At 41.4% G+C, this 144,179-nt stretch overlaps 1 protein-coding gene and 1 long non-coding RNA gene across 6 annotated transcripts; one reads left to right on the top strand and one right to left on the bottom strand.

Annotated features, from left to right (window-relative positions):
• The first annotated feature begins 47,962 nt into the window (after positions 1–47,962).
• On the top strand, positions 47,963–139,712 carry LIPC (lipase C, hepatic type). Of its 4 annotated transcripts, XM_072148116.1 has the most exons (11): positions 47,965–48,111; positions 48,270–48,392; positions 78,892–78,948; positions 99,786–99,976; positions 106,377–106,556; positions 123,370–123,487; positions 126,285–126,518; positions 128,091–128,333; positions 136,398–136,518; positions 137,019–137,228; positions 138,865–139,712. In XM_072148116.1, exons 2-11 carry the CDS (start codon positions 48,314–48,316, stop codon positions 138,977–138,979), a joined length of 1,548 nt encoding a protein of 515 aa, XP_072004217.1. In that variant the 5' UTR covers positions 47,965–48,111; positions 48,270–48,313; the 3' UTR covers positions 138,980–139,712. The 4 variants fall into 4 exon arrangements, with proteins under 4 accessions (XP_072004221.1, XP_072004217.1, XP_072004220.1 ...); XM_072148120.1 differs by lacking the exon at positions 137,019–137,228 and having other exon boundaries at positions 47,963–48,111; XM_072148119.1 differs by lacking the exons at positions 47,965–48,111; positions 48,270–48,392; positions 78,892–78,948 and adding an exon at positions 96,237–96,381.
• Positions 106,309–114,326, bottom strand: LOC140127431 (uncharacterized). Of its 2 annotated transcripts, XR_011854988.1 has the most exons (4): positions 114,187–114,326; positions 112,886–113,031; positions 106,671–106,800; positions 106,309–106,577 (listed from the first exon to the last, which is right to left on the bottom strand). It is a non-coding gene; the product is annotated as an uncharacterized lncRNA (long non-coding RNA). The 2 variants fall into 2 exon arrangements; XR_011854989.1 differs by lacking the exons at positions 106,309–106,577; positions 106,671–106,800 and adding an exon at positions 107,731–108,000.
• Positions 139,713–144,179: the final 4,467 nt, after the last annotated feature.

Here is a 144,179-nt window from a genome sequence, read left to right as displayed (position 1 = left end):
ACTGTCTGTGCTTCTGTTATGCTGCTTCTGTTCCTCTGGGTTTTTCAATTTTTGGCTATGGTTCTTGACTATTCCTTGTATCTGTGATTTTGCGCCTGATTTGCTATCTCTGTTGTGACCCAGATTGTTGACCTTCTTTTTGTGTTGTTTGTTTGTCTTGTTTTGTTTCCACACTTTGGTGTAGGTAGGGACCGTTTTGGTGGTTGTCCAGTATAGCCTAGGATACACTGAGGCAAGCAGGCAGGGCTGTTAGGGGCTGGACTTTTGCAATTCACTATTCACTTGTCTGTCATTCGTGAGTCCAGTGCCCCCATTACAATGAGTTCCTGCAATAAATAGCTGTAGCTTATACTATCTATGAGTGTTTTATGGAGACTATTCATCATGAAATGTAGCTTTTCAATGACTACATCTGCCTTCTGTTTGTAAGAGCAGCAAAGAAACAAATATTACAAACAAAAGGTAACTGAGATGCACTTTAGCTGTATTATGCAGACTCTATAGTATGAATTGAGTTACAGAAGTTCTGTCCCAAGGATACGCCACTTGCTGCTCTTTGATAGAACTCAAAAATAGTGTGTAGAATCAAATAGGGCAGACAACTACTACTGCATAGACTAAAAATGCTTGTATTCAGATAACAAGAAATCTAAATATATTTGACAGATGGCAGCCTTTATCTAAAAAAATCTTGTGTCTATAGGAAATATAATATAAAAGTAAAAGCATATAGAATTCTCAGCATTTATGATACTGTTCCCTATGTGAATTTGTGGTTGTTTGTGTAGATACAATACAATGCAATGTTTATATCCTTCTCCCTGGCATGTAGTGAGATTCAGTCCACTAACTACAATTTATTCACTGTTCAAATCTTCAACTTTTATGCCACTGTCAGGATTCAGGATGCGTGGGTCCACTGGAACACCACGGGTCTACTAGCTGACACCTGGGATCGGAGTGGCCGGAGTCTAACCTGGTCTTCACCAGAGCCCGCCGCAAAGCGTGATGGACTTGCTGCAGCAGGGTACCACCAGGTCGTTCCACAGGTGCGACTAGCCCGCAGTGGCACACACTGTGTGTGCACCACTGTCCAAGGAGTAGCTTGCGTCGGGACGGGTAAGTCCGGCACTGCAGAGGGAGTGGGGGTGCATGGAGGAACACCTGTGCGCACGCGATCCGAGACAGTACCCCCCTTTGGCCTCCCCCTCTTCTTGGGCCCAAGAAATCTATGAAGCAGTTTCTTGTCCAGGATATTATCTTCTGGCTCCCACAATCTCTCCTCAGGATCAAATCCCCTCCAGTCTACAAGAAAGAACTGCCTGCCTCTCACTGTCTTCATAACCAGGATCAACTGCACCTCAAAGACATCGTTGGAATTAGCCTGTGGAGCTGGAGGAAGAGGAACTTGCCGGGAGTTGGGTATGCGCATGCTAGTAGGTAATCTCAATTTGTAGGCCACCGGGTTGATGTGACTGAGGATTTCAAATGGACCCAAGAACCGGGGTCCCAATTTGTACCCAGGAATCCTCAGTCGGACGTATCTGGAGGACAACCAGACCCTGTCAATGAGAGCAAAGACAGGAGATGGTCTGCTTCTTTTGTCCACTTGACACTTGGTCTGAGCAGAAGCTTGGAGCAATGAAGTACGGACTTGTTCCCAGATGGCTCCTATATCAAGTCCTCCACAGCAGGGACATCAGCAGACACGGGTAACAGAAGAGGAGGCCATGGATGCAGTCCATAATTAATAAAGAAGGGAGCAGAACTGGAAGAAGTGGAGTCCAGGGAATTGTAAGAGAACTCCGCCCATGGTAGAAGAGAACCACCGGGCTTGACGCGGGTTCAATTGCTGAGCCGTTTGAAGATACTGAAGGTTCTTGTGGTCCATGTAAATGCTGCCTGGAAATTGGGCCCCCTCCAGCAAATGACGCCATTCCTCCAAGGCAAGCTTGATAGCCCGAAGCTCACGGTCTCCAATAGAAGAGTTTCTCTCAGCAGAAGAGAAAGTTTTGGAGAAGAAGCCGCAGTTCGGTCCCTAGTCTCTTTCTGGGAAAGGACCGCCCCAGCTCCCACGGAAGAGGCATCAACTTCCACAAAGAAAGGCTCTTCGGTATCAGGTTGGGTACTGAAGGCCTCCTATGCTGCTGGAGACCAGACACAGGAATTGGCACCTTTCTTCGTAAGTGCCACCATCGGAGCTGCAAGAGACGAAAAATGTCGGATAAACTGTCTGTAATAGTCTGCAAAGCCCAGAAACCACTGTATAGCGCATAATGCTACAGGACGAGGCCATTGAAGAACAGCAGAGAGTTTGGCAGGATGCATCTGGAGACCTCTGTTGGAGATAATATAGCCGAGGAAAGGAAGACTCCGCCGGTGAAATTTGCATTTTTCCAGTTTGGCATAAAGATTGGTCCTTAAGCGACTGGAGACCTGCCGTACGTGGTATTGGAGGGACTCGAAATCCGGAGAAAACACCACAATATCGTCAAGATGTCCTCGACGAACTCCTGAAAAACTGCAGGTGCATTGCAAAGTCCGAATGGCATCACCAAATACTCGAAGTGTCCATCACGAGTGTTAAAGGCGGTCTTCCACTTGTCCCCCTTCCTAATGCGGATGAGCTTGTAGGCCCCCTGAAGATCCAATTTAGAGAAGCCTCTTGCACTCTTGCGCTCCATGATCAGCGGCAGAGGAAAGCAATTCTTCACGGTGACCTTGTTCAAAATGCGATAGTCTATACAGGGGCGGAGAGAGCCATCCTTCTTGGTGACAAAAAAGAAACCTCCGCCAGCTGAAGAGGAGGAACTGCGTATGAAGCCCCTTTGCAGATTCTCTTTGATGTACATGGCGGCGGTCTCAGGTACCGATAGCGGGTATACCCGACCGGGACACGTTTTGAGAAGATGTCCAGGAGAGGCACAATAAAGACAGAGGTTCTCCAGAAGTCGCCGGTAACATTCTTGCGGAGAAAGTCGGGATCTATCCACTTGCATAGGTTCCTCAGCAGCAGGAAGGACCGGAAAATGGGCAGCAGCAGGAAAGACTGGAAAATGGGCAGGTCTTTGAAAAATAGAGGTCAAGCCAGACAAGCATTGAGGTTGGACCAGTTCCAAGCGTAGTTCCTTGTAATGTCCTGAAAAACGGATATCTATCCAAGTGGCCAGCGAGATGAGACCACTCAGAGTAGACGGCAAGTACCTGGCAGACAGAGCATCCTTAATGTGGCCAGAATGTCCCTTTTTAATGGATGCCATCAAAGCCGCTTAGTTCCAAGATAACTCAGAAGCCAGAGTGCGAAAATGGACAGCATAATCACCAACAGATGCATCTCCTTGAGCCAGGTTCAGCAATGCTGTTTCAGCAGATGATGCACAGGAAGTTTCCTCAAAGACTGACCAGAAGAAGGAGGTGATATTAGCCATAATAGGATTCTTCTTGACCCAGAGGGGTGTCGCCCATGCCAGGGCCTTCTCGAATAGCTGACTCATAATAAATGCTACAATGGACCGCCCAGAGACAAACTGTGAACGCATAAGTTTAATATGCAGGGTGATGGGTGATGAAGCCCCTGCACAGTTTGGGATACCCATCATATTTGGGCGGTAAAGAAAGTCTCAACCTGGGTTCTGCAGGAGGAGGCTGGGCGGATGTGGCTGGGAAGTCCATAGATGTTGCAGCATGGTGGTAATCTGATCGAGCAGCTGACCTTGTGCGTTGATCCGCTGGGACTGTCTAGCCAGAAGAGTCTTGATATCTGCCAGCTCAGGGAGCAGAACCTTGGTGGGATCCATGGCCGGATCTTACTGTCAGGATTCAGGATGAGTGGATCCACTGGACCACCGCTGGAGGTGGTACTAGCCGACACCTGGGACTGAAGTCAAAGTGGCACCTGGTCTTTACGAGAGCCAGCCGAAAAGCGGGATGGACTTGCTGCAGCAGGGTACCACCAGGTCGTTCCCCGTGTGCGTCTAGGCACAGGGTCAGGGCAGACAGCAAAGATGCAACGTCAAGTCCAATCCGGGGTCAGCAACGGATGGTCCAGGCAGATGGGAACGGGAACACAGGAACGCAGGACGCGGGAACTCAGGAGCAGGAACACACGGAGCAATAACGCAGGATACACGGGAATACACAGGAATGCAGGAGACACAGGAATGCAGGAAATTCAAGGTAACAAAGAATTGGTAGCACTCCGAGGTAACTTGTGAAAACAGATACTGGTTTATTCCAACATGTGCCAGGCTACACTTTGGCTCCTATGGCCTGGAGCCTTCATCAAGCTTGAGGATTGAAATGCTAGAAAAATGCTAGAAAGACCACAAATTGAACAGCATTCTGTCAAATGTTGAATAAAATTTTATAATCAATTATTTCAGGGACCATTTTATTTCTTTAGGGCATTTGGAAGTTTTGTTAATAGACACTCCCACATATCACCCCATTCTATGACCTTTACCCCCCAAACTATTCAAAACCGCATGTAGGAAGCTTGTTAACCCTTTAAGTATTTTACGGAACTGAATTCAAAACCACATGTCAGCCTATGCACTTGCATAGGCTGACATGCAGACTGCTGGGTCCAGTGAAGGGCTGGATCAACCATGCTCTGCCTCGGACAGACCCACTGACCTTCATTAGGCAAAGGGGAGGGAGCATATCTACATATTAAATCTTTAAAACTTAATAAGTCTCTACTTGTAGCCTTAGAGAACCTAATTTCCAAAGGGATAATGATACTAGTATTATTGTCAAGGAATCGTATCACTAATTGGCTTAACTGTATTTTGGATTATCAAATTGTTTAGGAATTTATGCAGATAGGCTCCTATTGCCTTCTTAGTAAATAAGTTAAGTATAGGTGGTTGCAGGGCCATTTGTGAAGGTTTGATAGGTGGGTGGATTTATGTGAGGTTCCCAGTGTAAGTGAGCCCCATGACATTTCCTGAGAGAGGGGTACTTAACAGATTTAAAACAAATCAATAAACCAGGGAGGGTGTGGGACTCATTGAAAGCCTATCTACGTGGTGTTTTCTTTTCAGAGATTAACTGGAAGAAAAAGGAATTCCGGCAGAGGGAGATAAAATTAAAAACTGAGTTAGATCTTAGCCAGGAGACCTGGGCGGCTACGTCCTCAGAAGCAGATAGAAATAAGTTCCCTGGGGCCCAATCGGCTTATAGTTCTTTTATGACAGAGAAATCCCAGCATAGAGCTTTCTTTATGGGATATAAACCGGGTAAACTTCTGGCTAACTTCCTCAAAAACAAAAAGATAGTAATCAAGGGGTACATGCAATCCTAAATCCCACAGGAAATCTTGTACAAGAACAGAGTGCAATCTTGGAGAGCTTTAGGCTTTTCTATGAGGCGCTTTATGCATCAGAAGCAAGATACACGGATAGTCAGTTAGATAGTTTCCTGAAGTCGATCCCTATCCCTAGTCTGTCAGAAGAAGAGAGGCTCCCACTGAATGAACCCATAAGGGCAGAGGAGATCTTGGAAGCTATCAGGACTTTATCGTCAGATTCAGCACCCTTTGCATTTTATAGAAAATATCAGAGGCCGCTATAGTATTGATCCTCAAGAAGGATAAAGATGAAGTTGAGATGGGTTCTTATAGACCAATCTCTTTATTGAATTCTGATGTAAAAATTTTAGCAAAAATTCTTTCCTCTAGGTTGAAAAGGTGATCTCCGTCATTATCCATCCGGATCAGAATGGGTTTATCCTGTCAAGGAGTATGGGGCATAATCTAAATAGATTGTTTTCAGATATGCAATTGGGGACCAAAGGGGACCGCTCCATCCTCTCTCTAGACGCAGTTAAAGTGTTTGACAGGGTGGAGTGGCGCTATTTATGGAAGGCTATGGATAGATTTGGGCTAGGTGGGGTGTTTGTTAAGTGGGTTAAGATCATGTACCACTCCCCAATAGCGAGAATGTGCGTCAATGGACTGCTCTCTGAGCCCTTTCAATTGTATAGGGGGACTCAGCAGGGTTGTCCTCTCTCCCCCCTCCTTTTTGCCCTATTTGTCGAGCCTTTGGCTATCTTGATTCTTGAATCTGATCAGATTGGGGGCTGGGGATTTGGGGATCCCTCTATGAGATATCCATGTAAGCTGACGACTTTCTGCTCACCGTAGATGGGTTTGGATTTTTTTCGGGACTTAAGATCAACTGGGGAAAATCAGTCCTTCTTCCTATAGATGGTGTGGGACAAGGGGAAGATCTACCAATATCCTGGTTAGAAATATCTGGGAATCTGGATCTCTGGGGATCTTGGAAGGTATGTGGAATTGAATATAAACCCTCTTATTAATAGGTTAAGAAGGAATATCTCAGGTTGGATAAAAATGCCCTTTTCTAGAGCTGACAGGGTAGGTATTGTTAAAATGATCCACCTCCCGAAACTCCTGTACCCTTTAGCGGTATCCCCGATTTGGCTTTCCAAGAAGCTGGTTAGAACTCTGGAGGGTCTGGTTAGAGATCTGATATGGGGGAAGAGGCAGGCTAGGATTGGGTTACCCTCTCTTTATTGCCCATTGGAGGAAGGGGGGCTGGGGGACCCCTATCTGTTTGGTTATTTTTTGGCTGCACAATTGGCCTTTCTAGTTACAAGGAAGAGCTGCAATAGGGATTCTATCTTTTCTCTGTTAGAAAGTGGTGAATTAAGATTTAATAACTATAAGAATATTCACATGGCTGGGTTACTTGAAAAATGTTGGGGGGCATATTAAAAGTTAAATGGTATTAAGGGTATTTTGTGGTTCTCCCCAATATGGGAGAATTTTCACTTTGGTGAATTTAAATCTATTCCGGATAGTGAGTACTGGTTTAAAAAGGGGGTTAGGTTTTTTTTCACAAATTTTGGATAAGTCTCAATTATGTGATTATAAGGTGTTTTTGAATCGCTTCACAAGGGTTGATTCGGGTCATTTTTGGTTTATGCAATTTCATCACGCATTTAATGCGGTGCTGATTAAAGATAGATTCACGTTATGCACAGATGTAGGAACAGAATTTCTAGCACAAGTTTAAGGAATAAGGTGACTTCGCGGATGTATAAATATATTATTCACAGGTTTGTCAAAGGGGTGGTTCATTCCTCAAGGACTAAATGGCATACGCAAGTGGGGGAAATATCAGAGGAGGATTGGAAACTGTGTTATAAGGGTATCGGATTGTCCTCCCAGTCTAGGAACCATAAAATGGTACAATTTAATTTCATTCATCAGCTATGTTATACTCCCAAGGGTCTATTTAAAATGAAACTTAGGGCCGACTCTAGATGTCGGAGGTGTCTCCTGGAGAATGCGGATTTCCTTCATGTTGCCTTTGGGGGCCACAAATTAAGGGATTATTGGAGTAAGATACAGGCGGTCCCCTACTTAAGAACACCTGACTTGCATACAACCCCTAGTTACAAACGGACCTCTGGATTTTGGTAATTTACTGTACTTTAGTCCTAGGCTACAATAAACAGCTTTAACAGTTATTAATGGGGCCTGTAATTAAGATTTATTGTTAATCCTGGTTCTTATGACAATCCAACATTTATAAAATCCAATTGTCACAGAGACCAAAAAATTTTTTGTCTGGGGTTACAATTATAAAGTATACAGTTCCGACTTACATACAAACTCAACTTAAGAACAAACCTACAGAACCTATCTTGTATGTAACCCGGGGTATGCCTGTACTGGATTATATAGTTGTTACCTATAATCTGAGAATTAATTATTCACTCCAGGCTTTGCTCCTTGGTCTCGTTGACTTGGGTAGAGAAGAGTGGAGGAAAAGGCTAGTGGTTCATAAACTCCTCTTTTTGGCTAGATTGATTATTGCTAGAAAGTGGATGAATTCATGATAGAGGTACAAAAATGTAAAAGCTATGAAAAGCTATGAGAAACTCAGTGCAGAAAGGGGTGGATTTTGTGTTTTTGTGTTTCCTCCCTCGGCTCATATGGGTCTGTCTCGACCATCCCTCTCCCCCCTGTAGGGAGGGTTGTGGGGAGGGTGGGGGGTGGTTTGGGTATTATACGTTTTGTTGTTCTTATTGTTATATGTGTAATTATGTGGAACTTATAACGTACTTTTTTTATATATATATTGAGATTATGTATGGTATAAGTAAATTAGAGTTTTTCAATAAAGCTTTTAAAAAATTTAAAAAAAAAAACAACAAATCAATAAACCTGGTCATCTGGTGTTAGAGGAGGTTGTCTGGCACAACAGGAGCCAGAATTTGATTATTCTCTTTAAGCTTAGTAAATTTCCTCCATAGCGATTATAAATATTCAAAATAATAAAATCTATGCCAAGTGCCTCCAGCTATTAGTGTTTGCAATAGCAGTAGTATCCAACATGATCATAGTCAAAACCTGCACAGTAGAGATATCTCTACTGTATGTAAAGTGAAGTAGTAACACTGCTTGTTTGTTCATCTTATTGAAGGAGAGAACTGACATCCTCATGCACAGAAGTTGACACATTACAGCACTTGTAATACTTAATGCAGCGCAGTTGGCAAAAGTGCCATCCTCAGCAGAAGATGTGCTGCTAAGTGGGATTTTGTGCTTAGCATGCATTCTGTCCTAAACTAGTCTGAACACTGCTTTATTTCCCTGTGAACAATGCTTTTTTTCCATTCTGATTGTTTTAATTGATTTCCACCACACCCCTCTGCCTCCTGTTCACTTTGTTCTGGACAGCAGATGGTTAAGTTAGCTGTGAATGATCTACTTACGTTCCTCCGCTGTTAGTCTGATTTGTCTGAATGACAGAGGAACAGTCAAATTTTTTCTGCAACATGCCTCTGATATCTCAGGTTTGCCTACCCACTTCCCAACGCTTTCTATAAGTCTTCTTTGGAGCTTGCTAGCATTTTCTGAAGTTTTGTGTGCTTTGATCTTTAGACCCTTTCTACCATCTGTTTGCCTCTTGATTCTTTACTGTATTGTCATCTTGGTTTTGACCTATATTTGTAAGACCATTCTTAATTGTTTGTTTGTCCTATATTCCATCATGTTGTCCATTCTCTAACAGCAGCATTACAGTATGCTGTGTTGTCTATCACTGCTGAGCACAGTTACAACATCAGTTCATGAAGAGTCAACCTACTTACATAAGTTCTGACACAGAAATATTTTCTCCATTGATTGTAATGCAAATGTGAAAAAACAACCATGATATCGAAATAGCACAGTAAAGCACACAAGATCCAGAAATGCGCAGAATAGGATGAATGGGTTTCCAGAGGGTTATGCATAAAAACGAGCTGTAAAAACTGCATATACCTCTTAGTAAGGTGACTTTATCAAACACATGGGCCCACATTTATCAAAAACATTTATCTAGCCAGTTGACAATTGCAAAACCTCCCTCCCTGAATGTCATTATTTGTCATGTCTCCAAGTGAGGCCTTCATGGGGGACGCCATGGAAAATAAGAATTATTCTCACCATTTATTTGGTTTCCGTTACTCCACCATGACGGCCCATACATATTCCCACCCAAAAGAGATGTTGCTTGCTATATTATGTATATTCCTGATTTACTTTGTATGTGAATTAACATGCTATATATTGGATTTCATCCACTGCCCGTGTAGTTATTTAGTAGTCACTGCAGTGTTAATGCAGGGGTGGGTTATTTAAGTTCTCTGCTTCCAGTCCCTACAGAAGTCAAGGGGTGCCGTCATGGTGGGCTAATGGAAACCGAATTTTGGTGCACCTTTAACATAGAGCGTGCAGTTTTGTCGAACACTGCATGATAAATGTTGTGCATAGTCTGACTGTGCACTACAATGCCCATTTCAATTTTATGTTGTGTTGGATAAAGTGTATGTCTTGCATACACTTTATAAATACATGCGCAAGCAGTTTTCACTGGAAAGAATGTGCAAAGTCAGACAAAAAACTGGAAACTGGTACAGGAACTTTAATAACAGAGTCTTTACCGCACCCAAGCAGGAACTGAAGTCGCCAGCGGCTTGATTCACATCTTTATTCTTATTCTTTATTTCCATGAGAAAAGTTTCCATTTAAAGAGAATGTTTCAGGAAAAATGGACCTAATAAACGCTTGTCTGTATGTTGTGAAGCATCTAAAACCCTTCCGTCATTTCTTTTTCATGGTCCAGAACCAGAAGATCAGCTTTGAAGTGAGATGTAAACTGGTTGTATAAAGACCCACAGGTGGAGAGTTCTTCACAACATAGTAAAACTGGTTTATCAGGACAATTTCTGCTGACAGGTTCCCTTTAACCACCAAATTTTGTACATTGCTGGTTTAAAAAAAACTGTAAAAATGTTGTTTTTCTTTTCTTTTTCTCATAGCTTCAATTTTCACACTTTGTTGTTTACACTTCAGTTTGTATTACTGTATATGCTAATCTATTTGCAGATTGAATGTTACAGAATGCAGAAACCCGTCTCTGTATAAGAAATGTCATTTCTAAACTAAGTTTATTGTAAAAGACATTCTTCAAACGGCTTTTGCCCTAACCAAATTGTCCTTGTCACATGTAAAACCACAGTAACATAACACAAAATGACAGCTGGACAGGTGAGAGACACAAAACATGGCAGCAGGATACAAGAAACTGTGAAACGTATTACATTGCAGTCTTTTATCATAGTGCAATAAGTCAAATGACATTAGTAGTAGAGATGAGCGAACATGCTCGTCCGAGCTTGATGCTCGGTCGAGCATTAGGGTACTCGAAACTGCTCGTTACTCGGACGAATACTTCGCCCGCTCGAGAAAATGGCAGCTCCCGCCGTTTTGCTTTTTGGCGGCCAGAAACAGAGCCAATCACAAGCCAGGAGACTCTGCACTCCACCCAGCATGACGTGGTACCCTTACACGTCGATAGCAGTGGTTGGCTGGCCAGATCAGGTGACCCTGGGATAGACTAGCCGCTGGCCGCGCTGCTCGGATCATTCTGTCTCTGGATGACGCTAGGGAGAGAGCTGCTGCTGGTCAGGGAAAGCGTTAGGGTGTTCTATTAGCTTACTGTTAGGCAGGAGTGATTCTCAAAGAACCCAACAGCCCTTCTTAGGGCTACAATAACGTTCTACTTTTTTTATTTTAATTTGCATCTTTTACCATTTTGTGAGGAATTAGCAGGGGGACTTGCTACCGTTGTGTTTAGCTCTTAGTGGCACACATATCCATAGCAAAGACCGAAGTGGCAAAATTCAGTAGGGGTTGGATTTCTATTAGGCAATAACTCAGTGTCATCTCATCTGGCATAGTAGTGTGCTTCCTTTGATACTTGGCTAGAAAATAGCCATAGGAGAATACAAACAGCTTCTTGAAGCCTACAGTAGCGTTCTATATATTTGATTTCTGGTTGATCTGCTGGTGGCTGTAGTTTCTGCAGTGCATGTACTTGCCAATTCTGAGCAATTTGTAGTGAGACTTGCGACCGCTGTGTTCTGCGCTTAGTGGCGCACATATCCATAGCAAAGGCCGAAGTGGCAAAATTCAGTAGGGGTTGGATTTCTATTAGGCAATAACTCAGTGTCATCTCATCTGGCATAGTAGTGTGCTTCCTTTGATACTTGGCTAGAAAATAGCCATAGGAGAATACAAACAGCTTCTTGAAGCCTACAGTAGCGTTCTATATATTTGATTTCTGGTTGATCTGCTGGTGGCTGTAGTTTCTGCAGTGCATGTACTTGCCAATTCTGAGCAATTTGTAGTGAGACTTGCGACCGCTGTGTTCTGTGCTTAGTGGCGCACATATCCATAGCAAAGGCCGAAGTGGCAAAATTCAGTAGGGGTTGGATTTCTATTAGGCAATAACTCAGTGTCATCTCATCTGGCATAGTAGTGTGCTTCCTTTGATACTTGGCTAGAAAATAGCCATAGGAGAATACAAACAGCTTCTTGAAGCCTACAGTAGCGTTCTATATATTTGATTTCTGGTTGATCTGCTGGTGGCTGTAGTTTCTGCAGTGCATGTACTTGCCAATTCTGAGCAATTTGTAGTGAGACTTGCGACCGCTGTGTTCTGCGCTTAGTGGCGCACATATCCATAGCAAAGGCCGAAGTGGCAAAATTCAGTAGGGGTTGGATTTCTATTAGGCAATAACTCAGTGTCATCTCATCTGGCATAGTAGTGTGCTTCCTTTGATACTTGGCTAGAAAATAGCCATAGGAGAATACAAACAGCTTCTTGAAGCCTACAGTAGCGTTCTATATATTTGATTTCTGGTTGATCTGCTGGTGGCTGTAGTTTCTGCAGTGCATGTACTTGCCAATTCTGAGCAATTTGTAGTGAGACTTGCGACCGCTGTGTTCTGCGCTTAGTGGCGCACATATCCATAGCAAAGGCCGAAGTGGCAAAATTCAGTAGGGGTTGGATTTCTATTAGGCAATAACTCAGTGTCATCTCATCTGGCATAGTAGTGTGCTTCCTTTGATACTTGGCTAGAAAATAGCCATAGCAATAGGATAGGATTGTTTGGTTTTAAAAACTCAAAAAAAAACAAAAAACACAAAAAAAAAAAAAAACACACAAAAAAACACCAAAAAAAACAAAAAGAAGTAAAAAAAAAAAAAAAGTTATAACTCTCATTTTAAAAATGTTTAACCCGAGGGCTAGGGGTAGAGGACGAGGGCGGGGACGTGGGCGTCCAACTACTGCAGGGGTCAGAGGCCGTGGTCCTGGGCGGGGTGAGACACCACCTGCTGATGAGGGAGCAGGGGAACGCCGCAGAGCTACACTCCCTAGGTTCATGTCTGAAGTTACTGGGACTCGTGGTAGAGCACTGTTGAGGCCAGAACAGTGCGAACAGGTGATGTCGTGGATTGCTGACAATGCTTCGAGCAATTTGTCCACCACCAGTCAGTCTTCCACGCAGTCCACCCATGTCACCGAAATCCCCACTCCTCCAGCTCCTGCACCTCAGCCTCCTCCCCCCCAGTCTGCCCCCTCCCAGGAAAATTTGGCATTTGAACCGGCATACTCTGAGGAACTGTTTTCTGGACCCTTCCCACAGTCACAAACCACTTGTCCGGTTGCTGCTGAGCAATTTTCCGATGCCCAGGTTTTCCACCAGTCACAGTCTGTGGGTGATGATGACCTTCTTGACGTAGTGGAAGTGTGTAAAGAGGTGTCCGACGATGAGGAGACACGGTTGTCAGACAGTGGGGAAGTTGTTGTCAGGGCAGGAAGTCCGAGGGGGGAGCAGACTGAGGGATCGGAGGATGATGAGGTGACAGACCCAAGCTGGGTTGAGAGGCCGGGTGAACACAGTGCTTCTGAGACGGAGGAGAGTCCTCGACCTGAACAGGTTGGAAGAGGCAGTGGTGGGGCCAGACGGAGAGGCAGGGCCAGAGCTGGTGCATCAGCGCCACTGTCAACTAGTGAAGCTCCCGTGGTGAGGGCTCTTGCGGCGAGGGCTAGATCTTCAGAAGTGTGGAGGTTCTTTAAGGAAACACCGGATGACCGACGGACTGTGGTGTGCAACATTTGCCAAACCAGGCTCAGCAGGGGTTCCACCACTACTAGCTTAACTACCACCAGTATGCGCAGGCATATGAATGCTAAGCACCCCACTCAGTGGCAACAAGCCCGTTCACCTCCGGCCGTGCACACCACTGCTCCTTCCCCTGTGTCAGCTGCTAGTCAGCCCCCTGCCCAGGACCCTGGCACAAAAACCCCATCGTCGCCTCCACGATCCTCCACAGCATCCACCAGCGTTCAGCTCTCCATACCCCAGACGCTGGAGCGGAAACGCAAATATAGTGCAACCCACCCGCACGCCCAAGCCCTTAATGTGCACATCTCCAGATTGCTTAGCCTGGAGATGCTGCCCTATAGGCTAGTAGAGACCGAGGCCTTTCGCAACCTCATGGCGGCGGCCGCCCCTCGGTATTCGGTCCCCAGCCGCCACTACTTTTCCCGATGTGCCGTCCCAGCCCTGCACCAGCACGTGTCAGACAACATCATCCGTGCCCTGACCAACGCCGTTTCTGACAAGGTCCACCTGACCACGGACACGTGGACGAGTGCTGCCGGGCAGGGCCACTATATATCGCTGACGGCACATTGGGTTAACTTGGTGGAGGCTGGGACCGAGTCTGACCCTGGGGCTGCTCATATACTGCCGACGCCGAGGATTGCGGGGCCTACCTCGGTCCAGGTGTTTCAGGCCTACTATGCCTCCTCCTCCTCCCACCCCTCCTCCACCTCCTCCTCCGAACTACCATCCGTGGGCACGGCGCCATCAGTCGGTAGCTCTAGGCACAGCAGCAGTGCCGTCGCTAAGCGACAGCAGGCGGTGCTCAAACTGCTGAGCCTAGGCGACAAAAGGCACACCGCCCAAGAGCTATTACAGGGCATCACGGCGCAGACTGATCTGTGGCTGGCACCGCTGAACCTCAAGCCGGGAATGGTTGTGTGTGACAACGGCCGTAACCTGGTGGCGGCTCTGCAACTCGGCAGACTGACACATGTGCCATGCCTGGCCCATGTGTTAAATCTGATAGTGCAGCGTTTCCTCAAGACATACCCCAATCTGTCTGATTTGCTCACGAAGGTGCGCCGCATCTGTGCGCATTTCAGGAAGTCCAGCCCAGATGCTGCCACTCTCAGGGCAGCGCAGCGCCGCCTCCAACTGCCCGCTCACCGACTGTTGTGCGACGTGCCCACGAGGTGGAATTCAACACTGACCATGTTATCCAGAGTTTACCAGCAGCGCAGAGCGATTGTAGACTGCCAGATGTCAACTTCCACCAGAACTGGTAGTCAGGTCAGTCAGCTTCCTCAAGTCTACAATGAGGAGTGGACGTGGATGTCTGATATCTGTCAGGTGCTGAGTAACTTTGAGGAGTCAACACAGATGGTCAGTGGCGATGCCGCCATCATCAGCCTCACCATCCCGCTGCTTGGCCTGTTGAAAAACTCTCTGGTCAGCATGAAGTCGGAAGCTTTGCGCTCGTCACAAGAGATGGGGGAAGAATATTCCCTTGTTGATAGCCAAAGCACCCTGAGGTCTGTTTCTCAGCGCATATCGGAGGAGGTGGAGGTGGAGGAGGATGAGGAGGAAGAGGAGGAGAATGTTGGCGAGACACAAGAGGGGACCATTGTTGAGTCCTTCACTGTTCAGCGTGTATGGGCAGAAGAAGAGGAGTTGGAGGAGTTGGAGGAGGAGGAAATGGACAGTCAGGCCAGTGAGGGGAGTGAATTCTTACGCGTTGGTACTCTGGCGCATATGGCAGATTTCATGCTAGGCTGCCTATCCCGTGACCCTCGCGTTCAAAGAATTTATTCCAGCACCGATTACTGGGTGTTCACTCTCCTGGACCCACGGTACAAGCAAAATCTTCCCACTCTCATCCCTGGAGAGGAAAGGAGTGTGAGAATGCATGAATACCAGCAGGCCCTGGTGCACAAGCTGAAACAGTATTTCCCTTCTGACAGCGCTAGCGGCAGAGTGCGTAGTTCTGCGGGACAAGTAGCGAGGGAGAGTAGGCGAGCAGGCAGCTTGTCCAGCACTGGCAAGGGTACGCTTTACAAGGCTTTTGCCAGCTTTATGTCACCCCAGCAAGACACTGTCACCTGTCCCCAGTCTCGGCAGAGTAGGGCTGATCTTTACAGAAAGATGGTGAGGGAGTACGTAGCTGACCATACCATCGTCCTAAATGATCACACAGCTCCCTACAACTACTGGGTTTCAAAGCTGGACATGTGGCACGAACTGGCGCTGTACGCCTTGGAGGTTCTTGCCTGCCCTGCCGCTAGCGTCTTGTCCGAGCGGGTTTTCAGTGCAGCTGGTGGCATCATCACCGATAAGCGTACACGCCTGTCGACTGACAGCGCTGACAGGCTGACGCTTATTAAAATGAATAAAGGCTGGATTTCTCAGAATTTCCAATCTCCACCAGGTGAAGGAAGCTCAACCTGAATAATTGATCCACTCCTCCTCCTCCTCCTCATTTTCCTCCTTCTCCTCCTCTTTGTACAGTAAAGCAGAGGAAAATGGCTATTTTTTGACAGGGCCCACTGGCTCTTGCTATAGTACTTCATGCATTTAATTTTTCTGGAGGGCCACCTACCCGGTCCTCTGTTTGAAACAATTTTTGTGAGTGCCACATACAGGCACTCAATCTATTCCATTTTTCTGGAGGGCCACCTACCCGGTCCTCTGTTTTAAAAAATTTTTGGGACTGCCACATACAGGCACTCAATCTATTCCATTTTACTGGAGGGCCACCTACCTGCTCCTCTGGTTTGAAACATTTTTGGGACTGCCACATACAGGCACTCAATCTATTCCATTTTACTGCAGGGCCACCTACCTGCTCCTCTGGTTTGAACAATTTTTGGGACTGCCACATACAGGCACTCAATCTATTCCATTTTACTGGAGGGCCACCTACCTGCTCCTCTGGTTTGAAACATTTTTGGGACTGCCACATACAGGCACTCAATCTATTCCATTTTACTGCAGGGCCACCTACCTGCTCCTCTGGTTTGAACAATTTTTGGGACTGCCACATACAGGCACTCAATCTATTCCATTTTACTGCAGGGCCACCTACCTGCTCCTCTGGTTTGAACAATTTTTGGGACTGCCACATACAGGCACTCAATCTATTCCATTTTACTGCAGGGCCACCTACCTGCTCCTCTGGTTTGAACAATTTTTGGGACTGCCACATACAGGCACTCAATCTATTCCATTTTACTGGAGGGCCACCTACCTGCTCCTCTGGTTTGAAACATTTTTGGGACTGCCACATACAGGCACTCAATCTATTCCATTTTACTGCAGGGCCACCTACCTGCTCCTCTGGTTTGAACAATTTTTGGGACTGCCACATACAGGCACTCAATCTATTCCATTTTACTGCAGGGCCACCTACCTGCTCCTCTGGTTTGAACAATTTTTGGGACTGCCACATACAGGCACTCAATCTATTCCATTTTACTGGAGGGCCACCTACCTGCTCCTCTGGTTTGAAACATTTTTGGGACTGCCACATACAGGCACTCAATCTATTCCATTTTACTGCAGGGCCACCTACCTGCTCCTCTGGTTTGAACAATTTTTGGGACTGCCACATACAGGCACTCAATCTATTCCATTTTACTGCAGGGCCACCTACCTGCTCCTCTGGTTTGAACAATTTTTGGGACTGCCACATACAGGCACTCAATCTATTCCATTTTACTGGAGGGCCACCTACCTGCTCCTCTGGTTTGAAACATTTTTGGGACTGCCACATACAGGCACTCAATCTATCCCATTTTACTGGAGGGCCACCTACCTGCTCCTCTGGTTTGAAAAATGTTTGGGACTGCCACATACAGGCACTATCCAAATTAAATTGTCTCCATAGCAGCCTCCACACGTTGTCTCCATTGCTACCTCCAAAAGTCGTCCATATAGCTGCCTCCATACATCGTCCCTTTATCAAACGAGGTGTGTCAGGCAGAAATTTGGGTTGTTTTCATGGATTCCACATCAAAGTTGTTAACTTTGTCGCCACCCTGCTGTGTTATCCACAAAATATACTGGCAAACTTTTACCATTTAGGGATATTATTTCAGCGCTTCTTGCGCATCTGTTTACATTCCCCTCACCCGGCATATCCTAAACTTATAAGAACGCTACTACACTTGATCTTATACAAAAGGTTCTTAGAAGTGCTGTTTGGGGAGTAGCCTAGAGACAGGGGCTTGGATTGGCGAAAGCTCGCCTGGCAGCGGAACGCCAGCTCCATGCGCATCATGCGCTTCTTGCGCATCTGTTTACATTCCCCTCACCCGCCATATCCCAAACTTATAAGAACGCTACTACACTTAACTTGGTGCAGGCTGGGACCGAGTCTGACCCTGGGGCTGGTCATATACTGCCGACGCAGAGAATTGCGGGGCCTACCTCGGTCCAGGTCTCAAAGGCCTACTATACCTCCTCCCACCCCTCCTCCACCTCCTCCTCCTCCGAATTACCATCCGTGGGCATGGCGCCATCAGTCGGTAGCTCTAGGCACAGCAGCAGTGCCGTCGCTAAGCGACAGCAGGCGGTGCTGAAACTGCTGAGCCTAGGCGATAAAAGGCACACCGCCCAAGAGCTATTACAGGGCATTCCACATCAAAGTTGTTAACTTTGTCGCCACCCTGCTGTGTAATCCCCAAAATATACTTGCAAACTTTTACCATTTAGGGATATTATTTCAGCGCTTCTTGCGCATCTGTTTACATTCCCCTCACCCGCCATATCCTAAACTTATAAGAACGCTACTACACTTGATCTTATACAAAAGGTTCTTAGAAGTGCTGTTTGGGGAGTAGCCTATAGACAGGGGCTTGGATTGGCGAAAGCTCGCCTGGCAGCGGAGCGCCAGCTCCATGCCAAGATCCAACTAACATAGTTTTAACTGCAGCACCTTTAATCTACTACTAGTTCACTGCCTCCATACATGGTCCCCTTATCAAACGAGCTGTGTCAGGCAGAATTTTGGGTTGTTTTCATGGCTTCCATGTTAACTTTGTCGCCACCCTGCTGTGTAATCCACAAAATATACTGGCAAACTTTTATCATGTACCGATATTATTTGAGCGCTTCTTGCTCACCTCCTTTGGTTCCTCTCTGCCACCCATTGGTTTGAAGCCTGAGTCCATTTAGGGTATGTCGCCATGCCACTCTCTAGCCTGCCGCTGCTGCCGCTGCCTCTGCATGCCGTCCCCTATAGTGTCAGGGTCAATTATTGGATGTTTTAGATGCTATCTAGCTTCATTCTGTCACTCTGTCATGGCCATGCTGTTGGCCATAATTTTGGCATAATGGTGCGATTATGCAGCCTCAGAGGCATCCATGCATGCTGCCCCTGCTGTTTCCTGTCCATTTCCGTGGTGTTTCCATCCTTTTCTGAGGTTCCCAGGTGTTTGGCCAAGCTTCCCTGTGCAGAGCCTTGGTCCCCTTGAAAAATGCTCGAGTCTCCCATTGACTTCAATGGGGTTCGTTATTCGAGACGAGCACTCGAGCATCGGGAAAAGTTCGTCTCGAATAACGAGTACCCGAGCATTTTAGTGTTCGCTCATCTCTAATTAGTAGCAATTTTTGTCTATTATGAAAAGAAAGCACAATGTAAATTCCTTGTATCTGTGGGTTTAGGGTCAAAATGAAATAAATAATATATTTGTTACATATCAAAGAAAGAAAGACACAAAAGAAATCACCCTCACCCAATATCCTGGACGCTGCCATTTTACAGCTTAAGGCTCAGTCCCATTTTTTGTATTCTGACATGTGTCACTTTATATGGTTAAAACTTTTGAACACTGTTACTTATCAAAGCGATTCTGAGATTGTTTTTTCCCCACATGTTGTACTTCATTTTAGTGGTAAATGTGGGCTGATAAGTTTTGCGGTTTTTTTCCAAAAAAAAGAAAAAATGATGAATTTTTTGAAGAATTTACATTTTTTGAAATTCGAAATCATTACATTTTCAAGTAGATAGATTTACCACCTAAATAAGTTGCTGAATAACATTATGTCTATGTTACATTTTCATAGTTTTTGAAATGTTTGGATAATTTATTTTGATTTCACGCGGCTTACAAATCGAATAGCGATTTTCGGTACTTTCAGAATTTACTCTCTTGCAAATAAAAACTGTTTTGAATTAAATTTTACATATTTAGCATCAAAATCCCCTATATAACCAACCCATTTTCAAATCTGCACCCCTAATACTATCAGACGCAGCTTTTAGGAAGATTGTTAACCCCCTGAGATCTTCATAATAATTGAATCAAAATAGAGGGGAAATTTAGAATGGTCAAATTGTGCCGATTATACGTTCATTTAGCCCTAAAATTTGCACATTTCCAAAAGATAAAAATAGAAAACCCAACATTCAATTTGTTCTGCAATTTATCCTATGCACAGAGACCCCCTCATGTGGCCGTTACTTGTTTTATGGGGGCACAACGAGGCGCAGAAGGGAAGGAGCAACCTGCAGCTGCCAGGATTTTAGTTTTTTCGTTGCCTGCTTTTGTAGGCTATAAAATTTTAGCTTTTTGTTATTGGGGCCATGTGATGGCATTTTTTTGCGGGATGAGATGCTTTTTCCAGTGTTGCCATTTTGGGGTTGGTATCACCTATTGTTGAAAACTTAGGAACTTGTTTTTGAGGGCAGGAGTGGAAAAGCATCAATTCTGTCCTGGATATTCGACTTTGTTTTTTCGTGTTCACCATTTTCAACAGTTTTCAACAGTTTTTTTTAACGGTGTTCATCGTACGGGTTCAATAATGATTTACTTTTATTCTATGGGTTGTTACAGATGCGGTGATACTATATATGTGGGGTTTTTTTATGATTTATACTTTTTTGGGGGTTATATGTCTCTTTATATGTTATGGGGCTTATGGGCATTTTTTGATTTATTACTTTATTTTTTATTGAATAACATTTTTTTTTTACTTTTTCACTTCTTCCACCATGGGACATGAACAAGCAATCATCTGATTGCTTGTTCATGATAATACTCTGCAACACTCATGCATTGCAGAGTATTAGCAGTGTCAGCCTGTGCACATGCATAGGTTGGCACCTTGCCAGTAAGATGACGTTACAGATGCCATCTTACTGGCAATGCCTGCAGGCAGTGCTGGGGACCGGATCAGACCCCAGCACTTCCATAGCAGAGATCGGCGCCCCCCGAAAACGGTTCGGGGGGGGGGAGATCGTGGGGGAAAGACCCCCAGAGGCATTTTAGATGCCGCGCTTGCGCTGACCGCGGCATTTAACGGGTTACACACACGCAATCGGACTGGGGTGCCAGCTATTAGTTACAGCCGGCACCCCGTGTTTCCCGATGCCGGTTCGGCGCCGATCCAGAGCTGAGTCGGCATCAGCTCCATGGCGGATTTATCCGCCAGTGAGCGCTAAGGGGTTAAACAAAAGATCTTAAAAACAATTAAAAGCACAAAACTTGGGCACACATAAATACAATAAATCCCTCATGTTATTAAGGTGATACATGTAAAATAGGATACACTAGGTGATGTAACTAGCATACGCTGTAGATCCTCAAGTATACTCTGAAGCAAAGGCAGTGCAATACAAATAAGTACCTATGACCTATGGGCAAGATATGTGATATACATGAAATAGCTCATTGATAGCACTGCCCAAAATGTTAGATTAAAAAGGAACTCAAATGTGTATGATTAAGTTAGTAAGTCGTGTTGCCTATCACGGCTGACCACAGTTACAACACCAGTTCATGAAGAGTGAACCTACTGACAAAAATATTTTCTCAATTCACTGTAATGTAAATGTGAAAGAACCATTGAATTGAAAGAGCACAGTAAAGCGCACAAAAGCCAGAAATGCACAGAAACGGATGAATGGTTTTCCAGAGGGTTATGCATACAAAAGAGCTGTAAAACCTGCATATACCTCTTAGTAATGTTATTTATGTGAAAACTCATCCAGTCATTCCTTTTTCTTTAGTCTATCTTTGGCCTCAGTGCAGCATGAAATAGAGAAATTCTCAAATATTAAACCATTAAATAACAAAACTAAACTGTTTTTAGAACTAAGTTTGCCAATTTCGAATGTGGAAACAAGCCCAGCATGAAATGCAGAACATTGGTTCAATATAATGTTTGCATTAAATGGTTACCTTTGTGACTTTGTGCCCATATCGGTCCCTAAAAGTCTGGGGTATTTGTTGTTTTCTTCATGTAAATTGAGATGAGGAAATGCTCAAATATTCATAGAAGCTGCTTTAAATAATTTCTTGAGAAAGCAGATGTTGGATTGTGAACAGCACGCACAATCCTTGTATAGAATGGCGACTTTTATAATTTGGAGTGATTTGATTTACAGAATAATTCCCTGGAAATTACTGGTTTATTTACATAACCTTTACAAACATTCACAAGATTACATTGCTGAGTATTTCTTTATGATGTTGTTTCTATTCAGTCACTTAGTGTAAGTGTAAATTATGAAGAATTCTATTATCTAGCGTGCGGGTATACTTTATTTGAAGGCTAAGGGTCAGGAGGGATTTATCAAGCCAAAAATCCAAACTTTTGGCAACAAAATATTACAAAATAGATTTATTAGTGCAGACATTGTACAATATTTTAAAGTCAGATCCTCATCTTTTGAAAACTGGATGTTAACATGGATATTATAAGACCTGGATATGAAAAGTTGCAAAGGTTGCTGCAAATTTACACCAGTAATGACTAATAGAGTCATATTGCAGGACAGAAGTATTAGAGGGAATTTCCAGCTTTGGACATTGTTGACATAATTTTATAGAAATGTGATGAATCTCAGATCATTGGGGCTTTAATACAATTTCTTCTGATTCAGGCAGCCTCAAAATGAATAAGTGAACACAGAGAACAGAGAACTTTTATATGACTTCTACAATAGAATTTTTTGTCAGTCCTATGAAAGTAATTGCGTGAGCACTACCACTTCATTAACATGGGGCCAATGTAACTCCAGCTAGTAGTCCTAGAAAAGACTCTTAAGTGTTAATAGTCTGAAAATCTCTTTATACTTTTAACGAAACAAGGCAGGCAAAATTTGGCACAGAGTTGTATGCATTCTGATACCAAAAGCCTTTGGTGCACCTTTTGATTGCCTTAGTTTACTTAATTCATATCTCATGTACTGTACTCAATCTTTTTCTAGATTCTGTTTGCCCTTAATTTTTTTGGCTGGGGATTTGCTGAGATATGTCACAATGGCAGTGGAGCTTAAAGGACACCTGTCATCAGGTCTGTGTCACTAGTCTTGTCACTACTACCTGCTGGAGCAGCTCACAAGGATCCCATCCCAGCCTTTATCTAGTTATTTCATACATTATTCATTGTAAAATCATCTATTCTGTATTATGTAAATGAGACTGGTCACATCGTCAGAGGCAGTGATGTCACCCCTGTTCCCCTTCCCCTCTCCTCCCCCTGCTCATGTCTGTGTGTAATGTATAGTAAAGCATAGTTAGTGTATCTGCTGACATGCTGCATCCTCCTAATATACAGGTGAGAGACACAGACATCAGCTACACATGAATCTGACATGTTCTGCTGTAACATGGCTGCCTGGAGCTGCTGTATCTCTCCTATACACACACACACACACACACACAGGCTGCAGGGGGTGTGGCCACCAGCACCAGGAAGCACATCATTATACAGCCTCACATCATTATACAGGCTGTCAGTCATGCACTGGGGGTGTGGCCACCAGCACCAGGAAGCACATCATTATACAGCCTCACACCATTATACAGGCTGTCACTGGGGGTGTGGCTGTACCTCCCACTCATGAATAGAGTGGACAGCTTGAATATGCTAATGCTTCATTGGACATTTCACAGGTCATTTGCATACAGCTTTAGGACCTCATTGCTTAGGTTTACAGGCATGTAGAGGGACAATGAAGGGATAGAGGCAATGCTCTCTAATGGCAGTTTATGAAAATATATTTAGTTTAGGGGGGTTATTTTGCATGACGGGTTCTCTTTAATGAGCTCCAGTCCACTCCCTGCTGACAGGGTCAGGTATTATTGGACATGTTCTTATGATTTTCATATAGTTTCCATTCATATGTTTGACTTACATATGTGCTGAGAAAGCCCCTACACATACCTAAAATTGAAACGTAACCAATAGCATCAGTAAACATGAGAGCTCTACAATATCTTTCTAATCAATGTTTCTGTAAGGGGAAGCACAGTGAGTCCTATGGTGGAGAGCTCTGAACATAGGACAAACAACAAACACGCTTACCTTTCCAGAATGAACACTTTAGAGGGACTTTGCCAGAGGACTATTAGTGCATGTAAACAATGTTATCTTAACTGACATAAGCAATTATATTACACTTATCTATTCTTATATTGTAATGCATATTAATTGGTGTTTCCACAGTCAAAATTGACAAATGAGGTGAGTAACTGGCTCAGGACACACAGTGGTGCAGAGTCTTTAACAAAAATCTGAACTACATTGTATGACGTACACAACAGAACATCTCATATATCATTTCGGTATTATTTTATCTTTTGACTGTGTACAAGCTGAAATGAAGAATAAGTCAATAATGGAAAGAAGCTAAAATATCAGGTGTCTTAAATATATAACCTTCTCAAGTCACACAGATACCCAACTGCAGAACAAGCAAGAAGATGATGAAGATCAAGGCGGAGATCAAGACAACTCCTACAGTGATTCCATCCTGGAAGAAGAAAGCCAATCCATGACAAACTCACGTTTGTGTACAGTTTCTTAGGGAATTCATTGCATGATGTAATCGTTTTCATCTGCAAAGAAATATATTAACTTTTTTTACCAGTTTTATTCTTGTTTACCAAATTATATCTTTTTCTGAAGTAAATTTCTTATTTTAGCTATTCTTTCATTTTATTTTTGTGCATTTGAATGGTTTTCAATCCCAGTTATTTCTGCTGCTGTCATCTTCCTAGTGTTATAGATTACAAAGCTGGGCTACACACTTTAAAACAAAACCTCCACTTTTTTCATGCAATGATCTTAAGCATCAGTGCTTAAGAGTCACACGGCGTCTCCCATCACTCCCCGCCGGATCTTTGAGCGTAAGCCATAGCAGAAGAACCTTCTGCGTTATTCCTGTTCTTGCGTTATTCCTGTTGTTGTGTTTCCATTATGCAGTGTTCCCCTGTGTTCCAGTTCCTGTGTTCCCGTGTTCCAGTGTTCCCATGGTCCTGTGTGTTCCTGCGTGTTCCTGCGTTCCTGTTCCCGTGCTCCTGTGTGTTCCCGTGTTCCTGTGTTCCCGTTCACATCTGCATTGACCTCCTGTTGCTGACTCCAGATTTGGACTTTGACCTTGCACCTCTGCTGCCTGCCCTGACTGCCGACTTGAGCCTGACTACGAGACTGTCTCCTGCAAAGGTACCTCAACCTTGGCTACCACCGCGGGCTAGTCGCACCTGTGGAACGACCTGGTGGCACCCCACCACAGCAAGGTCATCCCACTTTGCAGTGGGCTCTGGTGAAGACAAGGTGCCACTTAGATTCTGGTCCCAGGTGTCGGCTACTACTACTATTTCCCATGGTGGTCCAGAGGGTCCACTGACTCCGAACCCTGACAGTAAGATCCTGCCATGAACCCCGCTTAGGTGTCACGTCCGTTACTGGCTGATCTCCCCAGTGTTGTCACCCAGCAGTCCCAACAGATTGCCTCTCAAGGAGAACTGCTTGGTCAAGTTGCTTCCTCTCTGCAACAGCTGCTTGACTCTAAGCACCAGTATCAGGCTCCAGCGACTACTCCTGCAGTAGTTCCTGTGACTTCTTCGGTCACTCTGGCTAGTATACTGGCAGCAGAGGTGCAAAGTCAAAGTCCAAAGACAGCAACAGGAGTTCAATGCAGATGGGTACGGGAACACACAGGAGCACCGGAACAGGAACGCAGGAACACATAGGAGCACCGGAACAGGCACACACTGAAACATGGGAACACAGGAACACTGGAACACACAGAAGCCTGGGGACACTGGAACATTGGAACACTGAAACACAGGAATAACGCAGGAACAGGAATAACGCAGGAGTGTTATCACTATGGCTTACGCTCAAAAATCTACAGGGAGTGATGGGAGCCGCCGGATTAAATAGAAATCCTGGAAGTGGCAAGCGCCAATCACCGGTGTACTGGTCCTTTCAATTTCCGAGTGCTGACGTGCGCGCATGCTAGGAGCGTGGAGAGGTGAGTCTGGGCTGGGGGGAAACGCACCTCGGAGAGGGGCATGCCCGCAATCCATGAATGTTATATACCAATTCTTTCTGCATTTTCCCATTCTCGTTACAACTGAAAAATTCCGGTGACTCTTCAGGTGATAGTTGTGGCTTTTCTTCTGGGATCCCCTCTGATCACAAGAACAGAGGTCCCATGTACCCCTCAGCTTAAGGAATCGGTGTTCTGTACTTTTCTGCAGTTAATAACAGTAAATAAACCTGAGATCATATCATTAAAGAAAACTTAACTCAGTTAACACGAGCAAAAAATTCCATCCCAATTAATCTGTTCACTTTACATGACACAGTTCACTTAATTCTTTCCTTTATCTTGTACTCGGAATGCATTGTAGACAAGTCGTCTCCAGCTACATGACAAACCATGTATCTCTGCCTTTTATTCTAGTGCAATCTGTAAGATGTCTGCTCTCAAGGACTTAATCTGTACAGCTTTACAAAATAAATTTGAAAAGATCTTTTGTGAATAGGATGGCCTATAATCAGTTAGTCCAGTGCCACAAGTGAGATATAACTGTACCCACAATTATAAATCAAGATAATTACATGACGGCAAATGCAGGGCAAACGTGTGTCATTAGTTCACTGAAGTTGTAAAATAAAAATAATGTTTGGAAAAAAATGTTAGGGCATTGTCTACATCCATTATTGTCTGAAATAAGAATCCGTAATTCTTAAATAATAAATAAATAATTAATTGCATACCTTTTAAAAAATGTTTTTGTTAATGTATCCCTACGTGGTCTTGATTATTTACAGCCTAGTTTTATTTTAACAGTACCACCATTTTAATCCTTTCAAAACGTCTAGCATAAATATACGCCAGACAGTCGTGAAGAGGTGTACAGTATGGCAAGTGCTCACGGACAAATTATTACCGTATTACACAGCTGACATCTGCCCACATCTGCTGCAGTAGTCGCTGCTTTTACCATGGCACCTACCAGGTTTTGTTTCAGCTTCCACGCATAACTTTTTAAAAAACTATAATTAAAACATTGCTGTTATTTAAATGTAATTTAAAGCATACTGTGACTTAGAACCTAAATGGTACAAAACACATCAGATGTCCCCTGTTATGGAGGCGCCATCATGGTTTTAATTAGATTTAAATAAAAGCCATGTGTTAATTACACTGTTTTGAAGATTTTTTGCCTGGAAGCTGGAGTCAACGTGTTGTTTTTCCATATCTTTCATATTACACTGGATCCAAACCAGCACTCTACTGTGACTACAAGGAGGTAAGCTAGACTTCAAGGAGTTTGCTATATCTACCAGGTTTACTCCTGGGTGCCACCATTTTTAAATGATGGTCGGCAACCTCCGTGATGTCATTGTTGATATCATCTGTTAAAGGCTCCCAATGCTGTCATTATGATCTATAAATTACAGTCTGCCTGTAGAACACTTATTGAAATAAACATATAAATTCTAAACGTATACAAAATGTTTGGTCTATCAAAATCTAAAAACAATTATTCCTGGTGATAAACCCTATAATTGAAAATAGCACCTAAATGTCTGAATCGCCATTTTTTGCCCTTTCCCCTCCAATGCAAATTTGAATAAAAAGGTTGTACAGTTTTCAAAATGGCATCAGTGAAAACATCATCCCATCCCGCAAGCAATGACACTTTACACAGCTCTGTACTTTTTTTTAAAGATATTTAGACATAACTAAACTATATAAATTTGGTGTTTGTACTAATCCAATCAATAAAGGAGAGGTTTAATCTTGACAGCACATTGAAGGCTGTAAATAAAGCCCATCAGAATGTGTTTTTTTGCCAATTCCACCACAAGTTTTTTTCAAGCTTCCCAGTACATGGAACAGAATATTAAATGGTGCCACTAGAAAATAAAATATTCTCTTGCAGATAATAAGCCCTCATATAGCACTGTAAATGCCAAAAATCAAAAAGTCACAGTTTGTGGAAGAAGCAGAGTGAAAAATTTCAATCTGAAAAATAAAACAAAAAAACTTGGTCTTGAAGGGGTAATATATATGTAATCTGTCACGAACCCCACACACCTACTCTATGGACTCCCAGAATTTAGCCCTTAAGCTGCGCCCACCTCCACAAAATCGTCCTAATGTTAAATTTACTCCAATCAATCTCGGCACCCAGTCAATCAACTGCCACCACCCACAAGTTACTTATGCAAGGCCGTAGGTACCTGGACCACACAGACAATGCTTGCTGATGATTTACACAGAACATGCACGCACTACTTATACTATATTAAAATGGTAGATTCACACAGCACATGCAATCGTTTACTACATAGACTTTGCTAAAAATGACCTATGGTAACGTAATTTCCTTCTGAGACTCAGATTCTTTAAGGCTACAAGCAGAGACTTACTAAAGTTAACACTTTAGAATACGTAAAAAATACAGTATACTCAAAGAATAAAATTGTCAGATAAAATAAAAAAGATAAAAACAATACACATTACGATACTTACAAACAGTTAGGGAAAACGGAAATAAAAAACTCTTGCTAGACAGCGATCCAGTGGCTGCTTCATTAATTTAAACCCAGGGGATTTTTGACCTCCACCCCTGGCTGTGATGTCACTGTGAGGGGGAGTTTTTCTATCCCCCTCCCATCAGTGAGGTACTTTCTGGGTCTGGTGTTTTATTAAAACCCCATAACTTTTGATTGAAAGATGGGTACCTTATAACCATTTACCCCATACCAAACTCCAGGTGTCTAAGCCTTATATCAGGGGTGTTCTGCTATTGGCTGACTTCCCCTGCAGCTTGGCTTTTTAAACTCGGTACAAGTGTGTGTCTTGACGACATAACTGTCCTGTGTTACTGGAAACCCATAATTAGGAATTATGCACAGTTATGGACAGCTATGATATTTCCCATTGTCTTGGTTTTGGAGGGAAAAAAACACATAGTCTGCTCTTTCTTTCATCCACCTTCCAAACCACAATCTGGTCTAAGGTGTCAATTCTCCCACTTAGTGAAGAGCATGTTTCTCTGATCAAACAGACTCCCTGGAGTTCGGAGCCTCACTGCCCCAGCCCCTCTTCCTGGCTGATTGTAACACAAAGTTTCCCTTCAGCCCTTTGCTCTGGCCAAATGGAGCCTAATGACTCATAACATCACATATTGAAACAGCACAAAAGAAAGAAAAATAAAAAACAAACAAACTGTAGAGTGGTAATAATATCACATAATCCATTTTCAACATGTTAAAAAGTAAAAACTAAGGTAATTCACTCTGCTAAGTGAACATGTTTGAAAAGTTTTCCTGTGAAGACTGTAGCAAATGCAGCAGACCCGGGCCACACTCCTGCCAGCACCCCCCAGTCAAGCCAAACGTGGCATGTAGGGTGGAAAAGCCTAAAAACTTGCAGAGATGGGGCTTTATAAATGCCTTATAAATTCCCCCATAATGTTGGTGCCTGATAAAACAAGAGGTGTCTGATCAAGCCTTGATGGGAGAAGTTGGGCAGGCAAGTAAAACCTAAGACTGCCCATGAATAAGACTGCCATGAATAAGACTGCCCACTTTGGATCTGCCAGATCATTTGCTTATGGAAAAGGGAAGTTTTAAGCAGAAATGGAGAAAGGTATGAACCTATATAAGTGTTCTAATAAAAACTGCAGATTGTTTGGTAGGGCAACAGGAACTGACAGACTCCCTTTAATACAGATAACTTATTCAACATTATAGAACAAAAACAATAGGATTTATGCTTTTCAGATTATTTTAAAAGCAAAATCATGTCAAACTTAAGATATATTACTACCCTCCAAATTTCTGTAGAAAGCCAGAACAAAATGTTATAAATCAGTCAAAAACAATGAGCACCTCATTGGTTACACTGTAAATTTTAGTACGTACCACTTGAACTGTAAATTATTTTTCAGAAACATAAAGATATGAGCTCAACTTGCAGAGATCAGAATGTCCTAGATGCTCCACTAAGCATTTTTTGCAATGTTTCCGTATTTATTTCTAACAAATGCAAAAGCCATTAAAGCTGAGTACATTTCCTATAAAGAAATAATGGCCTGCATAGCAATTTCGTGAACACAAATGGGAACAACATGAAAAACAAAGACACTTTTAGTTAAATGAATCTCCAATGTTTTCAGCATTGTGTCAATGTTTCAATCATTTTAAAAATTTAAAGGCAATTGAGCAAACACAATAAGTGAGAATATATATATATATCGCTGCTATGCTTTGTAAATTGTGTCGAACACAATGCCAGAAAAAAGTTAGCGGCTCTACAGAAATATGGAATACTATACAGTATAACTGTGAATTAGAACTTTAACAATAGACTCTTATTCTATATGACCCACTGCTGTGTTCCTCATTGTTAACAATCCTGAGCAGCTCTTTATGAGATGTAATTTTATGCAATTCAAGTGGTGGATTGAAAGCAAAGTTTTAAAGTATAGGCATAGTATTAACCTGCAGTTACTAAACTTCGTTTTGATCTGTTTAATAATTAATCAACGCTATCTAGCTCTTTGTTCAGAAATATATAACATGAGCACACCAAAAATATTATTTTGTGGGAATATAGGTTTTCACTCTTCTGATACGTCACCAGCACAAACGCCAAAATGAAAGTCATATACAATAAATGGAAGAAATGATTTCATTAAAATACATCTGTAAGGACCAGCATAACCAAATAAACCCTTGAAAACCTCGTAGTCATAATACTTGTACAGTTGCATGTAAACTCATATAAAGCTACATAAAGTAGACATAGGGGCTTATTTATCAGAACACTGTCATAGAAGCCTTGAAATGTTGCTAGCATTTGCGATTATTTTCCCCTTCACACCACCATTCAATATTCTATGTAAAGTACTGGGCAGGTAAAAAATAATCATATGCTTTGGCAATTGACAAAAAAAAGTTGTGCCAATTGTGTCAGCTGTCAATGTGCAGTCCAAATGACACCTCCCCTTTGTTCTTTTCCCCATGTCAATCATAGAGATACAACATATATAAAGTTGTTTTAACAGTGGGGCATGAAGGGGCGTGACAGGGGGAGACGCATCCGGTTGAAAGGAGGGCGCAGCCGACCGGAAGGGGGCCAGCACAGGGCGTTAATCCTCTTGATGTATTACGCCAAATGTACACCAGTGTATGATAAATGTCCCCCAGTGTATGGATGTATGTTTTGGCAAGCAAAATGTTTTTATTGTTACCATTTTGGAAAATGTACTACTTTTTTAGCCCTTTTCAAGTGTGACAACATAACATTTAGGGGGTTATTTATCTTTTTTTTATTTAGAAATTGCTTTTTTAATTTGTTTTGGATATTTGTACAAAAATGTGCGACTTTTTCACCCGAGATTATTTTTAATGTTGCACCTAATATATCTTTGAAATTCAGACTTAGTTGTATGAAAAAGTCTTGAGCAGATGTAAGCAAAAGAATTGTATAGATAGTTCAGGTGTCACGGGTGCTCCCGCGCTCCATGTCTCGGATCTCGGGCTCTCGTGTCCCTTTGTGTGCCCCCGCTCCCCCGGAATCACCTGTCTCGGATGCTGCTCCCCAACGGACTACTTATGCGCGTCTCTGCCTCCTAGGGCGCACATGCCGGCTGTCGAAAATTTAAAGGGCCAGGGCACCGCTGATTTGGTGCGCTGGCTGAACACCTCCACCGTATAATCCGCCACCTCCGTTCCTGCCTCACCGACTCTTTGTGTGCCAACACCATTGAGAAAGATTCCCTGCGACTATCCTGAGGATTTCCTGCATTCCTGTGTGTTCCTGCTCCTGTGTAACTCCTTATCAAACACCAGTGCCAGTAACAACTCATGCATGCATGTTCTGACTAAAGATAAATTACCCCCTAAGACTTTCCATTACAGAATTCATTATATTGTATAACCATTTTTTTTGACAGAATATATTCCTATTTAAGGTTACATAATTTGCTTTTCTTTAAAAAAAAAAAATATATATATATATATATACTGCAATTTTTTTAATTCATTTACTTTGATTGAGTTCCTATTGCACCCTGAATCATATGATGTAACAACTCCCATGAGTGGAGGGGCACTTAGCACGACTGGTAGTACCCATGTACCTTAGCAAGTTAGGGGAAGGGGCTACATACAAAATTGGGTCCGGAGGTTTGCTCTTAAGTTGAATTTGTATGTAAGTCGAAACTTTATATTTTATAATTGAAGTTGTAGACAATTTTTTTTCTTTTGTCCCAGTGACAATTGGAGTTAAAAAAATTTTGCTGTAATTGGACCAAGGATTATCAATAAAGCTTCATTACAGACACCTTACAGCTGATCATTGCAGTCTAAGACTATAGTAAAGCATCCAGGGAGCATCACCAGAGGTCACAGTGGGCAGAGGGGTCCGTCTGTAACTATGGATTGTCTGTAAGTCAGGTGTCCTTAAGTAGGGGACCGCCTGTATACATATATACAGGCGGTCCCCTACTTAAGAACACCCGACTTACAGACAACCCCCAGTTACAAACGGACCTCCGGATGTTGGTAATTTACTGTACTTTTGCCTTAGGCTAAAATAAACAGCTATAGTTAATATTTATTTTTAATCCTGGTTCTTATGAAAATCCAACATTTTTAAAATCAAATTGTCACAGAGACCAAAAAAAATTTGTTTGGGGTTACAATTATAAAATATACAGTACCGACTTACATACAAATTCAACTTAAGATCAAATCTACAGAACCTATCTTGTATGTAACCCAGGGACTGCCTATATATATAGGGGAGAGAGGGTGTTCAGAACAGGGCACAGGAGTAGATAGATAGATAGTTGAAATTTTATTTTATCTAAAAAGAGATTATTTTACCTCAAAAGGGAAATTCTTTTTTTCTTTAGTAATGCAAAAAAAAATTACAAGATATACTCTAAAGAATCCTCATAGACTGTAAGATCTTGTGCGCAGGGCCCTCACTCCTATTATTCTGTTTGACTACGTTTTTTTCTGTATTGTATTTTAATATATCTCCCATGATTTGCAAAGCACTAAGGAATACGATGGCGCTATATACAATAAATGAAGATTATTATTATTATATTATAAATTCGAAACATTCAGTTCCTCCTGCCCTTATTGAAGACCCCAGTACCCTGCCATCCACATAGAAGATTCCTGCCAGCAACTCGGGCAATCCGACGGATTCGGACAAACTGCAGGATTTAAAGGACACCTGTCATCAGGTCTGTGTCACTAGTCCTGTCACCTCTACCTGTTGGAGCAGCTCACAAGGATCCCATCCCAGCCTTTATCTAGTTATTTCATACATTATTCATTGTAAAATCATCTATTCTTTATCATGTAAATGAGGCTGGTCACATGGTCAGAGGCAGTGATGTCACCCCTGTTACCCCTCCCCTCTCCTCCCCCTGCTCATGTCTGTGTGTAATGTATAGTAAAGCATGGCTAGTGTGTGCTGCATCTGCTGACATGCTGCATCCTCCTAATATACAGGTGAGAGACACAGCCATCAGCTACACATGAATCTGACATGTTCTGCTGTAACATGGCTGCAGCCTGGAGCTGCTGTATCTCTCCTAAACACACACACATGCACACACAGGCTGCAGGGGGCGTGGCCACCAGCACCAGGAAGCACATCATTATACAGCCTCACATCATTATACAGGCTGTCAGTCATGCACTGGGGGTGTGGCTGTGCCTCCCACTCATGAATAGAGTGGACAGCTTGAATATGCTAATGCTTCATTGGACATTTCACAGGTCATTTGCATACAGCTTTAGGACCTCATTGCTTAGGTTTACAGGCATGTAGAGGGACAATGAAGGGATAGAGGCAATGCTCTCTAATAGCAGTTTATGAAAATATATTTACTTTAGGGGGGTTATTTTGCATGACGGGTTCGCTTTAACATTTAAATTGTGTCGCAAGCCTAGCACTTATATGCACCAGGAAGAAGAAGGTGAACTCCGGCGGACCTGATCGGGGAAGCGACACATGCAGGACCTGGGGCGCACGTTGGTAGGGAATCGCGGCAGGGTCAGGGAACGCACCTCGGGGATCGCGCAGGGACTGGTAACTAAACCTGTCCCATTATGCTTAAAAACATGGCACATGCAAATACTAAATATATTCTGTTGCCTGTGATACCTTTTGCAGGTTCAGATACATCTGCTTGGTTGCAACAGTCAGCTATCCAAGGAAATAATTTTAGTGCGTTGGCATCTCTGCCACATTGATGTTTACCCAACTGGCACAGAATGATTAATCATTTGGCAGGTAAATGAAAGCTATTTAGCAATAATCACGGTGCTGCGTGTTATAATGTTATAATACGATACACCAGTACTTGTATCCTCACTTGAACTTTGAAACTTTATTCGAGAAAGGAATGAAAGAGCATTTTGTATGTGTCCTTGTCTGCTTACACATAAAACATTATTCTGCTCAGAAGCGCCTTCTCTGAGCTCTCATATGGGAACAGCATGAATTGCACATTCAGGCTTTCTATATCATGGTGTGGCAGATCTATTTCACACATACGTAAATAAGAATCTATTCCGCTCTGCACACCCACAAATTTTAACTCTTTAAATATCAAGACATAAAAAAGGACTGAAATCTAAAAAGGCAATGTAAAGTACATCTGCTTATGCCAGCAGATCAGAATATAAACAATAAAGTAAACTACCCTATTTTAATATTTCATGGGTAGATTTACTTAGAATGGGATAATGTATGCATTACTACCACAGCTTAACCACTAAAGAAATGTAAAAAGTAAAAGCATAAAAACTTCAGAATAAACAACGTTCCCCTAGACAAGGCATGGCATGGAGTGGCATCCTGTTACAGCAGCTCCTGCTCACCTATGAGCTTATTCTTCTTATTCTTTCTTTTTTTTACTTCTGTTACTCTACTTAAGAGAGATTGAATTATGAACAGACTAAGGACTTAGATTTGGACCCTTGCAATACTTTTTATATTTTTTTCACATACAAATATACCAGTTTCTGGAGAGCCTGCATGGAGCTAGGGATCTATTCTCTACACTAGGGAATAACTGCTGGAGCTCAGTGACACATCAGGGCAGCATACTATCAGACCTGACATCCCCAAGAACGAAGGAAAATGATGATTTAGGGGCTGGGGCTCTTCGGAGAGCCAGGAGAAGACGTCATAGACCTCTTCTACCCTCCGTCATTATGGGCAATGTGAGATCTCTCGCAAATAAGATGGAAGAACTGGTGGCGCTGACCTGGTATCAACAGGAGTTTGGGGAGTGCAGCATTGTTGTCACGGGTGCTCCTGCGACCCATATCTTGTGCCCTGCCAGCACAGCGCCACTCACATGTCCCGTTCCTGTTACAGCTCCTGCGGCTTGCGTGCACCGGCTCGTGAAGATTTAAAGGGCTAGCGCAACGCTGATTATTGCTGGCCATTTCAAGGATGTAAAATCTGGCTTCTCCCAGCATTCCCTGACAGATGCCGTTGAGAAAGCTTGTGTCTCTATCTTGTGTCTGTGTTTGAATTTCCCGTTGTGACCCCGGTTCTGTACTTGACTTTGATCCTGTTCTGCCTGCCCTGACTTCCTGCTTTGTTCCTGACATTGATCCTGTGCTGCCTGTCTCGAATTCCTGCCTGTAACCGACCACAATTCTCCCTGTTGTCTTTGTACCTCGCCTAGACTTCCAGACAAAGTCGCACCTGTGGAACGACCTGGTGGAACCAAGCCGCAGCAACTCCAACCCACTTTGTGTCAGGCTCTGGTGAAAACCAGGTACCACTTAGATTCAGGTCCCAGGTGTCGGCTTACGAGATGGTGTGACTCTAGGCACATTACAATTAAGGAGCAAACTTGCTGTAAAGACATTGAACTGTTAGCTATTAGTAAGAGACCATTTTATCTGCCAAGGGAAATATGGCATGTCATTGTCATTGCTGCTTATGTGCCCCCCTCTGCGAATGCTGATACTGCTTGTGAGGTTCTGCAAAATACATTGAGCCGGCTGCAGACACTGCACCACCAGGCCCTCTTTCTGGTGTCTGGAGATTTTAACTACGTTTCTCCAACATCCACATTGTCAAATTTCACACAGCATGTGCAACATCCCCCACTGGGGCCTAGCCTTTTCTCGGGGCCTGGAGTCAGCCAGGGCCCACAGTACCTGAGTGGCTGGCGGTTGCGGCCTAGGCACGCTATTGTCACGGTGCTTGGTATGGGGAACCGGAGGGCTGTCCTACAGCCTGGCAGGTCTCCAGCAGGGTGGTGTTGGCAAGAAATGATGAGGGAGAGGCTGCTATAGCGGATCTCCCTGGGGCAACCCTTTGGTGTCTAGAGTATGGGTCTCTGTGTGGTGGACAGGGTGCCCGTGATGGTGACAGCTGTAGTAGCAGGGACCAGACAGAGGCAGACGTTGAACAAAAACAACTTACAGTTCTTTATTGGAACCGACAGGAACTGCAGCAACGTGCCTTAACAGAATGGTAGATTGCTGAGATGCAGTTGGAGGGAGCCACAGGATGTAGATCATCAGCCAGGATGCAAGGGCAGGCTGGGAGATAGTTGTGTCCTAGAAGGATGCTTCAGCTTGTCCTGGGTTGCTTCAGATATCACCCTTGAAGGTAGGATGATATCCCTTTCCTAACTAACTGTCTCACTACAGTCTTCAGGCAGGGAGCTGGCTCACCTGCTTTTGGTCTGGTGTGCTAGCTGCACTGACTCCTCAGAGTCTCTAATCTGAGAGAGTGAACTCTCTCCTCACACTGCACTCTCTTCTGAGAGAGAACTGACTCACTGGATTCATTCCAGTCTTCTTCTCCTTCTAGAAGTTTTCCTGAACAGGGATCTTGTTACTCCCCCTGGTCAGGTGGTGGCTACTCCTCCAATTACATCTCAGCTCACAGAAACAGAGTGTAACGCATGTGATTGGCTGACACATATGACATCACACAAAACAATTAACTCCTGCCTTACCAGGCAGGATCTACCACTGCAGAGTTCCCCTGTGTTATCTAAGGACTATGTATTGACATGCTGTGGGGCTAGTCAGACCCTATACAGGCTGCAAGTTACATGGTGGGACGTATTTGCAAACACAGCTCTGCCTTGCATCAGCGAGGGTGTTGCATATGTATGTATCCTGCAACAAAAGGTAAAATAAAACACTTGACCTGTTTTTTGCCAACATAAGGGAAGCATATAAGTCTGCCAGTCATCAGGCTAAAATGTGATTGTTACAAGAGCCCAGGTAAGAAGAGAACTGAAAAGACTGAAAGTGGACAAGGCTGTAGGTCCAGATGGTATCAGTGCAAGATTACTCAAGACCTGTGGTGATTAGCTTTGTGGTATCATTGCACATGAGCCTGAAGTTTGGAAGGGTACCACAACTGTGGAAAACATCTTGTGTTGTACCAGTTCCAAAAACACTCCACCAATCAGCTACAGACTGTTGGCATTAACATCCTATTTGATGAAGGCTCTCGAGAGGTTTGTTCTCGCACATCTCTGCCCTCTAGAGAGCTCATCTATGGACGCCTTACAGTTTGCTTATCGACAAGGCATTGGTGTAGATGATGCCATCATTCACCTTCTACATTAAACTCTTTCTCACCTGGAGAAACTGGTGATCACTGTGAGAATAATGTTCTTTGATTTCTCCAGTGCTTTCAATACTGGAGGGGACCACCACCTTTCTAGTTGGATCCTAGAATACCTCACAAACCGACCTCAGTATGTGAGAAACCTGGACTGTGTGCCCCTCAAGGTACAGTTCTGCCATCCTTCCTTTTCACATTGTACACAGCAGACTTCAGGTACAATTTAACTAGCTGCTACCTCCAGAAGTTCTCTGATGACTCTGCTTTTGAAGGCCTTATTACAAGTAAGATCGACAGGGAGTACAAAGAATTAATCCGGGAGTTTGTGGATTGGTGACAGCAAACCCACTTTAGGATTAATGCTGAGAAGACCAAGGAGATGGTGGTGGACTTCCGTGGGCACAGTCCTCCTTCGCAGTGAGTGGTCATCCAGGGGACGGACATTGAGGCAGTGAAGTCCTATAAGTACTTGGGTGTCCTCCTCAACAATAAGAGTGGGCAGAGAACATAAATGCACTTCACAGGAAGGGTCAGAGAAGTCTAAACATGCTGAGGAGGCTGAGGGCATTTGGAGTGCAGGGGGTACTTCTTAAGACCTTCTTCAAGTCTGTAGTGGCATCAGCCATCTTCTTTGGTCATCTGTTGGGGAAGCACCATCTCAGGGGAGGAGAGCAGCAAACTGGACAAACTGATTAAGAAAGCCAGCACTGTCTTGGAGGTCATCTTGACACAGTCCAGGTGGTAGCTGGTAGTGGGGAGGACACTGTGTAAGTTGAAATGTATTCTGAAGAATAGCTCCCATCTCATGCATGAAACAGTGATGGCATTGGGGAGCACCTTCAGTGACCAACTGCCTCACTCCAAGTGTGAAAGGGAGCATTATTGGAAGTCATTCCTCCCCACTGCAATCAGGCTGCTCAATAAACAAGGCCCAAACAGAAGTAAGCTGTGCTCAACACCTAACTAGTCCCTGCAGGTCCCATCCACAGACTGAATATCAAACTGCCAATCATTTTATCCCCTTTTTTTCTTTTTGTTCATTTATCCCTAACATTATTGTTCTGTCATTGTTTGTAATAAACTCTCTGTATTCTCTCTGCTGCTGTAATGCTGTGAATTTCCCTATTGTGGGACTAATAAACGATTATTTTCTCTTATCATATTTGCACATGGCTTATAATAGTGTGATCAGTGGGAGGCTCCATGTTACTATACCCTGAAAGTTTTCCAATGAAGTCCTAGGGAGGCATTTATCATGACTTGTACAGCAGTTTATTATGGCTTGTTATTCCCTATACCTCTTCCACAACAAGTGCTTGGGAAGGGGGCTTGAATTGTCCATGAATAGGCCTCGCTGGAAAGACCCCAATCTGTCGTATTTGTACCAGTGTTCTGGACCAGGCTATAGCAGAACTTTACGCCATTTGCGGACTCTTAGAATAGCAGGTGTGTCCACTTTGCACCCAATTATGGTTAAACCCCCAACCACGTTTTCTGCTGGGCTGAGGCCAAAGAACATGGGGGACTGGAAAACTTTTAAGCTTCAAAAAAGGCAAAGGCAATGGTCGCTAACTAGGAAGCTTGGACCTTTTGGTGCAGTTTACCCATTAAGAAGAAGTCAATTTTGAGATAGATAGCCTCTATATTGAAGCAAGCAGAAAATCAAGATGGATTATTTTTTAATACTAATTTTATACTGAAAATATCCATCTAAAATGTATAATGCCCATATATTAGTGAATCAGAAATAGTACCCAAAGTTAAACAATTATGCTTCCATTCACTAAAAGACATTTTGAAATGTTTCTGTTTAACACAACTGCGACCATATTGATTGTTGTCACCTTTGAAATAAAGTTTTACGACATCGCTCTCAGATTATTATTATGTCAGCATGATTTTTTATCATTGATTTTAATTTGTCTTAACACCAATGTCTGTCATAATTATTAACAGTCACTACAGCTCCACCTTTGACTTGTGAAAATATGGCTACCAAAACTAAATATAGAAATTTTAATATGTATACATGTGATTTACCAGTATCTTCTGTGTGGGAGTTCAAATATATTTATTGCAATATTTTGTTCTTAAATGTGCAAAGTAGGTTGTAGTAAGAAGTAGGCTGCAGGAAAGATTTAGTTTCTTTATTGACTTGACTCCACCCCAAGAGCAGAGGGTGGAGAGGAGCTCCGGGCACATAGCCTACTGTTCAAGTCTTTATGGGAATTGTAGTCTGAACTTATAAACAAGCACTGCAGAAAATAGTGTGTGTTGGGATCAGTGTCGGGTTCAAAGTCTTCTTTTTTAAAACTGATAATTCATAAACCCCTTTCATCACCATTTACAGGGGACTGGACATTTAACTGTAGGGGAAAGCTAGAAAAATAATTCCAAATGCTGTGAAATTAACGACAAAACACATTTGCACCATATTCTTATGGACTTCATTTTTATAGCCTTCACTGTGCTCAATTAAGGGGTTTATTGCTACCACTTTGGGGAATGTACAACCTATTGATCACTTTTTATTAGATTTTTTTATGTGATGCTAAATAGCAAAAAAGTGGTGATCCAAACATTTGGCTGTGTTTTCCGTTACAGGGTTCATAGTTTGGAATAACAGTTTTATATTCTTGTGTATTTTTATAATTTTATTGGGAATTTAGGGACGTGTCAATACCTAACATGTTTATGTTTGTTTGTTTGTTTATTTTTATATGTGATCTGGGGAAAGGAGGGGATTTTAACTCTTAGTTTTAATGTTTTTTTACTGTATCTCTAGGCCCCTTTATGAACTTATACCCTAGTGGGCCTCATCACTTAAAAGCGCTGTGTCAGTAAAATAGCCTGCCAATGTACAGTTACGTCACATGTCGTTAAGGTGTCAAAAGTTTAACCCTTACAGGACGCAGCCCTTTTTCGTTTTTGCGTTTCTGTTTTTTTACTCCCCTTCCTAAAGCAATACATTTTTATTTTTAGGTTTACAGAGTTGTATTAGGGCTTGTTATCTGCAGGACAAATTGTACTTTCTAGTGGCATCATTTAATATTCCATTAAAAAATCTGGAAAGCTGGGAAAAAAAATCAAAGTGCCGAGAAATTGACAAAAAAACACATTTGTGGCATGTTTTTGTGGGCTCTGTTTTTATTGGTTTTATTCTGTGTTCCAAAAGACACTTTGTCTTTATTCTTTGGGTCGGTACGATCACAGGGATATAAAATTTGTATAAGTTTTATTAGGTTTTAAAAAATTTTAAATCGTTTGTACATGAAAAATATTTTCCATGTTGCCAAATTCCAAGGCCAATAACTTTTTCACACTTTAGTGTACGGATCTGTGCAAGGTGTCATTTTTTTTGTATATGTGGTGGCAAATTACCTTATATACTCGTGCATAAGCCGAATTTTTCAGCACAAAAAATGTGCTGAAAAACTTCACCTCGGCTTCTACACCAGTCTATATAAACTTATATACTCGTCCCAATGCTCCATGTGGCTCCCCGATGTCCCCGCTGTCAGCGCGGTTCATCTTCTTTCTTCCCCGCGGCTCCTCTTCTTTGTTCTGTCTTCTTTAACTGCCGGCTTGGACGCGGCCATGTTATCTTCCGGGCCAGCCGGCGAATACTATAACGTAAGCAGCGGCTGCTTCATAGTATGCGCCTGATGGAAGAAAATGTGGCCGCTTCCATGCCGGCAGTTAAAGCAGACAGAAGAAAGAAAGGAGCCAAGCAGAAGAAAGAAGACAAGCCTAGCCCACATCAGGGAGCCAGGCCGACATTGGGGAGCCGTGCCGAGCATCGGAGGGTGAGTATATACGTTTATTTTTTTTAAGTGCTGGGGGGGAGCAGGCTTTATACCACTAGGGGCTGGTTGTATGCTACATGGGGGCAGGCTGGCTATATACTACTGGGGCAGGCGGCCTGTATATTTCTAGGGGCTGGTTGTATACTACATGGGGGCTGGCTGTATACTACATGAGGGCTGGATGTAAACTACTAGGGGCTGGCTGTATACTACAGGGGGCTGGCTGGCTGTATAGTACATGGGGGCAGGCTGGCTGTATACTTCTAGGGGCTGGCTGTATACTATTAGGTGCTGGCAGGCTGTATACTACTAGGGGCAGGCTGGCTGTATACTACTAGGGGCTGGCTGTATACTACTAGGGGTTGGCTGGCTGTATACTGCTAGGGGCTGGCTGACTGTATACTACATGGGGGCTGTCTGGCTGTATAATACTGGGGGCTGGCTGGCTGTATAGTACATGGGGCTGTCTGGCTGTATACTACATGGGGCTGACTGTCTGTATACTACATGGGAGCAGGCTGGCTATATACTACTGGGAGCTGGCTAGCTATATAATACAGGGGGCTTCCTGGCTAAAAACTGGGGGGGTAGGGCTGTGACCAATGCATTTCCCACCCTCGGCTTATACTCAATTCAGTAGTTTTTCCCAGTTTTTGGTGGTAAAATTAGGGGTCTTGACTTATACTCAGGACAGCTTATACTCGAGTATATACGGTAAGTTATATCAACTTGTGACCTATATGACTGTTTGATTGTTTTTTATTCAAATATTCATGAATGGAAAAGGGGTAAAAGCAACGCTTCGGACATTTGGGCGCTATTTTCTCATTGACTATAGGCTGCCATGGCAACCGATTGCCGCCCTCCAGTGACATCACGGGGGAGCGTCGATCGGCCATCCAAGATGGTGGCGCCCATGAAGTGGTAAGTTAGGTGCAGCAGTCAGGTTCAACTGCAGCACTTAACAGGTTAACTGCCACAATCGGTGCCAGTACCAACTGCGGCAGTAACAAGCGGGTGTCAGCTGTATTATACAGCCGTCACCCGCCTGTGAGCTTTCCCCATACACCCCCTGCAGCAGCATGATTCTATAGTACAGTGATGGCGAACCTTTTAGAGACCGAGTGCCCAAACTACAACTAAGACCAACTTATTTATCGCAAAGTGCCAACATAGAAATGTAATTCTCCCTGATTTACACTCCCTGCTCTGTCACAGTTTTATTCATCAGCACCCTGAGGACAACAATAAAGCAGAAAAAAGAAGAAATTTGGATGAACATTGTAGCTTCCCTTAGGGTCCCATAAACAGGAAGAATTGTCAGGGCCGGAGCAGGAGCTACAAAGATAATCCAGATCTGTCCGCACCTTCCCACTCCTCCAATAGTCACACTTAGCGCTGTCACTTTAAAATAGCTCTGTGCACAGCAAGTCCGGGGCTGTCTGGGACTGTAGGAACATACGTGGAGTCCTCTCTGGTGATGGCCTGGGTGCCCACAGAAAGGGCTCCGAGTGCCACCTCTGGCACCCATGCCATAGGTTCGCCACCACTGCTATAGTACATCTTGGTGCACGTAGGGGTTAAGCTAAAATAAAGTGAAGCTTTACAACAGCTTGATTTTTAAGTTTTGAGATGTGTTATCCTTTCCCTAAATACATTTTTTTTGCTGCTGTTGACTGTGACATGATGGTATATGTACATATGCAGACTGAATCATTCAAACTGAGATGTTAATTATATAGATGGTTACCATAGAAACAATGTATTGTTTCAATAATTATGTTTACTTCTTTGTTTTTTGCTTGTTTTATGAAAAACTAGTAACCTGTGTTTTGGATTTTTATTTGCATTGTTTAATTTTATACCTTTATGAATGTGGATGATTTTTGGGGGGAATAGAACAGAGATTGGCTCACAGTCTTTATACTATTTCAACCCATGTTGGATGGGTTTGAGGTAAGGGCTCTTCCACACTTTTTTTTAAAAAAAAAGCTTTTATTTTTGCAATTTATTACATTTGTAAACAAATACAAAACAGAAGCATACAGTAGTAACAAGATTCCAAGCTGTGACATGTACAGAACCACGTATCAGAAGTATCCCGAGCTGACAAGAAATAGCGGTCAGGATATTACATTGTCCAAACATTACACGTGGCACATAACACGAGCTTCAATAAAAAATTTAGATAATACAGCCAGTCCACTTGTTGAAACTTAAATTAACCTTGACGTTGGGTAGTCATGCACTCACACACACACACATACCATTATGCTCACTTTCTTCCGTTATGGTATTGGATTGGAATGAAGAATCTTATGAAGCAGTATAGGGATTCTCACACCATCTAGACCATATACGCTCGAATTTCTGGGGACATTTCTTGTTTACATACAGTGAGTGGTAGTTAGGGATGACACTGTTAATGAGTAGGATCCATCTCCTTATCGGAGGAGGGTCCTGGTCTTTCCATGACATCACCACCACTTTTCTGGCATAATGTAAGGTGAACCTGAAGAAAATTTTATCATAATGGCCATTGATAGTTTCATTCATAATACCAAGTAGGCATACAGAGGGGAACATCAAGCATGGGAAACCTTATGACAGGTACCAGCTTCAGCCTGACAACGAAAACATACATTGTTGGACATTGCCCCCATACGAAATAGCTTAGCAGTCGTGAAATAAACTTGGTGGAGGAATTTGGATTGTATGAGGAAATCCCTTGCGTTCACCACTGAGGTAAAATAGGATAGTTCAACCTCCCTCAATCATTGTCCGATAGGTCAGGAATATCCTGTCTCCATCATTCAAGGGCTACATCAAAAGGTCTGGATTTTTGTTTGTTTGTGGAAACCCAGCAAGGTCTCCAATTTGGAAAATTTTACTGACAGGCTGAGTGAACCAAACTGAGCCCTGAAGGCATGGCGTATTTGGGCAAAGTGAAAATGGCAGTATTGAGCACCCTACATCTTTCCCTTAACTCATTGAAGCTGAGTAATTCCGTATCTGCAGACAGTAGTTGACCAATGAACTTCACCCCCGCAACCCCCCACATCGTCCAGCCTGGGAGTGAGAGAAAGTGAGGGAGCCAAGGATTGAGCCAGAGTGGAGTCCTGGGGGATATTGGGGGAGAATTCTTTTTCCCTACCATGATTTGTACTCTGCGCCAACATACTGCAACTGTACACATAGGGAGTGGGATATCATACTGAGATTTGTATCTGTACAACACATACATAAGGGCTTCGTAGGAGCCTTCCAATGCACCAGCTAGCGCAGTGGCCGCATTCCCTCTATCAATATTTTTCCATCATTATTTACACTAATCCTACTATCCTACTAATTGTACTAATTATGTCATGTTATGTTTTGTTTTTGCTTTTTTCTTTGTCAAACCACCATTACTCTTATTAAGATGTAGCGCGTCTATCCAGTTGACCCCGCTTTGATCGCTCTGACCTTTCTATCCATCATTGGGCATAAACCATTTGGGCCGCCAAATAGTATAGGTACAAGTCAGGTGCAGCTGTCCACCCCGGGAGCCTGGAGCAGGGCTAAACTAAAGCGCAGAGCTCCTCCCTGACAGTAAAAGGACCTCAAGATGGCATCTATTCACTTGAACAGGCTTTTTGGGAGCACTATCGGGGAGGCGTGAAATGGATATAGAAATTCGGGGAGAAAGATCATCTTGAAGATGTTAATTCACCCGTACAGAGATAGAGGGAGAGAAGACAAGATCTTCAGGCGCAGTTCAGTGGCAGTAATCAGAGGGTCAATGTTTAGCTCAGTGTAGGCCTGGATCCTACGTGACACCTGCATCCCCAGGTACTTAAATTGGGTCACCACCTGAACCGGGACTTGGAGCGGAAGGGAAATTTTGCCCTTGGCCGTGAAGGGAAACAGAGACGATTTATCCCAGTTAACTTGAAGCCAGAGAACCCCCCGAGGGTTAGGGTGGGTTAGGAGGGATACTAGCGAGGAGCCCACATCCTCGAGGTATACCAGTGTGTCATCAGCGTACATGAAAACGTTTTCAGTGATAGAATCTCTCATGATGCCCTTGATGTTATCAGCATGGCGAATTGCCATTGCAAGGGGCTCTATAGCAAGTGCAAATAGGAGTGGGGAAAGTGGGCACCCCTCTCTAGTACCCCTGGTCATAGGGAATGAGGGAGAGATATTCAGGTTAGTCCTGACCCTAGCTTTAGGCTCATTTTACAGTAGTTTAACTAATGCCGTAAAACGGGGACCAATGCCCAGCTTAGGTAAGAGGGCCATTAGGTATGGCCATTCGACAGAGTCAAATGCCTTGCAATTGTCCAGAGACAATATAAATCCAGAGTTATTGCCTTCTCTGCATCTTCAATGTTTAGGTGCAATCTTTGTATATTAATATCACACTTAATGTGTTCATGAACCTTGCTTTGTGCACTTGGTCACAATAATGCTGCCTGGGACAGATGTGGCTTACCCTAAACTGTCACAAATCTCTTATGTTAAAGCATGTGGTGGAGGTCAAGAGTCATCCAAGGGCTCTGTACCACTTAGTAATATATTACATATCTTCATAAATACCTCAGATGGGAATAACCATTTTTGATTTTCCTTCAGTAAAGCCAAGGGGTTCAGGCCAAACCTTAAAACCAAACCCATATCATTATCTCTCCTCCTGCACTGAATTAGTCTTGTTCTTAATTAATCAATCTAGAGTAATTAGTATAGTATATGTTATCAATGGACACAGCCTTTCTAAACACCACCTTTCTTTCATTTTGATGGGTTACATTGGTCCAGTTGCTTTGGTGCTCCCTAGTATTAATATTAACACCCTCCATTTACTTTGAGCCATTATGCTGGTTAAATGTTTATAATGTTGTTACTTATTTACATAGTGAATATCCCTACATCTCTTATCTGAGGCTAAAATCTACCCTAAATCTATGGACAGCCAATCCCATTCAGAACTATCCTCCACTCTTGTCCCACATTCATTCTGCGCTTACATGTGTACTCTGCAGGATCAATTGGTGCTGTCTGCTTTACACTATCAGGATATTTGCACAACCAAGCCAATGTGACTGGTGAACTTAATGTCACATATATACACAGCAGACATGGACAAACAAACCTGTCTCACCTCTATGACAGAATTCAGGACTTAGATCTAAGGTTCCAATGTATCCAAGTGTCTTGGATTTTGGTATTTAGGGCAATTCATTAAGAAGAATCTGAGAGCCTCACCAAGTGACGACATGCTACCTGTTGTGATTGAAATTAGTTGCATATCAATGGTAGATCATGCTTTATTTATGAAAAGCATACATACAATAGCATCTGACCGAAATAAAACATAAAAATGGCTAGCTTTCAAAGGCAGTTATAAGTGTGGGGGAACCGCTGCAATCTTTGTCAAAATATGTTAAAAACTACCACTTTTTCATCTACTGTTACTAACATTAATTACAACATTATATCTTTCCTCAACTGTAACTATACACATGTATTTTATTTAATAAATTGTCCCAGTTGTCATTTACAATACATAGAATGGACCACCCATAAATTAGAGTGAACATATTACCGGAGTACATTCTGGTTTTGTCTCAGGCATGACGGTGACTGTGATCGACCATGTGCTCCATCCAGTCAGGGAAGGCAATTGGAAAAAGTTTGGATTTTTACCCTCAATACTAGGTATACCAGATACTAAGAATTAGAATTTCAAATAATTAATATGTAATGTATTTCTAGCAAGCATAATCATACAACTACAATAGATGATGCGATAGATCATATGCCCCTGGAGTTACCGTCTTTGTATAGTGTCGTCACACACCATTCTCGTTTGTCAGCCCAACGTGGTATTCCTATCTCATTATAAAACAGGGTGCCGGAACGTAAGGTATAATGGTTTGACTAAGGACTGACAATGCTATAGTCTGAAATGCATCAACCTTACCTGCAATTGTTTGTCAGCGTCTTTTTTTTTTCGTCCAAGTTTTTTGCTGTAGCAAAAGCTTTTTAACTTTTTGGGAAAAAAATTTTAGTTTTAACATTTTCTGACCACTATCCTTTCCTCAGGAGTGCTGGATCACCAATTGTATTCCTTCATCATCATGCTATATGTATTCCGCATGACATACTACATATATATAGGCAATATATTTGAAGATTTATCTGATTCCATTTATTGAATACATAAGAAAGATTCCTCCTCTTAGCCAAAAGGAAAAGAAATGTATGTTGCTTATCAGGGAGAAGATGCAGCTGGTAGTGCTTACTAAGAAATTAATTAAACAGTTGTTATCCAATATGAGAATTTATTCACCTAAAAACAGAACAATATCATATCTGTCCATTTCATAGTATCATAGTTTATACGGTGGAAAAAAGACACATGTCCATCAGGTTCAACCAAAACAACTTGTTACGTTGAATAGCACTACACTGCGACCACACACAACCTAAAGTGAAGTGTGACTCTGTTAATTAGCTATGGTTTTCCAGGACTATTCCTATAAAATTGATTACAAACCAATATGATATAAAAACTAATGTTAGGGAACTTTATTAACTCCCCCAAAGTGTACATGTGTGTATTTCTAATTCATAGTGATTGAAAATCCTTATATATTTTGAGGAGTAGGTTGAGAGTTTGTAAAGCTTTGCTTTTGCACAGTGTAGTTATCACTTACACCACTGTAATACTCAAAACATTAATCACAACCTATTCATTCAGTAAAGTACATGAAAGTAGTATGGGAACTTTCATCGCAGCCTTGCTTATGGTCACTTCACAAGGTGAAAGGTTTGAATCATTTATCTGCCAGCCTCTTCCACGTGACCTATTAGGAGCTTTAAAAAGGTTTCACACATATTATTCTGCTTTTCAAAGCCAACTGTGACATCTCGCTCAAGGATCAGGTATTTACAATATCTCATTTTCACACACATTTTTTCCCCAATATATTTACAGTTAAAAAAATAATGTGCAGATTTATAATTTTTTTCTCCTTTTACATTAAGTTCAAAGCTATGTAGTACAAATTTAATAATTAACATGTCTTCTGACTCCTGTGTAGGTACATAGAGTACAGACATCTTGCGTCAGCAAACTCAACTCACTATGGGGAGAATTCATATCCTTTGGCTTTTTCTGTTTTTTCTGGTCTTTAAAGATACAGTAGCAAAAAGACGATGCAAATGTAAGTAAAATGTAAAAACATTCTACATATCTTACTGTCCGCACTACAAGTAATGGTAACATATGGAAATGTAGATCTTTTAATTATTACATGCTACACTTATAAAATGTATGGAGTAAGACTTTATAATATAATGCTATATAATTTGTGTAAGTAAAATAAAATGCTTGGTAGTTACATTTGATTATGGTCATGAAAATCTAAGCCTAAAAAGATATCTAAAACAATCGCTATGAATGTAGGGCTGCTAATACCAAAGTATATAAAAATGTATGGACCTAAGTGGAAGCAATTTCTTTGTAATACTTACATTGCTGCACCAGTTAGTATGGGTTGGCTGCACAATCTGGAGTTGCTTAGTTGTTAGAACATAGAAATCCAAAAATGGCAGAACACCAAAAGCACTTTTCATGTTTTTTCACTTTGTTCTGCATACAGAGATAGCTGTCCTTCACTGAAGGGAAAGCCCCCTTTCCACTTCATAGCTTGTAAAGAGTAATAAATAAATACATGACAAGTTATAGTAAATATTTCCCTACAAAATTATGTACGAAGCTGCTCAGCTCAGTAAATTGTCACAGCATTTTTATGGTAATGGATTCCCTTTAACCCCTTCCCGCCGCAGCCCTTTTTCGTTTTTGCGTTTTCATTTTTCACTCCTCACCTTCAAAAATCTATAACTTTTTTTATTTTTCCATGTACAGAGCTGTGTGATGGCTTTTTTTCTGCGCAACAAATTACACTTCAAAATGTTGGTATTCAATATTCCATGCCGTGTACTGGGAAGCGGGAAAAAAATTCCAATTGCAGTGAAATCGGTACAAAAAATGCATTTGTGCCATATTCTTGTGGGCTTGGATTTTATGGATTTCACTGTACGCCCCAAATTACATTATGACCTTTATTTTTTGGGAGGGTACGATTACGGGGATAACAAATTTGTATAGGTTTTAGTTTTTTGGGGGGGGATTTTGCCATCTTCTGGCGCTAATAACTTTTTTATACTTTGGTGTACGGAGCTGTGAGTGGTGTCATTTTTTGTGGATTTTGATGACGTTTACAATGTTATCATTTTAGGATTGTTTGACTTTTAAATGGCAAAAAAGTGCCAGTGAAAAACGGTTATCATATTTTGATAGATTGGGCATTTTTGGACGCGGCGATACCTAATGTGTTTATGATTTTTACTGCTTATTTATATTTATATCAGTTCTAGGGAAAGGGGGTGATTTGAGTTTTTAGGTTTTTTAATTATAATTTTTTTTTAAAAACTTTTTTTCTATTTTTATTTTTACTATATTTCAGACTCCCTAGCGTACTTTAACCCTAGGTTGTCTGTATGATCCTATCATATACTGCCATACTACCGTATGGCAGTATATGGGGATTTTACTCCTCATACATTACAATGTGCTGATAGCACATTGTAATGCATGGGTTAACCCGAAGTAGCCACGGGTCTTCGGAAGAGCCGAGGCTACCATGGCAACAGATCGCCGCTCCCAGCTGACGTCACGAGGAGCGACGATCCTCGGAAAGATGGCGGGGCCCAATACTACGTCACATGTCGGTGAAGGGTTAAAGGAAACCTACCACTGCTTGCATGATGAAATCACACCACCCTGTAGGCTATTTAATCCTGATGCCGGCAGATACTTTGGTTAGACACGGCGATCTTTAGTTCAGCTAAAAAAACCTATTAACTCACATATGTAAATTAGCCCTCCGGTGCTACCCCTACGTCATCAACCTTATGTCGATGCTTTCCACAACTCTCGTACAGCCGACGGCCGATAAGTGCCAAGAGCTTCGTGACATCACTCTCGGCGCTCGCCACCTTAAGGAGGGCGGGTAGAAAGACGGAGGCGTGAATAATTAACACTCGGAAGGCTTCAACCGATGGCTGATGATGTAGGGGTAATGCCGGGGGCTTATTTACATATGTGAGTAAATCATTTTTTAAGCTAAACTAAAGATCGCTGTGCCTAACCAAAGTATGTGCCAGCATCAGGATTAAATAGCCTACAGGGTGGTGTGCTCGCATGACTTCATCATGCGAGCCGTGGTAGGTTTCCTTTAAGCTTTAGTTGTCTAAATGTCTTAAAATGGGAACACTATCCATCCTATAAAAGTCATTGGGGAGATTTAATAAACTCTCACCAATACACCAGTCTAACTCTACAGTCGTTTTCTGCACCAGATAAATCATGCTGGATGATTTATCTGGAGCAGTGTAAGATTGTAAAGTCAGGGCCACCACTAGGAATTTTGGGGCCCATAACTGGATATTTTTAAGCACCCTAGTCCCCCTGAGCACATCAGTTTTCTATTATATACAGAGATGAGTGGACCTGACATTCCCATACCCTGTATAAAGATAGCCCCAGCACATGCCCTCTCAGTACATAGATAGCCCCAGCACATGCCCCCTCAGTACATAGATAGCCCCAGCACATGCCCCCTCAACATAAAGATAACCCCAGCACATGCCCCCAGCATATAGATAGCCCCAGCACATGCCCCCCCCCAGCATTAAGATAGCCCCAGCACAAAAAAAATTATACTCACTTCCCACACTCTGTGCAGCGTCCTCTGCACTCCCATGCTCTCTTCCATTGTGCCAGCGGATGCGGCTTCCCCCTCTCTATGACCCAGGTGCTGTCGCCTAAGCAACCGCCGTGGTACCTGGTTCACAAAGATTGTGGGTACTGTGATTCCTGTGCTTCACCCCTCCCCCCTTTGATTGCAAAACTAATTTTTCTGCCACACGGACTGGACTACACCCCCTTTTCATGACACCATGTCACATTCGGATGAGTTGGAAAACTGTCCATAAATTGTCTAAAACCCATAATAAATGTGGTATGTGGCATTTCATACAGAAATTAAACCAGAATTCTGACAGATACAGGTTGAAATGTTCATGTTAAATGAATTAAATGTAACTTGTCACTATGTTATTCTGTTTAAGGGTCACATAAAAGGGCAAAAAGAAGAAAGTAGGAGACCAAGAGTGTCTATAATGGGCCTTTTCCCCATTCCTAGACAACGGTTCTATTAGCAATAATAGGGGCCTTGTTCAGACTTTTCACTGGGGCCCATTAACTTTAAATTATGCAATTGGTGACCTTGTTTTAGCATTGAATATAGTTGCAGTGCTTGCTTCATGCTTTGAGGAAGGAGTTCCTGTATTATGAGCTGTAGGAAGTCATCCCTGTTTTTATGCCTTTAAGGGGTAGCATAATGGTGATGACAAAGTCTCTTTAAGACTTTAATGTCAAATGCAAAAGTACAAAATAAATAAAAATTCCCAATGAAATTTTAAATACACAAATTCAAACTTCAAAACTACATTCAGCTACATAACATTACAAAAGTGCAAGAATTTTTCCACTATTAGTATATACCTTCCTTTAGTTATTTCTTAGAATGCTGTCTCAGATATACAGTAACATACATACACTTTTGGTGCACAACATTAAAGTACAACTGTAAAGTATAAAAACGTTTGCCTAACTCGGCACTAAGCAAAAATAAGCAATTCTCTTGTTTAACCTAATTAGTTTTATACTGGTGTTTATTTTCTAGCAGAGGCTTTACCTTGTTCCATTTGTCATGCTTTCTGATTACTATGGGACACCGTATATGACAGCTAAGAATCAGAGGAGGCTTGTTGGGAGGAGCAGTAGTAGAGTAGAAATGAATCTTGAATTTGTTTTCTGGGTGCCCTGGATCCAAAGAATTTCAGGTTTAAAGTGAGAATATCAGGTGCCATTTTTATTAATAAAAATCACTCCCAACAGCAGTTTAACAGTTAGGCCATTCCACACTTGCGAGTGTGATGCATTTTTCTTATTTTTCCTCCTCTAAAACCTAGGTGCGTCTTATGGTCCAGTGCGTCTACTGTATATATCATCTAGTCTATAACTCTGCTTATAGAAATCTCTATCATCTTTCATATTTATCATAATCATTATAATTAATAATTACACAGATTACGCAGTGCTGCACAGAACATGCCAGATTAGTGCCTGTCCCCATGGGGCTCACAATCTATTCAACCTACCAGTAATTTTTTGGAGCGTGGGAGGAAACCAGAGGACCCAGAGGAAACCCATGCAAACACAGAGAGAACATAAAAACTCTTTGCAATGTTGACCAGTGCTGCAAGGCTGTAGTGCTAACCACTGAGCCACTGTGCTGTCCATCAATCTCCCTATCATCTATCTATCTCCTATAAAATTCTCCTATATTACAGATTGTTTGACCATACTAAAGACAGCCTCTTACTGACTGTGATTGGTCATAAAATAGTTTTATTTTGGGGCGCCCTTTTAGTTTTGCCCAGGGCCCCACTTTGTCTAGAACCGGCCCTGTCAGGCTCTCTCCAGCTCTAAAACTACTAACATTATGCTTTAAAAGATTGGCCTCTTTACCTCATGTTTTTTGTAATGGATGTGTGAGTGTTGGAGCCGGATATTAGGTAATTTACAAACATACATCTTTTGAATGTTCTGCAATGATTGCTATGTAAAGTGAAGCCTGTCTTTTATCTCATCAGCCAGACATTCCTGACCATATAATAGCCACAGATGGAGGGTCATGTGATCTCTGTCCATGAACAATCTTGATCTTATGTTCATGAATACTATCATAAGCTCATGGCAGGGAGATTGTTCATGGTCATATAGAGATCACATGACTCCCCATCTGCAGCCATTTTATGACAGGAATGTCTGGCTGATGAGTAAAAAGACAGGAGGCTTCAATTTGCATATGAGTAATGCGACATGGAAACTTTATTAGATGTATATTGGTAAATTATCTAATATCCATCCCCTCCACACTTACACACAGATTACAAAAACATGAGGTAAAGTGGTCAACGCCTTTAAGAAATGCAGGTCTTGTGCTAAAATGTGGTGCATTATCAGTTATGTATAATTGTACTTTGTTTATATGGCCACTAGGACTGGATATTGCCATCCTACCATAAGTTATCTGTACACAACTAAATGCCCTTCTCTTAGGTTCTCTGTTAGTAGCTGAAGGGGTGAAGGCTGTGTCTGTGTATTTAGGAGTAGCCATTAAGGATATTCACCTTACTGGGAACAAATCCATATCATGTCACTCATTGTTTTATGTCAAAAATAAGTCACATTAGTTTTGGGTCTAGATTTTGAATTTTTATTTTATTTTACTTGATTGTATGTAAACACTAGAGGTACAATGATGCTCTTACCTGGTAATCTTATGTTTAGAATAGTCAAGTCAAATTATGTACACACATGATGTTTTATCCATGGACTTTGACAACGTATGCACACTTGCACATGCCTGGTGGTAAAAATCATAACCTAGTGTACAATGACATAATTATAAAAGGTTGAGCCCCATTGCAAAATTATAGTTGGACCTCCTCCACTTAAGAATGAACATTAGAGTCTGAAATGACTAAGCACGCACTAAGCGTCTGAAACGTGTTGGATTTCATGATGTACCTGTCCATGTTTTTAAATATGAATTAAATAAAGACCAAGTTTCTTCATCATCGTCTGAATATTGGTGGATTCGAGCTGGAAAAAAGTTTGTCCTGAAATGTTCATGGTTGTTACCTAAAGTTGCCCATTTAAAGTGCATTATGCAGTGGCAAATGCATAAGAATTACAATTAATTGCCTGCCTGATGCTAATTCAATAGTAAGTACAGGAAATATGGATCTCACTTTTCGGATCAGTTCAGGCTTATGGCTTTGTGAGCTACAGAACCAGAGATACAGACAGGATAAAGACATAGTTGGAAATGCAAGCTGCAGATCTAGTTCCCACCCATTTTTTCAAGCACCCCCACATATCCCTAACTTCTCCATTTATAACTTTATAACTAAAATATCCTTTCTCATTTATCATCACTTTTTCAGATAAGGTTCTTATCTGCTATACAGTTTCTCTTCATTCCCTATTCCTGAACTACACTTCACAAATCCTTACAAATCTAATTTAGATTCTTCTTTTTTTACAACTTAAGAACATAACCACCTACATCAAATGAATAAAGAACACAAGGCAATATTATGATTCTTATTTATGTATAAAACTGTACATTTACACGCTGTACACTTGATAAGAGGTTTCCATATATTACTGTATATACTCGAGTATAAGCCGACCTGACTATAAGCCGAGGTACCTAATTTTACCCCCAAAAACTAGGAAGACATTGATTCGAGTATAAGCCAAGGGTGGGATATGCATTGGTCACAGCGTCCCCAGTTTATAGCTCGCCATCCCCCTGTAGTATATAGCCTGCCAGCCCCCTGAAGTATATAGCCTGCTAGCCCCCTGAAGTATATAGCCTGCCAGCCCCCTGTAATATATAGCCTGCCAGCCACCTGGAATATATAGCCTGTCAGCCTCCTGTAATCAATAGCCTGCCAGCCACCTGAAGTATATAGCCTGCCAGCCCCTTGTAGTATATAGCCAGCCCCCCTTTAGTATATAGCCTGCCAGCCACTTTAATGTATAGCCTGCCAGCCCCCTTTAGTATAGAGCCTGCCAGCCCTTTGAAGTATATAGCCAGCCCCCTGTAGCATATAGCTTGGCCGTAAAAAAACGAAACTGAGTACTCAGCATTCCGACTCCCCAGGCAGCTCCTCTTCTATCTTCATGTGTGAGGCATGTACGCTACAGCTCCATGGGCAGCGCCTCTTTGTAACTAGGGGTTGTCTGTAAGTCAGGTTTTCTTCAGTCGAGGATGCAGCCTGTCCATTGGACATGAACGAATGGAAGCAGAACCCAGAGCTCCCAGGCAATAGTTCTGATGAGTGTATCCTATTTTATTGTGGGGGAAGGTCACACACAGCAAACAGTGAAGGGGTAAATTACCACCAGTAAAAGGTCTGGACATATCCCTCTGCAACCAAAATCTATAAAACTGAAGAGATATATAATCTTTTTCTCTCTGCTATGAACATTATGGTTATTATCGCTATTTTACACATTTTATTAATACAATTTTTAGCTCAATTAGATTAGTTTTTTGCACATAAAAGAGACATAACTACTTTAAAAATGCCTTAATGCTTTTAGATATTCTGTACAATTCAGGCGGGTGGTCACTGCCCGCTGTGAGGTCCAGCTTATATCAGAAAGTAGCAAGAACTCACTAGTTATTGTCCTCAATAATTGGTCTCCAACTGTGCACCAAGGAAAAGCTGACATACATCTGAGCATGTGTAATAAATTTACAGTATTGAAAGTAGTCCTTACTGGCACCATGCTTTATATTAAGTCTCCAATATAATTATATCCCATTTCCCACAGGTTACCACTGATTTACTTCTTCCTAAGACTAAAGTTATCATATAGTCCACAGAGATTCCAGGAGATTCAGGGTTTGCTTAAACCTCACACAGTCCACAGCTACACCCTGATGATAAGCTGATCACAATATGGATAATAATCTGCCCAGTTATTATACGGTATAGCTCACTGTTTCTAGGCCCCTGCCTACCACAATGCTTACAATTTGCTTAAAGGGACCCTGTCATCAGCAACAGAATATTGGCAAGCAGCGCAACACCTTATAGTTTTTGTTTCTTTCATAGACCAGTGTGATGGCATCATACAGAAAATCAACTTTGAAGTGAGATATAAATTGGTTGTATAAAGTCAAGGAGGAGGAGAGTTTAACACTGAAGTCAAGGTGGGGAGCTCTGAACGCCTCCTACACTGTGATTGATATTGCGGACTTCAGGAGATCTGGTTACTGATGTCTCTGGATGCAAGCACATCAATTACAGTGAAGGGGTTTTCTGAGGAAGAGAGAGCTTGACTTCAGTGTTAAAATCTCCAATTCTAGATTCCTTCTAGATTCCATCATCTGCTTCCCTGTTTTGTGTCTTGATATTCTATATCTAGGCTGCTTTATATTCAAGAGTGGTGAGATGAGCAATAGCCTACAATTTAACTTACATTTAAATTTAATGTACTAAAGTGATCACTTTTACTGCCATCTGACTAGCGGTCTAGGAGTAAAGATCATACTGTGCACCATAGCAAATTCACAAATTAGCTTACGTTCAGCAAATCCAATCACTTATTTACTGAAACAGCTCATTCAGCTCTACTAATTGTATCAAAAATTGTAATGTGTTGTTCATACTGTTGCAATGACTTTTCAGCTTCGTGTCTTTGAAGATCTCATTTCAGTCAAGCAGCTGTTGCTTTTCCAGGAAATAAGTCTTTATTTTGATACCTGTGCACTGATTGACCATTGTCCCATAAAATGAAATAAAAAATCAGCATTAAATTTAGCAAAATATATGGTATTGGTCCCTGCATAACTGGATAGACTCCATATTTAGGAATTTTGGTAACGTTATATTAGGTGACGTTCGTGACTCTCCTCTCGGCACAAACTTGAACCCAAACATGAAGTCAATGGGGACATGATTTTTAACACCCAAATAAAGCTCTAAAATAAAGGAAGAAGGGGTCAAAGACTGAAAAATGGTGCTAATAACATGATAGTTGCATTGACAAAAAAGGGCTTGGAAATGTACATGAAGATAATAACATACAAAAATAAAATAATAATAAACAATGAATTAATTAAAAAAAATGCTTTTAATGTCATGGAGGTAAAAGGCACTGTGTGTATTCAGACCCAGGGAGTCATTCTCATAGCATTAAAAAAAAGCAAAGTGAAAACCACAAACCCTTTCTCTTACTGTGGTTAAAATATAGCTACTGCTGTATTTGACCATTTTGAAACCAGTGAATGTAGAATTTGACCATTTCAAGTTTAAATTCTGGTATTGCATATTTGATTATTTCAAGTTTGAATCCAGTGAATGCTGAATTGGATCATTTCAAATTTTGGCTTTTGCTCATATTTTACCACTATCCAGGATTGCCGAACACCCCTCTTTGTTTCCAGTTGCTTCTTCCTCCTACTCTGTTTCCTCCTCTCCTGCTTCCGTAGCCAATCAGAGCAGTGCCTGTCCCAGAAGCTTTAGCAAAGCCATGGCCGAGGGCCGAGCCAGTTTGATGACAGTCCCTTGCCTTGTGCATGTGCTGAACTTTGTGGTGCAAAGGTCCCTGGCCAACAACAAAGACGTGCCAGAGTTGCTACTCAAGGAGGATGGTGTGTGTTTGTCTGCTCACCAACCGCCTCAATTGTTGAATTCAAGCTCCAGAATGCCTGAGTGCGTCGAAGTAGTGACCCACAGAGCTTCACTAACAACTGCTGGGCCTCCATAAGGTATATTTGTTTAGTGCTGTACTGATTCCAATAGATCACCAATAATTCTCTCTACGATCCACATTTTTCACCTGCACCTTTCACCTGCACAGGAGGAAGACGAGGAGGAACAGGTGTAAAGTTAGTCCCACTGAGGACAGCTTATCCTAGCCTCTGGACAGCCTGGCCCACATGAGCCACTATATGCTCCAGTGCCTATGCAACAACAACCAAGTTTCCCAGATAATCACCAGTTCTGATTACTGGGTGGCCACCCTGCTGGATAGTGTAGCATTCTTAACTGCACTACTAGAACATAAGGCAAAAATGAGGAAGTACTAGTGCAAATTGGTACACATGCTTCCCATGTCACTTGGCTGTGCTAGCATCTGAATAAATTAATAGAGAGTGAAATACAGCATTACCTGAATTTAAACTTTATATTGTCAAATTCCTAGGTACCTGAAATAGCGAAATTCTGTATTTTACTGGATTCAAGCTTGAAATTGTCATGCTCTGCATCTGTTGGATTCAAATTTGAAATTGTCAAATTCCGGATTTGCTGGATTCAAATTTGAATTTGTCATGCACCACATCTGCTGGATTAAAAATGTAAATTGTCATATTCTGTGTTTGCTAGATTCAAAATTGAAATTGTCAAATTCTGCATTCACTGGTTTTAAAAGTGAAATTGTCAAATACCGCTCAAATACAGAAGTCTTCTGGTACACACAAATTAGCATAATTTAGAAAAATATTTTAGAAAGAATGAGCCTATGAATACTATGATTCCCACAGTCACAGTGTCTGGATCTATGAGTAGGTGTGCCCAAACTGCAACCCAAACCCCGCTTATCATGAGGTGCCAACCAAAAATTAAAGCAGTAACTTATTGCTCCCTGTTCTTCAACAAAGTTCAATCAGATTGGCCTCCTGAGGACAGCAACACAGTAGAAAGATGGAAAATTTGCATCACTTTAGCTTCTTTCCATTGTCCCTCTGTACACAGAGAATCCTCCAAAGATAATTCGGCCCTGTCTACTCATTCTCCCTATTCCTACTGTAGAGAAGTCAGTATCAAAATATGTCTGAAAACAGCATCTTTAATCCTCCAAAGATAATTCGGCCCTGTCTACTCATTCTCCCTATTCCTACTGTAGAGAAGTCAGTATCAAAATATGTCTGAAAACAGCATCTTTAATCCTCCAAAGATAATTCGGCCCTGTCTACTCATTCTCCCTATTCCTACTGTAGAGAAGTCAGTATCAAAATATGTCTGAAAACAGCATCTTTTAAGTGGCTTGCAACTGCAGGAAGATTCTTTGAGTTCTGTCTGGTGTGCTGGGGCGATGGCCCGGGTGCCCACAGAAAGGGCTCGGAGTGCCCACAGAAAGGGCTCTGAGTGCCGCCTCTGGCACCCGTGCCACCACTGCCCTAGGTTATCATGCTTGACTTTTATTGTAGAATTCTATTATGTATTATTATGTACTATAGCCCCCCCCCCCCCATATCACTGAGGAAATGGAGGGTCATCTATATAAGCAAAGGGAGCAGGCTGCACAGGAGGGAGCAGAAGTGATCATGGGAGACTTTAACTTCTCAAATATTAATTTGGGGTCAGGGTTCTTCTTCATGTGTCAAGGGGAGACATTTTATCAACTGTTTGCAGGATCATTTTGTGGTACATCTTTCAGAAGATCCCACAAGAGGTGATGCTTTGTTGGACCTTGTGATTTCTAACAATGCAGAAATTGTCCAAAATGTCAGTATATGGGAAACCCTTGGGAACAGCGATCATAACATAATAATTTTTCTCCTAAACTACAAAAAGCTAAATTATACAGGAAAATACAGATACTGTCACATGATACTAATGTGAGACATCCAAATCTATACTTGGTCATTGTACTTCTTAATGTATTCCAATAGGTAACAAGTATAGATTACTGCCTGTAGATTAGGACATTTAAAATCAATTTTTATTTAATAAACTCGATAAAGGATTATGGGGTACACAAGCTTACTGGACGACAACTAAGCTCAGATACAGGCTGGGCTTATTCCTTCAAGATGGATTGGGGTTACAGTATGTAAATACCTTGATCAGTATCCCCAATTTCTCTTTATGTCTATTTTATCTTGAAGTTTATACACCCACAAATTACTACACAAGTGCTTTGGTCTCTTGGTCAAGGGTATGGTACAGACCAAAGAATCAGGCACTTAGTGTGACCACTTTGTCAGGTAAGCACCAGTCTCTCGGTCAGGGGTACAGTATAGACCAAGGAGCCAGGTACCTAATATGATTAGTGTGTCAGATAGGGACCTGACGCGTTTCCCTGCTGAAATTAATTACAGCGGTTCATCAGAGGTACTAAAATGACAGGGGAGGGCCCATCAGGCACTGGAGAATAGACTGATCTCAAAAAATTAATATAAATTCATGTGTCCACTTAAGTCCAGCACGGCCACATTCTACTCCCTGCCCAAGGTGCACAAGGGGATGTCCCCCTTAAAGGGGAGACCGATCGTCTCAGGTATTAATAGCCTGACACAAAATGCCAGTATGTATCTGGATACGATACTTCGTCCCTTTGTGGTGTCCCTTCCGTTCTATGTGAGGGACACTATGGATGTGTTAAGAAGAATGGAAGCTCTTACACTCCCAGAGGGCACCGTATTGGCAAGTTTGGACGTGGAGGCCCTATAAAGCTCGATCCCTCACCAAAAAGGGTACGATGCTGTGAGGGACTTCTTGAGAGCTAGAGGAACCCAGTGCAGAGCTCATAATGAGTTTGTTATGAGCCTGCTGGATTTTGTTCTAATGAGGAACTATTTCCTCTTTGAGGGAAAATTCTTCCACAAGCTCAGGGGGGTTGCAATGGGGAGCCCCTGTGCTCCCACGTTCGCAAACCTCTACCTGGGCTGGTGGGAGAGGGAGATTGTCTTCCAGGAGCAATTTGAGAGATGGACCTCGGCTATAATTTTATGGCTGAGGTACATAGATGACATGTTCATCTTATGGTCAGGACCCATGAATCTCTTTGTGGAGTTTGTGGCCCATTTAAATATCAATGATTTGGGTCTCTATTTCACTTATGAAATCAATCCAAAAGAACTAACATTCTTGGACGTTAAAATCCGTCTGTTGGAATCTGGTAAGCTGGAGACACAACTCTTCAGAAAACCCTGCGTTTTCAAATCATTGAAGTGGTGGAACTATCACCTAGGGGAGGTGATTATGAGAGAAAACTGTCCCAACGTGAATCTAGATGAATTTTTGATCTCAAAACGCTGCAGCCAGAGGGACTAAATGAGCACACAGTTTACTCCTGTTTCCTGTAATTGAGGCAAACTGCTGTGACATATTCTGTACTCCTATGTACCTCCTGTATTCCCTGATCCTTAATTGCTGATTTTTCTTTTCTGATATGAATGGAAGTGCATTCCTTCTGGATGCCAGGCTTGTTTAAGCATCAAATATGCACAATGTCAGATTTGACAAGTTGTGTTTCTGATCTATTGCTACTGAATTTTTGTTTACCTATGCTGGATAGAAGGGTGATTATTAGTGAGGGATTGTCCCTCTTAGAATTAAATCTCTCAAGAAATCATTTTAACAAAGACACTACTGATGGGTGGTGTTACCTGTGAGAACCGCGATGATATTCCTCTATTCAACGTCATCGCTATGTTGGCGATTGTATGTCGGGGGCGTGGCCTCAAAGAATATATGGGCGGTTCTGTGATCAAGCCCCCTCAATGTGATTGGCTCCCGGATGTGGTGACGCATCGGGAGTCTCACAGTGTAGAGGGGAGTGTCCTATTGACGCGCACCGCCTGATTGGTCCACTCCAACCCCCTTGGGGAGGAGCTAAATCTTTAAAAGGTCTTGGATGCCGGCAATACACGCGGCTTAACTAATGCCGGCTTGTGTTATGATGTGAGTGTGTGTGTATGTGTGCAGTAAACTAACTAGCGTGAATTAGGACTCCACAACCAAGAAAGATAGCTGACAGCGCATCATTGTTGGGCAGAATTTCATTGGAGCCAGCTAGTTAGCTATCAGAGAACATATGGCAGTAACAGCCTAGTTCTTAGGAACAGCCTAGTTTAGATACACACCGCTCTATCTTACCAACAACAGTAGCTAGGGGGAGACTGAGTGAATTTGGCGGCGTGCTCGCTATCAGAATATAGTACGCCTGGCCCGTTACGATATCCCTTGGCTAGTGTCATTTTAGTACCTCTGATGAACCGCTGCAATTAATTCAGCAGGGAAATGCGTCAGGTCCCTATCTGACACACTAATCATATTAAGTACCCGGCTCCTTGGTCTATACTGTACCCCTTACCGAGAGACTGGTGCTTACCTGACAAAGTGGTCACACTAAGTGCCTGGTTTTTTGGTCTGTACCATACCCTTGACCAAGAGACCAAACACCTGTGTAGTGTGGGTGTATAAACTTCAAGATAAAATAGACATAAAGAGAAATTGGGGATACTGATCAAGGTATCAAACTCATACCAACACATACAAAACTCAGCCAAAATACAAAATAAGACACAGTTGGCCAAAGATAGCAAAACAAATCCCAATAAATTAAGTATATAAATGTGAATAATATAGGTCAGAACAGGTGGGGCCCCAGGAAAGATGCCTTGGAGCTGGAGAGGGTACAACGAAAAGCCACAAAAATTACAAGGGGTATGTTGGGTCTCAGTTATGAGAAAAAGAACTGAATTTATTTAATCTCAAATAGAGATGACTAAGAGTGGACGTGATTAACTCAAATAAATATATGAATGGTCCATGTCTGTCTGCATCTGGAGAAAGGTTTAATCACCAGAGGCGACAGGGCTTTTTTACTATGAGAACTGTCAATCTGTGGAATAGCCTGCCTCAGGCGCTGGTCACAGCAGGGACAGCAGAGAGCTTCAAGAAAGGTCTAGATGCTTTTTACATCTAAATCACATTGATGCTTATGTTATAATATGTAATTGTTTCCCATAAATCCTATCCTCATCCAATCCCTTGCCTTCCTTGGTTGAACTTGATGGACATGTGTCTTTTTTCAACCGTATTAACTATATAATTATAAGGATTCCAGTTTATTATTGGCTGCTCGAAGGAGTTTTTTTTAAAAATACAGACTATTATTTAATATATTAAACATCATTCATTCATATTAACATCATTCATAATAATAGTAAGAATTCAGTTACTAATCTTAACATAAATCAAGCACTTATCAGTATTCTCTTCTAATTTCTATCCAGATGTGAATAGGTTAACATGCTTGTAACACTTGACACATTTACTAAACTAATGTATTCATTCTGGAGTTATCGTGTCTGCACTCCATATGGTTAGTGATAAAGTACAAAGCCCTAAGGCTATAGGGAGAAAATTGGGTAGAAATAATATCCTTGCTGTGTCCTAAATGACACACTTTACTTTTGTGTTGTCCGTATGGAAATCACAGATATTACAGCACAGATGGTCATTTGTTTCACACTATTTGCCTTGCGGTTTCCATGGGTATGTACAATGCATAATAAACTGGGCTGTTCATCACTGGATAAAGAAGGGAGATACAAAAGTTGGCATCAGAGATGACGGACATGGTTTTATTTCCTTCCCCTATTGAGTATGCAAGCACATTCATTAAAGGGAACCTGTCACCAAATTTGCATATATACAGCCAGTGACAGGTTCCTATAGAGCTCTAATAACTGCCTGCCCCCCTTCTTTTAGCTAAAAATTGTTTTGCTTACATCCACATAAATCACCATTTATCTTTTACTACCTGGAATCAGAGGGGTCGAATTCTCCCCATGCCTTACGCCTTATTACTAGTCACAGTTCATGTCATGTGACCAGAGTAACATCATCTCAGGTTCTTTAACCTCTTAATAAGGAGTTGAATATTAGCAAACGGTCCCTAAGTACAAGTGGGTAGAGCAGTGATTTGAAGAGACACAGAGCTGTCAGTCATAATGGGGTGTGGTTCACTGGTATCTCTGACTCTTCTCCTCTCTCAGGCTGCCAGAGATGAGTCAGAAATGCTAATTTGCATATCAGAAAAATGGCTGTAATTAAGGTACAGTGCCCCACTGGCAGCTTATTTTAGGTGGTATAACTTGTAACCCTTTATCAGCAGGCATTGTTAGTCAGGAGGGGGCAACATCTGGTGACAGGTCCTATTTAAGCAGAGAGTGCATATAAGGAATAGTAAAGATGTCTAATGTTTATAGATAGTTGAAAGTAAACCTAATAGTATATATCTCAAACATAAGTATACGGATGTTATTGGCCACACTAAAGGGCTGTAATATGTGGAATTGTGCAAAAAATAGTGTACTTTATGAATGTGTTCCAAAAGTTTATCAAATTCAAACTCACAGAAGTCATGACCCAACCACAACACAAAGCTATGCTGTGCCTCTTACTACAGTACAAATTTATATTAGATGTACTGTGTATCTGAAGCATTCTTTTTATTAAGACTGTGCAGCTGCTGAAATATAGTAATGTGTCATCAAGTTATAACATGTTATCCTGCTGAAAAAAAACAAACTCAATTTCATAAGAGACTGCTGATGATTGATTTTTCAAGAAACTTATTTGTAACAATAAAAGATCCTTTGTAAAAAAAAATACTTTAGGTAGTTCCCCATTTGATGCATTAAATCTATCTTAAGAGATATATGTAGATGAAAATATAATGCTTACATATTCAGTTTGAAATAGATTCAACTTTGGTCAACTTCCATGTATACATATTGGCCCACATTTATGGCTCACTATGTGCAGTTTGCCTGATTCATAAATTGTGGTGCATGTTCTTCATGAATCTGCCGCCCCTTGCCCCCTGAGATATATGCATCTACTTTACATGGTGGTAGACAATGAAATTTCACATTGTGCTTCTCCAGGGTCCATGAAGTCGTGGCCTCTCTTTGCAGCTCACACAGTCTGACTGAGAAGACCCTGAATTCTATCTGTTTCTTTTCAGTCAGCAGTCTGAACAGTGCTCTATGGGTGGACTGGTGGCTGAATCCACCTTGCATGGTTCTCTGCAAACTTTGCTCTTAACCAGCAAGGGTTAATGCTCCCACTTTCACAGTTCTGCCCCTCACCTGGAGCTTACCTCATACTCTGATAATAACCTTGTGGGGCACGTTTACTTACCCGGTCCAGTCGCGATCCCACGGTGCATTGTCCGTCGAGGATTCGGGTCTGCCGGGATTGACTAAGATCGTGCTCCTGATATCCACAGGTGTTGCTCCTGCGCCGAGGTCCGCCGGAGTTCACCTTCTTCTTCCCGGTGCATGTAAGTTCTGATCTTGCGACACAATTCTTTTTTTAAATTCCGCGGTTTGTCCGAATTGGTCGGGTTGTCCAAAGGCCCCCCCCCCCCCCCCCCCGATTTCTGTCGCGGCACCGATGCGCCACAATCCGATCGCGTGCACCAAAACCCGGGGGAATTCAGCGCAAAACGGCACAAATTGGAAATATTCGGGAAAACCCGACGGAATCGCGGCCGCAGGACCCTTAGTAAATGTGCCCCTGTGTGTTATCCTCCATTGCTGGTTAAATGTTTTTTTTGCTAGCTCTACCCTTCTTGTTCAGTTTGGCTTTCTCTGTGTATCTGGTTTCTGAAACAGGAAGTCCCCGGGTTACGTACAAGATAGGGTCCATAGGTTTGTTCTTAAGTTGAATTTGTATGTAAGTCGAAACTGTATATTTTATAATTGTAGTTCTAGACAATTTTTTTTTGCCCCAGTGACAATTGGACAAAAAACTTTTATACAAAATAGTCAGCTCACCTGGACCCTTGTGGACTGTAAGTCAGGACGTGGAAATCGGAGGCACGGATAATCCTCGGCTTGGAGCACAATGGTATACACAACAACATTCAATCCAGCTTCCAATAAGATGCCACGTGGGGTAAAATCCAATTCTTTAATAATCACGGCTAAAAACAGCTCGTATAGCAATGTGAAAAACGTTAATACATTACACAGGGTAGCGGGGAGACCACTTCTTGCCTAGAAGTGGTCTCCCCGCTACCCTGTGTAATGTATTAACGTTTTTCACATTGCTATACGAGCTGTTTTTAGCCGTGATTATTAAAGAATTGGATTTTACCCCACGTGGCATCTTATTGGAAGCTGGATTGAATGTTGTTGTGTAGTGACAATTGGAGTTTCAAAATTTTTTGCTGTATTGGGACCAAGAATTATCAATAAAGTTTCATTCCAGACACATTACAGCTGGTCAATGCAGTCTGGGACTATGGTAAAGAATCCATAGAGCTTCAGCAGAGGTCGTAGTGGGCAGAGGGGTCCGTCTTAACTATTGGTCATCTGAAACTCGAGTGTCCTTAAGTAGGGGACCGCCTGTATTTGGTTTATACGATAATGTACTTTAAATGCCCTCTTTTTTGTGACCCGGATTGTCAACATACCCTTTCTGTTGTCTATCTGTCTTGTTACGGGTCCACACTGTATTGCCTAGGATACGCAGAGGCAAGTAGGCAGGGCTGTTCAGGATCAGAGTTTTAGGGTTCACTTTCCTGTCTGTTTTCCTTGAGTCTAGTGTTCCCATTACAGTGGGGCCCCTCCACTATGATATGATTACAATACTATGAAAGACATAAGCATGTACTAATAACTTCTTCAATATCTTTTTAAGATGAATTTTAGCCTATATGTTTAGCTTAATAATAATTTTATCTTTCTCCATCGACAATACATTTGTTCCACAGAGTCGCTGGAAGTTTTGTTTATCATTAGTATGCAGATGACATGACCCTTGCGCTTTTAATTGCACAATGTTATATCATGCCCTGTGCAGAATCGGAGGTAATTACCATTAAGCATATGCTGTCATACATAATGAAGTTTATTATTATGCATCTCAATAAATTGCTGTCATCTCCATATAGAAATATTTTAAAATGTAATTCCCATAACAAGTAAAACACAATAGGAAACTCTGACATGTACATTGTGATTCCCACATGTTATAGGACACTTTGGAGAACAGTCTGTCATTTCAAATAATTATTTATCGTTTTCATAAACACTTCCATTAATAAGAATGGAATCCCTGTTCAAATCACATTTAATGTGATGTGCAAGGCGGACTGCACAAAAAACTTGACTGGATATTATAAATTAAATTATAAATTATAGCAACATGATACCTCTGATCCCATCATGCATCTACTCAGTCATATGTAAGAGATCAATATACTCTCCAAAATGTGGCATCTAGTAAAATATAAATTGTCAGACATTAGTCACTTCATCACCAACCTGTTTAAGCCATACATGACCAACTAATTTTTTCATTAATGAGTTCATTAATTACATGAAATATGTTTTGTTTGTTTATATTTTAAGTTTTTTGGGGGGTTGTATTAAGGCTACCATGGGCCCTAGGCTGTTTGAAGGTTGTGGGTCACTACCAGTCTAAATATTTAAAATGATATGACACTTACTAGACAGGTACTTAGACTGCAAAAAGTACTGCAGAAAAAAGACACTTCTGGATCTTCTGAAGTCTTTTGCATATATGGAGCACCTGTGATTTCACCGTGTCCATGAAGTCCACAGAGGCACAAATTATCCTTATGCTATTTGTTGAATCAGCAGATAGTACATGGACAAATACAACATTTGTGTGGTTAGATTCTTATGGTAATATTAAGAGGTGATACAATAAACAAAACATGATAACACCTGAGTGAAGTTGGCCCCCCCACCTTGTTCAAATCTAACAAAATTGGTGTCAAACCAGCTACATTTGTGCTGGTTGGTGCAGCAGAAATTTTAGTTTGTGCTGCTATCATTTTTAAGAAATTAATAAAAGTTTCCAGAGGTCATCAGAGGTCAACCAGACACCCCACACTACCCAAATCAAACAAAACTGGTGTCAATAAATTCTGCTATGTTTGTTTTTGCCGCTTTTGTTTTAAAGATATTAACCAAATTGTAAAGTTCCAAAGGTTAGCCAGCCCCCCCACATAAACTGAATCAAGCAAAAGTGGTGTCAAACGTTTGAGCTACATTTTTACTGGTTTGTGCAGCACAACTTTTAGTTTGTGCCACTATCGTTTTTAATGTCTGTTTGGTCACCAGTGGGAGCTAGCAAAAACTTTGTACTTTGGAAGGAATGAACTCTGATGACCTCTGGAAAAAATTATCAATACATTATAAACGATAGCAGCACAGATTTTTGCCAATTTTGTTAGATTTGAACAAGGTGAGGGGGCAACTTCATTTAGGTGTTATCATGTTTTGTTTATTGTCTCACCTCTTAATGTTACCATAAGGCTCTAACCACACAAATATTGTCTTTGTCCATGTACTATCTGCTGATTCAACAAGGTGGGGGGCATGATAACATGTATCTAAGACGTTGAATACACCTGTACCAGTGTATATGCATGGATTATAAACTAAAACCTGTGTGCCACTGTAAATGTTCTGCTCCAAATCAGATAAGTACAAATGCATGCATAGATAAAATCTCGCAGATACCCATAGTCTCTAAGTAAGATTCTAATTTATTATTGAACATCAGAGTTTTTATCTAACTTAGAGAGAAGTAGCCCCATAGGTACCATACTCCACTTTCATAGGCTTAAAGGGGTATTACCACAAAGACAAGCTGAAATATAGCAAGCAGGAATCAGGAAAAAAAATTCCAAATGCAATGAAAATGGTGAGAAAACGCATTTGCGAAGTTTTCTTCTGGGCTTGGATTTTACGGCTTTCACTGTGCGCCCCAAATGACATGTCTACTTCTTTGGGTCAATATGATTACGGGGATACCAAATTTGTATTGGTTTTAAACATTTACAAAAATTAAAACCTCCTGTACAAAATTTTTTTAAATGATTTTGCCATTTTCAGGCGCTAATAACTTTTTCATACTTTGTTGTACAGAGCTGTGGGTGGTGTCATTTTTGGCGACTTTTGATGATGTTTTTAATGATATCATTTTTAGGACTGTACAACCTTTTGATCACTTTTTATAGATTTTCTTTCTTTTTTTTTAAATGGCAAAAAAGTACCATTTTTGACTTTGGGCACTATTTTCCGTTACAGGGTTAAATGCAGTAAAAAAAATGTTTTTTTATTTTGATATGTCGGGCGTTTAGGGATGCGTCGATACCTAATGTGTTTATGATTTTTACTTTTTATTTATATCAGTTCTAGGGAAAGGGGGGTGATTTTTTTTTTTAGGTTTTTTTACTACAATTTTTTTTAAACTTTTTTTAAAATTTACTTTTACTATTTTTCAGACTCCCTAGGTTGTCTGATCGATCCTATCATACACTGCCATACTACAGTATGGCAGTATATGGGGATTTTCCTCCTCATTCATTACAATGTGCTGATAGCACATTGCAATGAAAGGGTTAAAACAAGACAGCCTCGGGTCTTTGAAAGTCCAGTTGACGTCACAGGGAGCGGCGATCCTCGGCAAGATGGCGGCGCCCATGCAATATGCAGCAAACACTTAGCGGCTATGGAGAGTGCTCAGCCCGTGAGCCCTCTCCATGCACCGGGACCCAACCCTCACCGTAAATACAAAGCAAGCGGTCGTAAACTGGTTAACAGTGGGAGAAAGGGAATTAAGCCTTCAGTCACCCACAGCACTTCACTATTTATACAGCGTGTGGTCTTCTGATGATTTTGCCTTTAAAGTATGAAGGCGGTTTGAGTGGTCATGGCCCCCGCACGAGGCCCTGGGCAGCCATCCATACCGCCAACATTATAATCCACAATTGACCATAGGAATGGCTTGTACACCTTGCTCATAAAAAGAATTTCTCATCTTAGTGCCCAGGTTTATGTCTTGGGACATATCTGTCTTGTTGAAGTAAGAATCAACTCTATGAGGCATATTTACTAACAACAGTAGAAAATGCACTTAATGCAGTTTGTCTCTGTATAGTGCATAGGGTGACAGATTCAGGATTTCTAGCGCCAATCCTCATGAATCTGGCGCTCCCTGCACTGCTCCGACAGAGTGCACCACTTTTTTCTTGTGCACTTTCGCGCGCAGCGCCGAAGCAGCTTCTGTTATATACTTTAAAAAGTGTTAAAACCGTGATACAGTGGTTAATAACACTAACGAAAGTAAGCACCGGCACCAGCTCACCCTGAGCTGGTGCTCGGTACTTACAGCTTACACCTACCATTTGAAATGGTAGGTTTCCTTTAACATTCTGTTGGACTGAATCTGACCCATGGTCCGACTGAGCACCGGAACGCCCTCTTATTTGTGTCACATGAAGACTTGTGCAGCTGCGTGACAAAATGGTCGCATGCCACATATATGTGGAACTGACACTTCTTAAATACCTGTGCAAGCAGTTTTCACTAGAAAGAACATGCAAAGTCTGCCAGAAAACTGGCACACAGCCCTTAGTAAATGTGCCCCTATTAGAAATGTTTTATACCCTTTAAGGGAATTATGGAGAATAGAGGGGGTTCACAAGCTTCATTTTTTCTCAGAGAGGAATGATGGTGCAAAGTGGCTTTTATTTGAAAGTAAATAAATTATTAGGTTCAGATGTCACAGCTTCAATCAAAATGAGGCTTTTGGAGACGTCTTAAATGCATGGTTAATAAATGGTGATGGAGTTATGATGATTGCTGCACCAACCTTCTGTCCATAAATACACATTGCTGGTTCATGAGATCCATGAGGAAGATGAAGTTGCAAACCCTAATGATGAGATTAATAGTTTATAGTAGAGATTGTGTTGGGTTTTATTGGCAATAGTGCTATACAGTGTGCATTTGGCCACTACCAAACGTTCTAAAGCAGTATGCTATTATCTTGTCATATCACAATGATATTTCATTTTTATTGTAGTATTGCTTAATTGCAGTATATCTAAATTTTTTGGAAATCTGTGTGGAAATAAAATTTAGAACTTTATGGAGGAAGTTTAAGTATTTTGTATTGTTCTATAAGTTCACGTGGGTCAAACCTTTTCCATGGAATGTGATGTTAATTGACATAATGGAAGCCAATAATTCAGAAGTATGTTCATAAATAGCTTACATTTTTTAAATATGAAGTGATAAAACTCATACATTCCTTCCATAGAAACATGTTCTTTTTATTTGTATTACATTTTTAGTAATATTCTGTGCAAGTTTGCAATTAAACAAGGCCATGTGTCTATGGAGTCAGTCAGCCGTATCAAAACAACACATTTGCACCTGGAGAGCATTCCACAGTACAAAACAAATCATTTCCTCTGCTAATCCTGCCAAGTAAAAATGAGATTTAAGTTGGATGCATGGGGAAAATACCTAGTTATAGTGTGTACTGGTACAGCAAGGATTTTATGTGATGTTGTTCCTACTGTCTGCTCTTGCCTCTTAGACAATTATGGAGCTGGAGGAAAAGCCTGTGGCATGCGTTGTTTGTTGAGAATTATATATAAAGGTACTGGAGCATTTAATTGGATATTATAAATGCACATTAAATATGGCCTTTTCTTCAAGTTACGCAACAATGGAGTAGTTTAGAAGAACAATATCTCCATATATTAAGTGAGAGCTTCTATTAAAAATTGCATTACTTCTAAGGTTGAGGAGTTAAAGCGGATTTCTATCAGGTATTCTTCACAAATTGTAGACAGCAGCGCAGCCAATGAGTATAAAGCTTCCATAGCTTTAGCAATGCCTTGGAAACCTCTTTTGGCCAGTAGAGAGTGTTGGCAGGAGGTGCAGTTGGAGCCACCACTTTCAAGAAAACGTTTTTTAAGATTTCCTGGCAGAGCAGAGAATGTTTGGCAGGTGAAATCCAAGTAACTATCCATCTGCAAACATAAAACGCAGATGAAATTTTTTTCTCCTCTGATAAAATACCAATGTATGTACCGGTACATTTTTCTTGGGTATTTTCTTGGTTGAGTGATTTCATTCCTTTAACCCCTTAACGACCTATTAACCCCTTAACAACGTTTGTAGAGGGCTCACAGGCTCATTTCACACAATGGCATAGGATAAAGAGGATAATGGTTCCATTGTCTGAATTTTAACCAATAAACTCAAATTGTGATCAACCACCGATTTGGATTAAGTGATCAACCACCGATTAAGTGTAGGATCGCAGTGACGAGACTTCATTTTTCCACCTCTTTATCCTGTGCCATTTTCAACATGGTCCTCCTAGGAGGAACCAGAAGGAGTACTTCAGCGCTACATCTACTCAAGGCTTCCACATGTGGTTATACATTAAGCTTTACTACCCCAGGTGAGAGCACATACGGTCCTTGCAAATAAGAAATTACCATTGAACCGACAGGTGTTTGCCCTATAAGCGCCTTTCCTTTTTTTTATTTTTCCCTTTCCTTAGTCTACCATTCATTTCACACCATGTATTACAATGTGCGATATGGGAAAAATCCCCAAATACTGTCATACCTTTATAAATTTAGTTTCCCTGTTATCGCACCAACCCAAAGAATTAAGTAGACATGTCATTTGGGGCACGCAGTGAAAGCCATAAAATCCAAGCCCATAAGAAAACGGCACAATTGTATTTTTTCCCCAATTTCACTGCATTTGTAATTTTTTCCTGCTTCCCAGTACAGGGCATAGAATATTAAATACCGTCACTATTAAGTGTAATTTGTTATGCAGAAAAACAAGCCATCACACAACTCTTTACATGGAAAAATAAAAAAGTTATAGATTTTTGAAGGTGGGGAATGAAAAATGAAAATGCAAAAATGAAAAAGGGCCTGGTCGTTAAAGGGTTAAGGTTTACTTTCACAGAAGAAAATGAATGAGCCAATTTATTTATCAGGTGTCCATAGCAATTGAAGATATTTTTCAGCAAACCAAGATAATGTTCAAGGTGAAATGTTTGTAAAGAAACAGCCTTAATGATTTATTGCAGTTTCTACTTTGAAGTTTTCATTCATTTAATTCACCCTATGACCGCTTAGTCAAGGCAATAAAATATTCAAACACCATTTCAAGGGATGAGGTTCATATGTAGTTGAATGAGTAGTTGACCAACATAGAAAAATATAAAGCAAAGTAAATTGTAAAAATTACAATCACCCATTGTATGCCAATAGGTTACTGAAGCCAAGTCTAGACCATTCATTGATGTTACCTCTTTAATGACATCCTGTGACCATAACTCAGTGCTGTAATAGGGAATTTAACATAGCAATTAGCAATCTTCTTCAACCCCATAGAAGTGATAAGAGTAGTGGCAACCAACTGACTACAGCCAAACGTAGTGGTGATCACATGACCTACCCAGGCAGGTGCAGGACACGTGATGTGGACATGTGACCAGCGGCCATCTTCTGTCCTGTGTCTTCTCCGCACTGAGGAAATTAATGGACTGATTAAAGGTCCAATAGCAAATTAATTCTTCATTACAGTCTATGTCCACAGCATTTTTCTGCTAAGGGGAACAAATTTTAAATAACAACTAATTACATATTAGCTTTTATTCTAAGCAACCATTTGTATGTGAATTATGCTGATTCTTGGAATACCCCTTTAAGAATCTTAGAAATTGAAAAGAAAGGATTAGCACAGCGTAATTATCATGAAAGTTGACTTAATGAGAGTCAACTGAGTGGAAATAAAAAGTAGTGTGGGAACATTTAAAGTATCACTAAATTACTAAAGGCCGAATCCATAAAAAAGGTTACAAGGTAGAAACATGTTTCTAGTGTGTCTGGAATACAACTCAAGAAAACATCTAAATGACCTGTCTTGTACGTAACCTGGGGGCTGCTTGCACAGCCAAAACATATTGGGACACATGGCTCTATGTGCAGTTTGTCCATGGAGTGTGCAGAGTGCGCCAGATTCAACCTTTTTTGGTGCACCTTTAACATGCGACATGTTTTGGTCGGACTTTGCATGATAAATGTGGCACACGGTCCGACTGTGCACCAGAAAGCCCATTTCAGTGCAGAAATATGTGTTGCATCGGGTGTAGAGCAGTGTGTTCTAAAAATGTGTCTCAGGCACTTTATAAATACCTGTGCAAGCAGTTTGCACTAAAAAGAATGTGCAAAGGCTGACAGAAGACTGGTACAGGGGCTTTAGTAAATTTGGGCCATTATGTGATATTTTGCTAAGTGTTCTGCAGGACTTTGCACGCTCTTTTTAGTGCAAACTGCTTGCACAGGTATTTAAGAAGTAAGTGCACCACATTTGTGTTGCACGCGACCCTTTTGTGGAGCTGCTGCACTAGTTAGGGGGCATTCAGGTGCTCAGTCAAGCTAGATTTAACATGCAAAGTCTGACAGAAGTGTGTCACAGGCCCCATTTTAAAGGTGCACTAAAAAGGTGGTGCACTCTGTCGGAGCTTTGGAGGGGGCACCAGATTAATTGAGAATGTGTACCAAAACTCCTGAATCTGGCGCTTTCTGCATACTTCACACTGTGTGCACTGTTATATGGTATAACCACTGTTTTGTGGAGGTCTCAAAAGTTTGTTAGATAACGCTAGTGAACAACCAGTATTATAAAAATCGAGGAGCGCAGCAGACAGCTCAAGGATAAAGTTATGGCAAAGTGTATTGCAAGCTTAGGCCTCATGTGCACGAATGTGCTCCAAATGTTCTACCCGACTCATTTCAAAAGGGTGAACACTCCCCCCACTAATTTCCATAGGAAGTGAGTGACCACACTAAAATTCAGGGCAGGAATACACCGCACTGTAACTGTGTACATTAAAAGTACATTGTGCGTTTGTGCAGCCAGCTCATAGCCAAAAAATACTGTAATGTACATTAGGCCTTAGGCCACAGCCCAAGCTCTCAACATCTCACAGAGCACTGTTCAATCCATCATCTGTGAATGGAAGAAGTATGGCTCAACCGTTACAGAAAAATAGATAATGCCTACAACACTGTTGTAAGCATTCATAGTCCGTGTTCTCTTTCCACTTGAGGTGGTTCAATCATCTTATGTTCTTTCTATTGTACTTATGTGCTTATTCTGTATTTGTTTTTGTATTTCCTCCCTTCTTCCTCATAGATTCAACTTATGACTTATTTTATGTATCTGTAAAGCCTAATCTTGTTTGTATATTTACCATGATCTGTAAAGCACTGCAGATTGTGATATTTAAATAAAAGATTATTTTAGAATAAATTCTATGAAAACTCTTTTTCAAATGTACAGTGCCCTGTATAAATGTAAAGCAATTAAATTGAAAACAATATAATAATAATAATAATATTCATGAAATATATGATATATTCCCACTATTATGTTACCAGACCCCAAATAGCCCACAACTAGCTTTCCTTCTTTTATAGAGCTCTACTCTATCCCAATGAAATTACAACTACAGGCAGTCCCCGGGTTACGTACAAGATAGGGTCCGGAGGTTTGTTCTTAAGTCGAATTTGTATGTAAGTCGAAACTGTATATTTTATAATTGTAGATCCAGACCAAAAAAATTTTGGCCCCTGTGACAATTGGAGTTTAAACATTTTTTGCTGTAATGGGACCAAGGATTATCAATAAAGCTTCTTTACAGACACTTTACAGCTGATTATTGCAATCTGGGACAGAGGGGTTTGTCTGTAACTATGGGTTGTCTGTAAGTCGGGTGTCCTTAAGTAGGGGACCGCCTGTATATCCATTAAATAAAAACACATATACAGTGAATTACGTATATCCAAAAGACCACTGTTTTGAGATGTATAATGAATCTACTAGATGTAGAATAAATCTATACCATATGATTTTTTATTGATTATCAGTTGCCATGTTTTTATATATAATGGTACACATCTTTAAGAATACAGCCCTGCATTGAGAATTCAGAATGGTCATCTCAAATCTATTTATAAGATGATTTTTTATGTTAATGTTGAGCTTTATAGGAAATGGTTACTTCAAAAATCTTCCACAACCACAAATATTCACCTTCCTAAATGTCAGGTATAATATGCAGTGATGTTCCTCTAAGATTGCAAAGTGTTTGCCTTTGGGGTTTGCTGGCACAATTTCCAAATTATTCATGGTTCTACCTTCGACCAGTGACAGCAAAATGTTCCTGCTGTTCTGATTCTAGCAGCTGAATGTCTAAATATACAGCAACCTTAACTTGGTGCACATTTTAGAATTCAGCAGTAAATGGAAACATCCCTATGTTTAGGGAATCATTTACCCAAAGGTAAAATGCCTGGAGCAGAATGAGTTTTGCATTTTACCTGAAGCATTTTTGGATTATTTATCTGTAAAAAACAAAACCTTATGCATTTAACATATAAGACGCCCCAATCAACATAGAAAGTCTTGTTATGCAGATGATAGAAGCGCCTTATGTATAAAGCTGACTGATAGGCTGCTCGAGGCAATTTCTACACTTATTTTGCCTGCATTTGATTTTATACATTTGATACATTGTTTTAGTTTTACAACATAACTGCATAGTATGATGTGTTATGGTTGGGATATATTTCTTTTTTAAATATATAATATATTCATAATTGTAACATCCTGGTCAACATCAACTTCTGTCCACTGAATTAAATGGCGTTGATTCTCTTCAGTCTTTTATGTGTGTGAATTGTAGCTAGGTTGCTGCTGTTTTAGGATGGATTGAACTAAACCGAGCTCCTCCTCCTGTCCAACAAGATGATGACAATGATGGACATCCAGTCCAGTCAGCTGCTAGGAGCAAAGTCCAGGAACTCCTTTAAATACCTGCCCAGTTTTATTATACCTTGCCGATTCTTCTAGTCTTCCTAATTACTCCTTGTTATTACTTTGCTATTCAGTGTATCCAACCTCTACTATGTTGATGCAACCTCTCTCTAGTAATTCGATTCTGAGCTTTGCCTCTATCTTGGTTTGACCCACTTCTGCCCGGCTCTGCTTGTTTGTCTGTATCTGTTGTTTGTCCATCTGTGCCCCAGTGTGAATACTGGTTTATCTCTTGTTACTTCTTGTTACTTGTCTGCTCCGGACAAAGCAGCTGCCAGACAAAGTAAGGGTCTCAGGGTCTATTAGTAGGTTCCTGTTAGTTGTTTGTGGTGTGTTCCAGGTTGATCGTCGGCGCCAATAACTCCGTTTCATCGTATTATTAGTACAATTAGTTTTATTGTTAAGCTGTGTAAAACGCGTTTCGAGCCTGTACTAGGCTCTTCATCAGTTACATACGTATGTTACATACATATGTAACTGATGAAGAGCCTAGTACAGGCTCGAAACGCGTTTTACACAGCTTAACAATAAAACTAATTGTACTAATAATACGACGAAACGGAGTTATTGGCGCCGACGATCAACCTGGAACACACCACAAACAACTGAAAAATCGAACGGGGTGAGGACTCCCCACCTCGTTACCCAGGACGGCCGCCTAAAAAACTCAACTAAAGACTGCGCTTGAACGTGTTGTACCGATTGTACAACCTAAAAAGGTGAGCACCACTCTAAAAACACCTTGTTTTTACTGCCAAACGTTTTTCACACATTGCGGCGCCCGTATCGCCTCTTTTTCTTCTATATAGGTTCCTGTTAGAGGATTTGCCCTTTTCAATGCAGCTTATTTGCTGTAGGCAGGGCCATAGCCTTCAGGGACATATGATGCCAAAATGATTGGTGATAAAGGCAAAGAGGCAGGGTAGCTCTGCCATACAGTAAAGTCACATCATCTCTTTGTGTCCCTATCACCCTTACTCCTTATCAAGGGGGTGAATAAAACAGTGTAGGGTATGTAATTTTTTTTATAAACTCAAAGAGCTTAAGTACTCTAAGTACACACCTTAAACCTTATTTTAAAAGAGGTTGTAGACCTTGAGGGGGAGTTAAATTGTCAACGACAGTATGTAACTTAATGTAGAGCAGTGTAGCATTCTGCCATCTGCATTCATTTTTGAAGCCATTATTAATGTAACAAAAAGGTTGAATAGTGTTCCAGCTGCACATAAATCTCAAGAAAGAACATAAGAAAATGGACAGCATGATATTAAATATGAGTGTCACAGCAAATGTTACTTATGATCATGTGATATTTTCAGCAACAATATTTACATTTCTGTTTTTTCTGTGCAGAGTGTACATTAATGAGCAAAAAAACCTTTTTTGATCTTATCAATTGGCTGCAATGAAACAAAGAGTGAGACGTATAAAGGGGTATACTTTCTGCACCCACAGTATGTATTTCTATATATATCAAATGTAAAACATGGTTTCCAATTTATTTGAAAGGGTGCCAGGTGAATATTTACTCCCCCTCTTGAGAAAAGGAAATTCCTCTTAAGGAATTAACTCTCTAGTGAGCTCACAGCCAAGATAGCCTCCTTTAAAAAGGTGCCATATTAAATGGGTTTAACCACTTAAAGCAAACTACTGATATGAGAAACAAAAACATTGATGGAAGACTTATAAAGTGTGCTATAAGGTACGTGTAGGGTATGTAATTTTTTTTATAAACTCAAAGAGCTTAAGTACTCTAAGTACACACCTTAAACCTTATTTTAAAAGAGGTTGTACACCTTGAGGGGGAGTTAAATTGTCAATGACAGTATGTAACTTAATGTAGAGCAGTGAAGCATTCTGCCATCTGCATTCATTTTTGAAGCCACTATTAATGTAACAAAAAGGTTGAATAGTGGTCCAGCTGCACATAAATCAAGCTGAAAGCCACATCCAAAACCTGGATGGGTTTTGCTTCTCCCAGGTCTGTACACAGCTACTACTTTATATGGTTTTTCAGTAGGCATGCCGCATGGAGAATAATACCAAACCTATACCTATTTTGTAGCGATTTTCTCCAGCCCAATCTCACATGGTTGTGGTGCACGGAACAACTCTGAAGTCCACGGATATTCTCTCAACGCCAAAAAGATTGCTTGTCTGGCACAGGAAACACTCACATGAATGGTGAATGATCTTTATTATATCAATACGTTTCGACGCACGGCGTCTTGGTCGTGATGAAAACGTGTTGATCCAATTATGCCACTGTGGTTGGTTTTGTAACTTGTGATTTAATAAAGAAGATCATCCACCATTCATGTGAGTATTTTGTGGATTGTCTTTTAACTTGTTACCAGTAGATTATAACAATACTGGCTACACTCTTTAGTCGTATATATTATTGGTAGAAGAGCTATTTTTCATTATTATTTGTTTATGTTTGTAAATGTTGATGTGTTGATGTTTTTTTTGCTAATGCTATTCTGATGTTTGTTGTTGTCAATAATTTTAGGTGCTTCTGAGAAAAACGTGGAAAAAAACCATATGAGTAGTAGCCCATATTCTGCAGGTAATCCTTTATCTTGAATTTTCTGTCTAAAAATGTGATGGTATGGTGCATGGCTTTTTAATAGCAGCTGTGAAATATTCTTATCAATGCGTAAAGACAGACATTAACCTTTCATAAGTAGCATAGAAGTATGTCAGGTCAGACCTAGTACACAGTTTCCAGGAGAGATGAAAACAAACAGAGATTAGATGGGGACAGAAATCTCCACAAAATGACCTGGTGAATATCTTTTCCTTATTTTGCCTTGTAAACTGCTCAATTTACTGCCTAGATCTGTCTTCAGTGGGGAGCAGAGGAGTATACACATACAGACACAGAGGTCCTGGAGGATAAATCAGATATATGCTTCACCAGAGCTCTACTCACATCTGTTCTGCTCAGTACTGCTAAATATTCTTGAATTGTGATGTCAGCTTGCCCCTACTCGTTCTGTGAGACCCCCACTGAATAGCAAGTTAGGCCCTATCCCATGGATAAGACCCAACTTTAGTTCGTGGGAAAACGCCTTTAATGTACACTCTGCACCCCATCTTGACATAATAAAAAAACAAAATGTAGATATTTTTGTAATTTATTAACTCGGAATTTATTTATGAGTTTTACAGAATTTCTTTTGTAACCTTGGCCATTTCTGTGTCTCTGAGCTCCTTGGGCAGTTCCTTAGACTTCACGATTCTCATGTGCTCTGACATGCAGTGTGAGCTGTGAGTTCTTATATAGACAGGTGTGTGCACTTCCTAATCAAGTCCAATCAGTTCTCCACTGAATGAGCAGAACAATCTCAAGAAAGAACATAAGAAAATGGACAGCATGATATTAAATATGAGTGTCACAGCAAATGTTACTTATGATCACGTGATATTTTCAGCAACAATATTTACATTTCTGTTTTTTCTGTGCAAAGTGTACATTAATGAGCAAAAAAACCTTTTTTGATCTTATCAATTGGCTGCAATGAAACAAAGAGTGAGACGTATAAAGGGGTATACTTTCTGCACCCACAGTATGTATTTCTATATATCAAATGTAAAACATGGTTTCCAATTTATTTGAAAGGGTGCCAGGTGAATATTTACTCCCCCTCTTGAGAAAAGGAAATTCCTCTTAAGGAATTAACTCTCTAGCGAGATCACAGCCAAGATAGCCTCCTTTAAAAAGGTGCCATATTAAATGGGTTTAACCACTGCGCACCACTAAAACTACTGATATGAGAGTGGTTATGACTGCATGGCCCCCTCTGTCTGCCAGAAGCCAGAAGTGCACAGGATGTCACAGTAAGTCCTGAGTCCTGCTGCACGGGGTTCATCAACCCATGGCTCTAGCTATCAATGTGATGCTATTCTAATGCTTTATGTGTAACATATAAGACAGCATAGAGGTATATAAATCGAATGTTGTCTAATGAGAGCAGACAGGGGCTATACAGTAGAGACATATATTATACATTATAATATTATAATAAATACCGTATATACTTCAGTATGTCGACCATATTATAAGCTGAGGCCCCTAATTTTGCCACAAATAACTGGGAAAAGTTATTGACTCGGGAAATGCATTGGTCACAGCCACCTTGAGTAGTGAATCACCAAGCCACTCTATTGATAAAATACCCTGCATCCATCCCCCCTATTTGATGAAATACCCTGCAGCCAGCTCCCATACTGATGAAATGCCATGCAGCCCTTGGGTGTATAAAAAAATAAACTCACATACTCACCTTATGGCACTCCCGGATGCTCCACATGGCTCCTCTTCCTTCTTTTCTTCATGAGTTATCAAGCGGGCAGAGGCATGTCCATGCGATCTGCCCACCGATGCGCACTATGACGTCAGCAGTGGCGACACCACTGCATCATTGTGTGCGACGGTGGGCAGAGCGCATGGATGTATCTCTGCTACAGGGGAAGAGAAGAATAAAGAGGAGCTGCGGGGAGCATCGGAGGGTGAGTATGTAAATTTATATTTTTTTATACGCTTGTGTATAAGCAGAGTTGGGGTTTAACTCGACTTATACATGACTTTATACAGTATATTATAATAACACATATTTTATACAGTGGGATCTATCACACATTGGCGCATGTAAACTTAATGTAAACCCCACCTCTCTCACCTTGCCGGATTGATATGTCTGGTGGCCTGGCTTGACCTGGAGTAGAATAGCACTATAACCGCTGCCAGTTCCTGGTGTAGGCTATGGCTAGTGCACAGGCAAGGGGCAGGAAGGTCCATTCTCGAGCTCCATGTCCACTTGGCAACATGGTGGCTAAAGGGGGAAATAATCACAATTCCTGGCCTGGCAAGGAATTGCAGCTATTTCAGGTCTTGTATTCCAGAAAACTAGCGTACAAGGTTTGATAAATTAGACCCAAAGTATTTTAGCTCTAGCATCTACACTAAAAATATCATATCACTTGTGAAAATGAATCAAACCCTCTTGTTAATGTAGTACTGACCCAACATGTTTTCCCTGGAAATCAAGACTCAAAGAAATTTCCAGCCATTAATAAGTTACATTTTTTAAGGATATATATATATCGTACATTATTCATGATATAAAACAATAGCTATACTTATAGTTAAATCTTGGCAACCTTGATCAACTCCAAAGGAGGAAGCCTTTTACTTGGCAACATTTAATAAATGTAGAAATCCCATCAAATGTTGGTATCTACTACAGCCAATTAATTTTGTAATTTTACATTCATCATTGATGTCAATTTGTGTATAGCCAGGGTCAAACAATATTTGCTTGGTTCAGCTTTATTACAGTACATTATGTCTTTACAAGCCTTATCATTGCTGTTTGTTTGTATTTGGTTCACTGTGACTCAGGAATTACTAATGTTGTTAATGATATGACTATTCATGTCACCTTGTGCCCCCAGCATCTGCATTTCTCTGAAAAATAATATTAAAACAATTCTTATCTGTCACACAGCTACTTAAATGTTTGTGCTGTAGCATAATATGACCCACAGCAGTAAATTTAATGAGAACTGAACTGATTTATAGCATCCACACTTATGGCACAGAGTTATGTCTACAAGTCCATCATGTTCTATTTGTAGCACCCATGGATAGAACCTCATTCCAACATAATGGGGTACATTTACTAAGGGTCCGAATCGCGTTTTCCCGCTGTGTTTCCCAGATTTTTCCGATTTGCGCCAAATTGCCCCAGGATTTTGGCGCATGTGATCGGATTGTGGCGCATTGGCGCTGGCTTTCATGCAACAGAAATCGGGGGCGTGGCCGTCGGAAAACCCAACGGATTCCGAAAAACTGCGGAATTTAAAAATAAATTTGTGTTACAAAAATAGCACTCACATACACCGAGACACCTGGTGGACATTGGCCGCACAACCTTAGTGAATCCCGGCAGAACCCGAATCAGGGTAGGAGAACGCGCCGCTGGATCGCAACTGGACCGGGTAAGTAAATGTGCCCCAATGTATTTGCAAAGGCGTAACATGAAGGTCCCAATGTAAAATGTGCACCTGGCCTTCTAACTTTAATGTTCTATTTATAGTACTAGTTTTATCATATGAAAAAAAAGTCACCTTATGTGGCACCTGTGCACAAAGACCTTAAAAGGCTATTTTGGCCAAAGGTAGTTTTAAAAAAGTATCCTCCTTCACAGTGGGGCCGATTTACTTAACCGGTCCATTCGCGATCCAGCGGCGCGTTCTCTGCGCTGGATTTGGGTCCGGCCGGGATTTAATAAGGTAGTTTCTCCGCCGTCCACCAGGTGGCGCTGCTGCGCTGAAAAGCATCTGAACGCGACGGAATTCACCGAGGCCGGCTGAGTGAAGGTAAGTGTGTCCCGAGTGACACATTTTCCGTTTTTAAATGCGGCGGTTTTTCCGAATACTTCGGGTTTTCGTTCGGCCACGCCCCCCCATTTCCGTTGAGCGCATAACAGCGCCGATGCGCCACAATCCAATCGCGTGCGCAAGAATCCCGGGGCAATTCAGGTATAATCGGCGCAAATCGGAAATATTCGGGTAACACGTCGGGAAAACGTGAATCAGGCACTTAATAAATGACCCCCATTCTCTTATATATAACCCTGTGAAGTCAGACAATTTTAATATTAGCTAGTCCTACCTAGGATTGCTTTTACCTTGTCAGGATACAGGGTCTGGGAAAGGGCCTGTGGAGCCCCTGGACCACTGTGGGAGTTGGTACTAGCCGACATACTGGGCCAGGAGTCTAAATGGCACCTGGTCTTCACCAGAGCCCTCCGCAAAGCGGGATGGTTTTGCTGCGGCGGGGTGCCACCAGGTTGTTCCACAGGTGAACATACAGAAGAAACACTGGAAGCACAGGAACACGGAGGAACAATGGAAACACAGGAACACAGGAGGGCGTTCAATTCACAAGGAATGGCTGAAGATCCATCGGGGAATGATGGGAGCCATCAGATTATATAGCAAACCGCCAGCACCAATCACCAGGTCGCTGGCCCTTCAAATCCTGGAGAGCCAGTGCACGCGGCCTAGTCTGACCGGAGCCTGGATCATAGAGAGGTAAGTGCGGGTCTGGGGGAGCTGCGCCACAGAGAGGGGCATGGACATGGATCGCGGGGCACCTGTGACATAAATCGTCATTGTCAGACTGTAGGTAATGTAATTCTTTGCTATGCAAGACCACAAGGGATATTACCAATAACCCTTCACTACCCTAAACCATAAAGGGTATTATCTTCAAGCTCATTATAATAATTTCAAAAGTTGATTTTAGAAGAAAGGAGGCCTTGTATAACAAAAATAGGTTGATTACCACAGTCATGGTGCCTGGATCTATGAGTAAGTGTCCCTGGTTTATTATGCTTGATTTAGATGGTAGAACACCTGTCAGTGTAATTTGAGACCTTTAAACCATCCACAGGTCCTTTAATTCTGGTTTAGAATTTAAACCTCAACCAGATACATGGTTAAGTGCTGATGGAGAATATGGTGCAGGTCTGAAATTTTAACTGTATAAGTAAAAGAATATACTGTATCATTGAACTTCCTTGAAGCCATAAAACGAAGCACTGGCAGAAAAGCTAGTATGGAGCTCACTGCAAGAGGATGCCAAATCTAAAGAAAGTTTTGCCTTGAGTGGTGAGGCTGGTAGCTGTCTCTTCCTGCTCCACCTCTGCGCCTCTACCGCTGCTCATAGCTTCCTTTTAAAAGGGTGAAAACCAGTGGACCTCCTCAACAACATATGTCCATTCAGTGAATCCAAAGTGGATTCCCACCCACTGTATATCCAGCGTATGAAAAGGATTTGCAGTTGTTAAAGGAAATCAACCTTTTGATTTCATGCATTATGAACCAAACATACCTTGAGAATGTTGTAGCTACACTAATGCAAAAACATATCTTGTTTAATCCTTGATCCAAATGGTTTTGCTGAAAAAACTATTATAACATTCAGGATCTTGGGAAATCTGCTGCTGGCTGCCATACATAAACACATTATACATGGAGATTCCTGAACTGTGCAGACAGGACTAATCAACCTAAGGTGGATCACTCATACAGCGATTGGTGCAGCGATTGATTACTTCTGCCTGTCAGGCACAACACAGTGATTCCTTCATTCTCCAGAGCAGTGCATGCTTAATGTGAGAGAAGAAGAGCAGAGCCAGGGACAGAAGCAACAGAGCTTCATTATCATAACATTATTATTGTTTTTTCACCGCTCAGCACAGGGATTAAACAAGATATGTTTCTGCATCAGTGTAGCTACAGCATTCTCAAGGTATGTTTGCTTCATAATCCATCAAATCAAATGGTAGATTTCCTTTAACAATGTATGCACCTACAGTATAATTTACTGATAGAACACTGTAAGCAGTACATAATAGAACACAGTAATATCCAGAGTTGACAGTGCAGTGGTTCCCATCCTATCGTGTTAAAGAAAGAAATACTAGAGCTCATGCAGGAGCTCATTTAGTTCTAGTGCTAGAAAATAGTGTTAGCACAGCTGGAGAGAGTGTTGTAGTCCAATATCATGCTGCCTCCTTCTTCTGTATATACAGTCTGGTATATCTATCATCATTTCTTTTTTTTTTCAAAAACAATTTATTAAAGTTTTTCCAATACAAAATACACATTGTACTTACATAATGTATGAAAATTTTTCAACTTATTTTTACATTCTTCAACTAGTTTTAGCCCCTAAACACCCTCCCTCTCCTACCCTTCTGACCAGAGTGAAGGAAAAAAACATAATAACTAAGTTACATAACCTCTATACCTCAGGACTCACATATTAGGATTCTATATCCAATTTCCCATATTTTGGGCCATTTCCTGATGTACCGTATCCCCTCATATTCTTTCATTTTGTTTAATCTTTAATGTACAATTAAATACAACTTTCTCAACCAACCTGTAACTTGTGTTTAATTCCGCAGAGTATCCTTTATCCAAGTATTTATATGTTCTTGAAAGTGTACCCCTCTGATTTGAAGTGTTTATAACAATCCCGATAAATTAATGTGATATTTTTAAATTTTTGTTAACTGATGTCACTTTTATCGCATGTACTAACTATAATATAGTGTACATAAAATAATGCAAAAAATCCCCGTCCCTTAGTGAGAATTTTGCTTTAAAAAATATAAAACCTTTTACCTCTTCTTCTACTATCACTTGTGAAAACACATAAATTCCCCTACTTTTTCCCAGAAAATTTGGTCTGGTAACTTCATCATTTCTGAAAATTCTACATTGAATTAATCTGTTACATAATCTTAACCACTTCCTCAGATACTAATGTCACTAGTTCTGTTCTGTCCTCCCATCCTTTTATTTTGGATATTTGGGCCGCCAGATAATAGCCAAAGATAAAAGGTAAACCCAATCCTCCCTTCTTAATTGGCTTACCTTAGTTTGATCCTAAGATTTTTCTGCCCCAAATCAGTTCATTAAGTTACGCTTCAAAAACTTAAAAAAAAAATATTCAACCAAATCAGGCAGGCTGAAAGGAAAAAACGAGAGTGACTCTGTCTGCAAATGAGAGACGTAGATTTCCCAACCGTGTATCCTGTTCCTTATAGAAGCAATTTAATTCATCATACTCCTTTATATCTGCAGAGACTACTACCCCTAAATATCTGAAAGATCCTTGACATAGCGTGATTTCACCATCTTCTAGCTCATTGCCCCCCTATTGGCATCACACAGGATTATTTCCAGTTTGTCTGGAGCCCAGCATTTGGCCAAATTCTCTAACCACTTCCATTACATTTGGAACAGAAACGGGAGATTCTCCAAGGCAAAGAAGTATATCGTCCGCATACATACATAATTTGTCTTTGCCTCCCCCATTACCCCTCCCCTTATGCCATCGTCGGACTTAATCTTGATTGCTAAAGGTTCAATGAAGATTGCAAAGAGGAGAGGAGAATGGGGGCACCCCTCACTAATGCCTCTGTACAGTAAAATGTTCTCTGAACTAATTCTATTCATGACAACCTTTGCCCTGGGTGATCTCCACAGACTATCCAGTTTGTGAAATATGGCTCAAAACCAAAACTATCCAATACTTTCCAAAGGAACCTCCACTCAACCTTATCAAATGCAAAGAAAGGATCTAGTGGAGGTCTCGAATGCCTCTCTGCACAGCTGTGAACAACCTATGTAACCAGTCGTTCACATTTCTTCCTGAGATAAATCTTTTTTGATGCATGATACTGGCTATTACTTTCTGGAGTGTTCTCGCCAATATTTTTGCCACAATTTTGGCATGGTATAAACCCATATCTGAGAGATTGCCATGAAATGCATTGACAAACAAGCTCAGAATGCTACTGTCTTCTGCTGTTTGTTTTCTGCTGCATGGCCATCTATGATCTGAAACTGATAAGTTGCCACTATGTCTTCACAATCTGCCATCTGTAGCATGTGTGATCCCTATTTGCATGTACTCTGCAGATTCCAGTTTCCTAAATCCCCAGAGGCCCACCTTACATCTGTTGTCATATACAATACATTCTATCCACTTTTCACATCTCTTTCTGTCGTATCCTAGTAAAGTGTGGAAGTGATTAAAAGTGTGATCCTTTTATCTGGATTTGGTATACTTTGAAGGCAAAGCTTAGGGCAAGAACAGCTGCTAGCTAAATGGCACAAGCTCTTAGCTTCTTCTTTTTCTACTGAGACATCCATCTCTCTTTGGACTTCTTGTCTGCAAAGATTTGGCACTGACAATACAAATTACATTCAATTCCTTTTTATTTTTCTAGTGCATTAAAAAAGGCTTTGGAGACCTATTGTACAATGGAATTCTGTCTGTTAAAGGACTGGAGAAAATTACACTTGAGTGTTCTCTATATCGAGAAAATGTAACAATGTAATAGTTATTTGTGATGGTCCCACTGTGCATTACTTTATTGTTGGATTGTATTTTCTTGACCCTCTAGTGTTGAAAGAGGCAAGTTAACCAATATATTTCTTTGAATGGTTTCGGAGCTAGATGGGATTAGCTGGAGTCCCAAGAACGTGGTCCACTGCTCATCAATAGTAATGTTCCTCACAAATAAGTATTTTCTCTTCAAAAATGAATAGAGAACAGTATGGTGTAATTCAGAAGGGCCGAATCAAAAGACGATGAGATGAAATACAATGTGCTGTCTTCCTAATCCCTTCTCCAGCCTTGAAATGCAATTTACAGTTTGAGAAATAATGTGATAGGAGTTATAGAGAAAGTAGTAATTGTGTGGAATTAGTAAGCAAAGAATATACTTTCATAAGGAACATACACAGTTCTCAACACACCAAGGTCCAGCTTTGTGGAGCAGGAGAGTGAGTCCATTTATAAAAGAGATAACGTTTCTGGCATACTTATAATTAATTGATAGACCTTGGACCATTGCTCAGAACAATGTCGTTATTTGGAAAGATTTCATTTAATGAGTTGCCTTGTAAAAATGTAATTTGTTTTGCTGGGAACTTTCTCTTGGCAGAAGTTCCAGTTGCTATGTAAGATTACAATATCATAGCTGCAATGTGAAATGAAATGTTATTTAATATTGTTAAATGAATATTTTATACCAGTCATGAAGTAAATGACACAACAATGAATGTTGTACTTATCTGGTACCAACAATTAGATACCACATTTATAAAGGTTGTCACTAGAGCTTTTGTAGAACAGAAACAATATACAGGTATGCAAAAAAAAAAAAAAAAAAAAAACAAGCGGATGTTCAAAGCGGTGTCCTACTTGGTTACCTTTAGATTTTTTTAACTAAATACCTAGTCATAGTCATAAATTTAAATATTAAAAATAATGTTCTTGGCTCCCATGGTGTGATCTTGTGTTATATGTACAGTATATGCAGATAAGATTGTTTTGGAAATCTAACTTTTGATGATGAGATGACTGCTGAAAGGTATCTCTACAGAACTAGTAGTTTCCTCCCATTACTAAGTTTAGTGGCCTGGACACCATTATTTGCATATTATGCAATTACAGGGACTTCATCCATACATTGGCCCAGATTTACCGCCTTAGTGAACGTTGCCTCATGATAACTGAATACTGGCACACGGTATTCAGTTATCTGCTGCACCCCGCATTGCACCTTTTATATACAGCGTGCGACACAATTCTGTCAAGTATGCATTGGTCACGGCGTCCACAGTATATAGCCAGCCTGCCCCCTGTAGGATATAGTCAGCCCCCTGTAGTACACAGCCTCACAGCCCCCTCTGGTATATAGCCAGCCCCCAGTAGTATACAGCCAGCCCCTGTGATATATAGCCAGACAGCCCCCTGTGGTATATAGCCAGCCCCCAGTAGAATACAGCCAGCCCCCTGTGGTATATAGCCAGACAGCCCTGAGTTTGCCCAGCACAAAAAAATAAACTTACATACTCACCTTCCAGCTCCCAGGATACTCAGCGCAGCTACACAATGCTTCCGTCCCCCACGGCTCCTAATCTTTTTTCTCTCTGCTGTAACAGCCAGCAGAGACGCGGCCATGCACACTATTATGTAATTACCAGCGACACTGCCGCATCATAATGTGCACTGTCCAACAGACCACATGGCCGCGTCTCTGCCAGCTGTTACTGCAGAGAAAACAGAGAAGAGGAGCCACACAGAGCATTGGGGCGCTGGAAGGTGAGTATGTAAGTTTATTTTTTTATAGACTCGTTTAAGCCGAGGTGGAGTTTTTCAGCAAATTTTTGTGCTGAAAAACTCAGCTTTTATTTGTATATACGCACACCCCAATATTTTTGCAGATTTACAGGCGGTCCCTTACTTAAGAACACTCGACTTACATACGACCCCTAGTTACAAACGGACCTCTGAATATTGGTAATTTATTGTACTTTAGTCCTAGGCTACAATAAACAGCCATAACAGTTATCTAATGTATCTGCAATGAAGCTTTAGTGTTAATATTGATTCTTATGACAACCCAACATTTTTAAAATCCAATTGTCAAAGAGGCCAAAAAAGTTCTGGCTGGGATTACAATGATAAAATATACAGTTCTGACTTACATACAAATTCAACTTAAGAACAAACCTACAGACCCTATCTTGTATGTAACCCGGGGACTGCCTGTATTTGGTCTTGTCCGCACAGTCCAGCCCCGACACAAAACTGGTGCAGACACTTCTTAAATACATGTGCCAGTCTTTCTAGTGCAAACTCAGACAGAAAACTTGCACATTCAGTTTAATATATCTGGCCTTTTACCTCAGGGGGCGCACAAACATCTTTCACAGTCATGACTGATGTTTACATCCTGCCATCAGTTATAATGGAGAAGCCCCCCCTTTTAATTTTTAGATGGGTACAAAAAAATAGAATCACACTGTCCTCCCAGCAGCTAGAGATGCCCATCTCTAGATGCCCATCTGATGCTGTGGTGAGACATCATGGAATTGGTGTCTGATCAGAGCAAACAGGAGACTGCGTTGTAGGGAAATGAGTGTTCTCATACTGTGCTTGCTCAAGTCATTCTTTAAACAATATGTCACATTTTTTCTTTCACACAAGTTTCTCTGGCCAGCAACAAACGAATGTGTAAGAGTACAACATCAGCATTTGCTTTTCAGGCTCGTATTCTTGCCACATCATAGATGACCTTTTGTTCTGCTTACAACACAAGTCTTTCCTTACATCTTATATCTCAAAAAAAAAAGCCTGTAGTTTGCTTCCCCTTGTGACCCTGATTGAAGTAATTGTGTAAGTAAAACTGTTAAAAAACAAGACATCAGACAAGAATCAGCGACAAAACACTAAGCAGTCTGACAGGATTATGTCTGTACTGAACGCACTAAGCTAGCAGTTCAATGTCACCCACTTGTTTGTCACTTCTATCATTGATTCAGCCAGGTATATTGCTAATAAAACCGCTTCATGTTAACATAGTAATATATATTTCCTACGGAATGTAGGCCATGAATAAATCCTCCTAGTTACCCTCCTCCACAAGGCCGCCAGTTCACTGTGGCTTATCAGTGAGTAGCACATGTAACCGGCCTTCAACATCAAACATTAAAGAGACTAGTTGGGCTAAATATCTCCAATACATCTGTGACTTCACCGGCTACAGGTAGCTTTTGATACAGCATGAAGGAGCCAGTAGAAAGGAAAATTTACACTTGTAAAGAAAGGACGGAAGACGTAACAATGTGGGGGTTCATTGATTGTATAATGAGATGCAGACAACTGTTATATAATGCTAGCTCTACGCAATGTATGTAAGCTACAGAAGTAATACAGTGGCGGCCAACATGGAGGTTGACTCAGATCACAACATATATGTAATCTATTTCTAAGGACATTAATGCCTTGGTCTCACATAACATACATTGTTTTCATGAGCTATGTACAATATAATCAACAGAAAAAAACAGCAGCACAGAGAAATACAGCAATAGAAGAAGGAAAGCAGTCCATTATTTGGTGGCCTGACACCTAATTTTAGATTTTGCTGTGGAGCTGTGTTACTTTTGTTCAATCCTCTGTTTTAATAGAATGGAACAATTTCATTGTTTTTAAATTATAATCTGCTTATTTATATATTACATCCTGCTGTACTGTAAAGATATTGTTTATGTCTGTGGGTTATGTTATCATGGCCGCCATAGAGGTACATTATATACAGGCGGTCCCCTACTTAAGGACACCCGACTTACAGACAACCCATAGTTACAGACGGACCCCTCTGCCCACTGTGACCTCTGGTAAAGCTCTCTGGATGCTTTACTATAGTCCCAGACTGCAATGATCAGCTGTAAGGTGTCTGTAATGAAGCTTTATTGATAATTCTTGGTCCAATTACACCAAAAATTTTGAAACTCCAATTGTCACTGGGACAAAAGAAAAAAAATTGTCTAGAACTTCCATTATAAAATATATAGTTTCGACTTACATACAAATTCAACTTAAGAACAAACCTCCAGACCCTATCTTGTATGTAACCCGGGGACTGCCTGTACATGGACACGATATGGCCGCACCACAAAAGATAGGGTAGGTCCAATTCCTGTCCTGATTTACATCGCGGTTGCTCAGTTTTTGTGGATAGAGGAGGGGTGAGGACCGCATTGGCATTACTCATTAGATGACAAATATAGGAGCTTCCGGAAGTCTACCATACTTATTTTCTATCTTAAATAAAAAGGTAAAAAATCTTTTGAGAGAAGATTATTTTTTTATGTTCCCCTACCCAATGTTTAGGTTTAGTTTTCCACTAAATAGTCCAGAATATGTGGCTCCTCTTCAGTCACGCCCCTTTTCCTTTCAGCTCCACCCACTTTTCCAAGAGCGGTATTGAAATTGATTCAAATTAATGAATGTTCAGGAAAATTGTGCTCCTAGACCAGAGTGGCATATGAATTGTCTTTCATCTATACTACTTTTCAGCTAACCATCTCCGCAATTCATGTTGCATTTCCCTTGCATCTATTTCACGTACTTTGTTTATTCAATATGTGTGGAGATTTTAGTTTTGTGGCAGGTGTATGTGTGCACATGGACAAGGTTATCTAAAGTCTTCCTCGCTTCTGGGAAATAAAGATGACCTGTTTCTAAAGAAGAGAGGTCAAATAAGACTTGTAACAGATACAGCTACACACACATTGCATATCCACTTATATTAACAGAGAATGAGAATTCTAACAAGTCAGTTAAACATAGAATAATGTATCATTTACTGTAAATTCCAATAATATAAAGACATGGCTGCAGGGATACAAGGGTTATTATCTGTTTTGCAAGGTAGGTCATTTCAGGCATTGAGTATATGCTTGAAATAGTGTCGGGTGGTAAATTATGCAGAAAACTATGAGAAAGACACAGTTACAATTATATTATATATCACTTTGCCTGTGGAAATTAAGGTTGCAGCTGTGTAAATGTGACATTAGGGGTGTATTACCAGCACCACAGTCCAAGTGCTAAATCAGTTTAATAATGCCAAATGTCCTCCTGTTATCAATGGGCAAAATCATACATAAAATACATGTACAATGTGCTAACGTCAGAGCCTCTTTCCTGCAGTTACCTTGGCAGTTTCAAGATATAAAGAATACATATTCAAGGGAACAGTCTACTTTGACAGCCTATTAAAATGAGGCAAGGACAAAGGAGTCTTTAATTATATTCATAGATGCATACAAAGTCATTCGGCAGGAGGAGTGCTGAGCACAGGTTTTCTCATAAAACTCCAGAGGTTACATCAATATCCTAGAAAACCTCACATCCAAAAAACATAGGCACATCTATGCACCCTTGACAGGAAAATACAATAGCCACAGACCACCCATCTCCATGGGCCTCACATTACTACCACTTTGGTAGTAATGCACTTACATGCACCAGAAAAAAGAAGGTGAACTCCGGTGGACCTCAGCGGGGAAGCAACACATGAAGGAAATTGGATGCACAACCTTAGTGAATCACGGCAGACCTGAATCCTCGTCGGACAACGCACAGCTGGGATTGCAATGAGACCGGGTAAGTAAATCTGCTCCAATGTTCCCAAATCACCGCCCCATAATTGGGCATATGGTGGATCCAATCTCAATCAAGATGGCAGCAAGTTTTCACTGCTGCCATTTATGTTCCATGGTCGTGTTTGACTACGCCAATTAAAGGGTAACATCTGTGATCACTGCCAGAGCCGATTACAAATTTTAGCAGCAGGTGTCTGCTGTATAATGCTGCAGTTTTTACAAATTTACATGATGTCAACTGGTTTGACCTGGCTTCTAGTGCTGCACAGATGATTTTTGTTAGTTGCTGAAACTAAACAATTCCACTGGGGATCTATACAGAATGTAATTAAATTTGATAAGCCGTAAGCTGGCATATATGCATTAGACCACCTCAAGCAATTCCATCACCTTTCAGAATACAGAATATACTCAAATATAGGGAAACCTAAATATAAGCCAAGGTACCTAATTTTGCCACAAAAAAGATGGAAAAACGTATTGACTCAAGTATAAGGCTAGGGTGGGAAATGCATTGGTCATAGCCTTCCCTCCCTAATGAAATGCCCAGCAGCCACCCCTAACTAATGGAATGCCCAGCAGCCACACTTCACTAATGAAATGTCCAGCAGCCACCCCTAACTAATGAAATGCCCAGCAGCCACCCCTAACTAATGAAATGTCCAGCAGCCACCCCTAACTAATGAAATGTCCAGCAGCCTTCCACACAGTGCCTCACGCCGCCGCAACATAGTTTGTGCATGGGCAGAGAGCATGCACCCATCTCTAACCATGCTGCTACACAGGAACACAGGAACCCTGAGAGAGAAGAACTGTGGGAAGCGCCGTAAATAAATTCTACGTTTACTGTGCTGAAACACTTAGCTTATAATCAAGTATATACAGTAGGTGGTCTTGAAGCCCTCTTGTAGTGTCTGCATATCAGATATACAAGGCATATCCTGTGGGCCTGTCATACTGTGCATATATAAATGAGAATACCCCTTTAAGGCAAATTATTGATAATCAAAAATGGCTGTTATGACATACATGGATAATTTATTAAGCACAAATAATATACAAATATTTTATACTGTGTCTTTATTTTGTTCATGGGGAGGCAGATATGAATTAAACAAAAGCACAATGTCTTATTGACAGCTGAAATATTTTCCAGGAAAGACCCATGAATAATGAATGTAGATTTCAAGCTCACATTTTTCTGGGAAGGAATGGGACACAAACATTTTCATTAACTATTGATTGAGAAAGAAAATAAATATTTACTTTCAGACTGATTAAAATATACAGATTTAACCCCATGCTATAAATAACAATATCTCTGTTCTTCCAGACATGCTGCTTGTGATTTGGGGAAAGAAGACATTAAAGGGATATTCCCATTTTGGCAAAATAATGTTATTGTTTGTATGATTGTATGATAAATTTGCAATATTCCAATCTACTTTCTGTATCAATTCCTCACTGTTTTCTAGATCTCTGCTTGCTGTCATTCTATAGGAAGCTTCTATTTTTACTTCCAGTGGACCATGGTCACAGAGGTGCACGACTCTATAGTATCATAGAGAGTTATCAGAGTTGTGTGATATAAGGAGCCATGCACCTGTGTGACCATGGTCTGTTTACTGTCTGAGATTCCTATAGCAGCAAGCAGAGATCTAAAAAAAAAAGTGAGGAACTGATACAGAAAGTAAATTGGAAATTTGTATAACTTTTCATTATTGCAATTCAGTATAAATATACTAATTTAGCTGACTACTTTTTCTATTTTCAATACCAAATTTTTAATGTCTAAGCTAAGCACGTCCACATCCTGGATGAAGTATGACCACAGTGCAGGTTATACAGCATGCCTACCACTTCAGCACAGGGTGAATGGTGGAGAAGGGAGCCATGTCTTCCTGATCCACCATTGGTGTCAACTCTTCCACTGGCAGTAAGAATACTTTCGCTTCAGCCGGTTATCTTACAGCTGAACACCGGTCAATGTTTATGCTAAGAGAGAAGATAGATAACTACATTTTTTGTGTATAGTGTTTTAAAAAGCACTTCTATTCACTTGTAGGAAAAAATATTTAAAGGAAAACAACCACTTTGAATATGAAAAACAAACTACAGAAAGTGTGAATTCTCATTTCTTGCATTGGAGAGGGAGGTGCGGGGACCTGTCCCTGTGCTCTGTGCTGCTAATTATATGTTTTTTCTTAATCAAAGTGGTTGTTTTCCTTTAAAAACTTTATATAGAAGAAATAACTTTTCTTCCTAGTCACAGGCTTAGATATCAAACATTTATTGGAAAAAATACACGTCACTCGATGTTTCGGAGTATATGGGTGCACAAGTAGGTTACTACTCCATATATACAGAAAAGATAACTTGGCACTCCTTATAGGTCAAAAATTGAGGAGAATTTATTTAATCCTGAATAAACAGTATAGCAATCCAACAAAAATTATTATTTTGCAACGTTTCGGTCTTATAAATTCAGACCTTCATCAGGCACTAGAATAGAAACAATGAATACATGATTATATAAATGTTACAAATAGACAAGAGAGTATAATAACAGTGATTCGGTCCAACAGATCGATATATAGAGAACTTGAAAGGTGTCCAGTGTGGTGGCAATAGTCGGTTTAAATGATAACAGAAAGTTGTATGGCATTGTGGGCATGTAGATGCTGGTATGAACAACGCTGTAATAAATCAGAGACACGAGTTATAACATAATGCAGGTCTATGTGTCAGAAACTGACACGCATGTCATATATCAAGAGATGTTTATTCAGTACAGCGGTGGAATATAATGTGGATGACCGTCCTCAAGATAAGACACATGAAATAAAGTATTGTATCTGATATAATGTGGTACATCAATGGTGGTAACGAGCAAAATTACCCCAAGTTGGCCGTGCAAGGTATAAGTAGAAATAGAAAAGAGCAAAAGCGCGTGCTCCCGCTGGAGAGAGATGAGTGCTGCCGTTCAGTGTGAGCGTCACGGCTTTAAGCAGTGCCTGGAAAGTGGAAGTGACATTCCGGCCTGAAACCGGAAGTGACGTTTCGGAACCCGGAAGTGACGGTTTATCCAAAAGGCTTCACGGAGCAATAGCTGTTTCACTCTATTGCCTCCCCATTTAGGAAATGTTATACCCCCATATCTTAATATATAAATCTTATTGATCATAAACCTATCCTATATTCATTACCTAATTTGTTACCTAATTTTCAGGAAAATTACGTCACTTCCGGCTTCCGTAACGTCACTTCCGGTTTCGGGTCAGAGCATCACTTCCGGTTTCCGGCCACAGCTTAAGGCCGTGGTGCTCACGCTGAACCCCAGCGCTCATCTCTCCAGCGGCAGCACCCGCTTTTCATCTTTCAACCTGCGCTCCAGTGGTCATAGCACTCCATCTCTTCTCCATTTCTACTTATACCTTGCAATCCGGTAAGTTAGAGCCAACTTGGGGTCATTTTGCTTGTTACTACCATTGATGTACCACATTATATCAGATACAATACTTTATTTTATGTGTCTTATCTTATTTTATGTGTCATCCATATTGTCACCGCTGTACTGCATAGCAATCTCTTGCTATATGACATGCGTATCAGTTTCTGACACATAGACCTGCATTATGTTACAACTCGTGTCACTGATTTATTACAGCGTTGTTCATACCAGCATCTACATGCCCACAATGCCATACAACTTTTGCTATACTGTTTATTCTGGAATAAATAAATTCTACTAAATTTTTTACCTGTGCCAAGTTATCTTTTCTCTAGATATCAAACATTGATATGCAGCATGTATACTACTTTTATTTTTAAAAAATCTAACTGTAAAATATTCCTGTGACATCAAACATGTAATATAATGTATGATGAAGAGTAATGCAAAATAAATATGACTTGTGAGAAGGGAGCGCAACACAATAATGAATACACAGCAAATAAGACTGATCACAGCAAGGCCAGCAGCATGTGTGCTACATGAAACGACTTTATCTTATATATACATAAATAATATTCTCTTAGGATTCTTAACCCATGTAAAAACAGAGGCAGAAAGGGGATCATTTAATGTATGATTTTGCCTTTGTATGATTTACCAACAGAGCTGCTGCACAAAGCAATTAACCTTAATTATTAATGTACATGATGTGTTCTCAGAATATCAAGAGAATCTTAATTAACCAGTCATTGTGAGGCATTCAAGCACAGCACATAGGAGGCACCAATTTACAGAAATATAATATATCTCTAGGATATCTACAAACTGGTGAAATATGGGTCTCCCGGTCCCCATGTGGAACTCCATAAAGTCGTAGATGAGATAAAGGAGTAGCAGTACATACATACAACTAGCTTCAGTATTGCTTATGGGAATGGTAAAATACAATGAATAAAGCAGAATATTCAAAATTCCAAAAGGAAGAGACAATTCAGAGTATAAAGGATCCTCATTCTCTCTATAAGCAGGAGACTAGGAACTGAAATAGAAATGAACATCATATACAGGGATATTTATCATTTCTTTTATGGCAGTTTTCTACATCAGTTTTCTGGCGTAGAAGCACTGAAATAATTGCAATTTCTTGAGCACTGCAAGACATTAGGATCATTCTGGCGACTACTCCACATTCACGTGTGGCATGGAGAGATTGTGAAGGGGTACAGCTACCAGCAGAGTGGGTGGGTACGGGACGTTCCTGCCCAGGGCACAGCACAATCTGGCATTAGCATAATTATGCCTGCCCTGTAGTGTGCTATCATTACCACTACACTCCCTCTCTTTCTCGACCCCAGGCTCCTGAACGAAGCCTCATGATACCACGAGGCTTTTGCGGTAGTTCCGCAGCCGCCCTGCAAGACGCCCGCTGCGCAGTATGAGATGTAGATGATATGTGCATGCGCTAGTGTTCCTGAGAGCTTGGTAACCTCACCAGCTTTCGGGAACAAGAAAGGGGGGGAGAGTAGCGGTGATGAGGGCACCCTAAGGGTATGCATAATTATGCTAATGCCAGATTGTGATGTGCCCTTTGTGATGAACACAGTAGTGCCAAAGGCTAATTAGCATAATATGAAATTCAATTTACCGACAAAATTTCTGGGACTTTTCAAGACATCTTCCTGCATCTGCTCAACCAGACCTGCACAAAGGTATTTATGGGTCAGATTGTGGATTTGTAAAAGGTAGATTTCCTTTAAAGGTTGACCACTTTCTGCAACTAATGATTGATTAGTAAAGCGCTAAGGAATTTGAAGGTGCTATATAAATAAAGATGATTATTATTACATTGTTTGTGTATGAAAAGCTATACAATTTTCCAATACTCTTTATCAATTCCGCCCAGCTTTCTAGATCTGTGCTTGATGTCATTAAGCAGGAAGCTTTTATTCCTGTGAATAAAAAAATAATCCATGGTCATGTGATGTCACACAGGTCACACGGCTCTGATTACTCTGTGACATAACGAGCCCTAAACCTGTGTCACATGACCAGGGGCTGATTTTTATCTGCAGGAAGTAATCAATGAAGCTTCTTCTTGAATTACAGCAAGATCTAGAAAATCGTGAGAAATTGATAAGGAAGTATGTTGGAAAATTAGACATTTGCCGTTATGTATGGAGAGAGCTCAGCCGCAAAGGCGTTATGGCCATCTTTCCATTTACACCTGTTATTCCCCCATCAACATAAGTAGAGAGCAAAGCGCACTAACTGCTGTGAAATATTCAGCACCTGGACACATTTCACACAAAGCAAAGATTTGATCTTACAACAGAACTCCTCCTCAGTTCTCCAATATGTTAAAATTGAAATGATCCGGTATGTATTTGGGGAGAGTAAATTGGGCCTATAGGGTCTCTATAAAAACAAAAACAGTTGGTAATCTACATATTATACTCTCCCACCCCCCTTTAAATAATCTGTCATGGAGAGTTGGAAAGCATCCATACACATTACATTATGTAAAGGGAACTTAACAGTCAGATTCATAATTATTTGTATATTTAAAGGGGTATTCCAGGAATCAGCATAATTCATATACAAGTGGGCACTCAAAATATAAGCTAATGTGTAATTAGTTGTTATTTAAAATTTTGCTCCCCTTAGCAGAAAATGCTGATGACATAGACTGTAATGGAGAATTAAAATGCTACTGGCCCTTTAATCAGTCCGTTAATTTCCTCTGTGCGGTCCGTTGCAGGACAGAAGATGGCTGCTGGTCACATGTCCACATCACATGTCCTGTACCTGGGCAGGTCATGTGATCACCACTACATTTGGCTGTAGTCGGTTGGTTGCAGTGCATCCAGTATGGCCATTGTTGTGGTGATGGCAGTTACACATCATTACTATGGTAACAGAGCAAGAAAACCTGTTACATCATCACTGGGAGCAGAGCATGAGAGGGAGGAGGAGTTACTGAGAACTAAAGGATCATGGAACTTGTATTTTCCAGTGGCGGCCATCTTAGTGATAACTCCACCTACTTTAGAGAGGCCATACATTTTGTAAATCATAAAATCAAATTATTTAAGCTCCGTTTTGTGACTAATGACATTGAGTATTGTTGTATTCATTTATTTATATCATCATGGGTTTTTGTATCAGATGTTCATAGTCCCGGAATACCCCTTTAACTATCAATGTGTATTGTATAAATTGTTGTCACTGTCAGCTGATCATGGCTACTTTTAAAATGTCCTGAAATTGGACATATGTATATTGGAAGTAATGTAAATGTATTTAGATTTTATGATATTTTCTATATTTTCTCAACTTTATATAACTATTGATGAATCTAAATAATTTTTGCATTATCTTTTGTATTATTGTTGTAGAGTACAAAGAAGGACTACGCAAGGCAATAGAGAGCAAAAAGGATCTAAATATTATGAAGGCTAAGTTCTTGTTATACAATGAAGGGATAGGTAATACCATGTGTCCAGTCATAGCATATCAGTCTGAATCTCTAGAAAGCTGTGCCTTCAATGCCACCCTACCTCTTGTTATGATAATACATGGATGGTCGGTATGTATTTAATTTTCCACTAGATTCGTTATTTATTATAAATTGTGTACACTCTAAATATGCTAACAACTTTTAAGTTGTGGGTGGTTTGGGGCTGTGAATTAACAATTGAAGCCGGAGAATGAATGGGTTCTGGTATTTGGTGTCTGGTATCTGGTGTTTTTTCAACAAAAGGAGAGCATTAGAAATCTAACTGAGGGAATGGCTTTCATGTGGTGAGACATACAGGGAGCAGTGACAGTGGAATAAGGTAAAAAAAATACATATTCCTTAATGAAATTTGGAAGTAGTAAAGGGAATTTGTCACTGCTGGATTTCCCTGACTGCAGACTACAATGCTGTGTGAGACACTGAAGGGGTTAACTGTGGATGGGCGGTATGTTTCCCCTAGGTTTTGCTTCTATGCAAGGCCTTAGTGCTGAGGTGGGTTTGTCCAGCACCTTGGACACAGGTGATGGGAGCAGCCTAATTAGCCTGGATAAAAGGACTCAGCAGAGCTGAGTGGGTTGTCTCTCTGTGGAAGGAGGCTGAGAGGACACAGCTCTGACCTGTGTGTCTGGAGCAGCCACGTGATTTTTGTTTAGCGTGAGTTAGTGGACTCATTGTATAGTTAGCACCCTGACGGGTAGGTTTTCTTTTGTTTATTTAAATACCTGTATGTAAAGGCTGGTTTTATTTTGCTGCAATAAACGCAGGCGAGACCTGTTTGGACTGTATCCTGGTGTCCCTGTCTTGAAACTGCATCCTAGCACCCCGCTCCCACGGTCTCTACTGGGCCAAATCCCCACATATGGTGCTTCGGATTGCGGGCAGTTCAAAAGACATACACCCGACAGGCTCGCTACATCCTGCAACATTGCATGGCCTGGGTGAAAGCAGCAGGCAAAGTGCAGGATAAAGCCAAGATGGAGGACTTTATTAAAGCCATGCTCCTGCAACAGGAGGAGAGATCCCGCCAGCAGCAGGAGGAGGCCAGAGCTAATCGGCAACAGCAGCAGGAAGAGTCCCTGGCTAATCGGCAGCTGCAGCAAGCCATGATCCAGCAGCAGGAGGAGAGGCACCGCCAGCAGCAAGCCATGTTTCAGCTGCAGGAGGAGAGGTCCCGCCAGCAGCAGGAAGAATCCCGAGCCATGTTCCAGCTGTTGATGGAGAAGTTTTCTGGCATGATGGCAGCACCGCAGGCGACGACTGCTGAGGGGTCCCGTACTGGTCTGCAGGGGTACCCGGTGGTCCAGCATTCCGCACGGGCTGCGGTACAGAAGGCTTTGCAAAAAATGGCGACGACCGACGACGTGGAGGCTTATCTCACGGTGTTCGAACGAATAGCTGAGCGAGAGGAGTTACCGGCTGAGCAGTGGGCAGATGTCCTGGCACCGTTCCTGACCGGCGAGTCGCAGAAGGCTTACTACGACCTAAGTGAGACGGAGGCCCGTAAGTACCCCCAGCTAAAGGCGGAGATTCTGGCTCGTCTTGGGGTCACCGTTCAAGTCCGCTCCAGCCGGGTCCACCAGTGGGCTTACTCAGAAAAGTTACCCCCACGCTCCCAAATGCATGACCTGATCCATCTGGTCCGGAAGTGGCTGCAACCAGAGGACTGCACCCCCGCACAGATGGTAGAGAGAGTGGTCCTCGACAAATTCACCCGTTCTCTGCCCTCTCGGCTCCAGCGGTGGGTTGGGCAGGCCGGCCCCACAAAAGCTGAGGATCTTGTGTCCCTTGTAGAGAGGTATCGGGCTACGGAGGACCTTCTACTTACCTCTCCCTCACGAAGCAGTGCCAGTGACAGGGTCACCAAACCAGCCGGTAAGACTGCTACTGCGGAAAAGGGGAGACATGTCAGGTTGGGAGGGGGTTCATTGGGGGGCGTGGATACCCAGAAACCCAGTGAGGCTCGTGACAGAGGTCATGGCCGTATCCAGTGCTGGCGGTGTCATGAAATGGGCCATATTGCTGCCAACTGTCCACTGTCAGTGGAGCCAATGGACTGCAGCCAGGCCCGGCGAGTGTCGCTGTTTGCCCGACCGGTTCTGTCGGCGGAGTCAGTAACGGATGCAGAACCCCAAGTATGCATGGTCACAATCGGTGGTCACACAGTGGAAGCCTTGCTAGACTCCGGGAGTCTGGTCACCCTGGTGCGGGGAACTTTGGTTGACCCTGGACTGTACAGCGGGCGGAAAGTGGGAGTGTTATGTATACATGGGGACACTCGCGAATATCCCACTGCCGTCATCAACCTACATACCCCTTGTGGTTCTGTTACCCATGAAGTGGGGGTGGTGGGGACCCTTTTCCATGAGGCTATTATCGGCAGAGACTTACCCGTGTTTTGGGACCTCTGGAGCCGAAGACCCACCTCAGGAACTGTTGCAGACAATGGACATCAGGTGTGTCCGGCCTTGGCCCCCGAACCCTTTGAGGCCGATGTACACACACCAGCAGTAGGGGTGACCCCATGTCTTGAATTTTCTCCCCTAGAGGTCCTTGCTGGTGAGGTCGAGGGCCACGAGGAGGTGGCCGACATGCTGGACCTTGAGATTTCCCGGGACAATTTTGGGGCTGCACAGCTACAGGACCCTACCTTGGTTAAAGCACGAGAGAATGTCAAGGTGATAAATGGGGTACTCCAAATACCAGGGGCTGATAAAATATACCCCCGAATGGTGATTATTGGGGAACTGTTGTACAGGGTCGACCAGATACGGGGTGAGGAGGTTGAGCAACTTGTAGTACCCCAATCTCACCGTAGGTTGGTGCTAGAGTTGGCACACAAACATGTGCTGGGAGGGCACTTAGGTGCTGAGAAGACCCGAGAGAGGATCCTGCAGCGGTTTTTCTGGCCCGGGGTTTGGGAGGAGGTAACCCGGTATTGTAGCTCCTGCCCTGAGTGTCAACTTACTGCCCCGGTCTCCCACTTCAGGAGTCCTTTGGTTCCGCTTCCGATCATAGAAGTGCCCTTTGAACGGATTGCAATGGATCTGGTTGGCCCCATAGTCAAGTCCTCCAGGGGGCACCAATACATCCTAGTTATCCTGGACTACGCTACGCGGTATCCCGAGGCGATTCCACTAAGGAACACCTCCTCCAAAACTATTGCTAGGGAGCTGTTCCAGGTGTTCTCACGCACAGGCCTCCCCAAGGAAATCTTGACTGACCAAGGTACCCCATTCATGTCTAGGGTAATGAAGGAGATGTGCAAGTTACTACGGGTAAAACAGCTCCGCACCTCTGTGTATCATCCTCAGACAGATGGTCTGGTCGAGAGGTTTAATAAGACCTTGAAGGGGATGCTTAAGAGGGTGGTCAGCAAAGATGGGAAGGACTGGGACTGTTTGTTGCCCTATTTGATGTTTGCCATACGTGAAGTTCCCCAGTCCTCCACGGGTTTCTCACCCTTTGAACTGTTATATGGCCGTTCCCCACGTGGGCTTTTGGATGTAGCCAAGGAGACCTGGGAACAGGAGAGGACCCCCCACCGTAGTGTGATAGAACACGTCTCCCTTATGCAGGACCGCATAGCGGCGGTAATGCCCCTTGTAAGGGAACACATGACAAGGGCACAAGAGGCCCAGTCTAGGGTCTACAATAGGACAGCCAGACTCAGGACCTTTAACCCAGGTGACAGAGTGCTAGTTCTAGTGCCCACCGTGGAGAGCAAATTCTTGGCCAAATGGCAAGGGCCATATGAGGTCATGGAGAGAGTGGGGAAGGTAACCTACAGGGTATCTCAGCCGGGGAGGAGGAAACCCGAACAGATATACCACGTGAACCTCCTAAAGCCATGGAGGGAAAGAGAGTCCCTGATGGCCATGGGAGTAGAGAAGGCGTCTGTCTCCAAGAAGGGGACACCGGAGGTAGGTGTACCCGTTGCCAAGGTGCCTGAAGTACGGATCTCGGAGTCCCTCTCCAGGGCCCAGATTCAGGAAGCGAAGGAGTTTGTGCTCCGAAATATGGATGTGTTCTCTAAGTTACCGGGACGTACTTCAGTCATCAAGCATGACATCATAACCGAACCCCACATCCGGGTACACCAAAAACCTTATCGGGTCCCTGAAGCGCGCCGGCTTGCCATAGCCGAAGAAGTCAGGCAGATGTTAGACCTGGGGGTTATCGAGGAGTCTAAAAGTGACTGGTCGAGTCCTATTGTGTTGATTCCTAAACCGGATGGTTCCCTACGGTTCTGCAATGATTTTAGGAAGTTGAACGAGGTGTCCAAGTTTGATTCCTATCCCATGCCCAGGGTTGACGAGTTGATAGAACGACTTGGACAGGCTAGGTTCTTCTCCACCCTTGACCTGACGAAAGGGTATTGGCAGGTACCCCTGACTGACAGGGCTAAAGAGAAGACCGCTTTTGTTACCCCTGATGGGTTTTTTCAGTACGTGGTACTCCCCTTTGGGCTACATGGGGCTCCCGCCACATTCCAGAGGTTAATGGATCTCGTGCTAAAACCTCACCGGAGTTATGCCTCGGCCTACTTGGATGACATTATAGTCTATAGTAACGACTGGGAGAGTCATCTGGCCAAAGTACAAACAGTGGTAGACTCCCTGAGGGCGGCAGGGCTGACAGCGAACCCCCAAAAGTGTGCACTGGGACTGGAAGAGGCCCGTTACCTGGGGTACCGTATTGGGCGAGGGGTCATCAAACCCCAAGTAAACAAAGTAGAGGCGATCCAGCAGTGGCCACGACCTTTGACCAAGAAGCAAGTGAGGGCTTTTTTGGGCATAGTGGGCTATTATCGCCGATTTATCCCCGACTTTGCGACAATAGCGGCACCTCTGACTGACCTGACTAAGGGTAGCAGGGCGGTGATGGTAAAGTGGAGTGAAGAGGCTGAGGGGGCGTTTCAGCGACTTAAGACGGTTTTGTGCGAGGGACCGGTACTGATCACCCCTAACTTCACCAAGACCTTTATTGTGCAGACTGACGCTTCTGACGTGGGCTTGGGGGCTGTCCTGTCCCAAGTAGTGGAGGGTGAGGAGCATCCTGTAACGTTCCTGAGCCGCAAGCTCACACCTCCTGAAAAGAACTATAGTATAGTTGAGAGGGAGTGCTTGGCGATCAAATGGGCTCTGGAATCCCTGAGGTATTATTTGGTAGGGCGGCAGTTTACACTGGTGACCGATCACTCTCCCCTAACCTGGATGAGTCAGGCCAAGGAGAGGAACGCCAGGGTCACAAGGTGGTTCCTAATGCTCCAGAATTTTAAATTCACGGTGGAACATCGAGCAGGAAAATTGCATGGGAATGCCGATGCCCTGTCTCGTACCCACTGTCTAATGGCCAAAAGTGTTCGCCCCCACAGGGTCAAACAGAGGGGGAGGGTATGTGAGACACTGAAGGGGTTAACTGTGGATGGGCGGTATGTTTCCCCTAGGTTTTGCTTCTATGCAAGGCCTTAGTGCTGAGGTGGGTTTGTCCAGCACCTTGGACACAGGTGATGGGAGCAGCCTAATTAGCCTGGATAAAAGGACTCAGCAGAGCTGAGTGGGTTGTCTCTCTGTGGAAGGAGGCTGAGAGGACACAGCTCTGACCTGTGTGTCTGGAGCAGCCACGTGATTTTTGTTTAGCGTGAGTTAGTGGACTCATTGTATAGTTAGCACCCTGACGGGTAGGTTTTCTTTTGTTTATTTAAATACCTGTATGTAAAGGCTGGTTTTATTTTGCTGCAATAAACGCAGGCGAGACCTGTTTGGACTGTATCCTGGTGTCCCTGTCTTGAAACTGCATCCTAGCACCCCGCTCCCACGGTCTCTACTGGGCCAAATCCCCACAGCTGGGATTTTTTTGCAATTTTTTTGACTCATTGGGGCAGATTTATCAAGCAGTCTTAAAGTCAGAATATTTCCAATTGCCCATGGCAACCAATGAAAGCTCCCCTTTAAAATATTCATGAGCACTGGTGAAATGAAAGCTGAGCTGTGATTGGTTGCCATGGGCAACTGGAAATATTCTGACTTTCAGACTGCTTGATAAATCTGCCCCATTTTCTCCTTCCTTCTTCTGTCTTTTTTCTGGTTTGCTCATGATGTGTGTCTATATCCGCTTTGCATCTACACTCACAGAAGAGGTTGATAGATAAGGTGAGGTTGTAAGGGTTTCTAATGACTTACAGACAGATCTACACATTTCAAAAGAGAATTCAGAAACCCAGACCACTAAATATAAAAGGGAGGAAGGAAAATGGGGACAAAGAATGTTTCTTTACAAAGTAGATTACTCAGTTTACTATTATTACCATCACTATTGATTGCTGAAAAAATTCTCATGCAATAGAAAAATGCTATAAAAAGATGCCACTGAAAAATAGAAATCATCCTTCAAAAAACAAGCCTTAAAAATAAATTTAATAGTAAGTTAAAACTCTTTATGATAACTGTGCAATGTTCTTTTCTACTAGCTGGATGGAACTCTGGAAGCTTGGATTCCAAAGATGGCTTCTGCATTCAAATCCAGTAAGAAGGAGATTAATGTCATAATAGTGGACTGGCTGATCGCTGCTCATGTACATTATGCAGTTGCTGTACAGAATGCTCGGTTTATTGGTCTGGAGATAGCACAATTCCTGGAATGGCTTGAAGTAAGATTAACATTGGATTATCTGTTTTGCAAATACTTGTGTAAGCAGTGTCATAGCACCAAGATTTGTTAAAATATGCAGTCCATATGATAAAATGAGGAAAAGGATTCTTACCAATTACCAAAAGTTGGTTTGTTTCAAGTTCTACTAGGAATCCCACAACTTTTTCCAGGTGTTTTTCAGGATAGTGTTATAAAGTAGGAGTGTCCTAGTTTTGGACCATAAAGTCTTTTCTCACTTTTATCTACATATAAAGGAAGAATGATGTAAAGGGAAAGTTAGAAGCATATACACGAAAAATTATGATAATTCTGACTGTTAACAGTGACAAAATGTAAAAAAAGATAAGGGCCCATCTAGTCAAACCTACAGTGTTTATCCCAAAGAAGGCAACATCACCAAATAAGGCTCTTCTTGATGTCTTTAAAGGGAACCGGTCATCAGCAATTAACCTAATAAACCAATACCAGAATATTGTCAAGCAGCGTAATACCTTCTAGTTTTTGTTTCTTTCATAGTCCAATGTAGTGGCATCATCCAGAAAATCAATTTGGAAGTGAGCTGTAAATTGGTTGTATAAAGTCAAGGGGGAGGAGAGGTGGGGAGCTCTGAACGCCTTATCCTCTGTGATTGACATCATGCATCTGACTTCAGGAGATCTGGTTAGTGATGTCTCTGGATTGCAGGACCATGAATTACAGCTAAGAGTGGCTTTCTGAGGAAAAGAGAGCTTCACTTCAGTGTCAAAATCTCCACCTCCTTGACTTTATACAACCAATTTATATCTCACTTCAAAGTACATTTTCTGTATGATGCTACCACACTCAGGGCCAGATTAAGGGTCCCAGCGGTATGGAGCACCTCATTTAAGATGGGGCCCCCCAGCTCGGCAGCCAACGCGGGGCCCCCTTCCACAACAATATATGTGAAAAAAGTTATCCTATTACAAATATCAGCGCCATACTACTACCAGATAATGATACCACAATACTGTTACCAATTAAAACTATCATAAAACCAATATTCCAAACTATTCCAAACGATGCCTCGAAACTGCAACCCACAGCATCACCACAACATAAATAAAATACCAACATCCTGATACTGAACACAAGACTCTGTACACACACCAGTATTACCAATGATTTACCACATATAAACTCCATTTATTGATGAACTTGATGAACACCACGAGCAAAGGGCAATATCACTAATGACACCTCTGTACTAGGCCCAAATAATAACATTACATCCTGATTATCACCACTACATAATGACTGGATAATACTGCAATACTATATGATAACCTATACAGACAGACCAGTATGTACCAGCATATAGTAACTATATAGTAGTAGATACCAGTCCTCAGGTGACGCCCCTGATGTTGTCTCTTCCCTCCTGTCTAATCTTCAAGGAGACTTCTTGCAGCCAAGACTCATCTCTGCAGGTTTATAAAACAGACCTGGTTGGCATCATCCTATATACATATATTTAAATACCCCTTACAACACAACTGACTACACTGTGCCCCCACATATATCATATATACCCCTCACACTACAACTGACCACACTGTGCCCCCACATATTTCATATATACCCCTCACACTACAACTGACCACACTATACCCCCACATATATATCATATATACCCCTCACACTACAACTGACCACACTATACCCCCACATATATATCATATATACCCCTCACACTACAACTGACCACACTATACCCCCACATATATATCATATATACCCCTCACACTACAACTGACCACACTATACCCCCACATATATATCATATATACCCCTCACACTACAACTGACCACACTATACCCCCACATATATATCATATATACCCCTCACACTACAACTGACCACACTGTGCCCCCACATATATATCATATATACCCCTCACACTACAACTGACCACACTGTGCCCCCACATATATATCATATATACCCCTCACACTACAACTGACCACACTGTGCCCCCACATATTTCATATATACCCCTCACACCATAAATGACCACACTGAGCCCCCCATATATCATATATACCCCTCACATTACAACTGACCACACTGTGCCCCCACATATTTCATATATACCCCTCACACCATAAATGACCACACTGAGCCCCCCCATATATCATATATACCCCTCACACTACAACTGACCACAATGTACCCCACATATATCATATATACCCCTCACACCATGAATGACCACACTGTGCCCCCACACCACTACCATTACCACTGCATCATGTCTGAATAATACCACCACACCACTACCATTACCATTACCTCTGCATCATGACTGAATAATACCACCACACCACTACCATTACCACTGCATCATGTCTGAATAATACCACCACACCACTACCATTACCCCTGCATCATGTCTGAATAATACCACCACACCACTACCATTACCCCTGCATCATGTCTGAATAATACTACCACACCACTACCATTACCACTGCATCATGTCTGAATAATACCACCACACCACTACCATTACCACTGCATCATGTCTGAATAATACCACCACACCACTACCATTACCACTGCATCATGTCTGAATAATACCACCACACCACTAACATTACCACTGCATCATGTCTGAATAATACCACCACACCACTACCATTACCTCTGCATCATGTCTGAATAATACCACCACACCACTAACATTACCACTGCATCATGTCTGAATAATACCACCACACCACTACCATTACCGCTGCATCATGTCTGAATAATACCACCACACCACTAACATTACCACTGCATCATGACTGAATAATACCACCACACCACTACCATTACCGCTGCATCATGTCTGAATAATACCACCACACCACTACCATTACCCCTGCATCATGACTGAATAATACCACCACACCACTACCATTACCACTGCATCATGTCTGAATAATACCACCACACCACTACCATTACCGCTGCATCATGTCTGAATAATACCACCACACCACTACCATTACCCCTGCATCATGACTGAATAATACCACCACACCACTACCATTACCACTGCATCATGACTGAATAATACCACCACACCACTACCATTACCACTGCATCATGTCTGAATAATACCACCACACCACTACCATTACCAATGCATCATGTCTGAATAATACCACCACACCACTAACATTACCACTGCATCATGTCTGAATAATACCACCACACCATTACCATTACTGCTGCATCATGTCTGAATAATACCACCACACCACTACCATTACCCCTGCATCATGACTGAATAATACCACCACACCACTACCATTACCACTGCATCATGTCTGAATAATACCACCACACCACTACCATTACCACTGCATCATGTCTGAATAATACAGCCACACCACTACCGTTACCACTGCATCATGACTGAATACCACCACACCACTACCATTACCACTGCATCATGTCTGAATAATACCACCACACCACTACCATTACCCCTGCATCATGTCTGAATAATACCACCACACCACTACCATTACCACTGCATCATGTCTGAATAATACCACCACACCACTACCATTACCAATGCATCATGTCTGAATAATACAGCCACACCACTACCATTACCACTGCATCATGACTGAATAACACCACCACACCGCTACCATTACCACTGCATCATGTCTGAATAATACCACCACACCACTACCATTACCCCTGCATCATGTCTGAATAATACCACCACACCACTACCATTACCAATGCATCATGTCTGAATAATACTACCAGGCCGCTACCATTACCACTGCATCATGACTGAATAACACCACCACACCACTACCATTACCCCTGCATCATGACTGAATAATACCACCACACCACTACCATTACCACTGCATCATGACTGAATAATACCGACACACCACTACCATTACCGCTGTGGTATGACTGAATAATACCACCAGACCGCTACCATTACCACTGCATCATGACTGAATAATACCACCACACCACTACCATTACCACTGCATCATGTCTGAATAATAACACCACACCACTACCATTACTACTGCATCATGTCTGAATAATACCACCACACCACTACCATTACCACTGCATCATGTCTGAATAATACCACCACACCACTACCATTACCACTGCATCATGTCTGAATAATACCACCACACCACTACCATTACCAATGCATCATGTCTGAATAATACAGCCACACCACTACCATTACCACTGCATCATGTCTGAATAATACCACCACACCACTACCATTACCACTGCATCATGTCTGAATAATACCACCACACCACTACCATTACCAATGCATCATGTCTGAATAATACCACCACACCACTACCATTACCAATGCATCATGTCTGAATAATACCACCACACCACTACCATTACCCCTGCATCATGACTGAATAACACCACCACACCGCTACCATTACCACTGCATCATGTCTGAATAATACCACCACACCACTACCATTACCACTGCATCATGTCTGAATAATACCACCACACCACTACCATTACCACTGCATCATGTCTGAATAATACCACCACACCACTACCATTACCAATGCATCATGTCTGAATAATACTACCAGGCCGCTACCATTACCACTGCACCATGACTGAATAACACCACCACACCACTACCATTACCACTGCATCATGACTGAATAATACCGCCACACCACTACCATTACCGCTGTGGTATGACTGAATAATACCACCAGACCGCTACCATTACCACTGCATCATGACTGAATAATACCACCACACCACTACCATTACCTCTGCATCATGTCTGAATAATACCACCACACCACTACCATTACCCGTGCATCATGTCTGAATAATATGACCACACCACTACCATTACTACTGCATCATGACTGAATAACACCACCACACCACTACCATTACCACTGCATCATGACTGAATAATACCACCACACCACTACCATTACCTCTGCATCATGTCTGAATAATACCACCACACCACTACCATTACCGCTGCATCATGTCTGAATAATACCACCACACCACTACCATTACCCCTGCATCATGACTGAATAATACCACCACACCACTACCATTACCCGTGCATCATGTCTGAATAATATGACCACACCACTACCATTACTACTGCATCATGACTGAATAACACCACCACACCACTACCATTACCACTGCATCATGACTGAATAATACCACCACACCACTACCATTACCTCTGCATCATGTCTGAATAATACCACCACACCACTACCATTACCGCTGCATCATGTCTGAATAATACCACCACACCACTACCATTACCCCTGCATCATGACTGAATAATACCACCACACCACTACCATTACCCCTGCATCATGTCTGAATAATATGACCACACCACTACCATTACCTCTGCATCATGACTGAATAACACCACCACACCACTACCAATACCACCACACCACTACCATTACCAATGCATCATGTCTGAATAATACTACCACACCACTACCATTACCCGTGCATCATGTCTGAATAATACCACCACACCTCTACCATTACCTCTGCATCATGACTGAATAATACCACCACACCACTACCATTACCCCTGCATCATGACTGAATAATACCACCACACCACTACCATTACCACTGCATCATGACTGAATAATACCACCACACCACTACCATTACCACTGCATCATGACTGAATAATACCACCACACCACTACCATTACTACTGCATCATGTCTGAATAATACCACCACACCACTACCATTACCACTGCATCATGTCTGAATAATACCACCACACCACTACCATTACCACTGCATCATGTCTGAATAATACCACCACACCACTACCATTACCACTGCATCATGTCTGAATAATATCACCACACCACTACCATCACCACTGCATCATGACTGAATAATACCACCACACCACTACCATTACCACTGCATCATGACTGAATAACACCACCACACCACTACCATTACCAATGCATCATGTCTGAATAATACCACCACACCACTAACATTACCACTGCATCATGACTGAATAATACCACCACACCACTACCATTACCACTGCAAAATAATACCACCAGACCGCTACCATTACCACTGCAAAATAATACCACCAGACCGCTACCATTACCACTGCAAAATAATACCACCTAACACATACTCAATAAAAAACCAGTACCAAAAAATGTATTCAAATTAAAAATGAAATGCTGTGCAGATAAACAAAAATATTTTAATATAATTTATAATTTTATAAATAATCTGATTACTCACTGTTTACGGTCTTCTTCATTACAACCTCATTACAGCCTCTATAGCGCCCCCTGTAGACTGGGATCTCTTCTTCATCCGGTGTAACTCCTCCAGCTGTGATGAATTCGCCCCTAGATGTCTTCAGCTCTTGGCAGCACATCTGTGCCCTTAAAGATACCTCAATTACTTACAGTATCATGGCACCTGGATATATATAGACAACACCTGCTTACTAAAGCTATATATGGCACCCCCATTTATGAATGAACAGTACCCCTGCTATAGGCCACTCACTGTACATTGCCATTTACATTCATTTATATAAAGCTGCCCCTGCTATACAGCAACCGCCACTTAACAACTAAACCCAAAACATATAAATGACACCTCCTCCCCTATACAGTGGCTCCTCTATATATAAATGACACCTCCTCCCCTATACAGTGGCTCCTCTATATATAAATGTCACCTCCTCCCGTCCCCTATACAGTGGCTCCTCTATATATAAATGACACCTCCTCCCGTCCCCTATACAGTGGCTCCTCTATATATAAATGACACCTCCTCCCGTCCCCTATACAGTGGCTCCTCTATATATAAATGACACCTCCTCCCGTCCCCTATACAGTGGCTCCTCTATATATAAATGACACCTCCTCCCGTCCCCTATACAGTGGCTCCTCTATATATAAATGACACCTCCTCCCGTCCCCTATACAGTGGCTCCTCTATATATAAATGACACCCCCCTCGTCCCCTATACAGTGGCTTCCCTATATATAAATTACACCCCCCCTCGTCCCCTATACAGTGGCTTCCCTATATATAAAAATTACACCCCCCTCGTCCCCCATACAGTAGCTTCCCTATTTATAAATTACCCCCTCCTGTCCCCTATACAGTTCCTTCTCTCTCTCTCTCATATATATATATATATATATATATATATATATATATATATATATATATATATATATATATTACACCCTCTCCCGTCCCCTATACAATGGCTCCTCTCTATATAAATTACACCCCCCACTCCCCATACAGTGGCTCCTCTATATAAATAACCCCCCTCCACTATACATTTGCTCCTCAACATATATAAAATACACCCCCCATATACAGTGATTCTTCTATATATAAATTACACCCCCCTCGTCCCCTATACAGTGGCTTCCCCCCTCTGTCTCCTATACAGTGCCTCCTCCATATATAAATACCCCCCTCCACTATACATTTGCCCCTTAATATATATAAATTATCTTCTATCTTCCTTTCTGGGCCCCTGTAAAACAATAAAATAATAAAAGTTCACTCACCTTTCCAGACGATCCCTCGCAGCGCTGACAGGATGATCTGCACCCAGGCTCTTCATCTCCCTGCAGTGTGGAGACACAGACGGAGCGATCTATGAGTCATAGATCGGCCGTCTGTGGAGGACTGAAAGTGCAGGCAGAGGTCGCTCTGCCTGCACTTCTGCCACTCTATGGTATCTGTGTCTTAAAGGGACAGTACCATATAGTGTGTGCGTGTCAGTATGGGGCTGCTAATAGCGTTTAGCAGCCCCATACTTAGCAGCTGATACCTGCGGGGGCCCCTGTAGCATGTTCTTGTGTACAGGGCCGGATCTACAGCCCCATAGAGAGAGGGCTGAACCCGGGGCCCGGCACAAGTGCTCCAGGAGCGCCAATGGAGATCCGGCTCTGACCACACTGAGTCATGAATGAAACATCATCTCGAAGGTGTTCAGCCACTTACAACATACTGGCAGTGGTTTATTAGGTCAATTTCTGCTGGCAGGTTCCCTTTAATCCACAGACCCCTAATTGCCCTTAAAGGGGTATTCTCATCTGGGCATTCACTTTCAGTTTCATTAATCTGGCATATATAAACATTTCTTCAATTGGATGTTATTAAAAAAAATGTTCCTGTGTGAAGATAATTTATCATAAATGTATTCATATGATCCCTTAGAAACAAGACTGTGTCCTTGGTTACGGCCACGTCTGCTGGAGGGATTGCACAAAGAAACAAAAAGTTTCTGAATATTAAATGTCTGGGAGTTACTGCAGGTCCCACAGCCGTTCTGTGGTAATGATCGCTGAATCCAGGTGGTCAGGCAGAGCTCATTAGCGCATGTCTGGCCACCGCTGCCAGAGTGTGACGTGGTCATATCCGGGGATCTCGTTTCTAAGGGACTACATGACTACATTTATGAGAAATTATCTTCACACAGGAACATTTTTTTTAATAACATCCAATTGAAGAAATGTTTGCATATGCCAAATGAATTTAATTAAATGTGAATGCCCAGATGAGAATACCCCTTTAAGTGCCAGTTTTCTATTTGAGCTCAACAAATGCTTAGAAAGCAATTGATGATTTCACCTCAACTAAACAAGCAGAATAATATAAAGATGTTAAGTAGATATTATCTGAAAAGAAAAATCTGGAGAAAGTGCAGTCCCTTAGTCATACATTCGATGGAAAGTATTGCTAAAAAAACATGAAATATAAAAATATTATCATTGCTTTAGATTAATAGATCTCTCTAGTTGCTCTTCACTGTGCTAATATAAGTTAATTTATGTCATTTACAATAATATCTAATTTAATTTAAGCAGATGGGGCTCAGGTTTTGGCAGAGGAAGTATTTTGCAGAGTGTGGAATACTTTTGAACTAATCTTGTTATATATATTGATGTTTTCTTGTGCACATATCAAGATACAGATATCATATATTGTTATAGAGCAATGGAGTACATATGTGATGAAACCAATTATTATTTTCAGGGCTACTGGACTTGTATGACATGAAAAACATTTTCTTTGCGCAGTGGCTCAGTGGTTAGCACTACAGCCTTGTAAACCTGGGTTCAAGTCCCATTCAGGTCAGCATCTGCAAAGAGTTTATATGTTCGCTCCGTGTTTGTGTGGGTTTCCTCCAGTTTCCTACCACACTCCAAAAAACATACTGGTAGGTTGATTAGATTGTGAGCCCCATTGGGGACAGGGACTGATTTGGCGAGCTCAGTGTAGGGCTGTAAATAAAGGAATTATTAGTGTCATGATTGCCCTACTTTAATGTGTGCCTCTGAGTTTGGAGCAGCCCTCAACCAGTAGATCATGATATATAATGCCTGTGGCACATGTGTCTAACATTTGAATCTTCAATTCTTTTATTAACTTCAAATATTGTGATTGTTTCAGACTGTTTCATCAGACTACTCCACACTTTTTGCAGTCATGCTTCTGTTAACATCATACTAATGTCACGGGTGCTCCCGCGATCCCTGTCTCAGATCATGGGCACACCCGTGCCCCTCAGCGTCCCTGCGGAGGTCCGCTCATGTTACCTCCCCTGGCTCCAGCAATGTCCTCTCCTGCTCCCGCGGCTCGACGCGCATCCCCGTCTCCTAGGGCGCGTGCGTGCCGGTAATTGGCGCTGGCCTGATATAAGTTTCTGCCTTTACCTGTGACCCTTGCCGGATCTTCAAGTCTTCCCCATGAAGAGAAAGGTCACCTGTGATTCCTGCGTTCCTGTGTGCCTGTCCGTTCCTGTGGTCTTGCGTTCCTGTGTGCCAGTCCGTTCCTGTGGTCCTGCGTTCCTGTGTGCCAGCTCCTGCGATTCCTGACGTGAGTCCTAGTATGCCTTCCGGTACTATTCTCCTGCCATTACTCCAGGTACAGACTGTCTCCTGTGTTACTAACTGTGTTACTAACTGTGCACGTCCGTTCCTGTGGTCCTGTGTTCCTATGTGCCAGTCCGTTCCTGTGTGCCAGCTCCTGCGATTACTGACGTGAGTCCTAGTGTGCCTTCCAGTACTATTCTCCTGCCATTACTCCGGGTACAGACTGTCTCCTGTGTTACTACCTTGATAGCCACTGTGGGCTAGCCGCACCTGTGGAACCACCTGGTGGTATCCCGCCGCAGCAAGTCTGTCCCAATTTGCGGCGGGCTCTGGTGAAAATTTAGACTGGTGCCACTTAGACTCTGGTCCCAGGTTGGCTAGTACCATCTCCCGCAGTGGTCCAGAGGGTCCACAGACTCCCAGCCCTGACTGTAAGATCCGGCCATGGAGCCCACCAAGGAGCCATGTCAGATTCTGGCTGAACTTTCCAGTGTTGTCGCCCGGCAGTCGCAGCAGATTGCTGCCCAAGGAGAACTTTTAGGCCAAGTTGCTTCCACTCTCCAACAGCTGCTTGACTTTCGGCCTCAGCAACAGGTCCACGTGGCCACTCCTGCGGCAGTTCCAGCAACTACCTCTGCGGTTTCTTCTGTCATCCCGGCTAGTTCATCGGCACCAGAGCCTAGGCTGAAACTCTCTATGCCTAATAAATACGATGGCGATCCCAAACAGTGCAGAGGATTCATCACCCTGTGCTCGCTGCATATGGAGTTAATGTCTTCTCAGTTGGTCAGCGAGTGCTCCAAGGTGGCGTTCATCATCAGCCCCCGTACCGCCACCACATCATCAGCCCCCGTACCGCCACCACATCGTCCCTATGATTGCCCAGTGGATCTCCTTCCGGGTGCCACTCCTCCCAGAGGTCGGGTCTATCCGCTTTCTGTTCCAGAGATGGCTGCCATGTCTGAATACATCAAGGGGAACCTGCAGAGGGGTTTCATATGCAAGTCTTCCTCTCCGGCTGGTGCAGGTTTCTTCTTTGTCACCAAGAAGGACGACTCCTTAAGTCCCTGTATCGACTATCGAGGGCTGAACAAGATCACGGTTAAAACCGCTACCCTCTACTGTTGCGTAACTCTTTGATCGCCTACGCGGTTCCAGGGTATTCTCCAAGCTGGATCTTCGGGGTGCTTATAATCTCATCTGGATCCGCAAAGGTGACGAGTGGAAGATGGCGTTTAATACTCGTGATGGCATTTTGAATATCTAGTAATGCCTTTTGGACTGTGTAATGCCCTTGCTGTCTTTCAGGAATTTGTTAATGAAATTTTCCGGGACCTTCTCTATACGTCTGTTGTGGTCTACCTGGATGACAACTTGGTGTACTCTCCAAACCTTGAATCCCAACAGACACACGTATGTCAAGTTCTTGGTCGACTTCGTGACAATCATCTCTACGCCAAACTGGAGAAATGCCAGTTTCACCAGCACAGTCTTCCATTCCTCGGGTACATAATTTCCGACAGAGGCCTTAAGATGGATCCCGCAAAACTGTCTGCTGTTCTTCAGTGGCCACGTCCAGAAGGTCTCCGAGCCATACAGAGGTTCCTGGGGTTTGCGAACTACTAAAGACAGTTTATTCCCCATTTCTCCACTGTCATGGCTCCCATTGTGGCACTTAGCAAGAAGGGTGCCAATCCACTGCTAGGTCTCCCACAGCTGAAGAGGCCTTCTCCAAGTTAAAGTCCGCTTTTGCCACGGCACCAGTCCTCTCTAGGCCTGATACCAACAAACCTTTTCATCTTGCGGTGGATGCATCCTCCGTTGGGGCTGGAGTGGTGCTCTCCCAGAGAGGGGCCAAGGGTCGAACTTCCACATGCGGCTTCTTTTCCAAGACCTTTTCCCCAGCTGAGAGAAATTATTCTATTGGAGAAAGAGAGCTGTTGGCCATCAAGCTTGCGCTAGAAGAATGGCGGTATCTTCTGGAAGGAAGCTGCACTCCATCCCATGAGTGTGTATACTGACCACAAAAACTTGCTATACCTCCAGACAGCCCAGCGTCTGAACCCCAGGCAAGCCCGGTGGTCATTGTTCTTCTCCCGATTCGATCTGCTTATCCATTTTCGTCCGGCTGACAAGAATGTCAAGGCTGCTGCCCTTTCCCGGGCTTCGGATGTGGTTGGAGAAGAACCAGTTCCTCGGCACATAATTTCTCCGGACCAGCTTGTTGTTGCAGCTCCAGTTGATCTTCGGCAGCTACCTCCCGGCAAGACATATGTTAGACCTGCTCTTCGGAAGAGGATATTATCTTGGGGACATTCTTCTCATGTGGCTGGGCATTCTGGGGTGCAGCGCACTGTGGCCCTCATCTCCCGCTACTACTGGTGGCCAGACCTGGTCAAAGATGTTCGGGATTTTGTGGGATCCTGCTCTTCCTATGCCCGCTACAAAGCCACTTATCTCAAACCGGTTGGACTGTAACTGCCGTTGCCGATACCCAGTCGCCCATGGTCCCTTGTGGCAATGGACTTTGTCATTGATCTGCCTGTCTCCTTGGGCTGTACTGTCATCCGGGTGGTGACGGACCGGTTTTCAAAGATGTCCCATTTTGTTTCCCTTCCAGGTATTCCGTCTTCCCCACAGCTTGCCAGTCTATTCTTCAGACACATCTTCCGGCTGCATGGTCTTCCGCTTCACATCATGTCTGATCGAGGAGTCCAGTTTGTATCAAGATTCTGGCGTTCTTTATGTAACCAACTGCGGGTCAACCTTGACTTTTCTTCTGCCTACCACCCGCAGTCTAATGGTCAAGTGGAGAGGGTGAACCAGACTTTGGGCTGCTACCTTCGTCACTTCGTCTTAGCGTGTCAGAACAACTGGGCTGACCTACTACCTTGGGCTGAGTTCTCCTACAATTCCCTGGACTCAGGATCTACTGGCTCGGCTCCGTTCTTTGTGGTCTATGGACGTATTCCTCACCTGCCTCTTCCACTGTCTACTTCCTCTGATATCCCTGCAGTAGAGGATTTGGTGCAGGACCTCAAGTCTATTTGGGTCCAGACCCGCCAGTCTCTTCTACGAGCTACGAACCGTACCAAAACCCAGGCTGATAAGAAGCAAGCTTCTGCTGTCTTCTCTCTTGGTGACAAAGTATGGTTGTCCTCCAAATACAGCTGGCTTAAGATACCCAGTTACAGACTTGGTCCCCGGTTTCTCGGTCCCTTTGAGGTGATCAAGCGCATCAATCAATCAATCAAGTGGCCTACAAGCTCCGCCTTCCACCATCGATGCGCATCCCGAACTCATTCCATGTCTCCCTCCTGAAGCCAGTCATCTTGAACCGCTTCTCCCAGCAATCCACTCCTCCTGCTCCTGAGGTGGATTCCCCTGATGTCTACGAATTTAAGGAGGTTCTGGACATGAAGGGGAAGCGGTTCTTTCTTGTAGACTGGAAGGGGTTCGGGCCTGAGGAAAGATCCTGGGAGCCTGAAGAAAACATCTTGGATTGGACTCTCCTCCAGAGGTTTCTTGGGACCAAGAAGAAGATGAGAAGAAGGGGAGGCCGAAGGGGGGGGGGGTACTTCACGGGTGCTCCCGCGTTCACTGTCTCGGAGCTCCACTCATCTTACCTCCCCTGGCTCCAGCGATGTCCTCTCCTGCTCCCGCAACTGAAATCAGTTCACTCAGATTTAAAGGGCCAGTGTGCCGTTAATTGGCGCTGGCCTGCTATAAGTTTCTGCCTCTTCCTGTGACCCTTGCCGGATCTTCAAGTCTTCCCCATGAAGAGAAAGCTCTCTCTGTGATTCCTGCGTTCCTGTGATTCCTCAATTCCTGTGGTCCTGCGTTCCTGTGTGCCTGTCCGTTCTCTTGATTGGAGAACTTCCCTGCTGTCACACATTGACGTCAGGATAATGCATTTTTGAAATTCTTTAGCCTTGATGTTTTGGTTATGGTCCACAATGCCAGCACCATCTTAAAATGTATTCTCTGTTACAATGCTTTTAGGAAAATAAGACAAGTAGAAATGACAGGATTTGATCTATCAGCTGGTTTTACCTTAAAACAAGTAGCATTTAAGTATGAGGAATCTGAAAAAGCAATGGAGAAAATATTCAATGGGATCCTTACTTGAAGTTGTTGTCCCAACTGTCATTTTGGGAGAAGATACATGTTTTTGGAGAACAAAAATATCACATGTTACAGGAGTAAAACAGCCATAACAACCTCTTGAGCCAGAGTTCCATTGCCTCACTGCTCTAACAGTAAGGAATCCCCATCTATGACGAGGGTAGAACAGCCTCTCCTTTATGCATAGAGAATGCCCCCTTATCTTTGCCACAGGTCTAGGTATAAAAATATGAGATAAGGATTTTTTCAGCAAACTTTACTTTTCGGTCAGTAGACCTTCTTCAGACACTGTGAGAAATTACAATATACAAGTTTTAGAGTTATCATAGAGCTTCTCATTTACAGATAATATAGAGAAACTAATTGATATAACCTGGACATGGATATTTATGTTCCCAAAGGAGAACATCGTATGTATGACAAGACATTGGTGCAGATTTATGAAGCTGTCTGAAAGTCAGAATATTCCTAGTTGCCCATGGCAACCAATCACAGTTGTTCATGAGCACTGGTAAAATGAAAGCTGAGCTGTAATTGGTTGCCTTAGGCAACTAGAAATATTTTGACTTTAAGACAGCTTGATAAATCAGCCCCATTGTATGTAAGTATGGGAGATATAGAACTCAATGTTATGATATAAATCCAAAGCAGACCATGGAAAATCCAAATTTATGCGTATGCATGTGTGTTTGTCCTCAGTTGGCATCCAGGAACATTAGTGGGACATAAAATCTCATGGAAGGGATGTTAGGATTGTGATAGAACAGTCCTTTTAGTTCTCTCGCAATCACCTTCATTCAGAATGTATGCTTTGAAAGGAGAAAATTATTGCACAATAAAGATGGGACACAAAATCGAGATTAGTCATAAACGGAAATGATATCACTTCCATATAATATATAGTCAATGGCTAACAGTGGACAGTGATTGAGATAACAAGGGGCCGGAGAGAGCATGTTTAGTTGATGTCCATCTAAGAAGTGTATTTCTTTCCTTCTGGACAGTAATGTACCTGCCACAATTTACTCCTCTCCTCTTCTTTTTATGGCATTGTTAAAGCAGTAGTTCAGCAGTCAATAATCAGCCTCAAGATGTTCAGCTAAGTTAACTACTCTGCTGTGTGTACTGATGCCAGCACAAACATTTGCATTGTAAAATATAACAGCTATATTTATTTACCTTAGCTTCTGCTTTCTCATTTGCATTGGTGACTTGTCATTTCCAGTGGCTGGGAAGCATTTTGCTCACAAAGAGAATCGTAAACAGGGGAAATGATCTTGTTTATACCAGGCATGTCTACGTAGAAAGATGATGGAACGATTTAGCCTTCCCGCATAAGTAGAACAGTATTAGTGTATCACAGCACAGCGAAAACAGAAATTCCTGAGAGAAGCAGAGAAGGTTATTGTTGCTGTTAAAGTGGAGAATCCTTTATTGGATTTAAATATACATCAGGGAAATATAAAAATAAGTCATGAGAAAAACTAAAAAGACCCACTTTGAATATTATAGGATTACAAAGAAGGACATAGTAAAAAAATATCTGGTCTTTATAAGGTTCAAAAATTAGGTAATTACAACCTCGGATGAAGAACACCCAACAGATTCCACTGTGTGTGTTTTTTAAACAAAAAACTAAGCCAAAATAGAAAACCCATGTATGAAAAACTAAGAAACCCCATGAATTAGTATCTTGTAGAATCAACTTTATCAGCAAAAACATAATAATAATCATTTATCATCTCTGGAGGAATTCTGACCAAATGTTCTACACTCTTCTTCAGTTCTTAAAGGTTTGTAGGCACTTATTGATAAATCCTTAATATTTTACTTTTTCAGCCATACAGCTGCTGGTGTGCTTGGGATCATTGGGATCATCTGAAGCTGGTGGGCAAGAAAGTAGGAGCGTGGCTGTTAAACATAATAGTAAAGGGGGCATTATAGATAGAGTGCTACTGGAAAGGGATAATTATAAGTGGTGGGGAGAGAAAGGGAAGCATTAAAAAATTTGCATGCAACCAATCCCTTATTAAAAAAAAGATTGGGTCCACTTATGCGGAGGATTCCTTAACTTAGATTCTGCCACCCCTATTTAATATCTCAGCTCATACAAGCTGCTTGTAGACCTATGGCTGGGCCACAAACAGGGCTGAAACCTAAGGAGGTAATTTAAGGAGGTAACACCAGGTACCCAAAATATCACCACCATCACCTGAAGTGATGTCCACCTTAAAAGGACCCTGGCAGCACATTGAAACCTATTTGCGTGTAAGGAATGATTGACAGGTCTCTTCCTGTTTGTGTACAAAACAGAACTATTAATCATGCAAGGCTGAACAGTGAGACCCCGGAAGAAGCTGACCTACAAACTCTTCTCCACAAACTGGAATGTTCTAAAACTATGTTTTTTCTAAACATCAGAAAATTTCAGAGTTAACCATTTTGGCCAAATGTCCAGTTTTTACCCACACCATACTAATGCCAGACCTGCATAAATACACAAGATGGAAAAAAAAACCCTTTTTTAATACACTAACAAATCAAGCGCAACAATAGAATAGCTGAAAGCAACAGTCAATATGCATCTGGCACAAATGCAATAAAAAGTTGCAGTGTGAACCAGGTCTTACTGTAAAATTGAAGTAATAAATATAGTCGCCTCAATTATATTTCTCTTTCTTTGGCACACATTGTCCTGCCTTCATATTGCTGTTGTCTTAATCTCAAATTCATGATGTTTTTCAGTCATCCATCCAATTTCCTAGAAGTAATGTTCATTTGATTGGGTACAGCCTTGGAGCTCATGTATCAGGATTTGCTGGCAGCTATATTAACGGACCAGACAAGATTGGAAGAATTACAGGTAATTTCTAATTATTTAGTACAATCCTGAAACACAAATAACTGCAGTAACATATTGATAAATTCCATTCACAATCCTGTATTGCTTTGTATAGCATTTCCCGGATTCACATCCAGTCACCAATATAACTTACGAGCTATACTAGAGTGCTATCATTCTTACCAACATAAAAGATAGAAAAACATGGAAAAAGTACTTTTTAGCTTATATTACAGCATAGAACTCCAACTGTTAACTATAAACCTTCATCTTTCTCCTATAATTGCACTTTATGGTTATTATCTGGCTGTTTAATTATGCAGCTGTTTCGTCTGCACTTACAAGAAGACTAGTTTTATGTAGCGCTACAATTCTACACACTACAGTGTTTGGCTATTTTACGAGTCTATATTTCTGTGTATATAGACCACAATACAGAAGGGTTTTGTCATTGCTTTGTTTTACTATTTGATATTTTTGCTGTTTGGATTTTTGTTTTTCAAATAAAAGAAAGCAGAAAAATGAAGAATGAGCTACTACTAAAAGGAGAAAAAGAAAGGATTTCTATAGTTATAATTGCTATGACTATGGCAAATGTTGACATATACATATATATATATATATATATATTTATATATATGCCTCATGGACATACACTATGTGTTTTGATGGATATAACAGACTACATGTTATTAAATACCACTCTCTGCATCAAACATGCTCCCAGGAATAGCCATTAAAGACAATAAATATAAAAGATTATGTGTAAAACACAAAACGGCAAAACTATAAAAAAAAAAAAAAAAGGTTTGTACCTATAGAAGGACACAGGTGTAAGTTAGTTCTGTCTCCTAATCACCATCAGGGCCTAATTGGTGAAATTGGAACTATATGTTTTATAGGTAAAATTATGTTGAATCAGTTTGTTAAAAGGACACATCAATAAACAATAAAATAACAAAAAACAATTAACAATGCAAGAACAATAGAAAGGTGGTTGACAAAGGCATTATGTAGTATGGAGGATTACAATATGTTGTAAGGGTTTAGTTCTAGTGAATAATGGTTTCTTAAATTTCAATCAGGCCAAAGGGGTTGAGATTTTTAAGTTGAAATATCCAATATACTTCTCTTTTACATAGGGTATCAAAAAGGTTATGGACATTTTCAGGAAAATGGTCTATGGGGGTTATTTTCAATAACTTCTCATTTTTGTGATGTTTCATCAAGAAATGTTTCGAGACTCCATGTAGATGGAAGCCTTTTCAAGTGGGCATTCTAGTAGGTACATCAGTTGTAGTAGGTATAGTAGGTACATCAGTAGGTATATCAGCTTGTTTGACAGATCATTGAGAACTTAATTTGAAAGGATTCCTCTCGAGTTACTCTCCATTGGAAGGAGACAGCGTTGTGGCATATATTGCAGCAGCACAAGCAGGATTGTTGGCCACATCTTTTCACACAGAGATTTTTCTCTTATTTCTTGTTTTCTGATTTAAGTTGCCTGATTTGAGTTGATGTCAAAAGATTTTTTAGGGTAACGGCTTTTCTAAAGGTGACAATTGTATGAAATTCCCTCTTTTATGTGTACTATTTTTAAAAGTCACCACTATTGTAACCTTACAAATATACGGGACCTATTTTATATTCCCCTAGACCTGATGAAGCACCCAGTTGCAAGGTGCGAAACGCATTGTGTTTTTTTTATATATTCCCTTTCATTAACCAATAAAAACTTGAAGAGAAACCCGAGTGCTTCTGCGCCATCAAATCATCCTTTTTAAGGGTTTGAGGATATATCTATCCCATATATCATCGGTTGGTGATATATATCCCTGCTTCTACTAAACTTTTTCCGCAGTGCACAATGAAAACTTAGAATATCTTTGAATGATTCTAACACTGATCTGAACCAATATCTTGTAACTAGCTTTAATGAGGTTTTGTTCTCAGCAAAATAAGGACAACTATTTCAGCATGCTGCTAAAAATGTCCCATATGTACAATGTATGACTTCTATAAAACACATAGTACAGAGCTGTGAGGCAGCCAGTGCGCAAACTGATTAGAATATTGTTTGTTAATGTTATATTTATAGAGATTAGCTGGAGCTTCCCTCTTCTAATCCCACACAATCATTAATAAGAAAATGTAAAAATATCTAAGAATATCTCTAATCCCTTCACCCATTAACAATGCAGAAGAACAATAATACTGATTAGTAATTTACACCTAAATCTTACAGGATTAGTGTGGATTTGATACAACTCTTCCTTTAGTTTCTAAGTTTAGCAGCGAATAAATTATTGATCAGATGTTTATTATTTCTTGCATTCATTTTGACAAGTTCGCTGGTATAATAGTAATAATAGGTTTATAGGAATAATAGATCTATCTAGAATTATTCTCAAATGTATTGTAGAATGGCCCATTTTTACCAGTAAACGTACTGACAGGGGAATTTATCATGATGTCACTTGTCAGTAAGATAAATGCAATCTCATTTTAATCTGGAAAAAAAAACATCTCTATACAGTCGAAAAGGCCTAGAGAAAAATCAAAATGTGCCCCTTTTGGTGTGGTGACTGGATCCATGCTGTGGTGTAGAATGAAGGAGTCCTGCAGAGGTTCACAGCTACTAAGGAGGAAGTGGCCACCAGTAGCCCCTACCTCAAAATTAAGGGCTATTATATAATCTGTAGCGGGTATTTACAGGGCTCTATTTAATCCCCAAAATACTAAAACAGTGATCCCTATAGAGTACCATGTGTATGCAGCAGTTTTTCCAATGAAATTTATCAAATATGTTTTTTTAAAGGTCTTGACCCTGCTGGTCCATTATTTGAAGGAATGGCTTCAGTAGATCGCTTGTCATCAGACGACGCCAGTTTTGTTGATGCCATACACACAAACACACAACAACATATTGGCTTAAGCATTGGCATTAATGAGCGAGTTGGTCACTTTGATTTCTACCCCAATGGAGGAGACATTCAACCTGGATGCCACTTTCGAGACTTGTACAGCCATATAGCAGAGCATGGAATTTTTGGTAAGAAGACAACGTTTATATCTAATATTTAGTATTTTGATGTTTTTCAGTCACCTGTTTATGTGGGGTGGTGTACATTGCTGGCCATGTGATCAATGTGTCAAACCATTGGCCAAACCAGTCAAAGGAATGGGGTTTATGATGTCACTGTTGAGCATCACTGTTCACTTTCCTCTGATAAGTGTTTGGACACAGTCATCACATGATTTCCTTCACTACCCATCCAAAATTGAATACCAGGGTACGCAGAAAATCCCTTTAAAGCTAAAAAAGACTATGCAGGGCAGACAATGTTCAGAAATAATGAGGTCTAATACTCATTTATTTCCATTATGACCATTAAAAGATATTAGCAATACAGGCAGTCCCCGGGTTACATACAAGATAGGGTCTGGAGGTTTGTTCTTAAGTTGAATTTGTATGTAAGTCGAAACTGTATATTTTATAATGGAAGTTCTAGAAATTTTTTTTTTCTTTTGCCCCAGTGACAATTGGAGTTTCAAAATTTTTGGTGTAATTGGACGAAGAATTATCAATAAAGCTTCATTACAGACACCTTACAGCTGATCATTGCAGTCTGGGACTATAGTAAAGCATTCAGAAAGCTTCACCAGAGGTCACAGTGGGCAGAGGGGTCCGTCTGTAACTATGGGTTGTCTGTAAGTCGGGTGTCCTTAAGTAGGGGACCGCCTGTATATGTAAAGTAAGATTAGTTACTATATAATACATTAAAATGACACTGGTCAAAACGAACTGTACTGTAAACCACCATGACTTTCTTGTAGAGCCAAATAGTAATAATAATAATAAATAGAAACACACAATAGTGTACAAATAAAAAAATTTGTCTGGAGCTACAATTATAAAATATAGAGTTCCAACTTACATACAAATTCAACTTAAGAACAAACCTTAATAATCCATCTTGTACGTAACCCAGGGATTTCTGCCTGTATATATATATATATATATATATTTATCCTGGGTAGACCACTGGAGTTTAAAATATGCATGGGGATGTGGACCAGCATCTCACTTCTCCCCAGGTTTCAATCCAGCTGTTTAATTTTTAACAACCAGTCTGAGAAAACAGACTGCATTCCAACATTGTGGGGCTTGGCCTAATCTCCATGGCCCATGCAACTTTGTGGGTTGTGTCAACTCCCCTGACTACAGAAATGTGGTATGATGTATAATTAACAATGATGGATAAATTAACTTTACAAACTGTGTACAGAGGATCGAAAGTAAGTAAAATTGGGTAGGTATTATATTATTTATCCACTGCTAGTCCAGAATTTCAGGATGTCAAACTGTTCTCAGAACCGTATAGAATGACCAATAGACTAAGTTGTTTAACTACAAAAATCCCCATAAAATGTAACACACCTTTAACAATGCAGCTTGACCATGAAGAACAATTCTTGTACAGAAGCACATGGTAAGAGAGGGGCATTTTTTTTTACATATTTCTCAAGATGTTCTACAAGAACTTCCAGTAACCCTTCTGAAACTAGCTCTCCGTATTGTTATACGATTGGTAAAATGGTTAATTTTGTCTTTTTATCTTAGGATTTAAACAATCTGTGAAATGTTCCCATGAGAGGTCAGTTCACCTTTTTATTGACTCTATACTAAATGGAGATCAGCACATCACAGGCTATGAATGTAAAGACTTTAAAACCTTTGAAAAAGGGATGTGTCTGAAATGTCCAAAAAGTGGATGCATTTCTTTGGGCTACAACATCAACAGGGAAGGAATACGGCCTGGACATAGTCTCTTCCTCAAGACACGTTTAAACATGCCATTCAAAGGTAGGCGATGGGCCACGTGATGATATTATCACATTACACATGTTCCTGAAGTGCCAAAGTCTATAAAAGTAGGTCCAGCTGTTTGGGCAGAACTATAAAGCAAGGACAAATTTGGTACAAATTTAGATTATGTTAAATATATTATTTTCAAATGCATTTACAGTTTATAATATTTTACATGTTATAAGTATAGAAAATATTTAATGTTTATCTATAAAGTAAGGCTAGGTTCACACCACGTTTTATGTATACACTGAGCCAGGAAAGTTCCTGACGTATACACTCAGTTTTTGCCTTGGTGTACTGTCCAAAAAGCAGATGCAGCAACTGGATCCGGCATGTCTTTACAACGTATGGACATAGTGAGATGTGACTGTAGCTTAAGATTTTCCCTATAAATTTGTATTTTTAGAGTGTTTCCAGTAACTCAAAAACCATGTGGGGTGTCAGCATGAAACCTCACATTTACATTTATTAGGGAATTGCATACTCAGCAACATAACCATATAATTCCCTCCTTTGCAAGCAGAAGGAATTGCAATTATTACTTTCATATTAACAATCACCACTACAGGGACCCCGTCTACTGTGAGGCAGGAGATCACCACTTAAACGCTACAAGAAATCTGTAGCTGCAAAATAATAATATTCACTGCCACCTAGAAAATTCTTAATTTTTACAAAAAAAAAAAATCCCATACCTTAAAATGAAAAGTGGGGATTCTCTAATCAAATACATCAAGAGTACAGGTGGTCCCCTACTTAAGGACACCTGACTTACAGACAACCCATAGTTACAGACAGACCCCTCTAACCTCTGGTGAAGCTTTCTGAATGCTTTACTATAGTCCCAGATGACAGTAATCAGCTGTAAGGCGTCTGTAATGAAGCTTTATTGATAATCTTTGCTCCCAATACAGCAAAAAATGTTTAAACTCCAATTGTTACTGGGGCCAAAATTGTTTTTGTCTAGATCTACGGACCCTATCTTGTACGTAACCCGGGGACTGCCTGTATATCAATAATAATCTTTATGTATATAGCGCCATCATTTTCCATAGCACTTTACAACTCATAGGGGAAATATACAAATAAAATACTATATTACAAACAATCATATGGAACAATAGGAGTGAGGACTATAAAATAATGTAATAAATAAAAATGTTTTTGCTTGAAACTGCCATCAGCCGCCATCTTATATAGAAAGTCCAAGGTCAATAGGACTGCAGAGAAGTCTGGAGCTTGGTGTCTGGTGTTTGTCGGGTTAGAGGTGGACACAGGACGAGTTAGTATAGAGAGTTGTAATTTCGTGCAGTCAGTGCGTGTTATAGGCTTGCCTAAAGAGATGGGTTTTAAGAGCAACTTTGAAAGAAACTTTGGAGGTTGGGTATTAGTCCGATTGACCGGAGTAGGTCATACAGAGAGAATCGGTGAAATTGGGAGAAATCCTGGAGACATTAGTGACAGGTGATAATTAAGGTAGAGAATAGTCTAAGACCACTGGCAGATTGAAAATCATGTGTTGGGCTAAGATGAGAGAGGAGAGGTAGGGAGGCGCAGCATTATACAGAGCTTTGTGGATGATAATTTTACACTGTATTCAGAGACGGACAACCATTGCAGTGATTGGCACAGACTGGAGATATCCACGTACCTTATGGTCTGAAAGACAAGTCTGGATCCTGCATTAAGAATCGATTGGGGAGGAGAGAGTTTAGTGAGTAGCAACAATTAGCATTTTTAGAGGTTTCATTTGTGAGAAATGGACGGATTCTAGAGATGTTTCTGAGATGTGCACGGCTGAGACTGAGCAACAGATTAAATATATACGGTGCAAAGGAGAGGTCAGAGTTCAGCACAAAATTCACACCCTAAAAAAAAGACACATTCACATGTATAGAATGGATTTTTTGACTACAGGAATTTCTGCAGCATATCTGTCACTGGTGAATATGGCCTGAGGCTCTGATGTAAGCATTATTATTTATCACAAGATAAACAAAGATGCTTATTCCTTTGCAAGCTGAAGGAAGACAGACATTGTATGCTCATGAGAACCATTGTGAAAGCATGTTACAAACTACTCCATAAATAATCTCTAGAAATGAAGATGGCGAGACCTGCACTTGTTATTTGCTGTCTGGAAATACTGCCTTCCTGGGCATCTGAAACATCTGCCTTTATGCCTCATGGTTTTTATCTTCTTGTAAATGTCACACATAATATTTCACATGTTCTGGACAGAGGGTGGTAGCGCGCCAGCTGTCTTGCATGTCTGGGAAAACAAATTATTGGCTGAAATGTTAATATTCAAAGGGGCTTTCACCATATGTTTCAATAAATACATTTCAATGCATGCCAAGAAAGACAGCAAATGTTCATCAAAATCAGCTGAAGGGGCAAGGTGCTGATTTTTAGTACCTAAAACCCCCTTTTTACATTATTCTATTCAGACTAAATACAACATGGTAATAGCCAGCACTGGCACCACTTATTGTATAAATCTATGCAGGGTATGGGCTGCAGTGTCTTCAGTACAGGCAGCCCCCGGGTTATCTACAACATAGGTTCAGTAGGTTTGTTCTTAATTTGAATTTGTATGTAAGGTGGAACCGTATATTTTAGAATTTTAACCACAGACAATTTGTTTTTTGTTTCTTTAACGATTGGATTTTAAAAATGTTTGGCTATTATCAGAACTAGGATTATCAATAAAGCTTAAATACAGACACCTGTGATAACTGTTACAGCTGATCATTGTAGCCTAGGGCTAAAGTAGAGTAAATTACCAACATCTAGAGGTGCGATTGTAACTAGGGGTCATCTGTAAGTTGGGTGTTCTTAAGTAGGGGAAATGATTGCCAAACAACTACAGATGTGATATCAATAGACTATGCTGAGGATAGATCATCAAGATTGTAATTCTATTCAAGTGAAAATTCAAATGTTGAGGCAGATGGTTTAACAGCAGTTTTCTAGTGCAATCCATTGGCACATACAGTATAGGGGCACATTTACTTAGGGCTTTGTGCCAGTTTTGTGGCAAACTATTCATGTTCTTTCAGGTGCATACTGCTTTCATAGCCATCTAAGAAGTGTCTGCACCACAATTGTGTCGCACGCAACCGTTTTGTGACGCAGCTGCACTAGGCATCATGCGACACAAATTAGGGGCCATTCCAGTGCTCAGTCAGACTGTGCGCCAGATTTATCACGCAAAGTCTGTAACATGCCCTATGATAAAGGTGCAGCACAAAAAAGTTGGTGAACTCTGTCGGGGCAGTGCAGGGAGCGCCAGATTCATTATTTCTGGAGCACGTTCTTCATGAATCTGGCACACTGAGCATTATACATGGGCAAACTGCATTTAGTGCAGATTGCACTACTTTTAGTAAATGTGCACCATAATGTTTTGACCCAACAAAATATTTCAAGATCTAATTTGAACACTTTATAAGAGGTTCTTATTTTTGAAAAGTATAGGTGTAATCAGCTCACCACCTAAGTCAGTGATGGCGAACCTTTTAGAGACCGAGTGCCCAAGCTACAACTACAACTACAATTTACCATGAAGTGCCAAAATGACATTTCAAGCAGTAACTTATTGCTACCTGTTCTTCAACATCATTCAACTGTATTAGCTCCCCTAAAGCCACCAATACAGTTGAAAGAAGGTGAGCAAATTCAGACCATTATTGTAGCTTCTCTCCAGGTAGAATGGTGGGTGCAGCAGGATGACCTGCAAAGGCAATGCAGTTCAATCAACACCTTCTTACTTCTCCTGCAGTTTAAAACAGCCAGTATAGTGTCGCTTTAAAATAGCTCTGAGAGCAGCATCCCTTAAGTTGCTTGGGACTGCAGGAAGATTTGATGGATGTGGTCCTGTTTGGTGAAATTGTGGCAATGGCCTGAGTGCCACCTCTGGCACCCGTGCCATAGGTTTGCCACCACTGACCTAAGTCAAACAGGCAAAAGCCATGTCTAATACAGAAACGCATAGGTTTGTAAGCCTTGATGTTCACCCTATTTTTTCCATTATGCTGAGCTATGTGCAAATCTTTTTAAATGGCAGAAAATAAACTTTGAATATTTTTATCTGAACTCTGATTTCCTGTGCCTAGCTGGAATTTTTCTTCTTTCTATTGTTTTTATTTTTGCTCCTTTTCTAAGTGACAGAAAACAGCATCTCATTCTTACTGATAAAAATTCTGCATTGCATGGCCTTGCGGACCCTATGTCATTAGTGTGTGAGGTCCTCTCACTCTTCAGTAGAAGAGACTGCGCAACCCACACACCGGCAGTTGAAACAAAGGCTCTATCACATTGGAGTTGCTTTTCACGTCCATGGTTCAGTAATTTCCACAGATGCTTCACAAAACCATTGATTTCTATGGGTGTTTTCACATTCATCATAGTTTATACAGTTGAAAAAAGACACATGTTCATCAAGTTCAACCAGGGAAGGGATTGGATGAGGAAGGGATTTAGGGGAAACAATTTTATATAACATAACAGTCAATGTTATTTAGGTGTAAAAAGGCATATAGGCCCTTCTTGAAGCTCTCCGCTGTCCTTACTGTGACAGCGCATGTAAAAAAAAAAAAAAAAAGCCCTGTCGCCTCTGATGATTAAAAAATTTTTTTCCAGCTTGAGACAGTGCCCCCTTGTCTTTTGATTTATAAATTAATCATGTCCCCTCTTAGTCGTCTCTTTTGCAGACTAAATAAATCTACTTTTAATCCACATAACTGAGACCATCCATACCCCTTATCATTTTTGTAGCTCTTCATTGAACCCTCTCCAGCTCCAGGGCCCCCTTTTTATGGACTTGTGCCCAGAACTGGACGGCATATTCCAGGTGAGGCAGTACCAATGCCTTGTACAGTGCATATTACATCCCTATCACGAGAGTCCATACCACTTTTGATACATGACAAGATCTTGCAGGCTTTAGAGGCAGCTAATTGACATTGCCCTTGAGTACACCACTCATAACTGGTGACCATTCAGTGTAGGAATCATTGTCCACAACTCTCTGGATATGATTCCTTCAGCCAGTTTTCAATCCAATTGCAAATGATTCCTGCCAAACCAATAAACCTTATTCAAGCCAACAGCCCTTTATGATGGACAGTGTCAAATGCCTTTGCAAAGTCCAAGAACACAATATCCACAGCAGCTCCTCCATCCAGGCATCTGCTCAGCTCTTCAAAGAAGCAGGTCAGGTTAGTCTGACAACTTCTATCCTTAGTAAACCCATGCTGTCTGTCACTTATTATACTATGTGATGTCACATTGGCTTGTATTTACACTGATACATTTTCCGTGGAAAAAATTATGTATGTCCAATTTTTTTCACTGAAGCGGATCACAGAAGGCATTAGAAGTCTATGGATCCACAAAAAAACAGATGAAACATGCGTCTTTTTTTCACTAATGATGCCGAAAAACAAGGTGTGATGTTTTCAAAGCAATGTTTGGACACAAAGACAAAACTGATGCATCATGGAGACACAACGGAGACAAAACACAACAGATGCACAACTGAAGTTGAACATCAACGTCAATGTGAAAGAGCCCTTAGGTAGAGATATTAACGATACAATATCTATTGATCTGACCAAGTATACATTATTCAATCAGAACCTTAAGCTCTTGCCGCATATGGACTTACATGTCATTGGGGCAGCATGGTAGCTGAGTGAGTAGCACTTCTGCCTTGCATTGCCTGGGTTCGAATCCCACCCAGGTCAACATCTGCAAAGAGTTTGTATGTTCTCTCCATGTTTCTCCATGTGGGTTTTCTCCGGTTTCCTCCCACACTCCAATGCATGCTGTTAGGTTGTTTAGATTGTGAGTCCCATGGGGACAGGGACCAATTTGACATGCTATTTGCAGCGCTGCGTAATCTGTGCGCACTATATAAATAAAGAATTATTATTGTCGTTAAGATGTTCAAGGGTCTCCATATTTTACGGCATTAGACTATTGGGACCCTCAGATAAAATGAAATGTGAAAATGAGCTTAGAAGAATATTTATAGATTGTAAGCTCTTGTGAACAGGGCCCTCATTCCTAATGTTTCATCTGATGATGTTATTGTTCTGTCAAGATTCATTTTACTTGTAAATGTCACCCAAGATCTGTAAAGCCCTTTTGAATATGATGGCACTATATGAATAAAGAAGTATTATTATATCTTGCCAGAGATAGGTCAAGTTTAGAGACTGGAAAGGAAATGTCACTTCAGATGCCCCCAGCATCAGATACATGTATCTTTCGTATCATATTAAAGATACTACTACTTCGCTATCCGTGGTCCTGAAGACAGACCAGTTAAGCTAAGAACAGACTGGCTGCCTCTACAAAAATGTATATACATGATAAAGCTGAATTCACACTAAAACTAATATATTACAATTGTACTGCCAATTTAAATAAATTGTAAAGATTGGAAATCAGAGGGCAAGTTATATAATAGTAATGCTATACTGTGACCCTCTGCAAGAAAAAAGCAATGACCTACATTTCGCTTAAATATCAGACTAATATATATTTGCTGTGATATGTGGGGAACAATGGCGCTGTCACAGCACATGTATACCATGTTCTCCACTTGTATCTCTGTTTCTGAGGTCACATAACAATCTTCCCTTCTCAGGATTCTTCCCTAGAGGTAATAGCATGAGCTCCTCCAAAGGAATATGGGATATATCTTTCGGTTCTTGCTTTGACTTTGAAGATGCATAACCCAGGGTTAAATCTCAGCTTCTGTTCCTTATGAGTCTGGCCAGCTCACTTTATCTCCATTTGCCTCAGGCAGCAAACTGCAAGATTTTCCCTACCAGAAACTCAATGTACCTGTAAATCCAACCATGTAATTTAGTTTGTACATTGCCTGCAAAGGATCAGAATAAATTATAAAAATAATAATCATTATAAAAGTGGATTTCAGTGAGAGCGGTGGAATTGCAGATTATTACCTCTGACACATTTCTTGCAGTCTTTGTATAATCAGATACAGTTGTCAGACTTGATGAGTTACGTCTGTTTGTCTGCTTTACGTCTCAACATCTCAACTTGTCTGGGTTATGACCTAGTTATGGCTCCATGAGATTTAACGTATTCTAATCTGTAAGACGAGCAATTTCCAAAGACTTTCTTCTTTCTTTTTAATTATAAAGAGAAGCAGATTTCCCCGAGACTAATACTGGATGCTTGCTTCTAATATAAATATGCGCACATGAATCCGCTGCCTGAATCCCAATCTGCAAAGTTTTATTGTACCGTCCCTTCTTTGTGAGCCAGAAGGAACATATGCAGGCGCCCAGCCAAGCACGAGAAAGTCTCAGTAATTGCTCTCCGACACCTGAAAGCATTTCCACTCTGCATACAGACTAACATTTATAGCCGTAATTAGTCTGCTGAGGACTCATTGTAGCTCTACAAATCAGGAGCTGCTACAGATAATGTGTGCTTCTATAGAAAAAAAATATACGTTGGCTTCGATCAGATGGCAGAGGTGGGAGCCAGGTTTTCCTAAGTACAAATAACCAACATCTTAAATGGATGGTCACTGATGCTTTAAAATTCCTAGGGACGCAAGAAAGTTTAATGAAAACTTTTCCCTAGATAATTATTTAAGAAATAAGAAAAATAAGCCTTTTATAGGCGATGAACACCATGTGTGTGTATATACATATATATATATATATATATATATATATATATATATATATACACTCACCGGCCACTTTATTAGGTACACCATGTGTGTGTATATACATATGTGTATATATATATATATATATATATATATATATGCAAGCAGTGATATTTAGAAAGTTTGAAACAACAAAAAGAAGTTTGTTTTTAAAATCTTTTACAACACAGTGGATTATCCTTTAGCGTTAGTAACTGCCAGATGCAGAACTTAAGTTTGGATACCTAGTTGAAAACCGTAATCATTTCTTGTGCAAAACCAAGGTTATAGATCTTATAAACAGTAAAGTATAATAAACCATCAATCAATTCCAAATACCATTGTATTTATTGTTGCAGCTTTCCATTACCAGTTCAAAATGCAAGTAACCAATCACATTGCAGACAAGCAACTGTTTCCTCAATTATCTGCATCGCTTACAGGAACTAAGGAAGACGTAAAAGACATATCTTTAGAAATGTGAGTAGTGCGGTTACAATTCCTAATATGAAGTTTTTTTAAAATTGGCATTGTGACATATGAAGAGCTGAAAACTTTATCATGTAACAGCGCAAAATTAAAAAAAAGTGTTATTCATAGTGTTTGCAATGTATTAATTGTTGTTGGGGAAAAATATGAAAAACATCTGAAGCACATACATTTTGACAATATTCATCATTAATGGTTTTTGAGTGAATTTTCAAGAATATGCCAACATATTTCCAAACAGATGGCTAAATACAGACTACCGACACATTTAGAACTGTTAGCAAGTAAGTTACTGACCTTGATATAGACCCTGCAATGTCTAGTAGTCTGGTTAAATGTTCAAAGGAGCACAGAAAAGAATACAATTTAATTTACATTCGCAATCCAAATAAAATCATAAGTAAATATCCTGGAGATGTAAGGTGCATAATCGTTCTGTGTATATGTGTAATATAGTATTGTAATATACTCAATGCTATTCATTTATCTAGTTCTGAAGGTATAAGGGAGAGTGGAACCTACATTTTCCTTGTAACATTAGACACCGATATTGGAGATCTCATGATGATAAAATTAAAATGGGAAGGCAGCAAAGACATTAAGAATTTCTGGTATACCCTCCAAAAGAAAATATCTTGGGACTCACTTCCAGGACTCCTGGTGAAGAGAATACGAGTCCTAGCTGGAGAAACTCAGGAGAGGTTGGTATCTGAAAAGCTGCTTGAAGATCGATTTTATTTATGACTAATACATTTGGTTTTAGAAGATACATGTCATTTGTAATCTACTTCTTAGCTGCTTTGTACTATTCAAATTAAATGGACCCCAATATTGGTGGCAAATCCCTATGAAAATTGCAGTATATTCAGGTCTATCTAGAGCTACTTAGAGCACCAATCTATTGTTGTCTTTCCATGACACATTATAAAAATGAGGTGGCCAGTAAACACTGCCAAAAGACTTATTAGTTAAAGGGATATTTGTATGGAGAATTTTGCTTCTAGTTAAATTTACACCATAATTATAAAAAAAATTATTTTCAACTGCCTTTCTGTGTCTGGAGTTCTAGGGTGAACATACATGATTGTTCCTTCCTTGCTCTCTGCTTCTTCTGGTATATGGGAGATTTCTGATGTGTTGCTTTTAGAGCTTCTCTGCTTTTTTGGAGGAGATGCTGAGAAAGTAATCCCCTGTACATCTTCTATGAAAAGCCGCTTAGAGACAGCCAGCTTACTACACCAACAATATCTTCTACGTCCAAAGTAGTAGAGGCAACAAAAATCAAATATGTTTTATCAACTCAGAGTTTATGTAGCTGATGGATGTGGCAGCTGGTGTCAAACCCACCTCCCTAATAAAATATTAATGGCCTATCACAGTGATGGCTAACCTATGGCACTAGTGCCAGAGGTGGCACTCGGAGCCCTTTCTGTGGGCACTCAGGCCATCACCAGAGATGACTCCAGGTATCTTCCTGCAGTCCCAGACAGCCCAGGACTTGCTGTGCACAGAGGTATTTTAAAGTGACAGCGCTACCTGGGACTATTTTCTGCTTTATTGGTGTCCTCAGGGGCTGATATCAATGAAATCTGTGACAGAGAACGGAGTATAAATCACAAATTAAATTTCTGTGTTGGCACTTTGCGATAAATAAGTGGGTCATTGTTGTAGTTTGGGCACTCGGCCTCTAAAAGGTTCGCCATCACTGGCCTATCATGTGGGTTATAATTCCTCCCCAACCTCATTTGCTTCATAGGTTGACCCATTTCCATTTAAAGTTATTTACGCTTGTTAACCTGAACAGAATTTAAAGGGGTTGTACCAGCTTTAATAGTTTAATATGCCTAGTTTTTGGAGACTCCCAAATTAGAGACACATGTCGAGTGTGAAGGGTTGGCAGAAAAAAAAAGATCATAGAAAATAAGGCTACATACACACGAATGCTTAAAGCTGATGTGTGCTAGTTATATTTTTGACAGCTAGCACATGTCCCCATTCACTTTATATGGACGCATGCACAAGGCAGAGGATTCCACAGCCCTGTGCATGAGCCAACTGCCCAAAATGCAAGAGCGCAAGCAATCTTCTATTATCGTCATAGCATATCATATTTATATAGTGCCATAAGATTCTGTTGAACATTACAAATCATAGGGGACAAATACAGATAAAATACTTAATTACACAGTTCCAACAGTCATATGGAACAAAATGAGGGGTCTGCTCACAAGAGCTTACAGTCTTATCCTGTTGTAGGACAACATCTAGGTTATACCCCTTAATTCCTTTAAGATATTTCTTTCATTACTAAATACATTTTGATAAATTTTTTTCCAGAATAACATTTTGTGCTGAAAATGTTGATGACTTTGAACTCCATCCTGACCAAGAGAAGAACTACGTGAGATGTTTAAGCAGACTTCACAAAAAAAAGTCCCGAAAACATCTTTAAGACGTCACAAGAAGAGAAAAGCAACAAAGTTACTAATTGGATCAATTCTTGTATAGAACTATCACAATGCACCTTAACATATAACTAGTAGCTAACCTTTACTAGTGCAAAAATAGCTTACAACTAGTTCCCTAGAACTCAATGAGCTATCAAGTAGACTTCTATGTTCTCCTAAACTGAACCTTGAGTATGCATTCTTATCCATCCTATAGTTAATGAGGAGCGGAGCAAATTGATATATAGTTTGAGGGAAAGGATTTAGTATAAGGCTACATGCACATGGTCGGGCACAAGAGGGGGTGAGGTGAGCGCTTTCTCTCCACACAAAACGGAACGGCCTCGCTGCTATTCTGGATAAATTCCGTGTTCTCAATGCATCGTGATCTCACAGTCCCCATTACGGTCGTGTCTATGAGGCCTAACATGTATATTATTCTTTTAAGTCTTACTTGATTGATGATAATTGACAGCTACGTTTGTATAAGTACTACTGGTAAGGCTGCCTCCTAGGCAAAGAAAGAGCAAAGACATAGGTTATTTGTTCTAAAATACAAGGTATACTGAATATTTTCCCTCAAAATTATAAATCCAACTGTTCAGAAATTGCTTTCAAAATGCTGCAAGTCACCAAGACGGCATGTTTAACAAGCTCCCTTCAAGTTACCTCTTGCCAAATCTTGTTTTACCTTCTATGCTTGTTTCAAAATTGATTAAAATAAATTCTCATTTTCAATACTGTTTGTCCAATTTTTTTTTCTCTTCACATTTCTAATGTTTCAATCTGGGATGTCGCTAGGTCAAAAGTCTAAATGGATAATTTCCTTAAAGCCCATTCTATAATAAAGCATATTTCAACTGACGATAGGGTTAATTACTGTAATAAACAGAGGTGTAAAGTTATGGTACAGTGGACAGAAACAGTGAAATGCACCATACAACTGCTTAGTGATGTTACTGCACTGAGTCTGCACTGGATGAAATGAGCCAGGAGCTGTGCTGGTCATGGATGTATAAGGGAAGTCTAATTTGCAATACTTTTATGTCACCATCTTAGGCTACATTCACAAGGCCATATGGGGGAAGTATATACGTCCCCCATAGATGGCAATGGGCGCACGGCACCGTACAGAATCGGTATGGTGCAATATGGGGGCACTAAAGGAGGGGCAGGAACACTTTAATGATAAAGGATATTCATCATTTCAACCCCTCAATGACACCCCCCCGGCTTACATTGTCCTCAACTGGAAGCACTGAGGGAGCCCAGCTGGCAATTACGGGAATTTAGGATTTTTAGGCACAGCCTCGCTTTAGAGGTGTGCTGATAATCTCTATGGCAGCCTTGGGGTCCATACATGGACACCAGCGCTGCCCTTGGTAGATCTTGTCACATGGTACACGGCTCATTATAACACACAGGTCTGATTACGACACTAACAAGCCGCGCATCTGCATGACCATGGTCAAATTTCTGTCCACAGGAAGTGAACAATTAAGTTTTCTTAAGAAAACCATGAGTAATTGATACAGAAAGTATATTGGAAAATTTTTCATACAAACAATAACATGGATTTGCCAAAGTTCGAATACCCCTTGCCTAAATTCTTAAGGGGCACTAAAATGATAATTATAAGGGGAAAAGAGCATTTTATTGAATGGGGGTCCTAATTGCTATAAAGGGAGGAGGAAGGCATGTAAATGATAGGGTGCAATCTATTACATGGGGAACATTTTTAAAGAGGAACAAATTATCCCTACACATTATAGGGAGATGGGGCAGTACAGTTAAAAGTGTGCGAAGGGGGATAACACTGATTAGTGGCATAAAGTAGAAATGAGAATAATCATGTTACAATTGAATAGTATGAATGAAATACCCTTTTTTGCCTGCACACAAAAAAGTCCACTTTGCCCAGGTTGTAGAAAGGTAGGGAGGATGATAGAAAATGTAAGGACTTCCCATCTGCCAAGCAAACAGCGACGCCGTTTAGTCTCTCTACCTCATAATTTTTTAAATGTGTTTAAGGGCTCTTTCACATTGGCGTTGGTGCTCAGTCGTTTATCCGTTGTTTTGTCTCCGTTGTATCTCTGTGTCCACAAAAAAAACTGAAGGTTTAACATTGCTTTGAAATACATCTATTAATAGGTTCTGATCTTCTGCTTTCTTGATATGTAAAATGAAGCCTCCTGTATTGTACCTAATCAGCCAATCATTCATGACCATAATATAGCTACAGATGGAAGTCATGTGATCTTTAACTGCAAAGAGCTTATGACAGTATTGATGAATATAAGATCAAGGTCCTGGCATTTGTTCATGGAGAGAGATCACATGACCCTCCATTTTATGGACAGAAATCTATGGCTGATGAGGTAATAGGGGATAGCAGCAAATACTAAGATTCTTTCAATGGTGACCTCCAAATTTATGTGAAGGGGGTACAAAGGAGGAATAGACTAATAAAATTTCACTTTTAATCAAAAACTTTTAAAATGCAACAAGAATAATTTCCTGCCAAAAACTATAGATAGCAACTCCCAAGGCTAGTTATCACGCAGAAGTGAGAGTAGGTGAAATGACTGTACAAGAGCATAAACGTCTTTTTTACCATTGGTGTATCACAAGATAAGTGGTTCTTTCTTACCATGGTTAAGACGTATGTCAGCTCACTCGGGTGGGTGTAAGGGGCATATGGAACTAAACTGTCCCTATGTACACCGCTTTGTGCCCTCACAAGGGCAGTCCACATCTGTCCTTGTCAAAATAACGCATGCCCCCTGTCGGTGTCACCTTCCCTTACGGGTTTCGTCTCCTGACTCATCAGAGGGATAGTTACTGGAATCTGCCGTCCTTTACTCTGGTTTGGCGTAAAAATAGCATGTAATGTCATGCAGACAAAGTAAAGTTCACTGTGCGTCAGACTTAACAAATTTAAAAAACTGCACATCTCCTGTCCATGTGGTGGACCCAGAGATCTGGTGTGCAGACTGGCCGTATGTGTCGCGACGAAATGTGTCAGGGAAGGAGACGCTGAAAGGGGGCATGTGTTATTTTGACAAGGACAGATGTGGACTGCCCTTGTGAGGGCGGAAGTCATAGGGGTGTACATAGGGACAGTTTAGTTCCGTGTGCCCCTTAGACCCACCCGAGTGAGCTGACATACGTCTGAACCATGGTAGGACAGAACCACTTATCTTGTGATACACCAATGATAAAATAGACGTTTATGCTCTATACAGTCATTTCACCTACTCTCACTTCTGCGTGATAACTGGCCTTGAGAGTTGTTGTCTATAGTTTTGGAAGGAAATTATTCTTGTTGCATTTTAAAAGATTTTGATGATTTGGTAATAGACAGGAGGCTCTTCACATATTAAGAAAGCAGAGAACATTTAATAGATTGGTAATTACCAAATATCCTGCCCCCAGACTTAGACACTAAAAAAAAAACATGAGGTAAAGTGGCCAACCCTTTTAAGGACACCTGTCCTTCGGTTGCAGTCCATTGGATCTGGTCAACATACAGGCCCGTTTTCCCGGGTACAAGTTCATATGCAGCTGTCCTAAAACTGTTTAATGGTCTTATTAAGTGCAAGAGTTTATGATATATGGATTTTTGAAGTGATACAATATCCATATTATGGTGTGGTGTCACTTTCAAAAGTGGTATTTCTGGTAATATTGTCCAAGTGCCAGGGCCCAGAGCTGCTGGAATGCCCACACAAGGATGCACATAAGAAATCCATGGGGAGGTGAGGGGGACTTATATAAAAATAAGCATGAGGGGGATGTTTAGTATGATAAACTAGGGAATATTTTAGGAAATAGAGGGCTGTTTTAGTTTCTGAATTTTTAATGCCACCACGTGAGTTCACTGCAAAGGAGACTACTGAGGCTCTGTCGCCCGGGGGCCTACTGAAACCTGGAGCCGACCCTGACTGCATGGTGGGGATTTTTGTCCCTATTATTAGCCACAGTGGAGAGTGGTTACAGTGTGGCAGTATTATTTGGGTCTTGAAAAGTAGTATGGTTTGTAATACTATTTATTGTATTGAGTTTTGATAGTAGTATTGAGTATTGAGTATAGTAGATAGTAGTATTGAGTCTTTTAGTAGTTTGAAGGTAATATTTCATCACTATATTATTCATTTTTTCGATGTGGATGGGGGAATATACATAGTTGCTTCAATTATGGCTTTATGAAGGTGGGAGACATGGTGATTTTATTGTGTTGGGTGGGTGCCATACCGAATCCCACTCCTGGTAGCAAGGCAGTGAAGTGCACGGCCACAGCTGGAGAGATGGCAGCCGGCAAACTAAGTGTGAGGGTGCTTTATCTGCTTGGCACATGAAAACAGCCCTTTAAAGGATGGTCTCCGCAGTGATAACATTTGTTACCTGAGATTCAGATTAATAGTGATATCTTTGGTGCAAATGTACTGGGGTGAGGTTTTGATATTAAAAATGTGTTACTTATGTGGGGCTTGGGCACTGGCTATTTCATAACCCTAGCAACGCCTTAGGTTTCAGTATTTTGGCTTAACTTTGTTTACAGATAGTGATATTTGCATAATTTTTCTAGAAATTTGGTAGGGATTCAGTGATGTGCTAGATTATAAACCACACTATAATATTATAATCAAAGATCATATTTTATGAAAAAATTATGATATATCTACATAAACAAAAAATACTGGTATTCAGAATTGTCAAACAATTTAGCTAGATTTACATATCATTGAAGTATGACCATTAATGGATTTAGTATTTATAAGTTGTGACTTTATGGATATTTCTACATTAAAGTAAATTCATTTGAAATTTCCCCGCTCCGTCATGTGGCCACTCATTAAATTTATTCACTTTATAAAGTAATTCCTCCATAATTCAGTTCACCATAGAGTAAGATGTCATTGTTCTCTTCATCACTTAATGAGCTGTGTGCAGACTTTAGGAGAAAAATATGAAATCATTGCCGGTGCTTCCTGTGTATGAGGCCAATTCTATATTAATTATGTACCGTTTGATAAATGGGTTTGCCCATGCAAGAAAATTCCCAAATTCCAATCCTCTAGTGATGTTTATACAATAAAGTGAAAAAATAACTCCTTGCTTTCCAATGTTACTCAGTTTTATTGCTGTTTTATAACAAATGTCCAGAATTCATGCAGCCTCAGGTCTTACAAAGACCAGAGGCTG

This window comes from Engystomops pustulosus, chromosome 4 (genome assembly GCF_040894005.1).
Source record: "Engystomops pustulosus chromosome 4, aEngPut4.maternal, whole genome shotgun sequence".
Lineage (NCBI taxonomy): Eukaryota > Metazoa > Chordata > Amphibia > Anura > Leptodactylidae > Engystomops > Engystomops pustulosus.
The sequence above is the reverse complement of the archived record's forward strand: the minus strand, read 5'-3'. Positions and strand labels throughout refer to the sequence as shown.

Coding starts and splice junctions, on each gene's coding strand:
- LIPC (XM_072148116.1), top strand. CDS start 48,314: ATGGGGAGAATTCATATCCTTTGGCTTTTTCTGTTTTTTCTGGTCTTT. Junction 78,949..99,785: donor TAGTAGCCCATATTCTGCAG/GTAATCCTTTAT, acceptor TTATTGTTGTAG/AGTACAAAGAAGGACTACGC. Junction 128,334..136,397: donor TTTAAACATGCCATTCAAAG/GTAGGCGATGGG, acceptor TTATTGTTGCAG/CTTTCCATTACCAGTTCAAA.